Genomic DNA, 112,293 nt, shown 5'->3' on the forward strand with positions numbered 1-112,293 from the left:
GAATTCCAAAATTCACTGGAATTGTTAGCTTTCCCAGAACGTAGTGCTGAAAAAAATGCAAATGAAAAAAATTGCAATTTTTTTCAGAGCTGACAAGTCAATTCAGCTATTTTTAGAGGTAATCATAAAAGTATTAATTCGTGAATAATTTGTTTTATAATTAGTTCTTCTTAAGTGGCAAAGGGATTACGCGAATACAATTTGAGCTTTTGCTTTTTCTAAGGTAGTAATTGAACCTCAAAATTATTCCCATTGAGTAACACATACATTTGTCAGTACCATGCTCGGTATTACGGGTCTTTATACAAATAAAAATAAAGTATTGAGCCATAATTAGATACCTTAATTCTCTATACAATTATACATATTATGTAATACGATATAATATTATCAAAACAAAACACGTTCCTTCGTAAAGGTTCACGAGTTCAGATAAGCGGCATTGCCTCAACTGAGATAATGAGACCGCTCTGTACGCAACACTTACATGATTATATTATACTCCCTTTGTGTTAAAAGGAATATTCATTTTAAAAAATATACCGTGAAGCTTTATTATATTATTAGTGCAAATTTTTACCTAGTGATTACTCTAAAGAAGCGCAAGACTTGCCGGTGCATTATAATGATACACTATCTTATATCTTTAAACGAGCAATTCTTGTATATATATATATATAATTGGAATCTCGGGATCGGCTCCAACGATTATCATGAAATTTAGTATACGGGGCATTTCGGGGGGCGATAAATCGATCTAGCTATGAATAAATGATAGAAAATAACAAAAAGGTAGTATTTGAGTAGTCCCAATTTAAACTGAAAAATGAATCTTCCTGACATCTATCGGCGAATAATAATACTATTTTTTAAATTGCTTTAACGACACAACAACACTAAAGCTTTTCCAGCATATATAATCTATATTGTTCATATTTCATCATTTTATTAGTATGTAATTCGTACTTATATATAATTTCCAAAAACACGATTTATAAAAAAATAAAATACCGAGCAAAGCTCGGCCATCCAGGTACTTTTAATTAAGGTGTGGCCATTTACACGACGAATAAACATCGATCAGACTGGTCAGACTTTTGTGCCTGAATAACATCTTCGCACGCGTATAATTGGAATCTAATATATATATTTTAATATTATAATTAATTCGTTTCACTATTTCAAAACTTTCGTGACTATGGATCTATAATAGGCTACATATAATATTTTTGACACGTCTGACGAAATTATATGTAGATCATGCAAAAATAAAGCTTTTAATAATTTTTTATAAATAATTTAAAGAATGAATTTTCATTTAAAATATACTTTTCAGAAAGGTTTGACAATTAAAATACAACCTTTATAAAAAACAACAACAGTAAATGAAATGGCATCACAACATAATGAAACAATACTTCCGAAAACGAAATCATATGAAAATTCATTTATTCATGTAGGTAACATAATGTACACTTATGAACATCAAAAAAAGAAATATACATTTAATGCTTCTTATTTTACATTTACTGCCAGTTCTCAAATCAAGTGCGTAGAACGGAAGAGAAGAAGTGGCAATAAACTCGACGCCACTCTCAAATCGTCAAGTTTTTTCTTTTACACAACGAATGTAAGCATCTGCAACCATTACACCATGTTCCATATGACATCTTGAGTAATAAATAATAACAAAATAAATTAAAAACAAATATTAAATAAAAAATAAATAAGATTCGTCCTCTATCAGCAGGAGGCATGGTGAAATAGGAGCAAGCATTTGCATTCTCGTGGGAACAACACGCAAATACATAGTATAAACAACTAATATCACCGCATACACGAATTCAAGTTTTATTGAATAAAATACGCTTTAGAATTTTTTTCATTTATTGTAAAACACATCGGTAATTACGTCTACAGTTTAATACCCACTAACCTATTTAACATCTTGTGCGGTTCAGTTCGGCGTTCCACGCGTCCGCTGCGATAAAAGCCTCTTTGTGTAAGGCTGTATGGCAACGGAATAACTCCTTCAGTGATTGTACACATGAGAAAAATACCAGGGGCAGCTTTCAGCTCGGATTTTTACTCGTAATACATTTATTTTAAAAAGGCTAAGTGCCATTGAGAGCTACTTGGTTTTTAAGGAAATAGTGGTTGTATAAATGTTTTAAAGTTTTTAATTACTTAATATAAGGATATTAAAGTGATAAATTTACCTCCAAACTCGTTACATGAAGTGGTGTCTTTTCACGGTGGTAGAAGTCAACAATACACAATGTTTTTTTTTTAATTTTAAATTTAACACTACAATTAATAATAGTTTTATTATAATTTTTATATTATATATTTTTCTTTTTTATTCCTGGTTCTGTATAATTAAATAGGATGGCCATACTCGTTTGTGATAGATAATCTGTAGTTAGACAATGGTTTCTAGCAAGATATTCTTAAATTTTCAATATAATATAGTTACTTTGTGCCCGTCTTTTACACTCAAACTCACGTAAATTCTGATGTAAATGAGAGATTCGCGCCGTTTCCTCCCAACACGATACAGCTTTTAGCGGCTTGGTCCATCTGTCGCTATTAAACTTTTATTTCAATAGGGTTTAAATTTTGAAGGTTTTAGTTTTTTGTTGAAAACCGAGTTACTAATAAAAGTTTTCCTTATTCACTCTGCTGGTATTATAAAACTTATATTTTTTACTATTGACATCGGAAAGGGTAGTATTATTAAACTTCATTTTCATGTGATAACGTGTCATAAATCGATGAACGACTGCTACACGCACGAAAAATTTGATAATTAATTAAGTCAATTCATAAAAGTATGCATTTTTTATTAATAGTCTCGTATGGCGTTATCGACTAAAATTATCGTCCGTAGACATAATTGTATAAATCCTTTAAAACTGTATTCTATTCATTATAAATGGATATAAATATATTATTTATAGAATTCCAGTATATTTATTACATGTAATCCGTTGAATTGTGATTACTGTCAGGAAGTAACTCGGTAATACTGTGGAAGGCACAACACATCCCGTTTCGCGTTCTAACATTGATTGTCCGTTTAAAATTTCAATTACAGAATTGTATCAACATTTTATAATTAGTCTCGATAAAATCAATTTAACAATGGCAACATTATATTGCATTATTATTAAGTGTATGTTTAATAACAAGTTTAATAAATGACTGCCTATTTATATATTTAACTGACCCTGATATTTATTTTTAACTTGCAAACTCCCCACATACTTAGTTTCGCCTTTATATGATTTTTATACCTACCCAAACTTTTTAATGGTCTCACTAAAACAAAAGAAAAATTACATCTGTATTTTACCCTGCCTTACCGGAGGCTGAGAAACTTCGGGACCTCTCTAACCAGCACAGGGACATGCTACCTAGCCCAGAGCCATGGAAGATGATTTGGTATGATATATGAAATGAAGTGGTATAGGTGATACGTAGCAACGTACCCCCATGACAAATATTTACGGAATAGTAGGATAGTACTAGAGACGGAAATTAAGAATAGGCTAACGCAAAAGATGAGAGGACGAAATCAAATTTACAGTAAGCTACAACTGGAGAAGAGCCGCAAAGGAAGAACGAAAAGAACAGTGGAAAGGGTTATAAGAGGCCTTGGCCAAAGGCCAAACCAAACTCCGGATATACTGTAGTGAAAATATATTAAAGATTACAGATCACAGAGCTTCGAAATAAAAACGGCTATATTATTATTAAATCTTTTAAAAAATATTTACATACCAATGCTAGCCTGTATGTACTAGTAGATACTATTTATATCCTGTCATCTTTGAGTTTTGATCTTACTCTATGATTTCTTTTTATTTAAGTATATAACTATAGATAAATAAATTTATTACTCTTTAATAACTTTAAAGTGTATCATCGGTTTAAAGAAAAAACAATTCTCCAAAAATGCAAGCTATTAATTTAAAATTGTAACAGTGCATCAATATTTCGCATATGATAATTAAGCGTTTTAATCTAAAGTGAATTGCATGTATCGAGAATGGTATGTACCTATGTAACAACAAAATTTAAATTGTTTCACTATTTTATTTTGACTCAAATCATTGTATATTGAATATTGAAATCGATTCTCTCTGGTTGAAAATAGGATTAGCAAGATTGTACGAGGTTATTTATGCAAATATATAGCTATTTTTTTAATAAACAACATAGAAAGGTACACGACAATATACAACAGTTTATAATCACATTATACATAGCGTTATGCATCCAATCTTGTACAACGTAGGAATATCTAAGTAATTACAGTAATATCGTTATAGAAGGCTAAGACAGGAAATTTTTCCTCCTTTCATCATCTAAAGTAATTGAACTCAAAGTACGCAAGGATCGTCGCAAATAAACTCTCCCCAGTAAAAGGACTAGGCAGGAAATGAAGGTTGTCTACAGGGCGGCACCATTTCCTTCTCGACCGGGACGGAAGTGAGCACTCGCACGACCATTATCTTTGCTGCCATCTGCCTCTATTGTCAGGTTTCTATTGTCTCTGCTCTTTGTCGTGATTAACAGGTGTCAAAATGTGACGTTATTGTTTGCGCGCGTTTGATGTTATTTTTTCTGAGTTTTAATAACATCGTTTATAGTGAATACTCGTTGCCTATATGACTTTTGCAAGCTGTATTCATAATACGATGGGGCATAAGGAAGCAGATTTCTGGCTGTATTTTAATGATTATTTTACCCGAACAATATGGCGGAAAACTAGAGATTCATGCAAGTAAATCACTGAGCGAGAGAGGCTTTATAAGTGACTAATCATATATTAATTAAAACCAAATAGCGTATACTTTACCAATCATATGTCTTATGATCTATATATACTTATATACTTTTAATATCACTCTCATCAAAGTGTTAGAAACACCGATAGGCACATTTGGTATTACTTGTTTCTTTGTTTGATTTGTTTTGGTAATATAGGTATTATTAATCTCCGCTATATATAAGTAAATATATATAAGTTTCCGCGAAACCGTTCTTTGTGGTACAATATTTAAAAAAAACCTAAAAACATTAATGACAGTCGTATAGTTCCTACTATAAATCAGATAATCCAGATAATGAAAGTTCCACTATCTCTATAAGATTTCTTATAGGTACATAGGTAGGACAAAGTAGTTCTTGTAAAGCAACTACAAAGAGATTTTGCCTTTTGACAACCCTTCATATTACGATAGTGCATACGAGGAATATCAGTGGGGAGTCTTATTATATTTATAATGTGAAACTGTGGGATTATTTAGATATACAAGTACTATCATTTGTTACGAAAGTATAAAAAACAACAAATTTGTAAATAGATCATACTCTATCGTCTTAGGTTTAAGCGGGTGCTAGACTACTATGGTTTCAGCAAGTAATAGCCGATATATACTATTAGATTTATTAGTAGATCCACCGGAGCTGTGATGTTATTACAGCAAGCGACATATCAACAGCATCACCTAATTACCTAATTAACGTTTATTAGTAGTCATTATAATCAAATATACAGTATTTACAATTTTCTTAACCTTAAGTCAAGTCAATGACTTAATGTCCTCTAACCCCTAGATGGGAACCCTTTGGCACACAGAAATACGAAGAAAGGCTAAAATGATAAAAGAATCGGGCCATGATGGAGCTCATGACCCGCCTTTTACACTGAAGGAACTCGTAGAATGTGCCAGGAGTTTTAACCCCAAAAAGGCCCCTGGTGGGGATGGGCTAACGTCAGACATCTGCAGCGAGGCGATACTTGCGGACCCAGACGTTTTCCTGGCATTGGCGAATAGATGCCTCGACCTGGGCTATTTTCCAAGGATTTGGAAGAAGGCCACAGTGATTGTCTTCAAAAAACCAGGGAAGGAAAATTACAGTCAGTCCAAATCATACCGACCAATCGGACTTTTACCGGTATTGGGCAAAATAATGGAAAAAATGCTGGTGAAAAGGCTGAATTGGCACCTGGTCCCCCGACTCTCTTCCAAGCAATACGGTTTCACGCCGCAGCGTGGTACCGAGGACGCCCTCTATGCTCTAATGGAAAATATCAACTCGGGTCTAAAGAACAAAAAAGTCGTAACACTAATATCACTAGACATAGAGGGAGCCTTCGACAACGCTTGGTGGCCGGCCATTTGTGTGAGATTGACTGAAGAGCAATGCCCGTTAAACCTTGCACTACTAGTGCATAATTATCTAAGCGACAGGGAGGTCCGCGTCGTTTACGGAGGAGCTGTAGCCACAAAACCAACAAACAAAGGCTGCGTACAGGGATCCATCAGCGGACCCACTTTGTGGAATCTGCTGCTGGACCCACTACTAAAAACATTAGAGAGAGCCGGTATTTACGCGCAGGCCTTCGCGGATGACGTGGTCCTCCTGTTTGAGTCCAACACGGCGTTGGAAACAGAAAAAGCAGCGAATGATGCACTCGCACAGATCTGGGAGTGGGGGCACAGAAACAAATTAAGATTCGCCCCCGCGAAAACCAAAGCGATGCTCATTACGAGAAGATTAAAATACGACACGCCACGACTCAACATGGGTGGCACACAAATTGACATGTCGGACAGTGTGAGGATTTTGGGTCTGACGATAGATCGCAAAATCACATTCAGCGAGCATGTCAATGCAGCCTGCAATAAAGCCATCGGCCTTTACAAACAGGTTTCCAAGACAGCTAGGGTCAGCTGGGGCCTCAGCCCGGAAATCATTAAAATAATATATACGGCTGTTGTCGAACCCATAGTCCTCTACGCGGCAAATGTATGGGCTGACGCGGCAAAAAAGAGGTACATGATCAAAAGACTGGACACAGTGCAAAGAAGTTTTGCTATTAAGATATGTAGGGCTTATAGGACAGCTCCACTCAGCTCCCTCAGAGTGCTGGCAGGCTTACTCCCTCTAGATCTGAGAGTACACGAAAACAAAACATTATACCAAATTAAAAAGGGGCATATGACCTGCGAGTACTTAGGGGGAGCTGAGGTGGAAACGAAAACACCTTTTCATAAAAGTCTTCACCCGGCAAAGACAGCACTGGAATATGTTATTCTAACAAACGAAGAACTAGCGATAAATAATGAAAGCATTGAAATATATACGGATGGTAGTAAGACGCAAGAAGGGGTGGGAGCTGCGAACTCCCTTTGGAAGGGAGAAAAAGAAATAAAGAGTCAAAAGCTGCCTCTGGCACATTTCTGCACCGTGTATCAGGCAGAACTAGTGGCGTTACAAAGAGCGGCGCAGATAGCGGTGCAGCGGAAGGAGACCGAGGTCCTCATATACTGCGACTCAAGGTCTGCATTGGATGCGGTTGCGGGGGGACGCTCTTTCGATCCCCTGGTCACCGAGATCCGCGAGCTTCTTACCCAGCACCCAGAGAAGAGCGTCAAACTTTTCTGGGTAAAAGCACACGCGGGGAGAAGAGGGAACGAAAGAGCGGACCAGTTGGCCAAAGAAGCCACTAACACAAAGCGGAGGCCAGTCTACGACCGCTGCCCGCTATCATACATTAAAAAATTAATACGCGCAGGCACGGTGCGGGAATGGGTCAAGAGACAGTCCGAAGAAACAACCGGGGCGACAACTAGGATGTTCTTGCCCGACCCAGAAGCTGCGTACAAAATCGCAAGGACCAAAGGGTTTAACCCTATAATGACCCAAATCTTGACAGGGCATGGAGCCTTTGCGGAATACCTCCACCGTTTCAAAATAAAAACGAGTCCCGCATGTGAATGCGACGAAAACACAATACAAACGGTGGAGCATCTCCTAGTGGAGTGCCCCATATTCGCCATTCAAAGGCACGATCTGGAGCAGACCGTGGGGATGCGGATGACACGCAATGTGCTGCCCGACATCCTTGCGGGGCACAGGACGGCCCTGGAAAAATTTTGCGAGCGGATTCTGCGGAGGACGCGAATATTCAACGGCGCCCGGAATATTGCTACGCCCTGTAATTAATTCAAAATGACCAAAATGCTAAATTTTTATGAAAGTATGTAAAGTGAATGTAAATAAACAAAGAAAATAAATATACAATTTAAATAAAGAAAACTACTACACTATACTAGGAAATGTAAAATGTTAAGTAAATGTGAATGCATAAAGCTGCTGTAAGAAACACAATATAATATAACATAACAATATTAAAATAAAAATAAAAAATTGAATGAACAAAATAAATACAGCAAAAAAGGACCCTGATAAGCAAAAGTCAGGGGTGGGTTCGCAGCTCTATAAAAAAAAAAAAAAAAAAAACCCCTAGATGGGGCAGATGGGGAAGCGGAAATCCAAATCATAATAATTCAGTGGTTTTATAATTGTATGTGGGTCTTGGATTATTTATCTCGCTAGGCAATTTAATTTTATGACACATGTCTAACTTATACTGGGCTTCCTTATGGTGTTTGCCTTCACCGTATACCTAAGCAAATGATGAATTTGCACATAGGAAGAAAATTCATTAGCACATCCAATGCTTTCACATGAACCTTAATTATAGCTTGATTCATACACATGAGGTTACATCTGTAAGTTAACATTTTTTTATTTTTTATAAATTTAACTTATTTAATAAATTTCAGAAATTCATGTAACGTTGGATCACAAATTGGAGATCAATTCGGCCACTGACGATTTCCACTTTTTACTTTATAACAAAATTAACTACTTGAATTCAGTACTAATTTCTTTAATTAAACTAAAACAAATAAGGTTTGATGATCGGGTTACAATTGTAAAGTGTTGGGTACACAGTGCGACAGTAGGAGGCTGTTATTGTAAAAAGTATAATTTATAGTGTACAAATAGGTTGTATATAGTAATTTATTTGTCAATCGGTAGTTGAGGCATAAAATATTTCTCTAGTTAATTATTTCAAGCTCGCATTCATTTGTTTTATTACCTTCAGACCGGACGAACTTTATGCATAGTTAATATTTGTTCGTCTGCAAAATTTGATATTATGGTATCGATTGGGCTGTCAACAATTTAGTTCATTTCATTTAGCTCATTATTTTACAAAAAATTGATACCAACGCCGGGGTAATTAATACAGATAATAACTTATTCTACAGCTGTGTTACTTTTTGACATTCAACACCCTTTTGTCTTCAGACACCGTGACCACGCACGCTGTAAAGCACGCAAAACGTCCGAAAAATGTAAAATTATGTAAAATAATTATAAAATTATAATGCTTCATCAGTTGAAAAAGAGTTTAGCTTTAAATGCGTAAAAGTTATGTTAATAAAAGACAATACTTGGTAAAGATATATAAAAGATTTACTATAAATAATAGTATATAAATATCTACATATTACATCAATATGACGTACACCATATTCCATGTGATTGCATTACGTCACTAAATAAAATAATAATTTAAATTCTGGACAAAAATCATTGGATTTTTTTAAAGAATTTAACGTTACGCAATATTGTTATAAAGTTTTTATTATCCGTCTGATTTGACAAACATTTGTTTTAGATCCTGTTAAAAAACGTCTGTATACACGTACTACTACTTCTTTCTATATTTCGAAAATACATTTTTCTACCTTATAAGCTTAGCAATTTTCCTTCCATACACTAATAAAATGAGCGTGCCAAGTCCAGTATTAGTACAATTTGCATTTGTAAAGCGATATCGCGACAAAATATTTGGCAGCCTCCCTTATTAACACTTCCTTGCTTATGATAACACGTGCAACTGATATATGACTTTAATTAAATTAAATTAATTCTCTCTATATATATTCAGTATTACTCGTGAACTAACACTAATTTTTATATAGATTTGATTTATGCAATTGGTCTACGTTTAAAGATTAAGAAGATATAGTATTATACAAATATATTTCTTTCTTTTTTTATATTAAATGTTATATGTTTTTTTTCGCTAGATTAAGGTTATTTAGATTAATATAAATAATTTTTATATATCTTCTGGTTATGCACTTCTTGCACTCATCAAAACCAGAGGCACAATAGCCAATGGCATGGGCCTTAGAGTTTTGTATCTATACATTCGGACTAAAAGCGGAACCAAAAAATCAAAGTTTCTAAAAATAAAAAAATAGGATAATCTATGTTAATAAGAGTGTACTGCAACCAAGTCATATTGAATTCTATCCGCGAAAAAGTATGATTCTAGAAATAAATTGTAACAATCCAGCAAAATATTCACACTGAAATTATTAAAAAAACGAAAATAACATCGCACAGCGGTTCTGCAACTATTTGAATGCAACGTTCGTCGGCCATTTTACAACGCAATTAAATGTTGCCATCTGAATGAAACTTTGAAATAAGCCTCGTTTCTATTCTTTCGCTGAAATGTCCTTTGTCTCTGAAGGAAATAGATTATGTCCTTTCGAACAATAGAATTTAAAGCCGTAATTTCGTCTCGCTTTAAAAATACGCTCTTGATACTCCAATGATGCAACCTGTGTTTTTAGAACCATGAGATAGAAATAACATATAGAAAAAAAAGTCACCTCAAAAAGAGTTATTTATTTGTTTCTAATCAGATTAAACAGTTAAACTGCGCAGTAAAAAAATTTAATTAAAAGATACGAAATCGTACTTTAGTTGAAAGAGTGCTTTTTGACTGACCATTATTAATAAGCGAGTTTAAACTAATATTCTGTCTATTACTATAATAAAATGTATAATTTCAATTAACATTTACTCCTACAGTGAACCAACGTGTCTTGAAACCCAAAAATATATGACGTGTCAAGCACAGGAAGTCTCTCAAAATATAAATTATTAAAGAAACGGATGCACCCAACACACATTGAATATTATTAAATAAATTTGTGAAATTTTTAATATACGTTTGTTTTAACTAAAATCTATTCACAAACGACCTGATATATATTACTTTAATAATTAATATATATTACTTACATTTCATTTATTTAATTGGCCATTGAATGTTTTGACCTAATCATTCGCATGTGATATAGAAAAAAATTAAAGCAAGAAATATTTTTTAGACAATCGCTAACAAGCGTTCTGTTGCCGGAAACTCTAGTAAGGAAAAATATGTAAAGGGTAACATTATTTAAAAAAATAGATTTTTCAAATCTTGTCAAGTCATTATTAAATACACGTGCAACTTTTTAATAAACTTTATTGAGTAATTTGTCTAATTATAAATACACGTCAATGCATCTAAAAAAATCATCTTTCAAAATATGTTTTAGTACTGTTTAGAAACGGATTTTCACGTACTTATTGCTTCGATATTTGAATAAATATAAAAACTTGACAACCGTATTGAAAATAAATGAATGTCTTGTGTAATTTAGTATTTAATTTCACGTGGTACTCGGATTTAATTATATATCTATTTCTTTGAATAAATTTCTTAAAGACAGGTGGGCGAGGTGTATATTATACCATAGTGATTGGACATGTATAAAGAAATTTGATGCACAGCCGGTCCTCAAACGACTGAATATCAGGCCTAAGAGTCGTGAACCACTCGTGACACACAGTCACAAAGTTGGCTACTACTTTATTCAATCGCTTTTAAATTTCCTTAAAACTTAACTTAAACTACTACTATATATGAAGTACTAAGTATATTTCATTGAAAGTCTAGATAAAGTTTAACTACTCTATAACAGCATCCTTATCATTAAGTGAGAGGGTGTTTCCCACCCCCAGGATACTTTCCTACAAAGCCAGTGTGCGCGGGAACTCTTTAGAACGTAGACGTGCCGTGCGGAGTTTGAAAACTTTACGTGTAGTATGGCCCGTTTAAATGATTTTTGGACTGTCTAATAAGTATGCGTGTGGAATATAAGACTATTTGTGTTCGTGATACGGAATGATTGGTTTGTAGTTTTTAGTTGTTATAAAGTCGTTAAAATTTGAAAAAAACGTAAGCAAGCTTTATAAAATGAATAGCTTTTTGTAAATATAAAATAACCCATAAAAGTTTTCCTTTCTACAAAATATTGTTGTTATATGAAGTTAATGATTAATATTTGAAAAATAGTAAAAGAGTGAGAATCTCTAGTTTAATACGATTATTTGTCCTTTAACTTTGTTCGTTAGATTTTCTTGTAAACTTAGAACGCTAATATTTTATATAACGTTTAATTTATTTATTAATCCTTTATTTACTATCCTTTAATTAACAACAACACTTGCTAGTTTTATGTGTACACAAACGAGTATAATAGAGAAGTAATGATTATGCAAAACTCGATCGTTTACATTTTTGGATGAGTGGAAATTTCTCCAGTGCTATTAAAAATTGTTTGATAGAATTCATTGTATGCATCTTAGTCTCATTCTAAGAGCGACTTTAAACTGAATTAAACAGTTTCATATCTGCATCTGGGTAATAAGTGGTCAATTTCTGCGTGTTCATGTTTCTTTTTATAAACCATGATGATTTGAAAAATCTATAATTTCGTATTATAATTAAAGGTATTTTTAATTTTATTAATGCCAATATTTACAACTGATGACTTCTAAATCCGACGTTATTAAATAAATAATAAAAAATAACTTAAAATACAGAGTAGTAGGAGAAATAGAACAAAATATCAGTTTTTCAGTCAAAAATTGCATATTCACAGCCTATATGATTATTCTCTGGTGGGATGCAGGCCTTTAATAAAGGACTTATAGGTCATAATCCTGGAGAAGTAGGTCCGTCGATAACGTGTATGTAGCGCATTACAAAGCAGGTTTAATTGTTTTATATTTTTAAGGAAAAGTAAACACAACAGAAATTATATATTTTATTTAGACATTAAAATAAAAGTCACTAAAACAAAAGATCAAAAAACACTAAAAAAAGACACTAAAGTAAAAGTCTTTGGTAAATGTCAATTTCAATTTAAAGAAGTTAAATTTTTTTCCACAACTGAACGTTTTCTGAGGCAGTTTTTGCCGCGCACCGCCGCTATGTGGAACAGGCTGCCCACTGAAGTATTTCCGAAACAATACGATGACCATAGGGTCCTTTAATAAAAAAACGTACCAATCAAAAACCGAAAGGCCTGTAACGCACTTGAGTCTTCTGTCAATGTGAGTGTCCATGGGCGGCGGTATCACTAAACATCTTTCGCAGTAGGCGTAATTTTATTTATAGTATCATTAGCACGTTTACAGTGTTAATATATATACAAATACATTGAGTGATCATATTATGATCATCTGTTGGGGCTTTTACCTTAGTTATAATAAATTTACAAAGAAGTTTCACTTCTGTAAGCACGCACTTTTTTATATTAAAATTATTTTTGTAGGGCACATGCGATGGGTGATTGTGGTGTCGCTAGCAATTGGCCTCGCTGCAAGCACTTATAAGCGGCCGCACTTCACCACAGAACCACCTCCTCGGGTATTGTGGCCCGCCACGAGGGGTGCTCATGCGGTATGCAGGGCCAATGGACATCCGACACCAGACATTCATTGGGTCACCGCTGAGGGACAGGTCATTGCTACCATACCGGGGTTAAGGTACGTATTTAATTTAAGATCAATTAGCCTTTAACTGTTTTAACAGTATTAATTCCTATAATAAATGAACAGAGATAGATCAGTGCTTAAGCTGCTACGGTGTTCAAGCAATCAAAAATCTCAAACTCAAAAACCCTTTATTCATATAGGTAAAGAAGTATACTTATGAACGCCAGAAGAGAACTTAAATTATTTGTAATTTTACATTAACTACCAGACCGCAAGGGCGTAGAGCGGGCAAGAAGAACTGGCAAGAAACTTTCCGCCACTCTTTTTAATCGCTTAGTTTTGAGCCAAATAATTTTTTTGATCTGAAGCAAATCAATCCCAAGGATTAGGATCATTTAAATATTCGTAAAATATAAAAGGCTTTATTGATTAATTTACGTTTGAATTTATATGTAAACTCAAATTAAAGATACTGTTTACCTAAATTGTATGTTTTTCAGTCGATAGTTTAAACGTTTAACTTAGAACCCGTAAATTGAGAATACAAATTAGAACTTCCACTTAACAACAAATTAATCTTCAAAATCCATATCAAAACCATCAATCGCGATCGACTAATTCGGCTCTTCATGTAGCTAATAAATTGGGATTTCAGTTTCCAATAGTGGTCAGAAGTTTGCGTGTCTGAGCGGGCTTTGAAACTTTCTAGATATATGAAGCTTTATATTGATTCGTCAATGCATATAAAGGAATTGATTGTAAAATTAGTAGAGTAAGTAACAATTATTCATATTGAAAAAAATTAAATATGAAACTGGATGGAAAAAGCTTATTAAATTATAGCCTTATATTTGAGATACATTTACACTTAAGCACATATACTAAGCTTTGTGTGACCAGTGTGCACTAGCGATAAATGTATTTTGACACTACCATATTTCTGTCATGAATGAAGTTTTATATTATTATTATTAAATAAATCTCTATATATAGCTCTAAATAAGTATAAAAGTTCTAAATCATCACATCAGAATAAACATAAAAATCTATATAGAATGTTACGAGCAACATTATTATATGGAAAACGTACTGGTACTGAGAATTTCACAATAAAATCAACATATTCGATTAATAGGAAATGTTTCAATTGAATCCATAACTCAAGAAGTGTATTACCAAAGTTGTTAATGTTACGCTGCGTACGTGCAAAAGTTTAGGCACAATATTGAAACGAAAATTGGTTATTAAACTGTGTCGCTTTGTTAGTGAATATTGTTAGTATTGGGGAAATTTATTACAAGACTTTTCGTTCGAAAATAGTTACATATAATGTGACAAATACATAGAGCCAGCCTCGCGGCTCTGAAAAGCCTCGTAGCCTAGCGGTATTATTAGTCCTTTAGATGAGGGGCATCGGGTTCGATTCCCGGTTGAAGCGAAAATTATTATACTAGGCGACTGCTTAAACCGTTAATTGCGGGCGTTAATAACAGTATATTTTAGACCGAGGATCATAGTTCCAAGGGGTTGGCGGTTCAACAATCCTGAATAGCTGAAGGATAGTATTAGTAATAGTAGTAATTATAGTGGTAGTAAGGATAGACCCAACCCCATAGTCTTTCCGGCTCTGAGCATACGTTATGTAGAAGTGAACGGAAAAATTAAGAATAGATTTTTCATTTATTAGTAATGCTTCAACCTTCAGCATAAGACAAAACTAAAATCAAAGATGTGTTCCCTGATTCGTACAGGAAGTGATAGTCAAACAGGTAATAAATTTAGAAAACGAAGTCCTGTATCAGAGTTTAATATTGATTAGCTATAACACAATCGCAAAGATTGAAGAAGCTATAATATATTAATAGGAGGATTTATTTCTGAAGAAGTATTAGGAACGTGCGAACGAAAGACGTATCAGCAAAGAATTATATAGTATTCAAGATATGACGAAAAAAACTCAATAAAATACACGTACCAATGCCAACAAAGGGTCATAAATTATAGAATAGCATCTATCATTCAATTTCGTTCGTAATAATCCTACAAATTTTACATTGTGTTGAGATAGAGAGAAAGCTAAAGTTGGACACTTCCGAGTTCACTTTAAATTGACTTAATTAAAGAGTACCCGTGACTAATGATGCTTGAGTTTGGGAATAAGTTTATACCTACTGAACCAATTAATCGCTTCTGAATCTTTTATACAATAAGTTAAATCCGGAGGAGTGCCGATAAATTAAAAATAAAATCAAAAATACCAATAAGGATTAGATATACACTCAAACGAAAAAATCTATGTATTAAATTAACGATTAACAATTATTTATCACCAAACTTTAAAATAAAAAAATAAATCAATGGCGCTATAACCTTTTTAAGTCTGGGCATGATCATTTGTTAATCTAATAGGCAAGTTCTATGCCTGACACCGTCAACTTTTTGGGTCAAAAGCCGATTTCCTCACGATGTTCTCCTTCACCGTTCGAGCTAATGTTGAATGCGCACTTCAAAATAAAGACCATCGGTGCGCGGCGGGGATCGATCCTACGATCTCAGGGATAAGATTCGCACGCTAAAACCACTAGGCCGACAGTGCTCAGTAACCAAAAGCCAAGTAAGCCTTTGTTATTTGAAATTCAAAAAAGTTTTCATTAGCTAGTTCTAAACATTTTCAGTGTTACCCACGTTTCATAGATTTTTAACTCGCAAACAAAATAATAGCCAAGTACCACGCGTGCATGACATGTACGGATCTTAAATTAACACGGGTGATACCGCGGGAAGCAGCTAGTACGTTATTGAGACCATTGCCATCGCTAAATAACAGACGGCTTACTCCTTCCGGACAACGCACTGAAACCTACACTAACCAGGTCAAGCAAGACAAATGACAGCTACAATATTTAAAATACCTTTATCTGTGTATTTGCTTTGAGACTTTGGGATAAAATAATTTTGTAAATAACATTAAACTAAATATAATCATAAGTTTTTTTCCTTTATAACCCGTAACTAAAAAATAATAGATTGATTTAAGACACATTTGTAGTTTTTGCTTTGAGTATTGTATTAAGATCTTTAATTAATGTATTTCTTAAAATCATTGTGCGTTTGGGTGGAACTCTCTATGGCTTAGATTCACAAATCAGCCTGGCAGATGGCACTGCAGTCGGTACTAGCACACTTTGTTTAATATCGTAATAGCTTGAAATATCATGCAGGACATCGTCTATGGGGTCCGCTAATAATAATATATAAAATATGAGATAAATAAGACTAATGTATATTACTTACATTTCATTTACATTATTATATTTATAAATCCAATAACCTCAAAATTTATATGAAAAATTAAAAAAAGAAAGTTTTTTTTTTGTTTATCATACGTTTTTCGAGTAACTAAACTATAAATTTTATTAAAAACTTTTTTATTTAATTTTTCTGCAAACATCGTTTTTTTGTAAAAGATCTCTAATCACGTTACAGTTAAGATTTTCTATGTTATCATTTGTTTTTAAAATGACATGGGTACATGTCTATTGGCCAAATACAGTTTTATAATCAATTTGTAATAATAATTACATACTCTATGGTAGGTATTTACAATTTACAATCGTAGTTATCTGTGGCTACTTTGTAGTTTACGCATTTCGCGGCAAAAGGCGATAATTAATATTTTGTTAGATAATAAAAGTTATGTAATCATGGTTTAAGTCTAAAATATATAATAATACAGAGCAATATTATTATGTATGACTTCATACAAATTTTTATAATATGTCGTAAAGAACTTTCTAAAGATACCTTTAGGCTTTTAATTGTCAAAGTTAGATCGTTATAGACCCATTATTATTCTTGTATTGGTTGAATAACGGCTAACGGCAAAATATTTTGATGTTAATGTTTAAAACAAATATTTAACGGCATAAACTTGGTAATATTTAATATTTATGGTACTTTGCGCTTTCAAGAAACTTTGATATCGAGGGTTCATAACGGGAAGATTTTTACATGACCATGGCCATGACTTATCAGTGCTGTTTAATTTCAAGCCTCTTAAGTAATGAATCTAAACGAACTTTTACAATCTCGAGTATTTCATAATTTATTTACTCTCCGTAGATTCAAATAGCTAACATTAATAAAATTAGCTGTAATGTAAAAAAAAAATTATGGTAAATATTTTTTAAAATAACTTTATTTTTCCGCAGACATGTTCTAAGCGATGGAAGTTTAGTGGTAGGAGCTCGTCGATCCATGGTGGACGCCGGAGGAGGTGGTAGCAGCACTATTCTTCGGTGTCGAGCTTCAAATAAAGCTGGCGTCACACTTTCACGGCCAGTTCTTTTACAACCAGGTAGGTTATTCCAACTATCTTGTACCTACATAGGCATCTGGTATTCCTCTAAGAGATTAAAATTAAGAACATTGTTTTAAACCTCAAGTCTGACAAGACATTTTCGATACGAACACACCTATACATAAACGGAAAAAAGGTTGTTTAAAATTTTAAGCGATTGCTATACCTCTCAAAACGGGCCTTATCATGTAAATAAAACAATAAATATACCAGTGGCGCTACAACCTCTTTAGGTCTTGGCCTCATATTTTGAATCTGTTTCATCATTTTTAAATCAAATAAGCAAGTAGGTGATCAGCCTCCAGTGCCTGACACATCATCGACTTTTGGGTCTAAGAGATGTCGGTTTCCTCACGAGGTTTTTCTTTACCGTTCGAGCAAATGTTAAATGCGCACATAGAAAGAAAGTCTATCATAAGTCTAGTGCATAGCCAGGGATTGAACCTGCGATTTCAGGTATGAGAGTCGCACGCGGAAGCCACTAGGCCAACACTGCTTACTCATTTGTAGTAGGACAAATTTTACAAGCAATACACGCGTTTGTGCCATTCAGTCAAAAATAACCTTTGTGTCTCGAAATGAACAGGCGACAATCATTGCAAGATTAATTAAATCCTTCATCTTTAGGGTATAGCCCGATTTATCTAAGCCCTACTACCGTTGTCTCAAAGTGCAAAAGCTAAATTATGACTATTAAGTTGACCAATTAACTTTTAATTTCGAGATTCATGAAATTGTAGACAGCCCACGGCTGAGTACATAGATAAACTTTTAATTAAGGCATTAAAACTGGCACATAACATGAAGTTCGAAACTGTCTTTTGTTTAAAGAAAAGAAACATTTTAAAAATGCGACGTTTTCTAAACGAAGTTTTCACGTTTTCCGAGCTCGTTAAAAGTTAAGGTAAGGTAAGGTAAGGTAGGTGGGCTCAGTTTCCGCAACTAGACTCGAAATTGGTCCGTTTTGCGTAAAGCCCTGGCTACTTAAGCCAGCCCAGCTCCTTCCAGAAGCACAGAAGTCTCCTGGGCACTTCACAGGCTTCTCGGAGCGACCTCACTGTTCCGAGGATTTCTTTACGTTGTTTAGCCACAGCCTCGCATTCCAGGACTACGTGGGTGACTGATTCCTCTGCACTGAAACAGCCTCTGCACAAGGGGCTGTCTGTCGCGCCTAGGACAAATAGATGTTTATTAAGGAGACAATGGCCCGTTATTGTCCCTATCATTGTTTTGAGATCGGTTCTGTTTAGGTTTAGAAGTCGCTTAGTTAGTTGTGGGTTCACCGCTGGCAGAGCCATTTTGGACTGCCTGCAGTCTGAACTATGCGACCATCGTTGATTCTGGATTTCGACGGATTTCCGGATAATCCACGTTCGAACTAGCGAGAAGGGCAAGGGAAGGAGCGGATACGGGCCATCCGGCGTCATTCCGGAGCCTCTTCTCGCAAGTTCGTCGGCAGCATCATTGCCGAGAGAGCCACTGTGTCCTTTTATCCACTGCAAGGTAACCCTATTGGTTAGTGTTAAAGCCTCCAGTGCTTCATGACACTCCAGTATTAGTTTGCTGTTTATCTTTTTGTTTCCGAGCGCCATCAGCACGGATGCACTGTCGGATACGAGCTTAATGCAAAAGTCATTAACTCCTAACCGCTGCACGGCTCTGGCTGCCTCCGTTAAGGCGACACATTCACATTGAAAGATCGAGCTCTGCGTGCCTAGGGGTAGGTGTATGTTGATGTTGAGATCAAGAGAGAATATACCAGCGCCAGAGCCACACCCTGTCTTTGAACCATCTGTATATATACGTAGCTCATTCAGGGTAGACTGATCACGTTCCTCTTCTCTCAATTGTATGTGATAGTTCCTGTTGAAAATAAGTTGATTAGTGATTCTGTCACATGGTGCAGCTATAAGAGGTTGGTACTCTATTGCCTTGTTCAGAATCGCTGTGTGTGCACTATAGTGATTCTTTCCCCACAGGTCCAATACCATAAGCCTGATGGCAGCTAGTGCTGCCTCCTGCTGTATGTGTAGGTCCAGAGGTACGATTCCTAGGGCTATCTCCATTGCTGCAGTTGGTGTAATTCTCATGCAACCGCTAGCAGCGGACAAGGCAAGCCTTTGGAAGCGTCTGAGTTTCGTGATTGCCGTTTGAAGCTCTGTTCTTGGCCACCAAACTAGGGCTCCATAGACCAGCATTGGCCTGATAATGGCAGTGTATAGCCATATAGTTATCTTCGGCGATAAGCCCCATTTCACGCCCATCATCTTTTTGCATTGATAGAAGGCGATCGTTGCTTTGTTTAGTTTGTGTTCTAGGTGTTTGTTCCAGAGAAGTTTACTATCCAGAATCACACCTAGGTACTTGATTTCATTCTTTAGTATGAGTTCTGTGTTGAAGAGTTTTGGTAGTCTGTACGGTCCAAGAACTCTTTTGTTTGTGAAGAGTATTAATTCTGTTTTTGAGGGGTTGACGGAAAGCTCGTGCTTGTTGCACCATCTCTCAATCACTTTGAAAGCCTTTCTCATGAGGTCGCATAAGGTGCTTTCAAAGGTACCCGATATTAGAATAGCTATATCATCCGCATAACCCACTGTATAAAGATTGTCAGCATTTAGTTCCGTAATAAGTTCGTTTACAACTAGGTTCCACAATAGCGGCGACAGGACTCCGCCTTGTGGACACCCTCTGCCGACAATGCCTCGTGTTGTGGAGTTACTCGTTAAAAGTTATAATAATCTTCATGATATCATGTTACGAAACTTAGCGGCAGGTGGCAGATAAAATTCAGTTTTTTAGTATCATTCATTATTGAAAGGTTTGGTTTAGCTTTTTGATAATTGGCCTAAAGATTTTACTTTAGAGGAACATGTATGTTTTGGTTAATAGAGTCGATTGTCTCTCATCTTTTAACATATCTTTACCCTTAATTAAAAAAAATACTCTCAATATGAAATTTAAAAAAATGAAGCCGACCATATGCAAGAATACGATACTTTTATAATGAACTAGGCTAAAATATGCTGACGAAAAAAATTTCAATAGAATTACTTTTCCATTAAAAGAAAAAGTTTTAATTAAAGATTAAGCGACGAAATTTGCTGCGTCTCGTACAAAGCCTTGTTACAAAGAATCCGGAATATTTTTCATTGAAAATAGCGCTTTTATTTTACGACGATTTTTCATTATAGAGAATTTATGTTCTCACTGTCTGTGGGTAGCACTTAAAGATTATAAATAGACTCGGGGCTCTGACCCGGTGTTTTTCTTTTATTTTTACCAATTATTTACAGTATGTACTATTTTATAATATGCTACATAAGATAGGATAAATTTTATAGTAAAATATTTAGTTAAACAATCTGTAAAAACCGTATTACATTATTGTTTAGAGATTACAGTGAAGTATCTACGTTGTCAATAGTTTATATTAACTGCATAAAACTCTCAAAACATTCAATTTGACCATAAACATCAAGTTATAAAAAGGCCGGCAACGCACTGGCGAGCCCTCTAGCATCGAGAGTGTCCATGGGCGGCGGTATCACTTAACATCAGGTGAGATTATAGTATAACTTACTTTTGTCGCCTATATCAAGAACATGGCCAAATTTATTTAATATTTTGCTCAAATATTCTAAGACGCCCTACAAAATATGGACTACACAGGTTTACTTACCATATTTTAATATTTTCTTATTCAATGAACTTTACTACAAAGGGAAACATATTGGAGGGAACTGGGAGCTGATTTATATTCAAATAACTTTTAAAATATTCAACTCTTGTTAGACTATAAAATATGCATTATTACTTTATAAATACATGTTATTTATGGTGCAAGAACCGGGGAAAATGATAGCTTAAAATGTTTCTGCCGTCTGATTTGTTCGATTCCCTATACATATTTTTGCTTCAGAGACTTTAAATGCGGTAGCATGCGTGCCCATGATCCACAAAACACTAAGATCTGTATGCCCTCTTTTTCAGATTCAGAATAAAAGATTATTCGGAATCTCGTTATGAAAAGACATTTAATTTTGGAAAGGGTTTATAAACCTTTTTGTGTTATACAAAAGAGATTTCTCTTAATTCTGGTCTTTTTTTAAATACATGAATTGTTTATGGTTTTCGAAATCAATAGTTCAAAAACTACCAGAACTTTTGAGCTATAAATAGTGTAAATGCCAATAAAAGCAATACCAAACAATATAAAAAATTGTTTGTGCAAATTTAAATTGGCGTAAAAAATTCAATAACAAGGACTCGTAATTGTGCGACGTCAATACGCAATAATGAGGCATTTCAGACAAAACAGAAACGAAATGATTTATTTTTTGTTTGTTATAAGAAAAATTGGTAGTTCAAATAAAAAAAAAAGGACTGGAACTTGCATAAATTGGCATTAATGTTTAGTAAATTTAGGGAATGAATTCATTATATCATCTATATTAGGTATATATTATATATTATCATGCCATAGTATTGGTATTTGGTCTTAAAAAATATATAATAAATTCTAGTTGAAATCACAATGGGTTCCAAATTGGTGCTATATCTCACACAATCATCAACGAAAGAAACGAAATGAATATCCTCTCTAATCTCAGGATAATTGTGTGTTGGTGTGTTGTACGTGTAAAGTCACAAAGCCAGCAAGTTCCTGGTGACATAATAACAAAAACTATATTTTTGTTTGTTTGTCACCAGCATTTTGTATTTGTATATTGTTTCATCGTAAATAAATGTAGATTACACGTGGTGAAAAATCAATTGCTTGACACAAATTCATACAAAATTGATACGAATTTTTTTCCCTGTCCGAGATCCCAATTTTATTCTAATTGTATTTTTAGTTGACGACAGCGTCCTCACAACTACAGTGAAGCAACTAACTCCCGCAAAAGCAGGTGGATCTGTAGTTTTACGATGTGAAACATCACCACAAATTGGCCTCACAGACATCAAATGGCTTCAGGATGGACTTCCTCTCACTACGGGTTATATCGGTACAGGTACGTTGTTACTGTCTTGCTTCAAGAAACAATTCTTCTACACCAGTATACACTTTTTAGCGGACAAATTTATTTATTTCGTACTGCTACAGCTAACTGAAATTATATACAATAAAAACCAATTGCACCTACCTAAAACCTAATTCATGTGTTTTGTAAGATAGTGTATGTCGGCGCGAAGGGCCTGTAAATAACGAATCCAGATTTATTAAAGCTGTCATTAAATTATTGAAGATAATGACGTCAGTAATACTGGTGTCATAGATTAGTTTGTTGGCATCTGCCATTTAATTTCGACATTAGAGTCTACACTTTAAAGGCTTCTGCTTGGTTCGACCGCTCAATCGAACTGAGGCTCGCACCAATCAGTTCCTGTATTTATAACAACCAGAATTTGTAATAAACAAGCTTCGTAACATTTCGGGTACTCGTTCCACGACCGAACCCGAATAGACAACAGAGTCAAACAGAGTCATAAGAACGAGTGTCAAAGATTACTTTAATATTTATTGTTATCTAGTCTCCAATATTTAAAATTATGATAAATAACTTTCCATAATAATAATTATGACTATGGAGTCAGAATTATTATCGATCATTGAATAGTGATTAATTATAAGATCTAGCAACATTGACAAGTTAAATGAACTAGTCATATTAACGGTTTTAAAGAGATTTGACTTCGATGTCATTAAATGATAATGACAGTGGCAGCTGACACTAACACGCCATTGCTGTAACATAAATAACTATCATAAAATATGAATCCCAAACATTATTAATATTTTTCGTAACAATATATAAATTTGCGCCGATACGGCCATACTGACTCCAGCGCGTCCCTTGCGCTGCTTTACATTGCAACAACTTTAAACAAGGCATCACTCATGACGAGATCTAGCCAACACGTAACGCATCACCCATCCTGGGTTCAGCCAACAAGACCAGGATCAAGGATACGCATGGTGGCCAGCCAGCGTTTTAGGAAGGTTATTGGATAGGAAAACAAAAGGCATCACTCATTACGAGATCTAGCCCACACACAAGGCATCACTCATTACGAGATCTAGCCCACACACAAGGCATCACTCATTACGAGATCTAGCCCACACACAAGGCATCACTCATTACGAGATCTAGCCCACACACAAGGCATCACTCATTTAGAGATCTAGCCCACACACAAGGCATCACTCATTTAGAGATCTAGCCCACACACAAGGCATCACTCATTTAGAGATCTAGCCCACACAAGGCATCACCCATCCTGGGTTCAGCCAACAAGACCAGGATCAAGGATACGCATGGTGGCCAGCCAGCGTTTTAGGAAGGATATTGGATAGGTAAAACACATTTTTATTTTTTCATAAACATGTCAATGCATATACATAAAATAATTATTACCTTTAATTAGATTAGTTATTCAGTAATTCAATGCAATTACCTAGATCCAAAAACGTCAGTAGAAGAGGTCGAGGCCTCCTCACATAAAACTCTCCGACAAATCTTCCGCCGATACGGTCAATTCGACTGAAGTATAAACTCATGGCGTTCAAAGAATTGCTCCAATTGGTTACTCAACCAACCACAACATGTAAACCGCCTCGGCCTGCTGACATCTAGACTAAGAATTATAAAGCAGTTCTTCTCAAAAGCAGTCTAATGACAGAATATACCGATACCGGTTCTCTTTAAAAAAAATAAATATTAAAAATTAAAACCCACAGTAAAATGGTATCACAAAAATACATGATATTTTTTTTTGTCATCACACTATTATCACATTAGTTATTTACATCAAATTACATTCATGCACCTTGATGTTCGTCAAAAATATTAGGTTTAATTTTATAATTACTTTTATAGTTACATTTACAACTTAAATTCAAATTTTAATTACTCATATCTGTAACGTATGGAATGTTTCGCTTATGATGGTTGATATAAAATGCACACTTAGTTTTTAGTAATGGGCCAAACCCAACAAAATAGAATAACAACGAAAAGTGGGTAGAACGAATACGCAACGTACGGTAGACAAAAATCACTGCATTTTGATGTGTAGAATGTAACTGAGCTGAAGAGAAAGCGTTTTGGATTGAGTATTCATACAAAGTTGATATTTGTCATGACAACTATGAATAAAATTAAAATAAAACACGTTTATTTTGGAACATAAGATCGTCAAGGTATCACTTTTTCCACGTCACCAAATTCGAACCCGTAGGCATCCCTACTCATTGGCAAAGAAGACAGGGTGTAGGCCGAGAGAAAAAGCCGACGTAAAAAACTCTCGGTAATTTTTAAAATAAAATAAGTCATCAAACAATACTACAACGCTCATAGCAAATTAATTAGAAGTAGCTTGCCCAGCACTAGTCCTAGGCCCTTTCATCAACTAGACAATCGCTGACTTTATAGTAAGCCTTTTTACACAGCTCCTCTTTTTAATACATTTCCCAAATTTATTAAAAGACAGAGATACAAGAGCATCTGGGATTTTATATTAAAGAAGAGAATCCCTTTTCCCAAAAAGAATTAGTAACTAAACCACTCAAATCAAATTTAATTTTTTTTTTTTTTGTGAGCAGTTAACGTCTCCAAATATTTGAATGTTCAAATTTATATTTACAACTTTGATTTGGATTTTACTTTGCCATATGTGCAAAATATTAGAGAATGTTTATAATGACCGATATAAAATGCTCTTTTCACTTTCAGCGGTGACGAAAAGTAAAAACACATAAATTTACCGTAAATATTAAAACACAAAAGCTGTTTTTTTTTTAATAGTGTCATCTGATTAGGGAATTCCGTGAAAGCCAGATGCTATATCTAAGCATCTATAATATCGGGCTCTGCCTAATCTCTAAATTTGGTCTGCTAATATCTCTAACCGCACTTGAATTCAACACGCAAAGATCAACGCAAAGTTGGTTCGTCCCGTTCTTTTTCTCGATTCATAAAATTCATATCTTATTATGACTTTCTCGAATTAATTGACAATTTTAATAGTTTTAAAAAGTCTTATACCTTTCTTTGAACAATTAATTACATATTTTGTTGTAGTAAGTTTAATAAATGAACAATACTTAATAGTTTAATTTAGCGAGTTACATTCGTCATTTTGACGGTAGTAGCAATTTTACTCTAGATGACCCACACAACGGCAGAAATCTCATTTAATAAACTGTGCCATGAAAACCGGTATTGTTGTTACTGAATTATGACGATTTAACGTTATGCTTAGACGAATTTCTCACTTTGCACTCCCGGTAACACGACAACGACAAACGACCCGGTTTAAGAAAGTGGAACGAACGAATTGATATTTTGAAGATACCATAACACGGTATCTTTGTTATATCATTATATTTACTCTACTTTCGATTTTACGCCTACGAAATATTATAAGCACTGATAAGAATTTATTTAGTGAATCGGAGGTAATTCTCAGTTACTCAGATCGAAAAAACTCAGGGTAAATACCTGTGATCACCGCAACCATTACCTCGGCGTCGGCAGCATATGGTCGAATCCTCTTAAAAAAACGTCCGTGCCATTGTAGCATACTCTGCGTAACGGCTCGCTTGGTCCGAAGTGTAGTTGCGCCATTTCGGCACGTCAATCGAGTACCGAAACTCTACACGTCACTTACGTATGGATCAGCTCTCCCGAAGTCTCTTGGAGATGTGTGATCCCGCCGCTGCTGTCGGCGCGAAGGGCCTGTAAATAACGAATCCAGATTTATTAAAGCTGTCATTAAATTATTGAAGATAATGACGTCAGTAATACTGGTGTCATAGATTAGTTTGTTGGCATCTGCCATTTAATTTCGACATTAGAGTCTACACTTTAAAGGCTTCTGCTTGGTTCGACCGCTCAATCGAACTGAGGCTCGCACCAATCAGTTCCTGTATTTATAACAACCAGAATTTGTAATAAACAAGCTTCGTAACATTTCGGGTACTCGTTCCACGACCGAACCCGAATAGACAACAGAGTCAAACAGAGTCATAAGAACGAGTGTCAAAGATTACTTTAATATTTATTGTTATCTAGTCTCCAATATTTAAAATTATGATAAATAACTTTCCATAATAATAATTATGACTATGGAGTCAGAATTATTATCGATCATTGAATAGTGATTAATTATAAGATCTAGCAACATTGACAAGTTAAATGAACTAGTCATATTAACGGTTTTAAAGAGATTTGACTTCGATGTCATTAAATGATAATGACAGTGGCAGCTGACACTAACACGCCATTGCTGTAACATAAATAACTATCACAAAATATGAATCCCAAACATTATTAATATTTTTCGTAACAATATATAAATTTGCGCCGATATGTATAAAAGTACATACACACCCTATGCACAAAAGGGTGTATATACACACCGTATGTGGGGTGTGCTTATGATGCATTTTATTTAGCACTATGGATATTCTTAACACTTCCATACTTAAGCATATTTCACGATAGCTTTAACATGTCGTAGTCGAGTAGCAGTCTAATTAAAGTAGATGGGTTCGTAAATCCAATAATGAACACAAGAGAGTTATATGTTGTGTTTTTAGATACCAGGTGGATATCTGGTGCGGGAGGCCTGTTACTAGGATCAGACCTGACACAAGCTGATGTAGAAGCTGAATATACATGTGTTGCGATAGACACACCCAGTTCCACATTAAAGATAACGACAGATGGTAAGAATTATTTGTAAAACTGCAACGTAATTCCTTTGTTTTCTAACAAAATTGTGTCTACGGTTCTGGTTAATTGTTAAAGGTTCTAGAAATACTTTTTGACCCAAAATTCGGAAAGAGAACTTACTAATTGCCAGTGATTGAATTATTTATTAATTCAACACGATAGGCTTATTGTGTGTTTTTTTTTTAATAGAAAGCATCTGGTTAGAAAGTCTGGAGGTCAATTCTATTGAAGCTCGTATCGGTGACACCGTCATATTGCCGTGCATTTTTCGACACATCAATAGACATGCAATTACGTAAGTTTGTCTTTGTTATAAGATGTACCGAAACATGTTAATTACAAATTTGTATAATGTTTTTTTTTCTTATTAAGTAACATATATTTAGTTTTTTAGAAATATTGCCCAGATAATTTATTTTAAACTTAAGATATATGACTTAAGTCTCTCGTAGGAGAGTATTTAGATCACAAGCTTTGATAATAATTATAATTAAATGTTCTTATGTCGTCATTGATAATATCATGATAATAAATATGACATTTGCATGACTATTTTTGTATGGCTTCATTTTTATAATTGGTTGCAGTAATACAGTCTCTAATCAATTTTTCAAATTTACTCAGAGAAGCACTATTTACGCGAATCTTGTGTGCCCTAAATATGCATGTGAGACTAATGTACTTAGTTGTACACTGGCTGAATGTACAAGGATTGCATTATTAATTATATTCTCAGTTTTTTTTAATAATAAGTTTTATATTTTATTAGTATTAAGTAACTGAAGTACACATAGACAGAGAGTCCATTAATAACAGCCGAGTTTGAACCTACAACCTCAAGGATGAGATTCGCATGCTGAAGACACATCATTACTACTGCTTAAGCGTATAAAATAAAGTAATAATAATTAAATTTTTATTATTAAAAAATTTTATTATATTAAAATTAGGGTTGCCTGGAAGAGATCGCTTGTTAGCGATAAGGCCGCCCGTTGCATCCCTTGTAATTTATATATATTGTGTTATTTGTGTTTCTTTCTAGCAACGAAGTATGAATAAATAAATAAATTAATTAATTAATAAATTTTTGAAAAGATGGCAGCGACAAGACGCAAACGGAGTTTGGGTGACCGCGTCAGGTGATGGGGTTGTTCGAAGCGGTGCGTTGATCTTACCGAATGTGCAGTTCCAACACGCGGTCAGATATGCCTGCTCACCTGGTACAGACAGCACACCGCGTCTCATTGTAAGGCTAGTTGTCTATGAGCCCTTGACTGTTACCGTTTCGCCAAATCCTTTGGTAAGTAATATATAACACTAGTGTATTAAAAAGAATACATAGTGGAGAATAGGTTGAAACACAATTTTCGGATATAATAACTGGAAAAAGTGTCTCTCTTTAGTCGGCAGCTCATGTCTGAGCGTCATGGTCAGCAACGAAGCGCCTAGAGCGGACCACCTGCCTCCATCGGTTTCTGTCCAGCGCTTCCCTTATCACACTGTATAGCTTTGAACACGATGAGTCTTTCAGTTGATCGGTCCATCTGGTTGGTAAACGGCCACGTGATCTTTTGCCTTTTGCCTGTTACCGACCACCATCAGTTTCGCCAAGTTCTCATCGCCTTTGCGCATTGTATGGCCGAAATACGATACGATCGCTGTAGGCATACGGAAAAAATGTAACATTAACTAATAAATAAATAAAACATATAAAAATAGATCGAAATCAATTTATCTAAATACGTATTGCTCTCGTTCACCGATTAACGTAAGTACAATTTTCAGTTGATAGGTACTGGAGGATCTGGCCAGTTTAACTGCTCAGTATCAGGAGGTAGGGGTGGAGGGGTCACACTAAGCTGGCAACACGAAGGCAGGCCGTTACACTCTCCACAGTCCAAACTAACACTGGGACCTGTTAGGGCCCACCATGCTGGTGTTTACCAATGCACGGCTTATGATCACTCAGATTCAGCAGTTTCTGGGGCTGAACTTATAATTGCTGGTAATATTTTGTGCAATTCACTATATTAAGTTTATTTTCGAAATATTTTTGTGATTTATTTTAATTGAATGAAGAAATTTATAAATATATGTCAGAGATTATAGATATTATAGTTATAAAATAACACGATGACGTTAGTTTTATTAGAATGGCAATACCACGTAATATCATAGACATCTTACGGGTTGTAAAATGTCAATGTGTCAAAGTCATTTGTCAGTAGTACGTAGAATCGACCGTTGAATACTTGAGTAGAGAGTAGAGTTGCCGTATGATCTGCGCATGACCAGGGGGCCTAGTCAAAACAGCGTAACAATAGTGTATGTAGAAAGTCGAAAACTAAATTTGTATGAAAATGACAGCTAGTGTCGACAGCAGAATTAAGCCGTCTTGACTAGCAGGGGGCATGTGCGCACTAACTGTTTAAAAAATTAAGTAAATGTCGGACGATGGTAGTGATACCAAATTTGCAATAATTAATTGGTTTGAATCTGCTACATATACATATATTATGTAACATACATTTAGGACTTGTTTGAATTGTTATTCAATAATTATTTTATAGGAACTTTGACCATACCTTTCAATTTAAATAAAGGAAATTTTTAATTTAAATAAAAATGAATTTTAAGAATTACGTTAATACGGAATGTATTAACGTAATTAAACTGTTTTATCATATATTTTTTACTAATACAAGGAGTATTGTTGTTATTAAAAAATGATAATTGAGGCAAGAAGGCGGTTTAATATATATGAACTACGTTTTAGACAGACCTCCAAGACTGGTGACGACATTCAGTGAGGCCATAACTCGTGTTGGACAAAGCATTGTTCTAAGATGTGCAGCTAATGGTTTACCACCTCCTAGAATAGTCTGGACTTTGGACGGCAGACCTCTTCCATCAGCACCGGAAAAGTGAGAAACTAAATATTTATTATTCATACCATTGATATAGAGGTGAAGTTTGTAAAGTTGTAAAAGAAATCTCTAGATCTACTGAACCGATTTTGAAAATTCTTTTACCCGTAGAAAGCTACGTTATTTGTGACTGTCATAGGTTATATTGTTTAATAAACCAAGACTTGCATTTACAATTTGATCCTACTTTGAATATAAGTAATGATAATAATTTATTTGTATGATTTTTTTAACCTACATTGTAATAATTTAAAATAAATAAATAAAAAGAAAATTCAAGCAAATTTAATAAGTTTGATCCCCGTGGCACCTTTAACGCGAGCAACGATTCCTCGCTGAAGCTACCACAAATAGGTTTTATAGGGATTAATAACTATATTATATAAGTTGGAGAAAAAACGTTCGAACAAAAGAAAATCGAATAAAATAAAAACAAAAAAAAGTCCGTGATATGTCTAACTCTTATATTGTATAAAAACAAGTCCTTCGCCTGACTGTTCGCGATAAAGTCTAAACCTAGTGCACGGAGTTTATTGCGGTGTTCATCAATATGTATAATGTTTCATGAGGAAGGTTTATTTTTGAACGTTCACTGTTGGCGTAAGCCGTGTTGCTAGTAATATATGAGGTCTTTAAACACGTTTGTCTTGCGCTTGTCAAGCCAATGTCACGTGGAAATTCAAGTTCCACTTCAGCTTGTAAAAATAAATATATATTTTTTTTAAATTTAAAAATTATTTATACGATTCCTACTGTAATACTTTCGAAATTCAAATCATTTAGTTAAATAGCTTTATTAACCACACTAGTACCATATTTAAGACAAGATTTATTATAATTTTTATGTTTTAACTAAACGTACTACATTAATTCTGTTATCATTTTACATTTTATTTATATTTTAGATATACAGTAATTACGAGGGCAGAAACCCTCCCAGGAAGTGAGGAAGGGAGCATAATATCGACTTTAAATATAAACATAAGAACTGCCGATGAAGGAGGCAGATATGGGTGTAATGCAACAAATTCTGGCGGGTCACAGGCGCATCATGCAAGGATCAATGTTTTTGGTATATTATTAGTAATACACCGTGATTGAAACTTTCTTCCGTACAATAAAATAAGACGTATCTATATACGAGTTGCTCATTATTCTTAATCAAATTCAACACAATATTGATAGTAAAACGCTTCGTTTCCAAAAATCAATCAGTTTTTAATCGTAAACCTATATATATATATATATGTATAATTAGTGAGACCCATTCGGAACGAACCTACACTTTTTTGCTATATAAATGGTGCCATTAACTTCTGCAATAGATCTGATTATATTGCCAATTAGATTTTTAATCTTTGAATTATTTTTTTGAATTAATTTTTAAAATGATTTGCGAAATTTTAGGCTCCCCCAACATCAGATATTTACCACCGATGCATGTTAAAGTTGAAGCTGATGTCATAATTTATTGCCCGTATTCTGGATATCCTATAAAGTAAGTAATATATTTTCGTTTACACACTAACAAATTAATATGTGTAAATTGTTAAATTAATGAGTTTCCTTCGCACGATAATCGAGGCTATTTAAGTTCATGATACCACGGGCAATTCATTGAACAATAAAAAAACTACATACATTGTTTAATTGTTTAAGTATTAAATGTAGATCAGGGTCGAAGCCTTTAAAAATACTAAAAAGTGAAAAAAAAAATAATAGTTGGAAGCCCATTGAAAAAGGAGGAAAATATTATAAAATGAAAGGAAAAATAATTTACGGGCGATCTGAGGTCGGGAAGGGCAGGGGGATGAGCTTCTAAGGGTAAAAAACGGTTTATCTGTTCTATTTAGATAATAAAAAGATCTAAACTTTTTTATTCACATTTTGTTCACATGAACTCAAAATGTATGTAACAAATTTAAAAAAAACAAGTTCTTTTTAGTTTAAAAAAGTTTAATTTTTATGAAAAACCTTTAAGTTAGTATTGTCCATAACTTACACGAGCGCGCGAGTACTGACTGAGAAACAGAGACTACTTTCAAAAACAATCAAAGGCAATATTTGCATATTGGCATCTTTCTACATTAAGCCGTTTTTCTTCTAAATATTTTCAGCGTTACCTAGGTATACTAATTATTTAACATTTTAAATAAACGAACAAAATCAACATAAGTATCTTTTAGGGAGGTTATCTGGAGGCGTGATGATGGATCATTGGTTGAATCGCCAATGGAATCCGCCGAAGAACGTGGCGTTTTGAGATTAACGTCTGTGAGGAGTTCTACTGCTGGAGGCTATACCTGTGAAGTCAGGGCTGAGAGTGGGGAGCTGGCAAGGCGAACGGTTCGCATTGAAGTACATAGTAAGTTATACGAATATTGATGCAAAAATAGGGAAAAGTTTGATTTAAAGTATTAAAAAAGATTTTCGATTTCCTTTGGAAATATTATATATCTGTCAACGATTTCGTATTCTCTTTTTAAATATATCAATTTTGAGGTGGCTACATAACTTGTGTTTTGATCTACATTGCAAAATATTATAAATAACAATAAAAAATAGTATCAGAGATTGTTTAAGTGCGTAATCAACTTATTTACAATGCATGTTTTTATTATATATAAATAATAGATTTTAGTACAGTTTAAAGAAGTGTATGCCCGGTTTGATCTTGATGTGACCTTTACCGTACGGTTGAATGTTGAAATGCTTACAAAGACAAAGGCCATTGGTCCCATAGACGGGGATCGAACCTACTACCTCCGGGCTGAGAATCGCAAGATGAAGGCTAACTGATCTATGTAATTTAGTTAGTATTACCTACTTATATACGTGTGGTAGTGACTCAAATAATGTTTTTTTTTAGAACGTCCGAAAATAGCATCATTTCAATTTCCGGAAGAATTAGAAGTGGGCGGAAGTACCCAAGCTACCTGTAGCCTGGTATCCGGTGATAAACCGATACAATTTACATGGCAAAAGGACAATTTACCAATCCCTTCAGTATTAAAAGTACGTATTAACTTTTATAACTTTTGTCTAATTTTTGTTGTTTTTTAGCACAAGAAAATTCTAAAAACTCAATCAAAAAATTAATCATTGACTTCTCATAAATGATTTTGTAGTTAACAATCTGCATAGATCGTTCTCTCTCTCTCTTTCATAGTATTCGTCTCATAAAGTCGGAATACCTCTTTACCAAACAAAGAAGATTACTTCTTATACATTATCAAAACTATTGTTTACCTATCTATGTCCTTGTGTATATTTTAAACAAAAATTATTTATCAGATAGAACAAAAAAATATGGATTTCTTCACAATACTAGTGATACAAGAGCTGACTTCAATGCACAGCGGTGAATATTCGTGTCGGGCCACGAATGACTTTGGAAGTATGAGCCACTCGGCATTTTTGGTTGTGAAAGGTTGGTGTTTAAAATATTTGTTATAACTTATTTCAAAACGTAGATTAGTCTGTTCTTGTTATTTTATAAGTATATACGGATATTTTACAACGTGTATAATTCGAAATTATTGAACACTTTTGTATAATATTTGTATTTTTATGTTTAAATCGGGTTGCGTTTACGTGTACGTTTTCCATACTATTTTTAAAATATTTCTCGCTAGGAGCTTCTTCTATCAGAGATTGCTAATAAGCGATAAGACCAATTATCCTTTCTAATTAATTGACTTTTCTCATCACTGTGTAAATTACATATACTTAATTAATAATTATCTTGTGAGTGTGTTAAATAAAATTAAGACGCCTAACACATATAAAATAAAAGTAAAATAAATTGTATATATATACGTACAATATTAAGGTTAGGTTACGGTTTAATGTAGTAGTAGTAGTAGTAGAAAGATATAAGAAAACCATAGTGTGAAATAACAATAACGCTACCTTATCTCTCTCTCTATACATGAGTTTTGTTTCAAATAAGACAGAATTGAAAATAGGCAACGTATTTTTCCATATAGCCTCACAATTTTCGGCATGCTGTTTATTTCAATAAGATATAGATGATAAACGAAACAGTCTCGCTACAGAGGCTCCGTTGTGGGTGTGGCGAGCACAGAACTCTTCAGTTTCGGCGGGGGCTGCAGTTCTCTTGCCATGCTCTGCCAAGGGACAGCCCCAGCCGAGAATAACCTGGGAATTTTCTAGTGGTAAGTTTCCTTAGTATGTGACAAAGATTTTATAGTTTAGTAGAGCTTTAAAGAATACTTCGCTGACTTTACATTTCACATGGACCTACATCTCTAAAAAACTTGTTTGAATACACGTAAACAATATAAAACTTTTTATTCACATAACACGACATACATTTTTAACAGTTGGCTTTTGCAGTGTTGAGAAAGAGATGGATATATTTTTCTTGACGCTACTTGCTAGTTCAAAATATGTGGGCATTAATGCTGTATGTTACGATTAATACGCAGAATAAATTTGGGGGTAATGTCATTAGTCATTTCCCTATTTATTATTTAGTAGTATCATTATATAATTCGTGGTAAGATTTATAGTAGTAGCTTCTGAGTATGACTCTTATGTATAATGTATTGGAATTTTTTTTTTGGAATTTCTCTTACATTCATACAAAACTCTAGGATGAAATTGAAGTTAGTTTAGTTTTATTTTGTTGTAAATATGCAGACTGAGTCCCGTACTGACCGCTTGCAAAAATCGAATGAACCATTGCGGAGTGGGCCATATCACTCCGTATTCTATCCCGGCAGGTAGAATTAAATGGAATAGATTTATGTAGATATAAGGTCACATTTAGCTATAATTGTCTTAACAATCCACTTGTGTTTAAAGCTTTTATTTCGATTCAAATAGATGGCGAAAGCTGGCGTCATATTCTATGGGGTCAGAGCGAGCCTAGTGAAATCAGCGAAGGATCAATTCTCTCAGACGGTACAGTGTGGCTTCGGTCAGCTACACCAGATCATGAGGGGTGGTACAGGTGTACTGCCAGGGTTCCTCATTCATTCTTACACCATGTTTTCTTTTTGGATGTTAGAGGTGTGTTCTGAGAAGGTTACTTATTTTATATATTGTATAAAATCTGTTCGTGTATTTGTAATTAAACTTATTTTAAACGGCTTGACCGATTTTTAAATTTTTGTGTGTTCTCGAATCAAATATATGTATACAGGAGGACGTCTGTCGGGTCCGCGAGTATTTATATACAGTACTTTAAAATATTTTATTTAATATTTAAATAAACAAAATTGGCCATTACGTTTTGTTTATTGAGACCTTTTAAGTATTTTTTCAACACAAAGTTATACCATGCAGAACCACCAAAGTTAAGCCGTGGGGGTGGAGCTGGTGAGAGTCAGTGGGTGGTACGAGGTACTCCTGCGAGACTGACCTGTACTGTTAAAGGGGAACCGGAGATTCATGTGCACTGGACTCATGACTCACACCCGCTTTCTCTACAGTATGTGTTACTATATATTATTTTTATATATATTATTTTATACAATATCTTTCTTTAGTTACATATTTTTCAAGTTTTGCTGTGCACCAGTACATTCTTTACACTATAATTAAATCTGAATATAATATCTTTTTATATCAGATGTTTAAGAATTTTGTTACCTAGTAGTAGATTTGTATGAGTGTTAAACACTTAATTTTCATAACATAAAATATTTGCAATGAAGTGACTTATTCTACGAACCTTGACCTAATAACCGTAATTAAATAATTTATATTACGTATATACAACCTAGCAATGAGTTAAGTAGTTTTAGGAAAGGTTTCAAATATGACCTACATCCTTCGTTTTCGTTAGTAACGGCCGAATGTTTTAAACTCTGAGTGATAGCAGTTGCAACCTGTAGGTTTATTTAGTACGCTCTATTCATAGATATATATAGACGTGGGGCTTCATTATGTGTTTTATGTTTATAAGCTAACAGGTTTCAATCTCTTTCATATAAGTACTTTTATCGATTCTTAAGACTGAGACTCGCCAGATTTGTTTTGGTATTTGTTCTCTGTCCAAAGAATGAAACATGCAATGACTAGCCTGGGTTTTGAATGCAGGATGTCAGGAATTATAATAATCCTTAACTACTAGGTTTACAATAGTCTCGTTTGGTATTTGATAAAATTTTAAGCCGGTGTGGTTTATGTGGTTGGACCATGACCAAAGTAACGCAAGTGAAACAGCCGATTAAAGCAAATGAATTGAAGACGTCTAAAGCTAGTATAAAATTCGATATAAGTCCTTACGGAACACTAGATTATGCTCCATTCATTTATTTTAATAAAAACTTTTTAGTGGTTCTGGCGGAGTGGAGATGCGAGATTTAGGTAACGGGGCAATGATGTCTGAAATAACGATCGCTCACGCTGAGCCCGAACACGCGGGAGATTACCGATGCCTCGCGAGAAACTTGTATGGCACAGATGAACTTGTCTTCAAGCTTTATGTGAAAGGTAAAAAAAAATTATACAATAGTAAATTTTCCTTTATGTTACCAATTTAATTTAGATTTTAAAATTATTTTTGTAGTGTAACTTTAGAAATCTTTGATAATAGTTAATAAATATTTAGTAATGCACAGTGCATTAATAATGTATGTGTACCTATGAAGTCTTAGAAAACCATAATCAGCTACAGCCGCACAAGTCACGCTTATCGTTCTTATACCTTAATGCTAGGAGTATCCGAGTGAAAGGCAAATTTGATGAACTCAAATGCATTTTAAAAACAATTTCTAAAACTGTTCATATCGTACTAATAACAGAAACATGGATCACTAATGAAACTCAGGCCCAAGAGATGAATCTACCAAACTACACTCATTATTTCAATTATAGATCGGATTTTAGAGGTGGTGGAGTCTCAACTTATGTCCATAACAGTATAAGACATAGTTTGTCTGAGTCAACATATAAAGACGGCAACAACTACCTGTGGGTCAAATTAGACAGATATGCCACCGAAATTGGACTTGTATATAATCCTGGAGATACAAACTTCCTAAAGTTTTTAGAAGATCTTCGATCGCAACTAGGACAAAGAAAGAGGGCCGTAGTTTTCGGGGATTTTAATATAGATTTAGCGAAAAAGAGTGATAAACAAACTAAGCAATATATGGATGTAATGGACGAGGCTGGATATAGCATCATAAACAAAATTCAGAAAAAATATTGTACACGTGACTCGAAAACACGAAAATCAATAATCGACCACGTATGTACAAATCTAAGAGATGACTGTTTTCATATGGCATTTATTGAGACTGGAATGTCTGACCATAGGCAACTTTATATTGAATTTAAAAAATCCAAAGCCCCACAATTGATATATTCTGAATATGAAGCCATTGATTAATCAAGATTTTACAAATTATTCAAGACCTACAATTTAGATATAGCAACACTTGATTATTCTCTACTAGAAGAGACCATTAAGGACTGTGTAAGGAAAAGATACTTAATCCACCTCAGAAAGATTGGATAAATGGAGAAGCTATTAATGCAATTAATTATAGAAACCAATTATGGGCTGAACTGAAAAAAGATCCTACAAATATAGTTGTTCAAGCACAATATACTACTGCAAGAGACGAGGTCAAAAGAAAGATAAAGGAAACTAAAGATAATTACTTCTCCAACGAATTTGTTAAATACGCTAATAACCCAAAAAAAATGTGGAGTCTAATAAATAAATTGGCTAGTAACAAATTGAACAAAGATTGCACACCTTCAAAACTTATAATAGACACCAAAGAGTTAACTCAAACAACCGATATTTGTGCAGCTTTTAATACATACTTTTCTACCATAGGGCTGAAACTAGCTAATGAAATACCAACACAATTTCACACTAATTTTACACTAGCACTTCCTCAAAGTCTTAATGCTGAATTATCTAACTTCACTCCATGCACAACACTTGAAATAACAAATATAATAAAAACACTAGACACAAATTGCAGTACTGGAATAGATGGAATCAATACTAAAACCATAAAATGCATTATCAATGATCTCTCTGAATATCTCTCGATCTGCTTTAATAAGCTGCTGCATAAAGGTGAATTTCCGGATTCTCTAAAGAAAGCCAAAGTTACTCCTATTTATAAATCAGGCAGTAAAACTGACCCCGGCAATTACAGACCAATATCCATTCTACCTTCAATTTCAAAAATATTAGAAAAAATTATTTATTCAAGACTTGATACTTACTTACAAACTAACAATTTTATTTTTAAACGCCAATATGGTTTTAGATCAAAAAGCAGCACTTTATCAGCCACAGTTGATCTTATCAGTCATATAAAGGAAAACATTGACTCTAAAAAAATGGCGCTGGGTGTCTTTATAGATTTGAAAAAAGCGTTTGATACCGTAAGCCACAATCTATTGCTTAAAAAATTAGATCGTATAGGAATAAAAGGTTGTGCGCTAAAATTATTCAAATCTTATCTATCAAACAGAACCCAGAGATAGTCAAAATAGGTAATGCTCAAAGCTCAGAAATACCAGTAACATGCGGCGTCCCACAAGGGTCTATACTAGGTCCACTGTTATTTTTAATATATATTAATAACATTCACGACCTCGGTTTACATGGCCAAATCACTCTCTACGCTGATGACACCTGCTTATTTTATTTCGGTATAAATATCCAGACTATGGTTGCTCGAGCTCAGTCAGACCTAAATTCTCTATATTCTTGGTTTCAACAAAATCTGCTAACCATAAATATCTCAAAAACATCTTATGTAATATTCAGAGCAAAAAATAAAATCATTCCTATGTTTCAACCGTTAAAAGTTCAAGACGTTGAAATCACTAACAAAAAATGGGAAAAATATCTGGGTCTTAGAATAGATACATATTTAAAGTGGAACTTTCATATATCACACATAATTACCAAACTAAAATCACTTATAGGCAGATTTTGGTCAATATCAAAATGTATTCCTCAATCCGTACGTCATTTAATTTATAATTGTTTAGTCAAGCCACATTTCATATATCTAATTGAAATATGGGGTACGGCATGTAAAAACATAATTTCTAACTTACAAACACTACAAAATAAATTAATAAAATCATTATTTAGATACAATTTTTTAACACCGACTAATAAAATCTACCAAGAAACCAAAATTATGACAATTAAACAACTGTATGTATATAGCACCTGTATCTTGATAAAAAAAATTTTAAATAACTCAATCCATAGTTGCTTGTCGTTTAAAAAAATCAAACACACAACGACACGCAATACTCGTCGAGCGAGTTTGCTTATCTTATCGAAGCCGCGTACAAATTATTTGAAGAAATCTATTAGGTATGAAGGTGTGCAATTATTTAACCAATTACCATCTCAAATTCGTAATATTGGAGTGTTTGACAAATTCAAAAAGGCATTAAAGATGCATGTTAGAATGAACATAGCTGACTAAAATTGTTGACGTGTATCTCGCTCGTATATAATATTATATACATATTAATATTAAGTTTCTCATGTAAATAAAATATTTCTGTTTTTGTAATGAGAAAATAAAGTTCTTTAAACATTATGTATAATATAAACACATGGTGTTTATAAGATAAATAATTATGTAATTTAATAACATGATTCTTGATATTCAGCTTTCAAGATACTTTTCAATTTCTTATGATAGAATGAGCATATATTATATTAGTATAAAAAATCTTATATTTTTTAGTAAACAGATTTATGAAACACATCTCTAACAAGTACATATTAACTACTACTGACGCACTAATTTAGTTTTGCTTCATAAAAAAACATTATTAGCAATATTTTACATTTATAGAACGTCCAAATACTCCCGAAGAGGTTCGCATATCGGAAGTCTGGTCGCGAAAAGCCCGCATCACATGGCGTATAACACGACAAATCATTGTTTCACACTACTCGCTACAATATCGCTCCCTCGCCCGCGACCCAACAAACGCTCCGCTCAACGCTCTGCTACCCGCTCCATTACCCTCCCTCGAGACGTGGGACTCGCACGAAGTCCTCAACGTAACACTGGCTAATTCGGATTTGCTTCATGTCGCGTAAGTTAGTTCTGGCTTATGAATATGATAATGCTTTGCAGATTTCAACTTCGTCATGTTAATTTATGTATGCTGACATTTTTTAACGACATTTAGAACGTTTGATATTCGGATGTTGGATATTTCTGTGATATTATACATACGTATCTTTTCAGAGTAGTTTGTTAGTTAGTTAGTTTCATCCCTGAGGTCGTCGGTTTGGTCACCGGCTGCGCACCTTGCTGTCTATGATTTAACATTCGATCAAACGGTGTACGATAACATTGTGAGGAAACCGGCTTGGACTTATACCCAAAAAGTTAGCTGCATACGCCATATACAAGATGATCCTATACTTGCCTATTAGATTAACAAATGCTCATGAAACAGATTCAGAAATCTGAGGCCCTAAAATGGTCAGTTTCTATATTTTCATAAGAAATATGTTTAATGAATTTAAATAAGACTCAAAGTCAGTGAAGTGTCTACTGTAGCTTATGGAATTCTATTGTACTTAAATAACGTTGGTGTAGCGTTGCGACAGCGAGTTCTATTTCATTGTGCAATCTGAATAATTTGTAACACTAAACAGGCAGAACATTGAATTTATGAATAAACCGTCCTCACTTAGGTCAGAAGGACCAAGTCGAGCAGGGGCATTAGTGTCCGGATTATATCCTGACACTCGGTACGTGCTACGAATAGCCGCCCATAACGATGTCGGTTCCTCCCCGTTCACATTAGCGCTACACTTCACTACGAGGGAGGAAGGTATGTACTACGGCGTAGCACTTCGTAGCCCCTATCCAGATACCTAGGTAACACTGAATCTTTTTTAGAAAATGAAAAACGGTTTGATATAGAAAGTTGCCAATACTTTTTTTGTTCCTCCCTTTAAAACTTGACTCATACCAATGCATAGGCTTGCCCATATATTCTGATAGGTCACTCCCTTAACTTTATCTTACTCTTTAATGCGTCGCACAGGACTGATATTATCTTCAGAAATCGCTGTTAAAGGACGTCCCTCACGCGGATTATCATCGAGATTGCTACGTCCACGCTAAAACTCGTTAAACCTTCAGTAAATAGTGGCACCAGATGGGGCTTCATTAAGAAATGCTAATTGCAGCCTATTTTAGCTTTGCTGTTGAGTAAGCCTACAAGGAAAGTCATAATAAATCATTGACAGAAAATTTTTTGGCGTCAGGTTCATTTTCACATATAACAAGAGTTTTAGATTTGCCGCCGATTCACAAAAACAAGTGACAAATGAATGCAATATTAGATTAGGTTACCAAAGAGTTCTAAAATTGAAATTCAACAAAAGTTTACATTAGAAAAATTTTTTACTGGCCAGTTCTAAACTTTTTCAGTGTTACCCACGTACATCTTATAAAGCGGATAAAAATGGTTTGATTTACTCTTTTTAAAACTTAACGATGAAGATGAATACTTAATGTTTATTATTAATTAACTGAATAGTCATTAAAATTAACTAACTTAATTAAAAGGCATTCAAAGTGCATCTAATTAGCAATAAGAATTCTATCTGTAGTCATTCAAATAAATATTTGCTGAATGAGTCTATTTTGTGCATAGACTTTTAAAAGCAGTTTACAGATAATGATATCAAAATAATCTTACAAAATTACTGAGATTTTTTTTTGAGCTATGAGAAACATTTCATAGCTTAGTCGCTGTTGCAGATTATTGTTACTTTCTTCATTATAAAATACAGAATTCAGAAAACGAAACTTTGGTGGCGAAATTATTATAAATGTTTCATTATCTGTTTATTATTACTCTATACATCTGTATATACTGTCCCTATTAATGTTGTGATTTATATAATGAAATAGAAACAATATTTATTAGAGGCTTTAATAAGACGGTAATTCCTTAGCTCCAGGAGGAGTGCCACGCGACATATCCTTAAGAGCTTTGCATGCTCGGGAATTACATGCTTCTTGGCAGGTAGGCTGTATAGAATTTATTGTTGTTTATTTTGTCGTAAATATAAATATAATTTTATGAAGTCATATTTAACTTAACTTACTATAAAAGTATGTATTTGTTTGAAGGCCCATAAGTTCCAAAATATACAGGTTCAATTTTATAAAAATGTTGGGATCTTAGTCTTTTTACACATCAATATAATATAATATTTGACCTTAAAATATCATTACAATGTTTTCTTGACACCAACATTAAATAAATGTCTAACTAATCGATCTCATCTAATAAACTTAAATTTATGAAATATTTTTTTTTTAAATGCATCCATTTTTACTTTTATTACTATTATTACTGAGTAGAGTAAGAATTTTGTAAATTATTTATATAAATATAGATATGTTTGTTTAAATACACACATATATGTAATAAACCATTATCATTAGTAGAAATAGTTACACGCGTTTAAAATTGTATTACAAGATTCTCTAAACAAATACTCATTTTTGTGTTACATTTTGTAAACTTTCTATTTCATTTTAGCCACCACCGCGTGAATCATGGCATGGTACTTTACTAGGCTACACAGTTCGTTGGTGGGAGGCATCAGAAGAAGGCAAAGGAAGCGATAATGCCTCGGAGAGTGGAGCCAGTTCCGATGCCACAAATACGACAATACGAGGTTTAAAACCAGCTACTCGGTACGCGGTTACGATCAGAGCGTATAATGCAGCTGGTAATGGTCCTTCGTCACAACCTCATTATCGGCATACTTTGGAGTCACGTGAGTATTTATAATGTTAAGTATTTCGTGTGCTCAGCAAGGCGAGACGGTGATTCACTCTGAGCTACCGCTTGCAACTGTATAAAGCGCAAATTACATTATTTTAATTATATAGAGTACTGTTCTCACCTCTTACCAGCTCCCCAATACGCTGAGATATCCTTCCCCTTGACCGTATTCCATCTGTCGTTTCACAACTGAACGTTATTTAAGGTAGTTTTTGCCGCACACCACCACTATGTGGTACCAACTGGGCACTAAAGTAATTGAACCAATTGAATTGAATCCTTTAAGAAAGAACCATACCAATGTAATGAGATAGGCCGCACTCGCGAGGCCATTTACGACCCGTCGTAGGGTCTTTTTATATACCGATCTAGCACACCAAACACGTGTTATCGTTTTACACTGTCGTTTAGTATAAAAAAATGTAGGTTTTTATTTAATTATATTTTCCTTGTACTGTTTCGAAAATGTTTATATAACACCATCTGGTTGGTTTGAGCATTAATGGTTAATGTTAAACTTGGCAAGAATTTTAGTAGCCTGACATCTCTCAAGACAATTTCCGTTTGAACCGAGTCTAAGTGGAAAATCTAGTGAACTATCATGTACAAAGTAATTACTAAACTGTCCCGACCTTTGTAGAAGTTCTCGGTTATGAAACTATTCCCAGAATTATGTCATCTTCCATTCCGCCAACTTACGATGTAAAATTAATCTGTTTTAAGGTTCTTTGGACTATGATTTCTGAACAACATAATATTCTTATGATTTTATAATAAAGTATTATGGATATCGTTCTTAATTTTGAAATGAAGACGATAACAAATTCAATCTAAGCCCCATTTAGGGCCTGTTTCACAATGTATGGATAAAGTACCAAATAGCTATGCAACACATAAATTATTCGAAAGATAAAAGTTCCGAATAAGATACTTCGCATTTCATGACAAATAGCGCTATTTGACAGTCGTGAAACGCAAAAATACTGTTTATCCTACCAATAAGTAATAAATAGCTTATTTGGAACTTATCCGGACATTGTGAAACAGACCCTAAGTGTCACAATTTTATAAGTATTCATATTCAATAAATATTTATAAATGATATTTGCTTTATATCCAGGTTAGTAACATTTAAAAATATTATTCACATAAATATATTTGTTTTATTGTTAAATTGATATTTATTTGTAACGTATTAGGCATATTAGACTTTTATGGATACAATAATATTTCTTTAACAAGCGTTTTCTTAACTAAGGAAATAACAAGATTTTTTAATACATTCAAATAGCCCCAATTGGAAGTCCCGAAGGCCTAACATGTGTATCAAGTGGTTCAACATCGCTCCGCGTGTCTTGGCGACCGCCCGCCCTGGACTCACAGGGCGGACTCATCACTCACTACACTTTGCAATACACTCGCCGCGATGCCGATCCATTACTGTCAGTTCAAGATGCACATTTACGTGTTCAGGTATACTGTACTGCATCCAAAAAAAAATTTCGGTCTTGTATGTTTTTGATATCCTTGGAATTAGATAAAATAATGAACATTCGTTATTCCAAACACTTATTTAAAAATCTTAGTTTGTTTATAGATTTCTTGAAAATTTAAAGAAGGGGTCAAAATAAGATGTTCTTTTTATTTGTTATATATTTTAAGCTATTGCATAGATTTTATCACGGGCTTTGAGCGCGAGTGACCGAATCAAGAAATTCCGTAAAGAAAAATAACCTAACACACGATGACGTATACGGTATCGGTGACGTAGCGTAAGCGCGGCCAGTGCATCCGTCAGTGAGACTGACTATATAGGCGTGTTAGTCTGAGTCTGATACAATAGTAAATTGAATTAATCAAAGAAACTATATTAAAAAAATATATATAATTGCATAAGTTGATACAAATGACATGCGATAGCTTTACCGCGGCAGTCCCGAGTTATTTATTTTTTAAGTAGTAGTTTAATAATAAATCTCACATCGGAGAGGAAAGTCTATTGTTTCGATCCTAATTTCGAATTTATTATTAATAGGGAGAAGAAACAACTGTGTCTCGGCTTACACCATTCGCTGAATATGATCTAAGAGTCCGGGCACACAATGCTGCTGGGGATGGTCCATTATCCCCAGCCCAGGTCTGCAGGACTGATGAAGATGGTGAACTGTTCATGACTTAATTATATCTTTCATTACTCTTCATTACTCTCTAGAGCTTTATAGACATGATTTCAGCCACCTTATTGATATAATGTATTAAACATTATAAAACTCAATCAAGTACCTACTTACATATTTACAAAGGATATTAAACCTTAAACAAAAATATTTAAAATTCTGGTAAAATGTATTCATACATTAGAACCTCAAAGATAGGCTTCAGTTTATTTACTTCAAGTTATTCTAATTTATTATTTTTATACATGAATTCGATAGTTGAGACGGAAATTACCTGTTATTATATTAATTTAAAATTAATATTATAATATTAATTTAAAATTAAATTATAGGTGAACAAATATCCTATCACGGAATGACACAGCACAAATCAATTGTAAACTATTTATTAAAAGAGAGAGATACACTAATACTGTAATAGCGTTAAGCTAATACATACATCATTTAATTAATAAACCTTAAATTGTATATAGTTCTAAGAAGTCGTTATGCCATCGCGTTTCTTCACATGCTTTAGCCATCTATTGCTCAAACGAAGAACTATATGATGAATTTAGACAATTGGATTTAACGAGTTACAGTAAAATAGACATATTTTTTAATAGTACCAAGTGCTCCAAGTGGTATCAAGCTGATTGCCCTCAGCGAGAGATCCCTTCGCGCCTCTTGGCTTCCGCCAGTGGAACCAAATGGCAGATTAACCCACTACTCACTTTATGTCAAAGATTTATCCGGGTAAGATTTTTTTAAATCTTCCAATAAGTGTTAGAATATTTAAGAAGAAAAGAACCCTAAAATATTTTTTCAGTATGGTAACATCGTTCCTACTAGACCTCTTGAACTTACATATTAGCGATACACGAGCAAAGAAATTGTATTGTTATTGCGTAACTAATAATAATTGTTCAATAATTTTTCAACCGAGTTGTCATTTTTTTTATAAATCAAGCGTGTTCGCGCCGCTGTCTATTGCCTAGGTACTGATCAATCGTAGATTGAAACCTTTAAATAAATATTAAAATCAAACTTTATTATAGCTTGACTAATATTAAACGCACCTCATTCATATTTGTAAGAAAAATAACTTAAGGACAGAACAGATTTTTTACACTCGGTCACACATTATTTAGGTCACACGAAGCAAACGTGACCCGTGTCAACTCGTGCACTGAGAGCGAAGGGTCAACAGTGGAGTGTATGAAGACCCTAAGAGGTCTACGTTCAGGACGGACATATGAGGCCTGGGTGAGGGCTTCTACTGGGGCGGGAGAGGGACCTACCTCCACTATCGTAGAGTGTCAAACAACTGCTTTAGGTAACTAATTTGCATTTCCTATCGTACAATGAGAAATATGCGTAAATCTTTTTTGTGATTTTCATTAAAATAAAGAATCTAAGTTTGATCTATTGCTTATTCACCTATATGATTATGATTGTGATCTCAATATATACTTATTAGTGAAAACATTATGCTTCTAAATTAATATTTACTTGCAGTACTTTAATCTCTTCGTCTTTTGAATTGCCAAGTTTTTCTTTTACCGAAACTTTAGCCGGATTTTTTTAATACATACTATAAGCAATCTTCAACAAATATCTGGAATTATAGTACCTTGCACTTCTATTTACTGCTATATGAAGACTGTTAAAAGCCAATTTTGTAAAGACAACATAGTTTGTTCAGATTACATATATGAACGTTCATAACCTTTATAAAAGTAAATATTATCGAGCACATACTAGGAGTATGTAATTACAATTTTACTCTACATCGGGAGACTGGGCCTAATTATATAAAAGTATTGTAGTGTTATAATTTAATTAAAAATGATTTTGCAATAGCTCCTGCTCGAATCTCTTCATTCGGTGGAGTAGCAGTGGAGTCAGCAGGCAATTCTCTTTCTCTACGTTGTGTAGTGGGAGGAGTGCCTCCTCCATCCAAGCGATGGCTTCGAGGAGGAAGTCCTCTTCATATAAGGTCTCCATTTCAATTGGATGGAGATGCTTTGATGATACGCAGTAAGTAGACTAATCAATTTAAGAAATTTGCCTTTTCATGCGATTTAAGTTTTAATTTTAATTTCTAATTTCAGTGTCAGTGCACTAAGTACATTTGTAATAATATATTATCGTTATGAAATGTATCATGAAGTAAAAGATTATTTAAAAAAAAATCAGAAGCCTATTTAGGCCTGGGCTTCAGAGTTGTGTATGTGTTTCGTGGTGGTTTTTAGTTTTTTCTAATAGGCAAGTATGCGATCGGCCTTCTGTGCCTGACACATACCGTTGACCGTGTCACTTCAAGAGTTGGTCATAATTTCAGACGCATTTTACTTCAATTATTATATTATGACATAATATGTAATACCAAAAAAATCACGCATGACATTTCTTTAAAAAAATATAATTCACATTTTTTAATAAGTTTTATTTTCATAAATATATTGTATATTCGAGAAAATATAATTTTAGACTTAGAACTGGTTCACGCGGATAATTACACCTGCGTAGCTGAGAATCCTCATGGATCAGACTCTGTGACTTGGCGGGTATTTGTCTTACGATCCGCCTCACCACCTGCATTGGCACTCATTGAGGCTAGGTCTAGGGAACTAGAACTGGAGATTAGGGCTTCTCCTAGGATTCCAGGTCACGCCATCCCAAAAGAGTATACTCTACATTGGAGACTTGCAGCACCTGAGGTATTTAAGTGTTTAGCAGTAAAAAATAAAATAATATATTTTAATATACAAAAAAACTCAGAACGTGTTTATAGTTATTTATATTTATTACAGACGTAGGCTAAAAGAAACGATACAGTAAAGCGTTGTTATTTTTTAAAATAATTATCACATTATTGATGTTCGTGATTTTCAAAGTATTGAAACAATTTTTTCTAAATAGATCCACTGTGCGCTGAATATAAATTATTTCGTTCTAAATTTGTGTTTATGTGTAAAACTTGTACCTAACACAATAATTATAACATAAAAATATTACACTTTTAAAATCAGATTTTTATTTTAACTTATGAACTCTTATAGTGTATTAACAATATAGTGTCAGAAAACCCCAATTTTGGTATTTTTAATATATATATATATTTATTGTATGTAAAATTTGGATTTGCATAAAGACGAGTGCTTGAATGTAATTCTATCCTACCCAGACACTTGCAAATCAATTTAAATAACATGTCGAGTACTTAGAGAATTGGTTTTATTTAATTATAAGTTAATACATAACATCGCCAGTCCAAATACTAACTTAGTTATTTAATCGTTTTGAAGACAGTCATATTTTCTAAGATATCTTTTTAATCGCTTTTATGTATCGGTTAGTAATTTTATAACGACCAAATATTATACATTTATATTCAGTGAATACGAATAAAGACTCCGTTCTTTAGCTGCTTTACGGTTTCCATACAGAAGACAATGCTTTTAGGGTGAATGGCGAGTACAATCGGTTAACCCTGGTCCAGCGATACTCACTGGCCTTCGATGTGGCTCAGCATATCGTGCGTATGGCTCAGCCGGTGGTGCACCTGGTACCGAAATATCCATTAGGACATCTGGTGGTCCGCCAATGGCCCCGCCGGATAATCGCTGGATAAGGTCGAATTCCACTCACGCGATGTTCGACACAACCATGTGGTCCGATGGAGGGTGTGGTCCCGTAGCCTTGAAGATTGAATGGGCTGGGTCGGGCGTGGCTGGAGCAAGGGATGTACCGGTTGCTGGTGAAGTTATATTGGGAGGTGAGTAATTAAAGAGATAGAGAGAAAAAATCATTTGCTTAAGCATCGTTTATAAGAAAAAGATTGCAAAATACATTCCATACTTATAACTAATGTTAACGTTATAAATCTACAAAAAAAATATTACTATTATTGTCGCAAAAATAAATGTTTATTGAAATAGTACTTACACAATTATGGTCATTTTGAAAAGGTTTAATACCTGGATCGAGATATCGTGTCGCAGCCCGTGCTTCAAATGAAGCTGGATGGACGCGGGAAGTCTACGAATTCTCTACGAGCCCACCGGAAGGAGGTTTCGCGGAGGAAGTGGATGCGCCTTTCCCCGCCACGCCTGGAGAGTTAGCCTTGTTGCTCGCTCTATGCGCTGCGCTTTCCGTTGCGGCTCTTACGATACTTGCCATCTTGCTCAGACGGACAAGGTAAATTTATTTTATATATGTATCGGAGAAATATGTTTAATTAGGGTAAAACGGTTTTATTGAAAATTTATAATAAAATGATGTAAAAAATGTAACTAAAAGCTCCTGGTCCTAAGTACCAGTCATCATAACACCCATCAATTACATTGATGAGACAAAATAAAATCGTTAGGCGGGTAGTCCGCAACCAAATTACCACAACATTCTTCTTTTAGCCGTCCCATAATTCAACTTTGCTAGAAACGGGCTCTAGGGTGGGGTGTATGTCATCTATTCAGACGATATATCTGTTTCGTACATTTAGCATCGAAATTAAGGCCAAAGAATTTATACAATGTAGCCGATAGCGCCGTTTACCTATCCATTCCATTGTGCACCGTAACAACGTTTGCTCCAAGTATTTCAAAAATTCGAAACTCTGTTGTGATCGTTCCCTTGCGGGTTGCGGTGCTTAAATAACTCTTTGTTTTACCAATAGATTTTCTTTCTATGTGTGCATTTTAACATAAGCTGAAACGGTAAAAGAAAAGATTATGAGAAAACTGATTTGCCTTAGCCCAAAAGTCGACAACCTCGACAGCGTCTCAGGCACAGGCCAGTTCCGAGTATTGACATTGTGCGAATGTTCTATTCTAGCATACTTATCACTATTTTTCTATATATACATATTATTTTCATAAATATATTGCGAGATAAATTTAGAGAGAGAGAGATCTCTCAGAGATTCCCTACATTTTAAATTATAGATTGCATGAATGGCTCTCTTCTGCAGAATGAAAATACATTAGATTATGTTAGATTAACAAATGATAATGTAACATAAGGTATTTTTTTTAAAGAAACGATTAAATTAAAAAGTTTCATTAAAAAGTTGCGACGTATAATTTTATACATAGTAAAAAATCTTAAATCACTTAAGCCGAGTTGGCGCATTTAAATAGAATCTGCAAATGACGAGGAGCTGACACAGGATCCTCTTACACTGATTCCATTGACCCATCTCACCTTTCTCATTTTTTCCAGCTGACGATTAATATCGTACTTGCAGAATTGGTGTTAAAATATAGTAAAGAAAATCAATAAAGATATTTCTTCTTTTATGCTTAATCAAATGAATGTAAAATAAAATAAACTAACTGAAATCAAATGCCTTATTATCAGTTTGATTTTAATTTGCGTTTCAATACAAATTATTATTTAAAAAAAATATAATAAAAAAAATACATTGATTATGTATTATTGTTTTAAATATATGTATAAATATATACACTACCAGCGAGTAAATATTAAGCATAAAAAAATTGTTAAGATTTATTTTATGCTTAGTTTTCAAAAGAATATTGTCATAACTTTGTAATTAGTAATAACGGAAAAACTTACGTAATATCGGTTATCCTTCGTAATATTTTTGTGTGTCTTGTATGAAATAAATAGTTCAAAAATATAAAGAGACTTTGAAAACAATAATATCAAGTTCTTTTATGTTAAAGTCTTGCCATTTCGTAGAACTGATGGCGCAATGCCTCGAGTGACAAGTGCCGACAAGACAGCCTGCGGCACTTACAGGCCGCCACACTCGACGCCCAAGCTGCCTCCCGATCCACCAGGTAACAATTAATTCAAATATTAAATCTTTTGTAACGAGAGCTTTATTTGTTGTACAAAGTATTATATTCTTGGAACTATAATCATGTAGACGGTTCATAAATAAATTCATTTTATAAATGTAATAATAGAATTATACGATAATATTGTATTTACGCATTTTCACATATTTATGTAGGTTACACGTTCCATCTGATGTATAATTAATACATTTACCTGCAGCCACATTGTGTTTGTTGTTATTTGTTTCATGAAACTGCATTATTAGTATTCCCTATTTAAAAATCGCCACAAATCATACAGACGTATACGAGATAAGCCCGTACGCAACCTTTGCGGGTGGAGAAGGTGTTGGTCCGGGATCTAGGGCATACACCCTTCAGCTTCGAGCATTGGCTCGTCATGATGATGAAGCCGCACCGCCTCCGCATCACAGTACTGATGGTAAGAGTAGAGGAGATTCAGTTAAATCCTATGCACGAAATCGTAATATTTATCTATCTAATCTATCATAATATGTAGACGTAAAACTCCGAGCATTTTCCTTACATGAGAATAGTTTATTGCACAAATAAGTTTGCATTTTTCATAAATAAATTTGTTAAATCGCGTTTAATATTTTACTTTACTACGCACTCGTGTCAGGAGATAATCCTTACTTCAAAATGAAACTCAGAAACAGTTGACACCCTAAAAGTCTAAAATAATAAAAAGTCTAATTAATTTCAGAAGAAACGTGTTTGGACGCATATGAAGCACAGCGGAGGCGCCGGCGCAGACGACATTATTGCCCCGATCATGGTATAATTTATTTATTTCGTAATCCTACAGCTAACATAAATTATATATACTTGAAAACAAACATATTATACACTAAAAATATAGCCAGAGATGGAATACATAATCCTTTTTAATACAAAACGGTTCAAAACAATTTTATCACGGTTATAGTATTTTTATATAAGAAACACAGAGGCTGGAGGCTCTACTGATGTAAAGGGACACTCACATAGCCAGAGGGCTGTCAATTGCCGGCCCTTTATGACGTGTTTTTCTTAAAAGACCCAAAGTTGAATTGACTGCGAAAAACTTGTAAAACTTTTTTATGTTCAGTATTGTGCTTGACCTTTCGCCTTATTACCCTAAAGTTATGCGTTCGATGGATTTATCTTTCTATGTGTGCATTTAACACATGCTCATACGGTGAAAATAACATAGACCTTCCTGTGTCAGGCAGAAGGCTGATGACCTACTTGCCTTTTAGAAAAGAACAAATGATCAGAAAATAGATACAGAATCTGAGTGCCAGACCAGAACAGGTTGTAGCACAAATGGTTTTGTTAATACAACGCATCAGACAAGGAGGCACATAATTTTGGCAATAATTTTGAACACAAATCAATATGAAATTTATATTGTTTATTAATATTATGTTTCGTTAGCAGGTTGTTCACAAGACTCGGGAAGTTGAGAAAGTGTACTGCCGTAAAATTAGTGAAACTAGTCATCTTAGCGAATTCTGTTATTAATGTATACAATTTTTTTACAATTATAATATTTATTTATACTTAACGTTGTTTTATTTGTACTTAATAGCATACAAGACGTGTGCCCTAAACACGTCATTAAAGAAATAGATTGACCATTAAACATAGGTGGTATTAGCATACTTGGCTGAATTGGAAGGAGTCGACATGAAAGGGGCGATCTGACGAAAAAAACTGTATGCTTACTGCAAAATATATGTATACAAAAGCTAAATATACAGCACCTACGTTATTTTTTGTAAATTAAGTTTGTCTTCGTGAATTGTCATTTATCGGTAAATTAGCTTATCTTATGACCTTTGATACAAGCTTTCTAGGAAAACCAATGAAAACCTATTTCATCTAATAATAATAACTGTCGTCCTTCAATGAGGGACGACTTCTGTTGGTAGAATTTTGGTGCTATTATGAATCAAAATCCAAACGGTAAAAAGGACACTTTTTTTCATAATACTAAATTACGCGTCGAATAAAATTACGTGCTCGTTTGATTTATTTATCTCGTTTAAAGGAAATAGGTAATTATAGGCATTGTAACTACTGACTTTGTGTAACTATGAGTAAATCATTATAGAAATATTAATCAAAACACAAGTAAATATTAATAAAATAATATCTTTTCGTTCTGATATAGCGGCATCTAGTGTATAAATTAGATAAACAGTTTCGGCCACTAGGTCTTTTTTTCTAACCTTAATTTTGATAAGTTATTTTGACTAAAGTTAAACCTGGTGAAAAGTCAGAACCTGATAAAAAGTATGTCTAAAAAATGACTTGTATGTTTATGTCATAATATGTATTTCGTAATAACGCCATCTGTCGGCGGTCAACTGTGTGTGTGTGTGGAGTGATATAACCGAATATCTAATATTAAGTAGATAATATCACGTATATTTGTTTTCATATATATCTACATATTTATATTTTTTATAGAATCATGTATTTACTTGTTTTGACAAGACAAAAATTAACGATTGACTATATTTTTGTCTATTGTTGACAATTGAATATGGCGCGAACGTCACAATTTTTTTATGTTATTTCTTCAATTTTAAGAGCCGGGCTCTTGTCTGAGGATTAATCGCCACTTGGTGCAGTTCTGCGTCAGTATTTGAACACCTAGTACGTCACGACCTTAGCTTTTTCCTTAATCTGATCTATGTAAGCCAATCTTGGTCTTCCTCGTCCTCTCCTGCCTTCTATCTTCCCCTCCAAAATGGTCATAAAGAAGGTGTCGTGTCGCACCAGGTGTCCAATCCAATAATGTTATTTACCAGCTATTAATATTAAAAATTTACTCTTATATTAAAATCCGATAATTATTTTTTTAACATTATTTTAATAATAATCAACCTAATAATGCCAAATTAATATAACCATACAGTTTTATATAAACATGATTGGTCGGGTAAGTCACGAATATTTTGATATTTTAGTTTGAAATGAAAATTACAATTTTGGTTAAATATTTTTCTAGTTAAAATTACCGTTCAATCGAAGTTGGTTAACATGTCCACTCGCAATGAATATGCTTTTATCCCAAATAGAATGTGTTGGTGGAGCTGAGAAGTGCTTAGAGGTACATAGTTATATGCTACAAACTAGATAATTAAAACGATTACATTATTGTTTGAAGTATCGTAGCCTCCGTATGTTCATCGTCTAATCAGGTTCATTAATAATTTTTATTAAGCCAATATCAATCTGTCTCTAAATAATATAATCTTTGACGTATTATATTTTTAATTAAATAAGTTTATTTACTCTCAAAAGACTTGCTTGCTTTACCTAAAAACGTAACTTATTTTTATGTATATTAACTTCATAAATATATTTCAAATAGTATAGTTTTTATTTTAATAAATTTAATAGCATATGTCTTGTTTTAGATAACCACACAATTGAAAGATGTACAGGGATTAAATTTTCAAACTAGAATTTTTGTTTCCCCTGACTCTACATTAGTATCACAATATGAACGTACTGTTGTTAATTTTAGTCAATGTAACGGGCAGACAATTATTTCTAATTGGGTAATGATTTGAATTAGAGCCTAATTTCGTTAACATTATGTACGCAGGAAGTACAAAAAACGTTGCATAGACAAATTCAGCTCTACTCCATAACTATGATGGGAGGAATGTCCGACACGACCGATACAAAAGCAGACACATTAAAATTTTATCTTACAAAAATCTTCATGACTTAATCGTCGGGCCCCACATGAATTTTGAACCTTTGACCTCATTAATTGCTATCGTACATACTAAACAAATGAGAGAATCGAATACTAAGTAGAAGATTTAATTGGTGCCTTTTTCTAGCTAAGCAAATACGACTTTAAAAACACCAATATGTGCAAATATCTTCCGAGAACGACTGATTATGCACTAGTTAATATTGCTGAGTTACAGGTAATATTTCAATTCAAAAAGCACTGTCTATGGACGAGAGTACAACTTTACAATTATTCATATAAAAAACCCAGCCGCGTTACCCCGCGTTGTTGTTGGTCTCATATTTATATATCTCCGTCGTGATTATTTGATTTTTCTAATAGGCAAGTAGGCGATCAGGCTTCTGTCACAGTCGCCATGGACTTTGAGTCGAAGGCTTTTCCGGTTCCCAGTTTCAAAGTTGAATAGACTAGAAATTTTTAAGTGCCCACTAAAATATTCGGTCGAAGCTAAATAATTTCGACAACAGAGCAGTGTTGCCAGATCTTGGGATTTCTCCCTAAATCTGTTTTTGGCTGTATAGCAACCTACAGGAAGAGAGTCGCTCTCTAAGCCAACACTACAATTTTTTTCAGATGCCGTGGTTTAAATCAAAAGGGTCTAATCCAGTTGTGACCGTTTATAATAGTTATAGCTATACGGAAGATATAAAATATGAGGCTAGGGTAATATTTTATGTTTTTAAATAGCCGTGACAGCCCCCGATTGACGCATAAGAAAATTTACTGTATTCCTATGAAAAATCTTTAAAACAAATAGGAGTAAGATAATTTAATTATTAATCAGTTTTGTAAATTATTTACTTATTTAGACGTTTCAAATGCTTTATTACACATTTTGACATTTTGTGTCTTTGGATGATAATCATACTAAACACTTGAATAGTCTATAATTATATTATAAATTATAAAATAAAAAATTCAATTCCCTAGTTACTCAAGTTTCCATTGGATTATAGAAATTTTAAACTGGTGATTCTTCTTCCAACTGAAAAGGGCACGGATTTTGGTTTGTTTCAAAGACTGGTTGAAAATGGTGTTAATTCTGCACTCCAGTTCGTTCAGCCACTATTTACTGTAGTATCTGATTTGAAATCTCCAAACATTAATTTTTACGAAGAAAATGATTTTTTGTTAGAGGTTTGTATTTATTTATCTATTCTCATAAAATTATTATTGACTTTATAGGTACAATGTGATTTAAGGCACAGACACACGATGCGGTAACGGTGCCGCTGCGGCACCGCTCCGGCGCCGCAACGTCATTCTTCATACATAATTATTATACCATGTTACACGACGCGTTGCGCCGCCGTGCTTGTGACCTGCGAGATGAGGCAGGGAAGGGCAAAATATATAACCACACCGCAATACCCGTGTGGCACCCTATAGCACGAAATAATTGCGGTGCCGCGCCGCACCGCACCGTAACCGCATCGTGTGGCTTTAGCCTCAACCTTTAAAAATCAGCATACTTACCCCGTACTTCAATAGGGATTCCGATTTTAATATCGAGGCATTATGCGAAGTCAAAGGTTGATATTAACGCTACTGACATAAAACTATCTTGCGTTGTTTTAAATTGGTTGTCATTATCTATTTTTAGTTTCGATTATACAACTGTATTATATAAATGTTTGCAGAAACGTGAGAAAGAGCAATGGCAAGGACTAAGTATAGGTAAAGTCAATACAAATGACGAAGGAGTCCTATTAAAATGTCTAACATGTATGTAAATTGTAGTCATATTTTTTGTGTAAGCTCAAGTGGATATGAGACTGGTTTAGATTTTTTGTATTTAAGGCGGGTTTGCTGGTAACTTATACTAGACATTGTGATGTTAAAAGAAAGAGAATAATAATCGCAAATGTCATTTGCCATACAAAATGTTGGTAGATTCGAACTGCATACCCTTTGATCATACAAAAATTTCTGCATACTTAGTACATAATTATGACCCTTACTTAGTAACTTCCTATAACTGATTAGAATCAGTTTTTGTTACTTGCGATTCCATTCAAAAAAATCACTAAGCAAAAGCTAAAGCTTTCTTTTGCGTCCATTGTAATGTGGCGTAAATGGCTTGATAATAAATATTATATTGTACATTGTATAAGTTAATGTTTACAATGAATTGTTTTAGGTATACATTCACAAGGCACTTGCCAACCTGATACTCAATCATGTGCTAGTTTTGCACATACAAAAATATTTTTATTCACAATTATGTATAACGATTTTGCAATGTTTACCGGACAGTATGTGTCTCATTAAAATTGCTCTCTTAAATTTGTATATTTTATTTCTAAAAAATTATACTTTTTTCTCTCTGATTGATGTATTTTCCGATAGCCTAAATTTCTTTACAGGTCTCTTAAAAAGATAGATACTAAATATTTGAGAAGAGGCGAAATAAGGTGCCCACAAAAGTGCTTATATATTTAAATAGCTGTATTAAATATGTGGTAATTAAAAAAAAAAACAAAATATATTTTAAAGTAATCGTTTATTGAAATGATTATTCCCAATTCAATACAACATTGAAGGATGGCCAGTGTCTACGTTTCACGTAAAACACAAAGATCGTGATACAAAAATGAAATGATACATGACATGACACCGGTCTGCGCTCAATGGTGACTCCTCAAGGCACTTAAGGTTTTGTTTGCTTTATTTTTAATGGCAAGTCGAAACTTTCAAGAAAAGCTCAGGCTACAGAAATGAAGGTAAGCAGAAACACAGACCGGCCAAGGCTACAAATTATTGCTTATCTGTCTTCAACTGAATTTTTACAACTAGCAACCGTTAACGGACCAAAATCTAATATATCTATGCAAATCCTTTAAAATCAGTCTGATCTAGTTATGGAACATCGTTTATGCACAATAACAATTGCAATTATCTATTTGGATCAATTTTGACACAGAACAGGGTCAGCCGAAAATAAGTAGGCAAGTAAAATTGCTAGGAAAATAAATCTGCACAACCCGCTTACACCACAAAAAGTACAAAAGTCCCCCGAACTTATAACCTAACATTTCACTAATCTGAACGCTATCCGAACGTCAAGTAGCATTAAATATTACGTTTCTATAAATGCACTTCTTGTTACAATTTACAATTTTAATTACAACGGATCAGTGTTTGTCAGAAAAAAAATAATACTCGACAATACTGTAATTGCGGCATATTCTGCGAGTCACTTACATAAATATCTCTTTGGTGCTGTCATTTCCAGTTTATTGGACGCCATCTTGCGCAAACTAAACGCGCCGAACGTACGCCATTTTTAAATATACCTAACATGTCCAACGAGCTATCTTAATTAATATTTACATTTAAACTATTTACAAAATGGAATCATTGAGATCATTACAATGTTATCTACGTTATTCTACGAGGTATGTCTAACGTTAAATAAAATAATACTTGGAAATAGACTGGTTCGGTACGCGATCGTACGGAACCGTGCATTCGAGTTGAAACGGCGCAATGGATAAAAACATTGTATGATAAAAGAAAACCGTCAACGGACGTACCGTTTGACCACACGTTCTATTGCACATTGACCGCAATGTATATAAAAATAAAGGTGCTATTCGCCTATCAACCGAATCTTTCTTTAACGAGGAACATTAGTTTCTTCTTGCCTTTGTATTTTAGTTTGATTTCCTGTAACAAGGCAGCGAACTGGTGAGGCCCGTCGTGGGCCAGGGCGAATGTGTCGCGGGCTTTACCTAAAAACACACATTAAAGTTTATTCTAGAAATTTCTGAACTTATTTAATTATACCATTTGACAGAGACTGATTGAATTAAATTATTTCTGAATTTTAAGACATGATGATTATTTTAGTTAGTACTTTATAAAAAAAAATGTGTGTGTACCACAGTACCAGTGTACCAGAGTACACATGTAAGAAGTGAAACTTCTTTACGACATATCATTTTTCTACTATTTGCATCTTCACGAAAATGGGGTAGATAAGGCTTAAGCCTTAAGAAAAACAATTTTTTCAGTCATATTTATTAATACTTGAGATTATACATTCACTGATACTTATTACTTACAATCAAAAAGTGAGGTTAACCTCAAATTAATATTAAAATCATGCTCATACGTGTTGAATTTATAAAACGAAATGTATAATCACTCTCACTTTTCTTGTAAATTCACTCAAATTTGAACAAGTCTTTTTATTTTATCGCTTCAAAACTAATATATTGTTGTTATTATTATCATATATTACATTATATTCTTTCCGTCACTATACTAAACTTCGATAAAAAACATAGCAACATGGCGCGTAACCGAAAAACGTGACGTTTTCTTACAAAATTTCTCCCATACGTCGATAAAGAAGTTTCACTTCAATAAGTGATGTACCAACACGCATATGTATAAAAGATAAAGGCAAAAATGAGCGTTTTCCAAGAGAAATTAATAAACCCTGTTTTAAAGATAAGTCAGTCAATCAAAACCATGATTATAATTTAATAACTCGATGAGAACTTACCAAGAAATTCGACAAAGTCCGCATAATGTCGTGGCGATATATGCGCGAGTCGCGCGTGAGTGGTAGAAGCGTAGGCCCGTAGCGCGGCTTCGAGTAGCGGACGCAGGGGCGTGGGCGGACGCGGAGGCGGCGGCCGCGACCGCGAACAACCCGCTGCCGCTACGCAACAACGCCGCAACACGTCCGACTGTGAGGGCAATAGTTTTGACTTTCATTCTATATTTGAGAATACTTTTATCAAAGTGTCTACACAGCCCAGCTGATTTTAAATATGCTTTTGCTATTTCATGTTCATATGTTTAAAAACTATTTTGACCCAATTGAAAATAGTTACAAACAATAAAAAAAATGGTTATTCGTTTTTAAACTCTTGCGTGGTAGATATTATATTAATAAACTAAGAATATATAAATAGAAGAATATTTTTAAAAGGACATTAGCCAGGCATAAATTTAATCAGTGTCTTCGTCTGTCCGCCTAAATTGTATTAGAAAAGGATTTACGTTATATAAACATAAATTATGCCTTTAATAAAATGTATAACTTACAAGTACGGGCGCACATTGCACGTTCTTAACGAGTAAAGGCAACATAGCTTGAAGTTCCGCTCGGCCCAAGGAATGCGCAAGCGCAACAGCCCAGTGGATATCAGCTATCGCTGGATGACTATCCTGTAATTGGTAAAACAATTATCAATATCATTTTTAGGAATTTTTTAATGTTTTTTTTTATAGAACATGGGGCAAACGGGCAGGAGGCTCACCTGATGTTAAGTGATACCGCCGCCCATGGATACTCTCAATGCCAGAGGGCTCGCGAGTGCGTTGCCGGCCTTTTAAGAATTGGTACGCATTTTCGGGATTAAAAACCTTAATACTTAATAAAACTATTTTTTTTATTTTATACCAATATCTTTCTCCATAAACCTCAAGGAATATCCGTCTTCTAGTTTTGCGCTTAGCACAATTTTACGAATTTGTGAACATGAATAGATTGTGTCTTCATGATTAATATTTTTTAAGCTAACCTGGTTATAATGCAGATGCAGATTCCGCATGGCCAGTGTTGCCAGACGCATCGCTCTGGCGGGTTGACCGCGTTGTTCCATATACCGGGCCACAGCGAACAGTTGGCTCGAGGCCAACGCGCCTCTGGCCGCCGCTCCACCCACCGCTACACACGCTGCTTCGAACGCCCCAGCCGAGCCCTCACACACCGTTAGCGCACTTAGAGCGCAGCCAGGCGGATCCTGATTATTAAATTCAATTATATTAAGCAAATCATTTAGGTAAAAGGAATTGCAGATAGTGCGTTCTTGAAAAAACTGATTTGTTAAATAAGTCTAGGTTTACAAAACATATTATTACCCAAATAAACAGAAACGATAGTCCAACGTCGCTTTATTGATTTATTCTACACAATTCATTTTATTAATATAATTTTACAACCTTTCAATTAAATAAGCCAATTAACCCAGACAAATTGTCATGTCCAAAAACAACTTCCACAGTAGAAAGATATATTCAAAAAAGAATTACTAACTTTAGATAGATTTACGGGGAAACTTCAGCCTGCGTTTGTTCCGAGTATTTTTTTTCCAAGAGCGCATCGTGCAATCAGTCTTCTGACTGTTCCGTGTATTAACATTAAAATTATATTATAATGTTACCTTATTCGCACACTGCAAGGCCAATGTCCTCGCACAGGAACTAAGTTTCTCTTGTTGTTCGAAGCTAAGGCCTAGTCTTAACGCTGTGGCGTGGGACATGGCGGCCGCCGCAACAGGGCCAGTAGCTTCAGTGGGCGTGAATAGTTCATACCTGGAAATTATAAAATTAAAAAATTAAAAAACACAGATTACTATTGATTATATCTTATATCTTTAAACGAGCAATTCTTGTATATATATATATAATTGGAATCTCGGGATCGGCTCCAACGGTTTTCATGAAATTTAGAATACGGGGGGTTTCGGGGGCGATAAATCGATCTAGCTAGGAATAAATGATAGAAAATAACAAAAAGGTGGTGTTTGAGTAGTCCCAATTTAAACTGAAAATGAATATTCCTGACATCTATCGGCGAATAATAATACTAGAGTAGTCCCAATTTCAACTGAAGAATGAATCTTCCTGACATCTATCGGCGAATAATAATACTATTTTTTTTAAATTGCTTTAACGACACAACAACACTAAAGCTATTCCAGCACATATAATCTATATTGTTTCATCATTTTATTAGTATGTAATTCGTACTTATCTATAATTTCCAAAAACACAATTTAAAAAAAAAAATACCGAGCAAAGCTCGGCGTTCCAGGTACTTATTTGTAATTCATTGTATAAACTATTCCTAACCAAATATCTTGTTCTGCTATGAAGAAAGAACCATTCAATAATGAAAACATTATTTTGTTCGTCCTTATATATTTCGCAAATATTTTGGAATTTCGTCAGTCAAATTACTCGCAGAGGTTAACTAGGCAGACACAACTCGCTGTAATGACGTCATAGTGATGTAGGCTTTAAGGCCCCTCGAGACTCGCGATAGATAGGAAGCACAATCCGCTCAGGTGCCAAGATGATTTGCGCGTGTAGTACAACAGCTAATATATGTAATTTTTTATGCACTTACCACTTCTGCATAATGGACAGCAATGCGTCGAGACCCAGCTCAGTGGCGCACGTGACTAGCCATCGGACCATCTCACGGCGTCGCCAGTTCACGGCTGACAGCGTCATTCTTAACACCTGCGAGAAATTAAGTTTTATAATACAGTTCCCGGGTGAGTGATATGTTATTTTCTATAACTTATTTTTATATATATTTAGTAGTGGGCATTGTCTTTGATAAAAGTAATCGTGCAATGGCTACTAAAAGTCCAATATTTGGTTTTATTTCTGCAAAGATAATTCTGACCGTAGCACAAGAGTATTGAATAAAAAAAATTGATAATTTAAAAATATCATAATTTATGATTCTTGTTTTGACTTTTAATGTAATAAAATTTTAATTAATTAATAAAAACTAATAACTATAACATAAAATATTGTTTGTTTAATTCACATAACCTGGATACAAGTCAATTAGACGAAACCTTTTTACCAAAGCGTTTAAGAACAGTGTTGCCAATAAAAAATATATAAAAAAACAGTTATTTTTTTTCAACGGCTTTGGCACATCTAACAATAAATAGACGTCACCTATCGTCGTTGTACCCACTAGAACCGCTTAACTAGTAAATGTGATAACTCTGCTTCGATGTTCTTATTGTATAACTAACCTGTAGACCCAACTCGAACGCAGCAGCCAACAGATCCCGATGGTGGTGAGGCGCGTCTGGCGGCGCGGCGTGACGTAACGCATCTTGCGCCAGGCGGAACAGCTGCGCCGCTGAGCGTACGTGGCGTTGCGCAGCCGCCAACGCAGCGCGTAGACGACTGGGCGTACCACGAGCCGCGCCTACAATTGATTAGTTGCCTATTAATAAGCGTTTAAAGGGTTGACGTTATAAACAAAATATCGGCCCCAATATATGTGTCCTTTTCCTAAGATGTAGAAGAATAACCATTTCATAAGAATAGAGTAATATTCTAGCGGATTCGTACGTATATTTGAAGTAAGGTTAGTGCTGTTGATTACGCTTGAAGTGTGATTTTTTTGCTGTGTAGTATGATAGTTGTAGTTTGGAGGAGTTCAAGAGGAAAATTAAGATAAAATAATCTATAACAAACATATTTCGTACAAGGGTTTTAGCAAGAGTGAGCAGCATCAAAATGTAAATGTGACGTAAGAATTATGGCTGAAGCCTTTCTGTTTGAAGAAGCCGCGATGACGAAGATTTTAAGTAAATCATAAGGGAACTAAAACTTTTGTTGTAACACACGGACTTATATATTTAACTATGACAAGAGAAACACGGTAGAAACTGTAGGTCAACGTGTAAACTAAGTCCTGGTGTGGTGTGTGCTGGATATGTACTGACCCAAGAGCGCACTGGCCAAAGCCGCCTGCTGCTGCTCGGCGTGCTGTAGTGTATGCCACGCCCCCGCTCCACCCGCGCCTGCCCCGCCCCCATCTAACGCGTACGCCTCTTCCACCATGGGCAGTCTGAAGAAAATCAGCACGGTTAGTTTTACCATCTTTATTAAATACTTAAATTCCAGGTAAAATCATGGTTTGTTAGAAATGTGAAAAAAAATTCGATCTCCGTAACACATATATTGTATATAACTACGTGAATTAATTTGTGCATGAAAAAAAAACGTGTTTTGGTTGGAGCAAGTGAAATAAAAGTTTAATTTAAAAATCAATAACTATAAAATTATGTATATCGTAGATAAAATCTGAGATATCTAATTAGTATACCTCATAGCTCTTAATCCGACCCGATACGCCAAATCCGGGTCAGTAGGCAACAGAGCCAGGAACAGGAACCTCGCGAAGGTATGCGCGGGAGCAGACCTGGGATGGACCTTGGTGCCGAGACAGGAGGAGGGTCCACCCGCCAATAGAGCCCGCGCTACCCGACCACACACACCCGCAGCTGCCTCACCCTCCACTCGCTGGAGTTGGCTTATTAATCGCTCCTCCTGGAATTAAAGAGATATCGTATAGGAATTTTGCGAGAATTAATATATGGAAAAATGTTGATGTGTATGTATCGTAGTATTATTTTGTAGTTTAAGTGTAGTTTTATAATAAGTTAGTACTTGGAGTGCGAGACATTTTATGGGTTATTTTTGTACGGAGCACGAAGATGTATCATGAAACAATCGTGTATTACGTACGAGTATATTGTGTAATAGAGAAAGAGTCAAATAGATCCTCATATTGACGCCGTAGAAGCAGCAGTGTGGGTGGGTAGACGTATTGAGAAGGATACGAAAAAGGAGATTTAGGTGGTTTAGCCATGTAGAACGGATTAATGAGTCGCACCTGGAGGTGAAATTGGCTTAGCAAGGTAGGACCAAATTCAGAAGGGATAACTTAAAGTACCCATAACCGACAAGCACGATGAATTTCATGAAAGTTAATGCGAGACGAATGTCAGGTAGGAACTGGAGTATAGGTGGATAACTGGAGTGATAATACAAATACATAAACAATTACACCAAAATGCGTTAAAAATTATGCCTTTTAATGATTTTTACTATATATTTATATGACTTCTGGTTATTCCAACCCAAACAGCTTCAATACACAGAATCAAGCCTCAACGGATTCAACCAGTCATCAATACGAGGTAATAGTATTAATACATTCAAATGGATTTTTGTAAAAATCACTCACCTGTTTGCAATACCTCTCCTGCGCGTATAGTCCGTTTGGCAGCATTCTTTGCATTCCAAGGCCAAGTAGAGCGGCTTCTAACGCTAATGCTAAGTAGGTCTCTTCGGGGTTCTTACTGCCTGCTACCGGTACATGTTGATACCTATAAAGAATTAATTATAAATTATATGATATAAAAAGTATTTTATAAATGATGAGAGTCGCACGCTGAAGCCACTGCTGCAACGGGCGAGAAGAACAGGCAGGAAACTATAACTTTCCCCGAGATTCTGTTTCAGAGAAGATGGCGCCACATATTGAAGCAATAAATCTTAAAGAAAGTTTCTTTAAGATTTATTCATGACGAGGCTTACCGAGGTGGAAGTCCGGTGTTGGGCTCCTCATCGATATAGGTGTGAAGTCGCGGCGATGCCCGTTGGTCATCTGGCGCCAGGCACGCGTCAGCCAGACACTCGTACACGCACCAGATTGCCTCTAACGTCCAACCCGTCCAACACCTACTGTCTATGGACAATATGTGTAAAGAATTATCGTTACTAATAAAAGGCGTATATTATACTAAGTGATTTTTACTTAACCAATACTGCCATCATCTATACAATCGAGTGAGATTTTGAGAAACGTATGGAATTAAAAAACTGATTTAATAAATTGGTTGAATAAAATATTTAACTATTTCTGAATCGCTGTTTTTTTATAAATAAAGGATTCCTACAAATATTGCAATATGTCGGAGAAGTATTAAAAATAAAAAATTTGAATAACAATCTGGCATATATGGGTTTCGGACTTCAGATACAAACTGTACTATGTGAAATTGACGGCCTTTTCGCTTGAAACTCAAGCAACGAGTAATTAATTTTATAAAGAAACAATGATTTAATAGCTGTTTTATAGAACAAGGGGCCAACGGGCAGGATTGTCTGATGTTAAGTAATACCATGGACACTCAATACCAGAGCCCAATCGCTACTGCATTGCCGGCCCTTTAAGAATTGGTACGCTCTTTTTTGAAGAACCCTAAGTCCAAATTGGTTCGAAAATACTTCAGCAGGCAGCTGATTATAAAGTGGTGGTGCACATCAAAAACTATTTTAGCTTACAATTATTCAACTAGTTAACCAATAGTAATCAAAAGTGAATAGTTACCTTTTCCAATACATCGGTGCGTATGCGATAGCGCGCACGTATCCGTATTCGATAAGCACGTGCCCGCGTCCATATGAGCGCAAATCAGCGACAACTTCACTCTGTCACATTGACCGCCGCACGATTCGCTGCCACATTCCCTACTCGAGTTGTTACTGGAGTTAGAGTTGGTGGAATTACTACTACCTGATGCCTCCCCTCCACCCGCGTCTAGCCATCTCTGTTGCGCTACTTCCTATAAAACAATAAAGTAATTCTCTTAAAACACTGACATGGTTACGAGAACCATTGTTTTTGTCATAGTTTAATGTTAACTCTAAATTTAATAAGGAATTTCAATTTTGTAGCGAAACCCACGCACCCCGGTTTCCCCTTAGTAGTTTTTGGGTGTTTTCTGTGGTTATACTTTATATATAATATAATATTAAGCATTACTAAATAAAATAAAAATACTTTCAAATAATAACATTTAATTACTTTGATATATCGATTAAAATAAGACAAAACGCAAAAACATGAAACAGCAAAGATAAGCCATTAGCATTTCACTTATCTACCGTGTTACGTGTTGACGTCATTAAAGTTAATATCTATCAATATTACCTTAATGACGTCAACACGTTAAACATTAAATCGTACATTTCTATAACGAACTTTATTTAAAATATTATGAATGAGAATTATAATATACCTGTCGATGTCTCATGGCCCTGGCAGCAGCGACAGCAAGTCTGAGAGCGGCGGGCGCGCGTCCATGGGCACGTAAGGCCTCTATTCTGGCGCCCACTACTGGTAAATGTTCTGAAATAATTACCTTCATGAGTTAAACTATAATTATTCAACATTGATCACAAAATTATTATTTTTAACAAAATAATTTATTCCTTCATAAAAGTTGTAAATTTTCTATGGTATAATCTAATACTTTTGGCCAATCTGCAGTTGGTCGAGAAATCTCCGTTTAAGTTGGAGAAAGAGCCTCGATCGATGAAAGAGATCTTAGAAGAATAATAATATAAATTGAGATACGCCACGCCATTGTGAAGTTGTTTTAAAAATACCAGCCTAATTCTAATTATAACCAGATTATTTGCTACATATATATACTTATCTAAGTTCAATTCCATCAAGAACAATTATTGGTTGGCTGTTGATAGGCATTACACTGCTGAAATATACTTAGTATTATGTATAATATTACGTATACCTTATACGTTTATACGTGTGCACAGATCAAGATTTTGTTCACAATTTTTCTATACATTGATGACGTAATCTTACCATGCCATAAAGGTTGACCAATTTCGTTGAATTTGGGGTAACACTGAAGGGTGGTGGATGCGTTGGAGGCACCGGCTTTGTCCAGTTTATCTGGGTCACAGTACTCGTCTGAACTGAGGATGTTCTTGAGGTGATCATTTTCCCATGAAATATCTACCGCGTCCAGTGCTCTGTGAACATATTTTTTTAAAGCTATAGTTTTTTTTGTAAATTAACTCGGGCAATCCGGAATGAGGGATTACTGTATTTCCATTTTACAAATTAAGTATCATAATAGAAATCTCAACTTACTTATGAAACACCGTGCGTGGAGTGAGTGGTTGTGATCTTTGATTGTGTAGCCTTAACCGTTTGCTTGCTCTTCTATATTCACGTTCGTAGCTAGAGAATACAATATAAGCCTTTAAAATCACATGATAAGGAAGGGATCCGAGACAAAAGAATTCGTTTTCCAGAGAATGCTCATGTATGAAGTCGAATACAGAGAGACCGCACGAAAGTCTCAAGTGATCCGAGCATGTCGAATCTCTGGGGCCGTTCAAGTACGTAAGCAGATTTACAGAAGTAAGCAAAGCTCTCAAAAATAATAGTACATAAACGCATTTCGTTTGAAGCATAGACAATGAGTGTGTAATATGTGAACCCCCCCCCCCCCTCATAGTACTTACGTAATACTTGAACGTCCCCTCTATCAATAGACTAGATAGAATTTTTGAGTGTGACAAATGAATGAATGATGAATCACGAAGCAATTACTTAAAGAAAATATAGCATCAATTGTTTATACAAATACTAGCGGCCCGATAAAAAAAATGGTGAATCAAAATACCGAACTGGTCAAGAGAATGGTTATAGATTGGTAACTACCCCTAATACCATCGTTAGCGATACTGAACAGTTGATACCTGGATAATGAAAATATTTAAGACTACTTACAATGTGTATTAACGTATGGAAAAAATATTTACTTATTTGGTCTAGATTCTTCATCGGAGCTTTCTGAGTGGGAATGGACTTCTCTTCGCTGACGTTCTCTATGCCTGAAACAAAACAATATTAATTGTAATTCGATACAGCGAAACGTGTATGACAACAAGCATAAATGGCGCCAAAAACGAAATAACTGCGCATGTGCTATTTTTTTATTTTTTTGAGTTTACGGCCTGTTCTCTAGACTGTGCCTGTGCTAGTGCTGCCACAGATAAATCAAAAGTTCAAAGAGGTCACTTTTATATCAAAATAATTAATACATTAACTCTAGAGCTTGTTTATTTATGTGTTTCTTGTATTGTTTTATAGCGTAAATGACAATGTTATGAAATTAATGATAATGATATTTAAATAACAATTTATTCAATACGTCATCATGCATTTGGTTCAAAGTTCGTCAAATAATAAAAAGCAAATACCTGTCCCTCTCTTCTCTTTCCCTTAGCCTCTCCCTGTCCCTCTCTTCCCTTCTCTCTCTATCTCTATCTCTGTGATCTCTGTCGCGATCTCTTTCATTTCTCTCCCTTTCTCTCGCGTACTGAAATACGAATAGGTTATTATTTCAGACAACACCAAACTTCTACTAATGAATGAATTTAATTACCTTAAATGGTAGAAAACATGTCTTTGGAATAATTTTCAGCTCCGAAATGTTATTCTAGATTAGTATTTAAAAAAGCATGCAAGCAAAGGAGTTTGACTATTCAATTCGATCTTTGGTATTTTTTTTTTTAATTTTAATGACTAAGCCTTGTGCCTTAATAATAAAAATTATGGTAAATTAAGGTATATGGAAGATATAAGGATACTTCACACTCACCAACGGAAAAGACCTATAATCGGGATCCTCTGTGGGGCAGACTTCCACAGCAGACCATTTTTCTAACAGTTTCCTCCACTGTGTCCTATAGCACTCATTGCTACCCGGGTCCAACACAATGCTGACCCATAAGGCACCCAATTGTTCCCACAGTTGTCTACATTTTTCTGTCATGGGGGTATTCTGATTCCGCCACAACAGAAGCCGAGGGTCTGATAGGAACTGCTCCGTCATCAACATAAGCATTCGTGGACCGTTCGAGTCTTGCGCACGGAGCATCTCCCTGACCTGAAATGATTTAAGTTTGATTATAATGATTTAAGTAATTTGATTTAGCTATATGGTCTTGTGGCTTCAGCGTGCGACTGTCGTTCCTAAGGTTGTAGGTTCGAGCCCCAGTTATGCACCAATAGACTTTCTATGTGCGCAGCTGAAGGACAACATTGTGATTAAACCGGCTTGCCTTAGACCTGAAAAGTCGCCGGCGTCTGTCAGGTACAGGGGGCGGATCATCTACTTGTTAATAGATTGAAAAATGATTATGAAATAGATACATTAATCTGAGGCCCAGACCTAAACATGTTGTAGCGCCATTGATTATTATTATATTTTGACTCATTGACAATGTTATAAAAATATTTAATGTAGAGCAACCAGATGAAATAACGAATAGACTCGCATATAAGCAATACTACTACTACAACATTGTTATAATAACTAATATATTTGCAATGGCTCAGATTTTCAGAAGACAAGACTATTCTATACGTTATATATTTAATAATTAAGAAATATTCTGCTTGATTTAAAAAGAAGAATGGTCCACGTGTAATGAACGCGAAAAAAATGATTAAACTTCGGAGTATACAATATACTTTTGTTTATTAATTGTGTAATAAAATAGTAAAAAAATGTACCTGTAAATTAAGTGAATTAAATATATGCTTACCTTCGAAAATAAGGAGTTTAATTGCTTGTTGGCATTATAATATGTTCCCTGTAGTAAATATGCCCGCACTTGTTCGCAAACCTGGAATTAAAATATAAAGAAATTACTCATAACATTCAATAATTATTTATTTTAAACTTGATTTCTACTATCACAGAGTAACATTTAACTCGTAAGAAAAAAAGGAAAAATACCTAAATCTTCTTTTAATAGTATTCACACGTTGGAATTTTGTACACATTTAAGACTATACTCCGATTAAGAAGATAAATAACTTCAGAAAAACAAAGGAATTTAAAGAAAAAGAAAAATTAAGGAAATTATAATGATTTTTAATGTTATTGTTGAAAATAATGGGAAACTGTATATTTATTAATGATGTGTTATTTATAAACTTGTATGTTTGTTAGTAATTGTTAAACTAAATAAATATTATTTTTACACAACAAACATGTGTGTTTTGATTTCGTAAATGTGCACAATAATATTTATCTTCGAAATAATCGTAATTATTTTTTGTTATATATTTTAATCAAAATCTTTTTTATACAGAACGGGGCGTTCGGCCACAATCCCACTAAGTCACTATTTATCATCATTATACCTGAATCTCGTCCAAATGCCAAGCATGATGTGCATCAGGCGGAGGACCCGCTGTTGGGTCAGGGGCCCCACAGATCCTGTTGATAGCTGATCGCGCCTGCAGCACTTCATCAGCCAACTTCTGCGCGGTCGGCAGTACCTCCGTGTGATGTTCCGCTATTAAATACTGTACAAACTTCTGGAGCTGCTGCCGATCCATCTGCAGTAGGGTTTCTGTAAGTTAAGCGAAATATTGTGTGATTTAGCTTTAATTAAAGGACGCATTAAAACAAAACACGATCGACAATGTCACAGACAACGTTAAAATGTTAAATTCAGAGATATACGTAAATATACGTCAAAAAAGTATATACTGTGGTTCAGTTCCAGTATTAATAGAGTTAATAATTACCACCCGATTAAATTAAATTACGACGAATTTTTTTTCAATGAAATATTAAAAAAATTTAACTAATATTATACTTTAATGCATTAAAATTTTTGACACTGAGAAATTGTTTGGACAATGAATCTTCCGCGAAAATAAAATGATATGGTTCATCTAGATTCTAGACTATTGGAACATTAATAACACGCCCTTAAAAATAGCGATTTTTATTGAGGTTTTACAGTGAAACGATTATTCTGAATACAATCAGATGTTCGACATTCTATAGAGCTGAAGTGGTACTCGCGTTTACGTGTCAAAATTACAAAATAAGTTCACTGCCCGTTTTATAAAGCTTGTATACCTGATATGGGAACCCGTAGCCTCACTGAATCCGCATTTCTTATGCGGTACAGAGCTAAGGCGACTACATGCTGACACCAAAAGATGTCGCGCGCTTCGCAACTGCATGTTACCCCAGTTATCTTGCACCTAGAAATTTTTAAGGGTTTAGTAATATATGTAACAAGAGGTAACATTGCTATAAATTAATAAAAATAATTTAGTGGCGCTACAACCTTTTTAGGTCTGGGCTTCAGATTTCTGTATCAAGTTTATTTGTCATTCTAATAGGCAAGTAGGTGATCAGCCTCGTGTGCCTGACACGCGCCATCGACTTTTTGGGTCTAAGGTAAGCCGGTTTCAACACGATGATTTCCTTTATCGATCGAACGAATGTTAAATGCGCACATAGGAAGGTCCATTGGTGCTCAGCCGGGAATCGAACTGCGATCCCAGGCAACTAGGCCAATAATGCTCTCAAAAAACAGTTACGTAACGTTCGTTTTTACTGTAAGAAACTGTCGATATATTAAAAAACTTCCTCGTGAGTCATTCTAGATATTGATGAAAACCTCTACAACTTTTCTAATGCATTATTATTATTAATACAGCATATTATTCTTAACACAGCCTTCGACTTTCTAAGTTTGTCTGCAGCGATTTTTTTTTCATAGTTCCGAATAATGTATAGTATATTGCACTCACAGATAACGTCGCATTGTATTGGTAGCCTCAAAATCTCTATAGTAGATCCACATTATACCCTACAACCTCACAAACTCCACCACTTTACAAGTAGAGAAGTGTAAATTAGGTTCTTAATGTCATAATTAAAAATAAACTTGTAAATTGTAATAAATAAATATTAAAAGTATCGTAAATAAAATGTCTATTATAGCTCAATTTTAAACCAACGAGTAGTCAAAGAAGCCATCAAAGCTTTCAATTCTATGGAGGCATGAAATTACTTTCTATAATTTCGGATCCTTTATTTAGAGCTGGTTCAATAAAGGACACAATCGTTTACGATCTCCAAGGTGACAGAGTTTCGGATTACAATAGATAGTAGAATCCTCGATAATAAAAGAACTACGTCCTGCCTCCAACAATGCCTTTAACAGCGGTTTCTTCTGCTGTATTGCGTCAGAAATTCATTTAACTGATGATAAATCATATAAGGAAATTTTTATGATATCGAAGATTGACGGTATGTATGCAGTAGATTTCGTTAATTTTGTAAATACAAAAATATTATACATAGTTATTGCATCCTCCTTCTAAGATTATATGCTTTTTAAGTTTTTAATGCGTCTTAAGATATTTAACATCGTAATCTATTACTTCGAATAAAAATTCGCGTACTATGATTAGAGAGGTTCTTTACAATTTTGTTTTATATAGTGATTAAAGACATAAAAAAGGTTTAATAATTCTTGTTTATGTACATCGCCGTTATTATTTGTTCATGATGCAGCGAACTTCGTGAAGCCTTATTATGTTTTTTTTTATTACCTTTTTAGTAGCTATGGCTACATATGGAACATTTTGCTATGCTACTTAGAGGCTGTTTGCTTTTCTGGATTAAAAACTTAAGTATTTTAGTTTCAATTTTGTCCCCATCAAAAACCTTCCTCTGAATACAAGGAATAATTAAAAAAAATATCTAATAGATACGTACAGCTTGGCAACATATTTTACGGTACATTTTTATTTATATATGTAACTTATTTAATAATTAATAATCGACTTATACATATATCATAAATTAAAATACCTGTCAAATGAAACTGTAACTCTATATAGCCTTTCAGGTTCAGCTGAACAGGGGCTGATGGCCGCTGGTGCTCGAACAACTCCACTCAGATGGAAACCTGGAAATAACAAACAATAACTTTAAAATAGCACTTACTCAAGGTACGGGTTTAGGGCCCATAAGATACACAATATTCACGCAGGTAAATGCGTGAAAATTTTTTACATTCGCAAGATATTATAGAATTTAAAGTTTATAGAAGTAAAAAAATATAAAAAGTTAATATAAGTAAAACAATGCCGATAAGCCTTGCAATGACTACACCAATTAATTTGACAATTGACAATCGCGACCGTATCCAAGCGTAAAGAATAAATACGTAGATCATGTGAGAGAGATCTTAAGAGAGGCCTAGAGGATCAACCTTCTGTGCGGCATATACAGATACAAATAATGGCTGTGCAGCGATGAATTAGTCTTTCTATTTGCACTTTCTCCTACTGTGAAGGCAAACAACGTAAGGAAACCGGCGTGTCTCAAATTCAATCATTCACATGTGTCAATCACTGAAGGTTGCACCCGAGGATGCAATCTGAGGCAAAGACCTCGGTTAGTAACACTGGATTATGATTATAGATCATAGGAGGTATTTAAAAATGACTTAACAACAAACGTTTAGGACTATTGAAACGGAAACTAGAGCAGATTTTATCGAACATTCAAAGGTTAGCTTCACTTTCAAAAGTCAATTCCCAGGTCGGTCTTGTGTAAGAATAATTGCTCTAAAATGTCAGCCATATAATTTGGCCCAAGTCATTGCCCAAGGATAGGGTGCTTTTGTTACCAAAGCCCTAAATGGGCGATGGAGCATTACGAAGTTAAACGTGGCAATTAGTGCGTATTTTACTATTTTAGGCCTATTCACTAAACGAAATAATACGCGAGCATTTGACAGACTTTCAGTAAAAGAAAGTACTAGGAGTCATAAATGTTTAGACGAAAAAACGAGTAATTTTTTGCGGGTATTTGTAAAGGCATGTCTTAGACTACCTCTAATTATACCTATGAAGGAAATCTACGTGAAATCGCCACTGAGTTAATAATCAGGTTTAATAGTAGCAAAGTATGAAACTGTAATATTTATAAAAAGAACAAAAAAATTGTAATACAATTTCTGTTCACAATCACTCCGATTACAATTTCTTTTACGTTTAGTTTCAACTTCCTGTGGTGTATTGGCGAATTCGTGTTTAAAGGATATAGAATTTTTGATTAGATCAATTAAAACATATTTTTGGTTGTCGATTCGAAATTAAAAAAAAATTTTACACTGAATCTGGAAATTGATATTGATAGATTTGTAAATAAATTCCCGAATAGATACAATCAAACGTTGGCAATTGCATGTTTTTTAGACAGACACACAATCATTCTCATAAATTTTCAACTTCTATGAAATGATACGAAAAACCAAATAATATTTACCAACAAATGAAGTAAAAGTCAGTACGTATATGAAAACGTGATCCGATTGAATGGAACCCTCAAGTTTCATATAAAAACGTTAAAAATATATTTGGCAACCGAGACGGAAGCGAACTGGCACTTGAGAAAAAGGCAGGTTATGAAGAAAAAGTTAAAAAATGGCGGCCATATAGCGGCAGCTGCGATATTGCATCGCGACGAATGTTGATTTGTTATCGTATACGTTCAATACAGCTGAGTACACAATCTGTGTTGGAGTAAAATCGACTTTAGCTCCTTGTAATAAAATACAATGATCCTTGCGAATGAACACGCAGGGCTGGCTAATCGGTACATACGCTTCGATAAGATTTTGATTGGAATCACTTATTTTTACAGCTGTGGTTTGCGGTTACAATTTGTGGATTCCAATTTTTCTCACAACCATTGACATACACAGTACCGGTATTCTGCAACATCAAATACAGATTCCGACGTTATTATATAATTTAGATGTAGATTTCACTTTCCAAATCGCAGCGTCCGTACACTGTAACTTCCAAGAAAGAGTTTCCGACGTATTTGAATGCAATTACTAGGTAGTTCTCTCAAGCTCTTTCTTAATCTATAGTTCTGGAAACGTCAATTAAACTTAACACTACTTTCAAGAGCTGTCAAACTATTTCTTCTGTTGAAGTTTTGGCATATTTGACAGCGGTCAAGGAGAGACTGTGATTTGAGATACGATACACTTCAATATTCGTGGCGCCGACATCTTTGAAATCGCGTGGTAGAAAACCTCAATATTGAATTTGGAATCAATCGCTATTATTTACGGAGTAGCATCGCTCACATTTCTATTATAGTGTCGACTATCGATCCAAGACATGATTGTGACATGAGATACGTTTAAGAATACGAGCGTAATTTATCTTTTAACGTATACGTAAAATCCTATTTAAATCTTATATCAAACTTTCAACCAATATTTATAAAACAGGACACATCCATACTCAGAATAACGTCGAATAAAAGCTAATTGTTACGTATATATAGAAATAGGTTTATGGTGCTATAATTGCTTCCTTAATTAATCAGGCATCAAATTTATGAATCTAAGTAATATAACTAATGAGTCTAATAATAGGAATACTTAGAAAACTTCTACAAAAAACATCAATATCATTGTTTTAATGGAATCTCGCTGTTGGTATGATGAGCTTTGGCTTGGGTGGAATGGACTTTTTCCCGCAGCGCAAGGGCGTTAGAATATGTATTAATTATTATTATATGTTATAATTAATATTATATATAACATATAATATTCGAATGTCTCTGTTCTGTTGACCTGAAGAGCCTTGACAGCTCGGGCTGTATTGGCGCACATGTCCGCAACTAGTATCAATAATTAACATTTTTACACATAGACAACGCCATCTGTTGAATGATAATGATAAAACCGAATCAATCTACACAGACCGTACTTCATAAATTAACCTACCATTAAATATAATTTGATTGACGTCAACTGCCAAAGTTTAACATTTAAAAAATATTGACGTAATCGTTACTAAGTTTTTTATTAATAATTTGGCTTCACCTGAATGATTGAACGAATGCGTATTTCATAACAAAGTGTATTTTTCTTACGACCTTCTTCAATATTCAGGTCAGTGGCTAGGTCAAGGCAGCCATTGTGTGACTGGGGACATACTTTAATTACATTCGTTGTTATGTATATTACGTTCGCGTGAGACTATTAAAAACAATATTATACGCTGATAGCAAACCACTACCAAAGACAGTTAAAATAATTCTAATTCACCACGAGTAATCTAGAACCTATTATGCAGAAGTGGTCTGATGTATTTAACAGCGTAGCTAGCTAGCTATTACTTAGATTCGAAGATTAGGTAGCTACCTAATCTTAACGATTTTGAATATATACGTAATAATTAAGTAACAGATTTCTTCATATCATACTTTTACACACTGTAGAAAATTTTATTATGTGATTTTCTGTACTATAATAATATAGTATTATTACAAAGAATATTTTTTTTATATTTAAAACCTAGCGTGCTTCGCTGAATATTTTGCAGATATGAATGTCTTCAATAAACCTTTCCATCAACAATCACTGTGCTCTATTGTCAATAGATTCCACAGAGTAAGTTTGGTTAAAATATAAGTTATATGTAGAACGAATGTGTTGCGTAAATTTTAATTTAAAGATATTTAATTTAAAATTTATTTAGCTGTAACAAATAAAAGTTCAAAGAAAAAATAGAGCTATAAATACAAATTTATTATAATTAAATCCGAATTAAGCCAGTTGGGGTCTTTAGAAAGTTGAATAAAGACTACTTTCTCGAATGTTTGTTAATACTATCATATTTCACAAGTTAATGTGGATCAATACTGAGTTTTATGGACTGAGACATACTATTGAAAAATTCATTTGAATACCTTTAAAAAATCCGAAATTTGTTTGTTGAACGGACATACATACATTACAATTTACAGTAAGCATGGAGGGAATGTGACTAATGGACCGACCTGGTATCAGAAAAGGTGATTTATACCATTCAACTACTGGAAATCACCAGTGCAGCAGTACAGTAATAGTAGTAGTGAGCAAGTGATCGGAGGATATTAGAGTTTTCAAGAACTCTGTCTGGACGAAATGATTACAAACTAATTAAAATTTAAACTGCGGCATTATAATTATTTATTTTGCTGTTAGCTCTTGTTGTATTATGACAATAACAGTAACATTGTGAATATATAAAACACTATATAGATAACAAAACGTCTTATAATATGCCAGCAAATTCCTAAAGCCGTCCTGTTTTGGTTGGCCACAAGACGCATTCTCGACATACAACATCCGCACTATACGACTATTCAAATTTTCGAAAACCATTTAAACACAATTTGTAGAATTGCTAGCTATAAAATCAGTCTCAAAATCCGGTTGAAACCAGAAATATTAAAATAAATGTCGTAAATTTGGCCTTATAACAGTGGCGTGGGCACCGCCATTCCTTTTTATTTACGATTATACTCGCATCAAGTCATTATAACTTTTGTGCGCGACTGTGTTGTGAATTCTAATTTTTTTGTTCGACTCCGCTCTTTATTGTTCTTTGTTGTAGAAATTTGTGGTTATTGGCCTTGTTTTACAACGCTATTATACACCATGACAAATATATGTAGATGACTTAACAGACTTTACAATTTATATCGCTCCGAATTTATAGGGAGCATAGTTGATAATGATGTCAAGAATTTAGCACATAAATACTTTGTTTTACGTAATAATGAGAACGAAAACGAATTTGATACATATCTAGTTCCTATAACAGATGTCCCACTTTCAACCTATGCCCGAGCCTTTGCATGAGTGCGTCTAAGTAACCGGTTTGTTTACATTAATCACCGGCCGTTGTGTGCGCCGCCGAGTTCGATGTGTGAGTCATATCTTTACGTCACTTTGTTTACATCGGCACTAGTGTGCGTGCCACGGCTACAGGGATCACGGAGGACGTCACGCGCGCACGTGCGCGTGTAGGTGTGTTCGCATGGCGTGACGTCACAGAGCGTTTCGTCACGCGTTTTACTGTGTGCATGAGGCGAATTACCTCTCTGCCGTAGTGTGCGTTCAGGCCAAGCCAATGTTACATTTTTGTGACCTTAACCGTCGTATTGCAAGACTTGTCCTTACGTAATTGTCGTATTCCTAATATAGACATCATTACTCAATTGGATTCGACATTTTCATTCAATTTTGAATTGAAACTTCTAGAAAACACGAACACAGTAAGTTTTTATTTTACTTACGAAAAATGTCTATAGAGTTATTATTTCGTTGTTTTGATAAACAACACATAATGTGTTATATATTATGCGCTTACATTAAACAATTAAATCGTTAATTCTTATACCTAGATTATATCCTATCCAGTTTTATCCAACATGTTTTAAATACACTACATAAATAAAACATACTTTAGTAATAAGTTACTAATGGTGATGACACGGGGCACACCTGCTACTTCACAGGTGTTTCGGATGTATCAACAAAGTGTTTGACCCCTCATTACTACCACCCTAAGGGTAATATACCAAACAAAGTAAGTTTAATGTAACTTCCGCACACAGCTTTACATGTAGGTGTAACTCGTAGGTTTTTGTATCCAAGAGGCTTTTTTTATTCACAAAATGTGTTTTTAAGCGTGTTTGCCTAGAACGTTCAACCTAATGGATGGATGAGTTACAAGAACAGGACAGGATTCCGGATAATTACTTATTTAATGTAATGTGATATACTTTAGTTTTATAGAACACATCAATATCTACTTTAAAGTCCACGATATGTCTAACAAAAAAGATTAGTTTTGCATTAAAAAGTCTTTTAACCGATAAGCTTCGGGCTATAGAACAAAGTGCTACCAAATTAATGCGAGTGAAACCGCAGACACAGCTAGTACATTATATAATAGGATATTAAGGTTAAAGGATAGAATTTGTGAAGGAAATTACGCGGTAATGACGCAGATGACGTTCGGTAGTTAAGTCATTAAAATGACATCTGTAAAAGGTTTTTGTAATTTTAATAATTGAAATAATGGTCTAAAATAAAATCAGACCTTTTTATTCAGAATTTAAAACAATAAATTTTATCGGACGAAGTTTGTTTGGAACAAAGTACAGACGCAGAATTCATGTCCATATTCTAGTATTTTGTTTCTTAAGTCACAAATCTCGCTATCAAATATCCTACATGCAGATAAAAAATTGGCAATTGACAGCTCTTCTAAATATATTCTAGTCTGTTTCACTAAACACTAACCATAAAGTAATTGTAAAAAAAGTAAAAACGTTAGCTCGACATCTGTTAGTTTACACAGACTATACACGTATAATGCAAAACAAGTAAAATTAAAATGATAATATGCAAACATCCGCCCACATTCACATTAAATATCCGGACTGAAGGGAAGTGGAGCCGAGTGCATTTACATGTATGCGGGGCAGATGGGATGTAAATATATTCGGTTTCGTTATAACGTCCATTGTCTGGTACTGATTATGTCGTTAAGTGTTGAAGCCAATTTAAAAATGGCGTTCGAAAACTGTCTTTTAGGGTATTTTGAAGGATTCAAAATTTCCCGTTCTTTATACGCTAACAACATTCAGAAACTAGTCTTAGCGCGAACTATGACCCTGAACTATACACTTCCCACGTACGTCAAATTCCAATGGATTTGATATACTAAAAGCATATAACAATACACGTGAAATGGACTTCTTTCGGAACTCACAGATGTGAAAGTCCAACACATTTTTGCCATACGAGGGACACTGAGTGCTTAGTCTGGGTTCTGAATATCACTTTACTACGCAACAGTGAACGTCAAACGATCGTTAACTTTCAAAATTCAAAATTTGTTCATATGAGATAAACTGTACTAAAACCCAATCATAATTTGACTGATAGCACTCATGTGTGTAGACAGATCGCTTATACAAAGATATTCGGTACCTTGTAAGTATGTCATCCAAGTAATTGAAGCCTTTTTATCATGTATTGTATCTTTTGTATTGTAAATAACCAATTGAGTTCGCAAGGCGCTATTGTGTGAATACAATGTAACTATTCTTTCTTCATAATGGTGATTTGTCCGAAATTGAACATTTAGTAGATTCTACTGATACGTAGTGGAAATTAAATTGAATACAGGTAAGATCAAAATATATAGCATGTGGTTTACAAATAGAGCGATTACCAGATTTTATTTCTAATAAAAAAGGCAGCCGTACTGTAGGTCTTAAACACCATAGACATTGTAGGTGCATAGCCATCTTTTAAGGGAAGTTTTATTATTATAAGAGTTTATTGATTCGCCTATTATTTTTCTACTTTTCTAAAATTGCAGAACGCTGTTCACTCATTGATGTTTTTAAGCCCAAATTTCTGAGTCCCCAAACCTTTGTTTCACTTATCAAAACCTTCGTGTTCCAGACGCTAACCACAAAACATTTCAAAGCTAAATAAAAATTAGTATTTAATATTTTTTGATTAAACGCCTTTGACCCTATGTACTATAAATATTACACAATTTGGGACGTACATAGTATAAGTACATATGAAGGTATCTTACAAACACCAGCTCTGTCAACATTTGCTTACAGATACCGCGTCGCTCTTTGTTTTACTCGTATTTACAAAATTCTTAGTGCCGTTGCATTTGTGAGAACTTGTATGAGAATGGCTGAATAACCAGAAATGTATTTGCTAACATTGAGTAACAGGGTGTTACTTGAAATCTAAAGATGCCTTTAAAAGAGAATGTGAGATAAAGTACTAACCTCGTAAACCCGGTAGGTTGGCTGCGTTGGTGGGATGGAGTCTTCAAGAACCTCGAAGCGAAGGGGTTGGAAGTTGGAAGCAAGAATCACGAAATATACTAGAGGAGGCAAAGGCCTATAAGGGGCTGTATAGCCATTGATAATGAAGAAAAGTCAGTTAGGACTCGTCTTAGTTGTAGATAGTAGTGTAAAATATAGGCTAAATATTTCATTTTTTTTTATTTTAATTACCTATTGATCTTTAATTTTTTTTTGAAGTCTTTCACTGTCCGCTTCACAGGAAATTTTATTTTGCGACCGAGCGAACTGTGGCCTGGACTCCAGGTACATTATTCCCTGGGAGATCCTTTCAGTTGTTAAAGAAAGAGCATACTCTTCCCTTAAAACCTGCAAGGCACACACTAAACTAGGATTCTATGAGCGAGGACTGCCATTTTTAAGCTACATAACAGATTCTTGCGAACGCGCCGTCTACGTTAGCTAAAAAATGACTACTGTAGTACTAATAGTATTTAAAGCAACAATTGTACATATAAATCCTGTTTATTAAAAAAATTGTCAGTAATTTTCGCGGCAGAACGAAAATTTAAAAATGGAACAACCTTATCACGCTTAATTTACCTGTCAGTGTCCAAAAGTCAAACAAAACAACGCGTTTCCGTAGGTTTAAATTACTTCCTCTGTATGTTAAGTACTAAATCTCGATACATATCTTTTTGATGATTTAATGTAATCAGGTAATAACTTTCTAGTGATTTTTTTTCACCGCAACAACAATCTTTATAATTTACGTTCGTTATTCGTAATCTAAACAATTCGTATTCTATTGGAATAGTTCCAAACACGCCTACGTTTTTTTTTAAATCTATCGAAAGTATGGCATGAACATTTCTTTGTCCTTGGCGCGACAGACAGTGCCTTGTGCAGAGGCTGTTTTAGCGCCGAGGTATGAATGACTAATTCACGTAATCAATAATGCGTGCCTTTTCCGGACAGAAATCCTCGGAGCATTAAACTTCTGAGCTTCTGGAAGGAGCTGGCTTCGTTAGCCAGGGCTTACGCATAACGGACCAAATAAGTGTCTAAATACCGCTACTGACTCCATATTAGTCATATATAGTCATGTATCGGTACTTTATTATCTTAGCTTTGTACTTTCTTCTTTTAGACAACTAACTAGGCAAGTTTATATATACTAATTTTTACATACATTTATTTTAAATTCAGAATTCTCCAAACAGTATGCTTTAATACACAAATAATAAGCTTAATTTTAAACATAAATAAGGAAGACTTTCCCATCTTAAGTTTAATGACAGTTGACAGATGGAAGCATTAGATGTGTCTCTGAATTTTAGGCTTATTAATCCTCTACTCACTCAGCGCTGGTTTATATTTTAGATGTATATTGTACGTTTACTGTGATATTGCTTTGTGGTAATTATACATAGTCGGTCCCAAAGTTCTGTCATATATGGCAATAAAGATAAAAACAAAAGTACCGATCAGTTTTTAATGAGTGATAAGTATATAAATTGTTTTCTTGTCGTCAACACTGGAGACTTCATTGTACCTATCAATAGTACAGTACACAAAGTTAAGCGTTATATTCAACTTTTGAGCAACTAGAAAAAAGTACTCGGCGAGTGCCCCCAGCAACGCAACGACAGCTATTCGGTTTTCTTTCAATCATCGATCAAACTCCATCATGAAAAATTGCGAAAAGTGATTGTTTTTTGTTTTGAAACAATAGTTAACTATAACGATTCAAAAATAGAATGCAATTTTTTTTTTTAAATCATGTTCGAAATTTAAAAATAATGTGCCAGTGACAGAACTTTGGGATCAACTACGCACAGTTGCCTCGCCGTTAAAACGAAAAATTAAGAATACGATTAAAAATATGCATTGATGGTAGTGAAAGGTGTGTCCAAATATTAATTAATAAAAGTGTAAAGATTAACATTAATTAGTCTAAATATAAGTTCTAGTTCACACGCAAATTTCTTTATGCAAGATAATAAAAAACTAATTTCCTCAATTGGATTTTGAAAGAGTCGGTTAATAATTTACTAGTATCCGCCGTGCCCGCATGCAATTTGCCCATCACGTTTACATAAGCAGTTGGACATCAACATCGTTACATTGAATACATAATTTAAATGGAATATTTTATGGAAGCGAAAAAAATGTTTTAGCACTATTTTGTAAGCGGGTGTTATGAATTAGGTTTCATTAGTCCGAGTCGATTGCCCATACCTCAATCACGGTTCCGCCATTTCATGCAGAATGTTTCGGGTATAATATAAACCTACTAACACTTAGATTTAAGTTATTAAGTAATTAATAACATAGATATGTAATTGTTTTCCGAAATAAACAATTTAATTAAATTAAAAAAATAGTATCTTACACTTTAATTTTTCCTCACTAAGAGATAGCTTTTTATAAGGCCGTTGCATCCCTATTATTAATTGTACTTTTAAAGTGCGTAAAATTTACTGATGAAATGAAGTAAGTGCTCACCTATATTCAGTGTAAACGAGTCTAAATGAACGATTGACAAGCGGCCGCGCAAGATTGCTCATTGCGCTAACGGAGTGTTTTTTGTTGTGTACAGAAAGTAGATAGAAGCAGTATATAGTATTAATAAAACATTTTCTATTTCTGTATCCGTAATTACGAATTCAAATATAAGGATATGGCTCCCTCTTGGTGAGAACCTCCTCCAACCATTTCCAGATGTCTCTAACTGCCAGTCTACCAGTGTTTTCCTATTATTTCTATCAAGTCATCAGGACCCTTTCATTGTTGATTTAATATAGATCTATTGTCTAGGTATCGTGTTAGAAGACCAGCTCATTGCCATGTTAGTTTGTAAACAGTAGTTTAAAATCAGTAGGTATAGTATATACTATATACTATACTACGATATTTTGTTAAACTAATTAATAAATGTGCGGGTTTTGGTAGTCTTAGATCACTAAATATTTTAATTGTTATCAAATAAAAACAGTACAAAGTGCTGTTTCACAATAACGAAAAATCAAAGGGACTTTCAATTCTGCCGCCTCAAAGTTATGTTAAATAATTGAACTAGTTAAAAATATAGTTTAAGTTTAGCATACAAGTTGGAAAACACATTTGAAATTGAAATGAGATGAAATGTGTGTGTGTGTGTCAAAGATGAAACTTCATTTATACCAAGAACCGTGCGCGGATACGTGATAATAAATAACTTTATCACACGAAACAAATAAATCAAAATGTCTACTTTGCGTATTAATGTCACACGAACAATTTAAAAATCACGATCGTATTTAAAATGAAGTGACATTCGCAGAGTCGAGAAATATATCTTTGCTTATATTAACAAAAATTTCCTTGTATGCAAGTACTGACCGTAATTAAAAAGTAAAAACAATTTGTTTGCAGTATTGTCGCAATTTATTTTACTATTATAAACTTTTTAAAATAAAAATAAATAAAATAAATATGTTTATTTTGGAATATAAGATACAGGTATCACTTATTCCATGTCATAAGTTTATAATACATAGCTTTAATCCGGTAAAAAAGTGTTTTCTTTAATTGTGCGTTTATTCTTGTAAAATTTTCTTAATCTTACTTACGATCCTTAATACATCAAGGCCTACCCAATATTTTAACCATCATCACAGGTCTAATTCTCGACTATGAATCGACATATAACAATATAAGGATACTGGCAGTTTGTTTGAAAAATATCAATATTGAGATAATCCTTGTGGGGGAGGCGCCGGCACTCATTGTTATCCAATTAGGTCCGCCCGCGTTAACGCCGCGAATTCAAATTAGGCCGGGGAGAGGTCACTGACCCTTGATCAATCACTGGACCGTGCGTAGGGTCCCATGTGATAAATAAGGGTTATTGATATTGGTTATGGAAACAAAGTTCATATTTATATTAAGCTTAATATTTTTTGTTATAGTAAAAGAATATATAAGAGACACATTTTCAACTTGCAGCGTCATCTATCGAGGCCGATTCAAAACTGTATAGGAATCTTACGTAAACACCGACGTTTTAGGTCATAAAAAATATTTTCTGCCGTCATTTAATTTCGAAAGCCCTGGTCACGAAAACTAGCTGTTAAAAATAAATTCACAGTATAAACAACTGTAAAAATAAATGCACAGACCAATAGCATACAAGTGCCAATGTAATTAGTATCGATTTACAATAAACATAAAAGCAAATTTCCAATGAAACGGCCAGTCATTATCCCGAAATGCCAACAATTTCATAAAACATTTTAACTTCGCTTAGCAAATGGCAGTGCATATTTTCATTTTTATGGACGGGGGCTAGGATTCGATACTTGGCGCACTCAAAATGATGGCACTGCGCATGCGTTCTGCTAACAATGTTAGATGGCCAGTCGGGGGTGGGAGCAGGGTTGCCATCAATAAAATTGACACCAGACATTTGTTTGACAGCCCTGAGTTATTACAATTCATGTCTGGATTTATTTTTAGGTTTCCGTGATAAAGGAGTGGTTTTAGGCTCGGGTATTATGTATATTGTTCCACTAGTGTTGAGGATTCTGCTCTCATAAGCATGGAGCTATGGCCAACCCTATACGAAAGTCATCGCTGAAATTCTATTACGCGTTTTATACGCAGGGCGCTCCTTACTGGGGGGACCATTATAAGTAGAGCCCCCGTGGGGCCGTAACATTTCACGCGTCACATCCAGTTTGTCGTCTATGGGGGGTCCAGGGAGTTGGATGATGTCGTAAAACATTGAAATCTCCGGGACGGCATAAGTTGGACGATTCGTTTCGCGCTGTTTATTTTAAATTACTGCGTGTGTGTCGTGCACATGGCGTCTACTAAGAACGACGTGAAGCGACCGCTAATAAACTTAGCATAATAATAATTATGATATACCACGAATAGTTTGCTATAATAAACTAAACTGTATTGAGGCGCAGTAAATTCAACAAGGAAAATTCAATTTTGATATATCTATTTACTATAATTCATTATGAACTTACGAACTTAGTCATATTAATTTTAGATACGGTAAATCCCATGATATATACCTAAAATTACCCGAAAACCACTGAAATACCAGTCTGCGAAGCACTAATAAAAACTTATGGTTCACACCGGACAGTAATTATTCTATATTAACTGATAATGGATTCAAATAGGATCTTTTTCGGCTACAGATGAAAAATTCAGTGTATTATCTGTGCCATTTCGTCAAGAGTCAAAATATACTTACTATTTCCAATAAATAACTAAAATTATAAACTCATATTTTTGTACAAAAATGCTATGCAGTTAAATTTAGATAACAGTTTTTTATAGCAAAGAAAGATGTATAAAGTATTTAAATTACATAGTAATAATAATATTAAGATACCAAACTTTTTATCTCAGTTTTAATTTCCTATTAATTTCTTTATTTTACATTTCAATAAAAAAAATTAAATTACTTAATCATTCAACCCCAAACCCTTTTTCTATTTGATTTAGCATTCGTCACCTGTAACGATAAGACTTCCTGGTTCAAACCTCGCCAGGTGATGAAACTTAACGGACTTCATTTTTATTTCAAGGCAAATTTATATGACAATTAATTACTACATATTTAATATACGCCGGGAGCGTCCTGCGTTAGAGCATAGGGCCGTTCAAGTAGGTATTACGTAAGCATGTTGACTGCAATTTATCCCTTTTACACCCCCCTAACCCCTCTTTATCTTTTAGACAATCGATAGACAATGTGTAACAGTAAATAATTATTGTTGACGTAATAACCAAATAATGAAATCAAATAACCCCCCTCCCGCCCTCCTATAGTGGTTACGTAATACTTGAACGGTCCCTAAGTGTGACAACCTATAATCTAAAATGAAATCAAAAACATAACTTGTAAAAAAAGCAGTCTCTCAACGCAGTTATACCAGTAAAAAGTTGTGATATCCATAATAATACGTCGATCAATTCATTCATTGTCTATTGCGAGAGCACTGAACACTTGTATTCTAAATTTGAATTTGAGTTTCGGTCTGTCAGTGAGGAAGAGACAAAATTAAGAAATTTGACTAGTTATAATTCTTAAAGTACTAAAATTTTGTGAAATTTAAAATATACCGTGTTTATACAATGCCTGCTTGAGGTGGAAAATGGCCTGATCTGCTTGTAGAAGAGGATAATATGGCCGTCCCGGTTTTTTTTGGTCCAGTTGGCGCCGTGCAGATAGCGGTCAAACTTAGATAGATAGATTAGATAAATAATATAAACCGAATATAACATTAACTATTATATACCACGATTAAATTATAAAACGCTGACATTTTAAATTACTAGATTATTATTACTACGTACAGTTTGTTATCTTTTCTATGAACAAACGTGCTTCAAGTCAAATGATATTCGTGCCACATTGAGCACGGACAGTATTATACAAGCCGAGATAATCTGTACCACAAATAAGGGTCCCACGTTTGGATTAAGGGTTCCGTAGTCTTACTTCGCTTTAATACCCCCAGTTAGTGCCTACAATTACGGAGGTAGAACATAAGTTAGATGTGCTGGCGTATCTGGGTTAACTATATCTCTAAGATGTTATAAAATATATGGTAAAGCAATTGCTTTAAAAAAATGGTCGAATAGGATATACTAGCTATTATTTATATATAGCTATTGAAAAGGAAATATTCAAATATTAAATTAAAACGCCTACTCCAGTAGCATAATTTCATGTGCCGTCTTGTCATACAGTTTTACAGTTCATTCGCCCAAAATGCATTAGTTCCATGCGTGATGATGTTATTATTCAAATGTACTAAGCGTGCGCAGTGAACGTGTGGACCTAGCATATTTCCATATGCATTGATATCATAAAAATCATTTATCTACACATTTCCAGCTGCACGAATATCGAACGGTGCGTTCTACAATCCAGTTATCATTATCACGTTTAAAATAGAACGCACGCGAGCGGAGTAATCGAGTGAAGCTTTTATACCGACCAGTATCGCTTGAGCTCTCGTTTAGTACCGCCATTCCCCCTCAATGGCCCGTTTTATTAGCGGGTGCGGGGGTGACTACGGCTCCGGGTTAGTGCTTTGTTGCCCTGAGGCATGCTTATGTGGATGGACAGATAAGCAATGGCATCCCTACTCGAAAACTTGTTTGATAACTGGGTGTTGTCTGGATTTGGGTGGCGCCTAAAAATTGCTTGGCGTGGGTAGAAGTGTGATAAAATTATGGACGTGTTCTACTTTGTTTAATTCGAATTATCTTACTATTGCAAACTAAGTTACTGAAGGAGATTAAGTTTATTCTAGAATATTGTATTTTTCGGAGTTGTATGCATAATTAATTAGTACGACTAAGTTAGTATAATGTAATTCGTAACTCAAATGTTATACCAACAAACAAGTGAGCCAACACAAAATTAATTCAAATCCTTAAGACGTCTCAGCCGTCCCACTCCGAATGTTGACTAATCTTCTAAGACCCGTCCAGAACATTAGGACTGCCGACCGTCCCAATATACAAAATGCATACCGTCGAACATAAATTCTAGCTCTAATACAAACGAGTCAAGACTCAAGGGAGCTCGTACCAGAGATCGATATCAAGAGGCAGCGCGCCAATGTAAGCTCCCCTCGTCCAATATCGTAGACCTCTGCCATTTAAAGCGTATTACTCAATAACTGCAGATTTAGTACACGGGGAGGTGCCAAGGGGTCTTGTTAAATTGGACGCTCTCGTTTGTAACGACAGAACGCAACGCATCTGTGCTTTTTACATTTAAATGTGTAATTTTGTGAGGGTCGGTTAAATGCAAGTGCAACGTAACAGCATTGACGACTGTTTTGATACAGAAGCTTTGATAATATAAATTAAAATTATTCGTTTGCATATAAAAAAGCGTTATATTAGTCGGACTACGTATAATTTTTACAGAGATCGATATATTTCTTATACCTTTTTCCAAATCTCGGACTAGCTTTAAGCTCCAATTAAGATTGCAACATCACATACCTGAAACAAAGAGAAATGGTAAATATTAAAGAGAAAGAAAAATTACTTTCTTCATATACATAAGTACATCTAAAATAAATGGGACACCCCTTCAAGTGGCACTTCCTTGATCCTTAGGAGCAGAGTGAAGTGGCGGCCATTCGTTTGATCATCCTAGCCAGATGTGTGAGAATTTGATAAGAGATAACACTTCTAGTCTTCATTAGACTACAAGAAACAGCAGCACATGGCAATTATGTCATCCACTTAACGAAAACGCTTACCAAGCAAAAATAATTACTGTTCAGTAATTAATTGCCTCTAATAAATTCTCACAAATCTGTTAAAAAATTATAAAACAATGGAATTTAAAACAAATAATCCATTCCGAAAAGAAATAATCCGAGTCATGATTGGCATCCAATGACTATCCAGAAATGGTCTAACGAATTTATTCATTGAGTCTCAAAATTGGGTTTTGTCTGCCTTAAGGGATTAGGAGATAAGGCTGATTAATAATTTTGTAACTCTTTCTCTTATGAATAAAGCTCAAAACTGCTTAAACGCTTTGAGATCGATTCTTATTATAATCAGTTAATTTCAATTTCTTTCTGACGTATTAAGCAGATGCTTCATCTGATAGAGCGCTCACTCATCATTACTCGCAATTAATATGATAAAATAATTATGAATTCAAACAAAAAAGCAATGAATATATGCCTTATACATGTATCTTACAATCTAGCGATGAAGACGAATTTTAAAACCGATACATTCGGACTTTAACATCTTGATAAACCAAGAACAAGTAAGAAACGCCATTGCGACAAGCTTAAAATACCTAGAAATAAATTTATAACAAAAACTAAAGATGAAATTTGTATTGAACTTGAAATAGTTTCACATTTACTTTCATAGTTATGTATATTCTTATCAAAACATTCATTTTATTAACGTCCGGGTATTGCCGGATAGAAACAGGTATGATACAATAGAAGTCTCTCGTCACGGATATAACCGGTAACCGGTTATGATAATGTTGATACATTGACCGATCTGTTTATTATCAATTGTCGTACTGCGTGAACTGATGGCACAGACGTATCTGCTATAACTACTTGATTACTAATGCCCATCTTTTACAGAGTAATCAGATAAGTTTTTATCTTTTACAAATCCTGGGTATTTGTCTCTTTCTTTAATAAGTGTTGTGTAAAATTTTGCATGCTAGATGTTCGTAGAACATGTGTAAACACGAGATACCGAGTTTTTGTTCGAGCAGGTAAAATTACAAAAAGCTCTACAAAACTCCTTTCTCTATGGGGGTCTGTATACTGCTATTGAATTTACTACTTTAAAAACTTTAGCTTAAGAATGAGTTTTGTTTGTTGGGGATTATCTTCGCTTGGGTCTGATGACACGTGAGGGATTTTATCGTTCGTTTTTTAGTTGCAGTTAATTAGTGATTTTCGATTCAATCCTAAGCTTCGAGGGGGATAAAGGCTATGGTTAAGATGTCATGTCTAATTTCTAAAGGATCTGATATATGAACTTCCTTGGAAGAAAAATACTCAGAGCATTATTAATTTAAATTCCTTCACTGTAACGGCAATAAGAACAGTAGTGTAAATGATAATCAGTAGGCGATTGCAACAAAAACAAATGCAAATGCCAATGTTAAAACAGTATTTAAAAAATGAAGCTATAAATGTAACAAAGTAATTATTGGCACGACTTTAATTTGCCTGATCACGTTAACTCATTATAGACTACATACTATTAACACTAATTATGAAAAACAGCAAATGCATTTGCTAAAGACTAGATAACCTACAAAGAACATATGTTGTAATCTTGACATGGCATTCAATTTTCGTAAGACCCCTTTTTAAATATGAACCAACAAGTATAAGAAATTGTATTTATAAACGATACTCGGTAAGAAAAATCGTAATACATCTAATAATAATATTTGATTCGAATTACCTTATAAAAACTAGACATCTGCTAATATTGAAGGAATCAGGTTAAGCATCAAGTTTTATCTCCCTTCGTATTAAGTTTCGGGTGTTAACCCGCCAGAACCGAGGGGGTGGGTACACCTAGGTCATATTTAATATCATCTATCAAATAGGTTTCGTACCACCTACTGCAATATGCCAACAGACTTTGGCATCTAGCTAAATACTGTTCTCAATTGTTGATCAAAGTTATAAGATTATGTAGAACAAATTTAATACATATATAGAAATTTCTCGTGAAATCCATTATTTTGGAAAAGTCGACCCAATGGTTTAAAATGGACAACTCAAAGTGGCCAGTTCAAAATATAACTTCAACAAAACCGCAGGATTAAAATATTCTATTGTTTAACATTGTAGGAGTTGGTCAGAATAACTGAACGTTAACCATAATGTCTGTGGTTGAAATATGATTCCGGACGCTTGACTTCAAACATAATACGGTTAGCTTAAGGGACTTTTAAGGAAACCTAACAGACAGTTAACCTTACAAATACATGAATCATAATTATAGATATATGTAATATGTATTATCAATGTTGTGTGTACCATACATGGCTCTACTACATGGCTCTACAGATGTTGACAAAGTGCTTATGGGAAATGAAATAAAGCCAGCAGAGGTGGAAGTGATCAATTACGTTGCTAGGTTAAGTTCAGATAATAATCTAGGTCAATTCAGTTTCCGTTCGAATTTTAAAGTGCAGTTTACATTAAAAAGTCCTTGCATATTCTTGTTTTTTGAGAAAGTTATCGCCTATAGCAAACTTGTTTTCTACATTGGAAGTTGATTGGAATAAATGCGTCGACATTAAGGGAGGTAACGGGGCAATTTGTTTGATTATTGATACAAGTTATTGCCCAAAATTACAGATGATTGTTGCAGTGCGTTTTGGGACTCTCTGACCCCCGGCTATTATATATTTGTTATTTCATGTGGTATAACAGGTTATTTCAAACAATAGCTTTAACATGGCGGCCTCGCAATTTTATGCTTCTTGATTTTCAGCACACGTCTAATTTTGGCGTCTAGCAATTATGTCAGAACAAAAACACGTATTTGTAATATGTATTTTTTGCTTATCTGGTTCAAAAATCTCAAGTATTTTTGTACGTCAATTACATCCGTAGAACAAAAATAGCAGGGAATAGGTGTGAACGATTGTCTTCCGGTTAGATTGACCTGCGCTTGCTCACTAAACGCTTACATCTAATAAATAACATAATATTAGTATGTTCGTGTTAGTTCCGCAGTCAGCTGCAGGTTTTGTTAGACCCTAAGTTATAAAAATAATTATGGTTGTAAAGCATATGTAAAACAAAGAGGAATAAAGGTGTTTTCATATCTAATTTACTCATGTCGTGATCATTTTGCTTTTGCCAGTAAAAAGAATCCTTAATGTGCAGCAATTTTAGCAAATATTTGAAAAAGAATGATAGAATCGGTAAAAATGATGTAGATATCTTTAATGGTGTTTATTTCAACGGAGTTACAAACGAATAAGTAAAACCTTATAAAGTACATTGTTATAGAATTTTTTCATACTGTTCTGTGAAGCAATACGAAAGTGTCCACATTTAAGCAAAACGTGACAGAACGCAGCCATCTTGGAACACATTGTCGAAGCCAGTAATTGTTAAGGCATTACAATGTAAGACCGCGTACACAAAAACGCGTTGAGTTTGTCAAACTTTTTATTTGTCGTCTTTCCTGAATAACATTTCTGGCAAAATTATAATTAGTTTCTCTCCCGTTTGAAGAACTTTCGCCACAGCTAAATACAATTAATGAACGCCATAATTTCTTTTATTATTTATGTTTAATAAATGTTCTGTTTGACATTTTTTTATATTGAAAGAATTTACTGGGTAAGTATTATTACATTATAATAATAATAAATCATCTATTGCAAGAAAGTGGTACATTTATAACGATCAATTATAAAAATCCACTCAATCATGCAATGCATGCATGCAAATGATACATTAGTTATCATTAAGTCATATAATAAAAACATCGGTCATAATAATAAGTCAAGCTATTTATAATTAATTGTTGCCAAACATTTAGGCCAAATATTCGCCCAAGCTATAAAAGCACCTTGACTTTAAAAACCTAATCACCTTCCCCTTGAAAACATTACATTGCAGCGATCTAAAACTTCTAGAAAGGTGATTAAAGATTCTTATAGCCATTTTTGTATGTATCTTAAACAATGCTCTATGGGAGTATTTAAAATAAAAGCGCCAGGCAGGGGTTAATGGGTCAGGGAGCATATGAGAATTTGGTCCATCTAGCGTGGTTTGCAAGTCCGTTAGCGACCTTAAGAACAGTTGTACGCTTATCTCTTGTAGGCTCTTAAGGGCCTAAAGGGCGTAAAGAGTTGAAAATACATGGAATGGCAGCTGGCTCCATAAAGTAGTGGCGCGCGACAAGAAGCGTCTTAACGACTACGTGGAAGGATTGGAATGTTGCATTTTGTCTTGACGTCAGCGTATGAAACGGCTTAAAGATTCACATGTATGTAATTGTCTTCTTGGTCAAACCATCGTTGTTTTTATAATCTAATCAATCAAATATATGCCATATGATATTACACACAAAAAAGGGTGTTAACCTTAACGTTTGGGCCTCAGCTATCTGTAAGTAATGGGCAAATGATCCTTCTGTCGCCACCATCGACTTTTTGGGTCTAAGGCATGCCTGCCTCCTTAGAATATTTTCGTTCACCGTACACAGACCGTTCGAACCAATATCAAACACGGTTTCTCTAAATCCTTAAAAGGTCCTATGATAACCAAAATTTGACTAAAGCGATGGAAATTAGGTCATTAATACGCGACAGTCTAAATAAAACATTCGTATGCGTAAATATATCGTTGTCAACATCTCTTGAGCTTTTTCTGTGGAATCTCGAAATAAAGAAAGGGAACATGAAAAGTTTTGAAGCATGATCAACAGCGTTTTTAGGAAACTTTAGATATGGTCACGAAGTGTAACCGAATTGTTTATCAACGTTTGGTAACACCTTTTCTGGCAATCATAATGGTATCGAACAGAACTGGGCCGAGACTATCGACTTTGATAATAAACGATTATTTGCGTAACACCGTTCAATATAACCTCATTTTGTATTTGGATCAACTTAAGTGTCGTTTAGCTTTATAGATTCATAACTGTAGCTTGCTTTACGAGAAATCATGCTGTTAGTGTTAGTGTCGCCAAAAGAATTTATTTATTTTCAAAATCTTGCCAACGCTCGGTACATATGTACAGTCTCGATGGAGTTTGTGTAACAGAATAATTATTGTGGGATATAAGAATGTGAATTCTCGTTCTATACAAATTAAATGAACATCTCACTTACTACATAGGAATTCTCCATAATCTAAATCGAGATTGGTTTGATATTGTGCTCGAATAAACTACAATTTCTTTACAATTTCCGTGTATGCATAAAAAGCATCACATACCATAAAAGCCATTACTCGAGAGGTACATTGATTGATATTTGATAGCAGATACCATTTGCATTACCTTTTATAATGTCACTATTAATCATAAAAGACTTATCTACTATCGTAATATTTCCTTTATGATTCAAGAGTAGTTGTCATCATTTTATAGAACGCAATATTTTTAATATTTAAACAAAAGACACACGGTCGTGTTTTGTTTAATTTGTCGACCGCAGCGGCGGATCGTGTCGCGTATCTGTGGGTCGGATTCTATTGATCAAGCGAAACGCACCGTTTGGCATTTCGTTTACGTCACTCTATGACTCGAATAGACAATTGTCATTATTGACCAATCACAATCGAGTGTTTTAACGTCATGTGAGTGGAATGAGAAGTCTTTAAATCTAAGTTTCTAAATATGAAGTTTTTATATTACATTTTAATATAGGTGTATTTGTAAAAAGGATTCACAAAAAACTCGATAATCATGTAATTCGTGTTTCACATTGTAAGTTTGTAGTCATTATTTTTCCATTATTAAATATAAAACAACTGAATTAAATAAAATTATTTATTAGGAATATTATCTTAATAAAAAATCTAAGGAGTCCTTAAGGGTTCACTCATATTCACAAATAGCCTACACAAAACGTATTCAACAATAGACTGGCTGTCAGACCGGCACTATCATTATAAATGACAATAACTAATGGTTCTGATCTACACTACAAAACCGCTGTGTCTTCGGTGTGATGGATGTCCATAGCTATTCGAACATATACTTAAGGTTAATGATTCAGTTTAATTGATGCTCAGATTTTTATTTTGCCTTTAAGCTGACGAATTGACCAACAAATTAGATATAATCTGTATCAAATATTATCTATGGTATAGTATATTTATATTTGAAATACTGAATGTGTAGAATGGCGCCAATTAGATATTCATACGTAAACGTAATTGTCTTCAGTAAAATATCGAAAATTGGTAAATCCGAAGCTTTCAATACGCCATGTGGCAACGCATTTAGTAAGTTTATCTAGAGGCGTATGTGTCATTTTATCAGACATCGAACGAGCACCTGCATTTTAATTATTAAATGGACCAAGCTCAGCACCAACTAAGCCACTCATTAAGCTCATTTAAATTTAAAACTAAATATGAATTAAAAAAAAATCTGAATTGGACAATTAGAATTAAATGACCAATAATAATATTGTGCAAAAACAAATACAATCTTATTCATCAGATAAATAAATACATAGTTTCCAAAACACAACATAGCCGTCGGAAAGAATGAGCAAATTTCTGGAATTTCTACATAAACAGCGTAATAATCCTTGCAACACCAAATATAGATGACCAACTACGGCCACTTAACCACAACAGTCGGCCATTCTATTCACATCCGTGAAAAACCATGTGCCGATACAATCGCGATTCATAGCAACAAAGATACACTAAGCAAACGGACATACAGACACGCTGAATGAGCCTTTTACAGTACCGGTACAAAAACCGCTCTGTCACGCGACCTCGTCCTGCAATCCAAAATATCTTGACCCCTTTATTTGACTCGGCATCCCTGTTCTTGTCTGATTTCGCACCCAATTTACGGGCTGACGGAGGCCACCGAAACTGGTTAGATTTACAAAGACACGTTGTAAGTACTGAGAATCTTGTTCAAGCTAAAAGCAAACCTCTGTGGTGGTAACAAGAATTCATTTAGGTCAATTGAATATTACTATTCAGCGTTGAAGGCGAACAAGGTACTGAAGAGGCAATCGTAGACCATTCGATGGAAGCATTGTTTGGGAGTACATGGAAATAAAACACAAATAGTACTAAGTTTAAACAGATGCGCAATTCACAGTTTAATATCATACTTACAGATGCCTCATACAAAATGAATTCCTTTGAATTTGTTCTGCTAATAATATAAGTCTTGATGTGTTTGTATAGCGTGTTATGTGAGGTTAATTCTATATAAATAATATTCATCACCTCAACGATTGACAATGCACAACAAAGGGCTTGTTGAGACTGTTGGCCGCACTATCCACTTCTGTTGTTTTAACCTTGCTCTTTGTGGAACCTGAGCTCCAAAACGCTTAGACTTAGGGGTGTTCAAAAATGGAACGTATTAACGTAACGAACTTAAAACACACGGGTCGGACTTAGAATCTTACACTTGTATCTAAAGTGGGCGGTACTCATTTCTGTGACCTGCCTGCTCGTTTCTTCCATAATTTTTATCTATGCGCAGAGGTCTCGCGTTTCGGACGTAGCGCGATGATTTAAACTTGCTCGATAAATAAACACCAAAAGAATTTTCAATACGAACCAATAATTCTAAACACTCCTATCCTAAAACAACATTTCTAACTAACGTTCGAACCCACTAACAAACGGTGTAAGGAAAAAATTACGTTCTGAAGATTAGCATTTTTATGTTTTCTTGTACAACAAACTTAATTCAGGAAGAATTAAGTATAAAGTTAAAATAAACCTTGGTAAATAGCTGTTTACACGAAAATCCAATTATATGCACCCTGTCTCAGGGGCAAATAAACTTTATTATTATTAAAAATATATATAAAACGATAATCCAGAATTGATGTTTGATATATATTGACTTCTTAATTAAAGAGATAAATTTTACTTCCAAGGCTCTATGATTATCGTAACAAAGCTAATTTGATTTAAATATCATTGCTATTAAGCCGTTTTAGTGTAGCTAAAGTTACTAATTAAATAAGCCAGTGTATATTATAAATTAGCAAGTGATGATATGCCGTGGGAAGGGAAAACAAATGGTAATAAATGCTGACACATTGATGTAGAATCTACTGCCTACACGCCGACATAAATTAAAATATCAATAACGTCTAGTCTTACATGTATCCGCATTAAAACGATTTAATAAAGAATCAGTCTCGGAAGAGGTTTGTATGTCTCTTTCGTAGCGAGTATTTTTCAAACTATTACCTACCGAAGTTTATCAGCTTTCTAAAGCCTTTAAAATTCATGCTATGAGCGTTTAGTCAACTAAGTATAATTCGATTCGATAATCAAGAGGTTTTTTGGATTTTTCCAGTTATTTTCGAAGTGTACGGAAATTATAAAATAATGTGTTCTGCGGTATTTCGGTCATAGCACGATGTTCTATAGCCTAAATCTTTCATCGGTAAATAAACTATTAAATTCAAAAAGAACATTTTATATTACACACATGATACAGTGTACTTTCAAGTAGATGATGTCTTCTATAAAACCGTACTATATCAATATACCATTGTCAATAATTTCCATATTGTACTCGATTAAGGATTATTATTGGTATTTTTTCCATCGTAATTAATAACGTACGGAAGTCTAACTGTGAAAGAATTTTTGCAATCAGTCCTGAAATTTTGGAGCATATTAAATGCAAACAATCAAATCTATCCTCTTTACAACATTAGTGTAGATATGTACATATTAAACATGAATTCGAATCCTTCTCGACGCGTACAGAACTTGAATTTAAGATGCAAATAGCTGCTATGTCAAGTCTATTTGTTTAATGAATCGATTAGTTGACAATTGATATGCTTTATTTAAAGCAAATATTTAGAAACACTCCACCGAAGGCCGGTTTATTCGATAAATATTTAATTTGATGACATCAACGCCTAGTACATTGGCTTTTATGAACTCGTTCTATGAACACTGTCTTAGCATAGGTAAAGAAATTTAAACGGAAGATTAAAAAAGGATAAGGTTATATATATTTTAAAATCATCAGAAAGTACTGACTGGCAATAATAATTTATTTATTTTTATTTTAAGCCAGAACAGTAAAGTACTTATGTCTCTTTTCATTACAGCGTAAACGCAATTTGATAGATAGAGAACGATAATTTGAATGACATTTCCTGTTTTTAAAATGGGAGGCAAATGGACATTTGATTTCAGTCAGCAAATGTGGAATATAAATGAAGCCATCGAAGGGTCATCTTAGGTTAATCAATTATTGGTTGAGGGGGTGAGAGGTGGCAGGTCAACAATTAGCTCCAATCAGACGCAGGAAGATAGAATTAACTTAGACAGCTTTGACCTGTACTAATTAATGTTTTATTTTTAGAAACGAGTATATTCAATTACTAATGCAATTAAAGTCATAGAAAACGAAAAGTGTATCTCAAAAGAGCCACATAAAGTGTATCTCAGAAGATACATACATACTGTGCCCTGCGGTTTCCAATAAATTCTGGATAGGGGCGTCCTAATCGTGTGGTTTATATATACTTTACGACCTATTCTCACACCTACATTATATACATAAAAAATCACTAGTTGCCTGGAAGCGATCGTTCGAAAGAGATAAGGCCGCTTGCTCTCCTTTTTATTTAATTGCAATTGTACTATGTTTCAGTATACATGTAACGAAGTGTCAATAAATAAATTATTCTTTGTAGGTAAAGTTTAATGTTTTAAATACACAAAATCGCAGTTACAAGGTATATTGACAGAGTTTTTTAATGTTTATATACAATCTAAACATAGCAAAATATGTATTTGGAAGAAATCAAAAAATAAGACGAAGACGGCAATAAATTAAAATACATCAAACAATATAACGTACTTGCATTTAAGCCTAAATTCATACACAATTGTTTTCTTAGAATAATTGTTTAATTATGGGAAAATGTCAATGTATGCATCCGAATAAACCATACCAGAGAGGTAAGATACGAAAACATGTAACCAAATGTTCTATTGAAAATTAAACCTTGTTCCATTGATATAAGGATGTATTTTAAATACAAAAATCTGGAAGGAAATATACCAAATATATATTGTTTTTTAATTAAACTTTTACGAGTTTACTTCAGAACGATGACGCAGTTGTAGCTCTATTGAGAAGACATCTTTGCCCTCTCTATTCATTAACTCTCTAACACTGTGACGTAGGTATTCAAAATGACCGGAATATTTGGGAGAGTAGGCGCAAGCGCATATTTCTTGTTTTATTTCGTCCCAATTCAATTTTACTGTTTGATTTTTAAAATTTTCCTCCTGTTAAAGTAAGATCTTTTAAGAATGCATTAAAAATAAATAACATTCATAAATTAATTTATCCCAACACGGAAATTACTAGAATCAGCAATGATAACTTATAATTTGGAACTGTCAGATAGAGTTGTAGCGAATTGGTGATTCATAAACAAATACATCAAGGGTCAAGGCGTTTGATTCGAGAGTGTTTTTCATTGTACACTAATCATAATGTACAATCATTATTTACTTGTGACGGTACATATATACTTCTGACCAAATATAAGTTTGCAATATAATGTGGAACACAAATATTTGATATACAATATGGTTGCAATTTTCCATTTTGTCAGACAATGTATCAAATAACCAAGATTCATACAAATATTCTTCAGCCTTTCACGTAAATTACCTTTATTATAAAGCTGTTTCTTTGAAATTATAATAATAAAACTTAGTGGACTAAACCTTCATAATCTTATAGCTTAGTTAATCTGTTATCAGAATAAGAAATTTAACTATTCCAAGCACATACTCCCCAAGAAACTTGTCGAGATATCAAAGATCACGGATGAATCATGGCGGCTTGGGTAATAAAACGTTTTGAAAAACCTTCTGAGAAACGCGTTATGAGAATTATTTTAATCATCAGACGGCTGGGAATTAAACTAGGTGTCAAAGCGTGTTCCTAAAGTTTTTAAAATGTCCTATGGGTCCGACCAGTAAATGCCAAAAAGAATAATACCATTGTATGTAATATTTTTCTGACGTGTCACTTGAAATTAAATACGAAAGCATTTTTTTATGGAATCTAACTGTTGGCCTGAAGGCCTTCACACCTCAGGCGTCTTCTGCGAGACTCGAAACTCGGCTTAGGTGTGGGCAGACCACTGGAGTGAGCAAAAGCGTAAACGACGCCTTCCCAGGTAAAGGCTGTTTTTCTACCCTAATTTGACTTTACTTTGCCGCAAAGGCAGCTTTTAATTTGATTTGTTATATTGGATCCCCAGTTAGATATTCTACTCACGTTAAACCTTCTACGGGTCTTTCTTGTCTGGGGTAATAGTTGACGCTTATACGCTGCGACGGGTTGGGATGGTGGATTAGGTGAAATGGCGTGGGGACGCCAACTTCATCCATTGGGATATGGAGACACATTGACTTGTGTTCGCTCTTTAATATTATGTAAGCTTATGGTAAATTTCCACTTCCAAATTCAGTATACCAGTAATTAGTAAAGCCATTTTTTGACAGTCAAATGGGCTCATTAATATCCTTTCAAAAATAGATATAGAAGTCACTGATGTTATTTTGCGGAACAAAGGGATCGTAATGGCGCGTCTAACAAATTAAAATGACAGCATAGGATCGAGATATTTTGATTGATAACTTGAGATGAAAAGCTAATGTGAACCAAGCAGCGATTGTAATTGCGACGCGATAAATTCCAGTTGTATTTTATTGTGTTGTAGGCTTGAAACACGAATGATAAAAAATATAATACTTGCAAGATACCGATAACACATGCAAAAGTATCGATCCACTGGTTTCGAGTTAAAAATTCATAAGAAACCCACTGCAGTTAGTAGGAATATTAAATAAAAACCATAGTTTATTCAATAGAGCCGGCATTATGGAGTGCTTAAATTTTTAAAAGCCACCTACGCTTTCCCAGAAGCTATATGGCTTGGTTAAAACAGAATACTAAGTAGTCTTTATTATATGACGAAATGTCGATTTCGGTTTAGAACAGTCATACGAATCTTATGCATTGAAAGAATTACACACATTTTTAGTAAAAAATAATTTCGGTTCACCCGGAGTCAACACTGCTTTTTGCTTTCATTATCTAACTGATCGGCATTAAATTCATTAGATTGATTATTATAAATAAAATTAGAAAATTAAATGAACGACTAGTAAAACCATTGTTTTAATAAAACGGGCAAGACGCATTGCCAGAGGGCTTTTTCTTGAAGGACTCTAACTTGTAATGCTACGGAATGGGTTCAGCTGGTTCCACATAGTGGTGCGCGGAGAAAACTGTCTTAAAACGGTCAGTTGTGGAACGAGGTGATATTGTGCGGTGGTACGTAAGTAATTCAACTGCAGGTAGGTGGACAATCTCCGAGGTCAACTGGGTGGTAGATGCAGTTAATTTATTACAAAAACGAATGAAACTTACCAAAATAATAATGAATCATGACACATGTCAAACATATTTTGAATAGCTCTTACAACACTACAAATTCGGTTCCCATAGAAATCGAATAAAATTAAAGCCAATAGATGGCGCTTGCAATTCGTGGAAATTATTGTACTAGGTTAGGTAATTGTACTTATACTATTGATCCTAAGCGTAATACATTACATCGCCTTCTCCGATTTGATTTTAAACCGGTTCGTGATATAAATACATGCATAGATTTGAATTACTTGTGTTGCATATTTCAATGACATTTGCATGATAAAATTGCAACGCGTATAAAACTTGGATCGACCCAACTTCGATATTGCATTCTTTATCGTTCTTTTATTCACGAATCTGGCATTTCTTGTTTCGTAACCAGTTCCTCTAATGATGCCAGCAAGTTGCTTTTAATATAGTCAGGGTTTGGGTACAAAATGTTGGTATTCTGTTCCAATAATGGCTTTGAGACATGTTCCATTATACTTTGACCTATTTCGACCTATAGTGTACAGGAAATTCAGGTTTCGCAATGTTGCAGTTGAATTTGATCTTAGTCTGTACCCTCAATAAATTGGACCAATTAAAATTGCTTCGTTTTTATAATATGCAAAATGATACTGCAACAATTTAATAAAAACCAACCATCATCAAGCGTAGGAAATATTCGCCTGATTCATACTTTGTTGCTTCATTAAGTGGGTGGATCCACTTAGATCGAAGGTAAGATAGGAGATTGTGGGAATCATACATAGGTATCGTAATTTATCGAGTAGATTACCAATTTAGGCCGCAATACGTTCGTGTCGAAATCACAATGGATGTAACTATTTTTAGGTCGCGTGTTCCATAAATTTTATCACATTTCTCGAGCGCATTAAGACCAAATGCGGCGTTGTGACCGCTGCCCGACCTCATAAGACCACAAACGAGCAGCAATCATCTCGTGAGATAAGCGTAAATGAATATGAAACGTCCTCCCACGCCCGAAATAATAACTCGAACTCGCTCGACCCCATGCACATAAAACAGGCAATTAATATGGTTTATTCGCATCCGTCTGCGGGACACGGCTCAGCTCTCATGAGCCTACGTGGACCGCAAACTAAAGCCGGTTGTATAATTCCCTATATAACGGGACATCCAGTTATGGTAATGTTAGCCGAATTTCACGAGAACGACGCAGTTAGTAGTTTCGAAAGTAGACATTCTGATCGCACCCAAATTTGTGTAAATACGACGCAATATGACCAACACTCGCACTGATTAATACTATTCCAACTTCCTTCTACACCGAACTTATTATTACGCTTTAACCAGTTTTGTGGTTCAGTTGTTCCTAAACATACTGGATTTCGATGGCCTTTTCCGAAGCCCTAATCTTGACGCATGAATAATTTCCGAGAGCTATCGATCGCACACGTCGAGGTTTTTATTTATACGGCGCGGGTGGGCGAGGCGCGTATTAGTAAACAGGCGCAGGCGCGGTTTGACACTCACCGACTTGGAGGACGTTCTCGACACAGCCGGCTTCCAGCAGCTTGAGACCGCGGCAGAAGGCGATGTTCCTGTGGTCGTCAGGTGGAGCACGGGCCAGCGAGGAATACATGCAGATGTCCCGCTCGTCCCTGGGAAAGGACCAGTAGACGACGCGGCGTTGCACAGGTTCCGGTATACGTTCATAGCGCTCTTCGATGCGCTGAAAGGGTATAGAGGCGGCGACTATCTTCGCGGTTATATCGAGAAGGGTCGCTGGGGCGCGCGGCCGGCAGCACGCGCGCGGCGCACACGTAGACATGGCGCTTGCTCGGCCGCCCAGCGCGGACTGACGCCCTCCGATCCCCGCGCCTTGCTTCGCCCGCACGCCTCACCCCCGGGGGATGTACGCCCCGGATCGACAATGCAATAAATTATTCATTTGACAGCCATAATGTGTCATATATTATTAAAAAGTTGGTGTTTTCTGCTAGTATACTGGGTATCGGTTTTCATCGAATATGATAAGAACTAGACATAATCTTTGTGCCTACATAATTTATGAATGTTGCTACTCTATAACTTTATTATTCAGGTAGGGGTTTAGACTCACTGTGTAAAAGGTTACTTGCTTGAGTCGACTTTACTTTATATAATTGTATAGTAATAAATACTTGCAATTTACAAAAAACGTATGAAACATAACATACATAGGAAGGGAATTCTGCAACTAGATATCTTTACTATGTACGATATGGTAAACAAACTTAAGTTTACCAAGATTTACCCTACAAATATCCATTTGTGATTATGAAAACCTGGAAAACAAAACCTTACCTTTAATTATTTTTAAATATTAATCCCTATCAAATTTTTTATGTACAAAAGTCATCACGACATCTTAAACAATATCTACAATGTTAAATATAAGAACAGAATATTTCCAACGTGTTTAAATTTATAAACAATTAACATCATGAGTTAATATTTTGTAGTAATCAATTTAAATAGCGTATCCATTTTAGCCGTAGCTCCTCGCATTACGAACGAAGGGGAAAGGTGGGGGTGACATTAACAGCTGATGGCTGCGGGTGGGAGGGGTGACGACGTCAGGTGCCCAACAACTCAGCTGAGATTTGTAGAGCAGCGCTTAAGCTGCTGACATGGTTATTACGTACAATGACCTTTTATTTGTTTATAACTTTTCATATCACCAATTAAAGTGGTCTTTTATACATTTCCTGTTAGTGTATAGAAATTCTCATCTAGGAAAAAAAGGTCGATCAGAAATATCGATCATGACAACACATACTTTAAGTGATATTGTTTCCTTAAAATAAAATGGTATGTTAAATAGTACATATTATCAAGAATATTTACAATTTTTATATAAATTTATAGACTTCCTAATAATAACTCGTAATTCATCCGTAATATTATGGTTTTTATCTTCCGTTTTCCTTATCTAATGCTAATGACGCGATGAAGCGCTGTAATTAACACATAAGGCGTAATGGGAATGACCTTCATTAAGTGAATTACTATCACATAAAGCGCGGCAGCTGCTAACTTGGCTGAAATGTACAATGAACTCTATTTGTTTATATTTTTTTATTATTTGTATAGGTACAAGGTATGCAGGTATTGTGTGAAGCAGGTAACAGATTGTTGCAAGTATAATTTCTGTAACATTTAAGAAATAAAAGGTCCGAGGATATATTTTTTGGGTCTATAAATATTAACTTCTTTTTAAAAGTCAAGGTTTCGTTGATTTTATACTATTGTTTTTTTTTTAAGAATTCAAATAATAATATTTATTTATTTATTTATTTATTTATTTATTTATTTATTTATCCTTTATTGCCTTATACAAAAACACACATAACAAAAATAAAAATATTGAGATATCCTGGATTTTGGCGTTGCGTTATATTTTGTTAGACATAGCATACTAGTCTTGGGTTATATGAATGAAAAAGTCATACATGCAAAATATACATTATATTAAACTTTACCGAAATAACGGGTTTCTTTATGTTCTTTCGGGTTTCTGCTGTAATAAAGTCAAATCGGTCTGTGCCAATTCGAGTAAACATGAAGATTTTTTGAATTGAGTGATTTTCTAAAAACTTATAATACATTTCTTATTTGTAATATATTAAACACCCTATTGATTACATAACCGACTCATCCATAATCATAAATATTTATACAGAACATAGTCTAAAAATCAAAATTTCAAAGGAAACACAACGGAATATATTTTGTAAGCGTTGAAATGAAAAAGCGCTGAAGCGGCTGAATGGTACATTGCATGTCTCGGCTGAAGACTGCTATATATAAGTATATAGAGTGAAACGTTGCTACGTATAATAATACGAATTATGTCAGCTGATCAGTATTATTAACGAGGTCAAGGTCGCCATTGTTTATTTTTTTATTTTTAGTTGTAAATTATGTTTAACGTAAAGGACGCTTCGGTGGACGGAGAATTGGTTTTATTGGTCCACCGTCACACGAATTTCTATTTTTTTATATATAATTTCTTGTATATTGCCAGATGTATAAGATGAATCTTCATATATTTTTTTTAAATTTCCTGTGTTGTGAAGCGTTAAAACTTCGAGAAGATTTTGACTGTATGTTAACTGATTGGTTATAATATATTCCAGGAATGAATATATTTTCATGTTACGAAACAGCAAATAGAAAACTAAGCGTATTCTTGGAAGAATAATAATTATTAACACTGAGACATATAAACGTTAAGCGATTCCGACTTAGTGTGTAGTACCTCGCGGTCTCAAGCAAGCTACGGATTTGAGGGATATAGTCCCTGGAATGATGATGGATATCAAACAAAAATCTCGGAATTGTTATCAGTGTCACTTGTGGAAGTTACAGAGTAACAGCGCTGCGTATATTGATAATATCATGTTTGGACAAATTTGAAATTTGGCAGTGTCGTTAGATGGCATAAATATTGGAATCAGCTGTGTCTGAGAGTTGCCAAAGGCAACAGTCAACTACTCTTTTAACAGTAGCTTACAGAGTAGATATGCCGTAGACGTGGGGAACCTTTTTTTATTTATTTACATTATTGAATGAAAAAGAGAAATCGCGTTTCGTTATTTAAAAAACAAATAATCAATCTCTATAAAACTCCTTTACAAATATAACCAACATTAAATACATAACAATATTTCTTACTTGTATTAAATGTACTTATAAGAATAAAATGTAAATGTGTGCGATTACTATTGATATTTCTTGTAATTTGTATTTCGAATGAATACTAAAACACATTTTTATCTACATAGTAATAAGAATTAAAAATATGGATAAGTGTAACTTTCAATAGCAATTCCGATCTAAATGAATTTTTCTTCCACGCGATTTCAATGACGTATCAGCGCTATTAGATCAGTGCCGAAGCCTTCAAAAATGGTAAAAACAGAAAAAAAATTACAGTAGGATGAAACCCATTAGAAATGCAAGGAAATATGATAAAAATGACAGGAAAAATAAATTACGGTCGATCCGAGTTCGGGAAGTGGGAGGGGGGTGGCTTTTAAGGGGGAAAAATTGTTAATCTTGATTTCCGGCGAAACTACCAGTCCTATGGAAAAAAGTTGAATGGCAAAGTTGTAGGTCATAAAAAGATCTACAACTTTTGTATTTACAATTTTTTCACATAACCTCAAAATTTAGGTGAAAAATTCAAAAAACCATGTTTTTGGTTTTTTATTTATATCTTTTTTTAAAAGTTTTTTTTATCTACGAAATTTGGTGGAAACTTACCTTATTATGTCCCAAATATACTGTAATTTATTTGATTAAAAATATTTATTTTTTCGCCTCATTTTAACTTAATATCAAAAAATCACCCTAATTTTCAATCGAAAATTCTGACGTCAAAATTTCAGCTTTTTTCAAAAAGTTTTGGGGCTTTTTGTTCGTTGAAATGTCTACTTTCTGATGGTGTAAAAAAAATTTACATTACTATAGGAAATATTATTAGAAAATGCAAAACATTGAAAAAACCTCAAATTCGAAAATTTTCTTTTAATTGTCTACAATTGTGAGGTATTTATTAAAATTTACACTTTAATTACTCAAAAAACGTAAGATTTCATGCTTCATTGATAAACGAAAAAATTGCTAATTAAAATATACTTCTATAATTAACAAACAAATAAGTTAATAAAGTTAATATTTAATAATACATATACAATATTTTGAAAAAGTTGTAGAATCTTCTGTAAATAATATTTGTAGATGCCTATTTATTGCTGTTTTAAGATAATTTATATACCTGAGTGACCTTCGGTGAGTTTTAGCCCAGTGTAAGTTATTTCATTGAGAAGTGGGGATGGACCTAGGAGGGTCTGGGCCTTACTGCTACCTGCTATTTCGTAGCAGCTGTAAAAACCGTTAGCCAGTATTCGAGATACAGAGTAGTGTACAACATCGTTTTTAAAAATACACCTGCAGGCTGAGTTACTCTAAGTGATGTGTGAGAAATTTACTTTATTCAAAGAAAAATTCAAAATTCACCGAAGGTCACTCAGGTATATAAATTATCTTAAAACAGCAGTAAATAGGCATCTACAAATATTATTTACAGAAGATTCTACAACTTTTTCAAAATATTGTAGATGTCTTATTAAATATTAACTTTATTAACTTATTTGCTTGTTAATTATAGAAGTATATTTTAATTTGCAATTTTTTCGTTTATCAATGAAGCATGAAATCTTACGTTTTTTGAGTAATTAAAGTGTAAATTTTAATAAATACCTCAAAATTGTACATAATTAAAAGAAAATTTTCGAATTTGAGATTTTTTCAATTTTTTGCATTTTCTAATAATATTTCCTATAGTAATGTAAATTTTTTTTTACACCATCAGAAAGTAGACATTTCAACGAACAAAAAGCCCCAAAACTTTTTGAAAAAAGCTGAAATTTTGACGTCAGAATTTTCGATTGAAAATTAGGGTGATTTTTTGATATTAAGTTAAAATGAGGCGAAAAAATAAATATTTTTAATCAAATAAATTACAGTATATTTGGGACATAATAAGGTAAGTTTCCACCAAATTTCGTAGATAAAAAAAACTTTTAAAAAAAGATATAAATAAAAAACCAAAAACATGGTTTTTTGAATTTTTCACCTAAATTTTGAGGTTATGTGAAAAAATTGTAAATACAAAAGTTGTAGATCTTTTTATGACCTACAACTTTGCCATTCAACTTTTTTCCATAGGACTGGTAGTTTCGCCGGAAATCAAGATTAACAATTTTTCCCCCTTAAAAGCCACCCCCCTCCCACTTCCCGAACTCGGATCGACCGTAATTTATTTTTCCTGTCATTTTTATCATATTCCCCTGCATTTCTAATGGGTTTCATCCTACTGTAATTTTTTTTGGTTTCAAAAATTATTGGCACTGGTCTATATGGAGATCGAACGTGCGTACAAAAACATCGGCTCCAGTATTAATGTCGTTATTTAATTGGACATCATAGTATCGGCGCTGATCGATGCACGGTTGAAGGAACTATGCTCAAATATATGGCGAATTGAAAAACCTTTATTGAGTATTTTGAGCCAGGTAGCGGTGCCGCCAACTCGGATCCGTGCGAGCGGCCCGCTCATTGCTTTTCGGCACCCAAGTATGCCGACCACTCGGATTCGAAAAATGTTTTTTTTTTTTAAATAAAAATAATGTTATTCAAAATATTCATAATATTTTCAAACATTCATAATATTTACTTAAACAAAATTCGCCATAAAAAGTTATGGCTATTACTTTGTATCCATTGTTTAAGCATTAAATGTCTTAAAAATGTGGTTTAGTCAAGTTCTAAGAATATAACCCAAAATCGTTGCATTTTAAATGGGCGATATAAGGGGTGTTTTTATACCATTCATATTTCGTTTGTAGTACGAAGCCTTTTTTGTTAATTTTGAATTTAAAAAAATATTCTTCTCTATATTGTGATCTGTTTTTATTAAACGGTTTTATTTAGCTCACCCCGTTTGTTTTATTCTTTTTTCTTGGGTCAAATTTAGTAATTCAAATTTCACCCTCTTCCTGTCAACCGATTAATCTGAAATTTTGTATACACTTTGAATTTTGGTGACAATACAATTATGTTTATGGCCGCCGCTACAAAATGGCGGATAATTTATGTTTTATAAACCCATCAATATGGGTATCAAATGAAAGGGCTCAACAAGCAAAATACAATATACTATAAAAAAAAATTTAAATCCAAGATGGCAGCCGCTACAAAATGGCGGATAACGTAGGTTTTATCAATCCCATCAATATGGGTATCAAATGAAAGGGCTGAACAAGCAGAATACAGTATACTATAAATAACGGACAAGAAACCTTGCAATAATGAAGCACTAAATGAATTAAACAGAATGCGAAATAAAAACTAAAAACTATAAAACGGTTTTTTTTTAGTCTAGTCTATGCATATGTTTATAATTCCCACGAATGTATCTATTTTATTATTTTTTTGTTTTTAGTACATTTATCTTAAACATTGCAATGTATGTTATACATAAAACCATTTAACTTAAAAAGTTTTTTTACCTATTTTTATTTCTAGTATGTCTCTGTATTCGTCTAAGTTTCAAATGTAATATTTTAAATTAAATAGTTAATTAATTGTATTAATTGTCACTTACTTTCAATAAATTCAATTTGCGGTATCGAAGTGGGAGATTGGGCGAAATTCCAAGTTTCGGTAGATTGTTTATTTAAATAAAGCCTTTAGCTGCCAAATGTTGGATCTAAAAAATATTATAGTAGGCACACATACAATTTGTGTAATATTTAGCTGATCAAAGTTCAAATTTGTTTAAGACTCTATTTCGATTATTTTAAAGTTGTAATGCATATTTTTATTTTATCCTATAACGAAGTTTTATTTAAACGAGCACTTCTTTGTGTACTAAGTTATTTTTACCATATGATTACAAGTTACTTGAAGCCAATTAATATATGAGAGTCTTCGCTGAGAGATACGATCTCCAACAGTTAAAATAAGAGGATCCCTAAAAGGCCGGCCCACTAAAAATGGGTGTCCATACCAAGCGGCCAAGCGGCAGTCTATAAAAGAATATGCAATAATTTAGTATGCATGAAAATTTAATATTTTAACTCATTATGTTTCCGCTTCCTTACACAATCGAAATTCAAATTATGATAGACCAAAAAGCAATAATTCCTTTCTCAAAGCAGTCGATAACTGTACACAAGATGGATGGATTATCTCAAATCTATCGGAGAGGCTAACCAGGACAATTAAGAGCTTGAAGTAGAGAAATGAATAAGACAGAGCAATATTCCAATTTGATCTATTGTTACAAAACAATGTAGAAACAATAACAATCAAGAAACTAAAGTGGAAATGGGTGGGACACATGGCAAGAGTTACAGAAAAGTGGAGTAAAAAACTGCTTAACTGGTGCCCAGGGTACAGCAAACTCAAAAGAGGGAGACAACTGAGAAGGTGGATTGACCACATTAAAGAAACGGCAGGTGGTACATGGCAGAGAGTGGCACAGTGCAGAGGAATGGCGGGATTTGGAGGAGGCCTTTGCCAAAAAAGGGCACACAGATACACTAGAAGAGGATTGAAACTTGAAGATTGTCCCTTTAGTCCAGGTTCTTTGTGCGAGGTAGCTGCCAGCTCTTCGTTCTCCTGTGATGTCGACTAACCTTTTTGATATTTAATTGATTTATAAAAAAGTATGTACATATATGTAAAATAAAGTCGCACCAAAAGAGTCGGGCATAGTGGGATATTTATGATACAAAAATAAATATTGTTCATATAAAATCTTCTATGAACACGTATTGATTTACGCGATAAAACTTTCAGGAGAAATGACGAGGTCTGATTACAGTATGATTCATTGGTGTATGATACAGTGGGTGTTCCCCCCAGCCTTCTATTTTTCAGTTTGAAACGGTCTAGACGCTGTTGTATTTTAAACTTCAAAATTTCTTTTTGTTTGTAATTACACCCTCACAGGTCGTAATAAAAACAGTGCACCATTTATTGTGGCAGGAACTATTCCTTCAGAAATTTACTTCTATAGGTAGCGAAGAGATGGCGCTGCAATAAAAATTGTATGGTATTAGCGGCCTCTACTTAATTATGATAGTTTCAATGTTTTACTTAATTCTCGCATATAACGAGCGCATATTCGTGGAAGCTTTCCATGCATTGTTCAAGAACATGCCAACGTAATTTCTTGTATCAATATAATATATTTAAAGTGATGAAGCAGCGAGAACTAGAACTAGTCTACTTTCTAGGATTCCTAAACCTAAGTTTAAGATGTCGATTATTTATTCATGTGAATAACTTAGACCTTAACTGATTTAGAACTATTCCATTTTAGTGTTGATTTATTAACGCCCGAAAGCAATAATTAATCCACAATGATTGAAAACAACCTGAGATCAGGCCTTGACAGTCGATCGATCTCCTACATTCCAATAACCATCCCTACCAAGACAAACCTTTTTTGGCGACGGATAGAATACAATCTTTTCGCTCTTTACACTCATATTTGATAATCAATATAAACCAAATAAAGTAAATACAACCGTACAAATAATATTAAAATATACATGTCTATGTTTAAAACATATCAAATAGCTTATTAATTATTTTAAAAAATGGTTTAAGTTAAAATCTTAAGATAGGATATTGGCACAGTTGAACTGTCATTTACTTATAAAAGCCTATCATACACCGATCCGACCAACCATGGTTAGCTTGTATCGATAGATATATTGCAATCCGTCGATTTTGTCGATAATTGGCAAACTTTTATCAATATTTGGATTAATATGTCTATCTCAGATGGTCAAAAATGGATTGAGATAGGTTATTGGATTTGGGCGTCAATGTACAAAGACACTTATCGAAAGTTTTCTGTTTGGCAAGGCTCTTGGTCTCTTAGTCTCGTTTCTGAATATCACCCTTACATTTGCAACATAGATAAGTATTTAATCTATGGAACAGATGCAAATAGCCGTTTGCCTTCTGCATTAGGGGGATTTA

The 112,293-nt window shown here is 34.3% G+C and overlaps 2 protein-coding genes and 1 long non-coding RNA gene across 3 annotated transcripts; 2 read left to right on the forward strand and 1 right to left on the reverse strand.

Annotated features, from left to right (window-relative positions):
* Positions 1 to 11,772: 11,772 nt before the first annotated feature.
* Positions 11,773 to 52,820, forward strand: LOC111004250 (Down syndrome cell adhesion molecule-like protein Dscam2). The gene is made up of 34 exons (XM_022275191.2): positions 11,773 to 11,909; positions 13,338 to 13,551; positions 17,712 to 17,857; positions 22,717 to 22,875; positions 27,465 to 27,593; positions 27,790 to 27,895; positions 28,696 to 28,900; positions 29,386 to 29,605; positions 30,377 to 30,524; positions 31,433 to 31,599; positions 31,935 to 32,025; positions 32,714 to 32,892; positions 33,397 to 33,542; positions 33,822 to 33,957; positions 34,586 to 34,705; positions 35,379 to 35,564; positions 35,841 to 35,985; positions 36,835 to 36,992; positions 40,358 to 40,604; positions 41,215 to 41,354; positions 42,490 to 42,560; positions 43,083 to 43,323; positions 44,623 to 44,804; positions 45,367 to 45,490; positions 46,114 to 46,243; positions 46,639 to 46,823; positions 47,351 to 47,527; positions 47,981 to 48,210; positions 48,956 to 49,268; positions 49,462 to 49,690; positions 51,197 to 51,297; positions 51,599 to 51,739; positions 52,025 to 52,096; positions 52,741 to 52,820. The coding sequence occupies exons 1-34, from the start codon at positions 11,903 to 11,905 to the stop codon at positions 52,764 to 52,766; spliced, it is 5,271 nt and encodes a 1,756-aa protein (XP_022130883.2). The 5' UTR covers positions 11,773 to 11,902; the 3' UTR covers positions 52,767 to 52,820.
* A 2,324-nt stretch (positions 52,821 to 55,144) lies between these two features.
* On the forward strand, positions 55,145 to 56,212 carry LOC111004191. Its single transcript, XR_006750581.1, has 3 exons — positions 55,145 to 55,256; positions 55,655 to 55,744; positions 56,012 to 56,212. It is a non-coding gene; the product is annotated as an uncharacterized LOC111004191 (long non-coding RNA).
* Positions 56,213 to 57,567: 1,355 nt separating this feature from the next.
* On the reverse strand, positions 57,568 to 103,560 carry LOC111004209 (zinc finger SWIM domain-containing protein 5). Its single transcript, XM_022275123.2, has 23 exons — positions 103,219 to 103,560; positions 73,165 to 73,261; positions 71,413 to 71,540; positions 70,683 to 70,894; positions 70,079 to 70,159; positions 69,130 to 69,417; positions 68,729 to 68,847; positions 68,288 to 68,359; positions 67,611 to 67,700; positions 67,320 to 67,489; positions 66,730 to 66,839; positions 66,039 to 66,273; positions 65,243 to 65,393; positions 64,890 to 65,031; positions 63,966 to 64,189; positions 63,583 to 63,707; positions 62,881 to 63,059; positions 62,232 to 62,347; positions 61,264 to 61,414; positions 60,622 to 60,843; positions 60,143 to 60,265; positions 59,595 to 59,781; positions 57,568 to 58,815 (listed from the first exon to the last, which is right to left on the reverse strand). Exons 1-23 carry the CDS (start codon positions 103,514 to 103,516, stop codon positions 58,685 to 58,687), a joined length of 3,651 nt encoding a protein of 1,216 aa, XP_022130815.2. The 5' UTR covers positions 103,517 to 103,560; the 3' UTR covers positions 57,568 to 58,684.
* Positions 103,561 to 112,293: the final 8,733 nt, after the last annotated feature.

This window comes from Pieris rapae, chromosome 13 (genome assembly GCF_905147795.1).
Source record: "Pieris rapae chromosome 13, ilPieRapa1.1, whole genome shotgun sequence".
Classification (NCBI taxonomy): Eukaryota; Metazoa; Arthropoda; class Insecta; order Lepidoptera; family Pieridae; genus Pieris; species Pieris rapae.

Coding starts and splice junctions, on each gene's coding strand:
- LOC111004250 (XM_022275191.2), top strand. Junction 36,993..40,357: donor CTTCAAGCTTTATGTGAAAG/GTAAAAAAAAAT, acceptor TTACATTTATAG/AACGTCCAAATACTCCCGAA. Junction 40,605..41,214: donor TCGGATTTGCTTCATGTCGC/GTAAGTTAGTTC, acceptor GTCCTCACTTAG/GTCAGAAGGACCAAGTCGAG.
- LOC111004209 (XM_022275123.2), bottom strand. CDS start 103,516: ATGTCTACGTGTGCGCCGCGCGCGTGCTGCCGGCCGCGCGCCCCAGCG. Junction 67,490..67,610: donor CCACGCACGGTGTTTCATAA/GTAAGTTGAGAT, acceptor ATATGTTCACAG/AGCACTGGACGCGGTAGATA. Junction 61,415..62,231: donor CTGTCCATTATGCAGAAGTG/GTAAGTGCATAA, acceptor TATAATTTCCAG/GTATGAACTATTCACGCCCA.